The sequence below is a fragment of the Microcebus murinus genome, chromosome 1 (assembly GCF_040939455.1).
Source record: "Microcebus murinus isolate Inina chromosome 1, M.murinus_Inina_mat1.0, whole genome shotgun sequence".
NCBI lineage: Eukaryota > Metazoa > Chordata > Mammalia > Primates > Cheirogaleidae > Microcebus > Microcebus murinus.
In genome coordinates, this window is record NC_134104.1 from 43468113 (window position 1) to 43611110 (window position 142998).

Sequence of the window (142998 nt, forward strand, 5' to 3'; positions counted from 1 at the left end):
AAATAAAGAATATTTTCATTAAGATAGAAGGAGGGTCCAGATGAAGTAGTTACAAAGCCCTTCTTTGGGAAAAAATTTTCCCCATAATACACATGTCTGTGACTCTTATTTGTGGAGTCAAATTCTCCCAGGACCTTAAACTCTTTCCTAGATGTAAATCATTCAGCTTTCATGTTTTCTCTAGGACAAAAGACTCAACTGGCTCTTTCCCAGTTCAATTTGGTACTGTCCAACTCACATTCAAGAGTTGTTTTTCAAAACATCATCTGATTTTAATACAAGCTTTGGACATTAAAAATTCCTCTTCAGAAATATATACTCCAATAAAACAAATTAAATATAATATACACAATGGGAAATAAAATCCTAGAATACGTATCGATGACATGGTTGTTTTCCAGAATGATTCTACCAACGTGTCCTCCTAGGGATTTTCTTCTCTTTACCCGAGATGAATCTGTGCCAGGGCTGCCTGGAGATTTTCCTCTCATGGAGTCTTCTTCTGAGTGCAGAGAAAAGGAAGTCTGGTCCATGTCACTGTCATGGTAACAACCATCGAAGGCCATGGCTTGAACTGCATTAATATTGTACATTCCAGAAATCTATCAAAAAGACTTTTTTTTAGTAGGTCATGAATATGGTTTTATGAATAGGAATTACAGTAAAAATGTGAATCTGATTTTAAAATAGGTAATTTCAATCAAGGCTAAGAATGTTTTGCTTAAAGAATAGAATTCTGATTTTGATTCTGGTGTCTAAAAGTCATTTTAATAATAAATGGAAAATATCATTTTACAGATCCTGTTTTTAATAGGGATTTAGCAAGGAGGTTTTTATTTATTTCCATAGAGATATTTTATTATCATACAAGTAAATGTTACACAACTATGATGTCAGGGTTTTCTAATTTAGTCCTGGCCGGATAGACTGTTATATGCTGTGCATGTTTTCTCCTTTGTTGCTGAGTAGTATGAATGGTTCATGATAAGTTTGAGAGTTGAAGTTGAATATGATTTATCTGAAGAGCAATATAAGTCAATTGGATTTGCTTTTCAACTTATTTTTCCTCTTTAGAGAGAATATAGTAGTGTGTCCAGTCAATGCATTTTTTTTGTCCAAAAACAGAAAAATATCATCTGGTGATCCATTTATGTTTAAATTAGGGATGGCTTAGGGAGAAATTTTAGCTACTCCATTTAAATGTAAATTGGCCAGGCTTTCTCATTTTTGCTTAAAAGGACCTATAAATGATGCTAACACAGCCCAATTAAACAATATGAAATTCATTTATATTTCTGAAGGAGCAAGTTATCAATGCTTCTGGCTTCTGTGGCTGATTGAATCAAAACTAAATTTTTCTTTAAGGTTTTACTCAGAGGGAGATTGTGGTTCTCACTGGTTTAAAGCAGTGTCTATAAAGCAGCTGTTACTAATTGCTTTTGGAGAAAACATCACTTCTTGATCTGTAGGGAAGTTCAAAAGTGAACACATATGGAGAGGCTACTACTGGATGAAATTATTCAGAATTCAAATTGGAGGCTTCAGAATAAATTCTGCCAAAATGTGTATTGGGTTCATAGTGATTTAAAAACCTAATATTTTACTGAGTTCAAAACACATGGAGACTATTTTGTGTAGTCAGTGAACTAACAGGGGCCCATACTTGAGTTATCCTGCCCCTCATTTTTAATTTTGGAAATTTTACATAATAAAATAAAAATAGACAAAATAAATATGAAATGAGATCAAGACTGAATAACCTCAGATAGCCAACAATATCAATAATATATTCAATTCTGGATCTAAGGATAGAATAACTATATACCATCTCTTCAGTAGTTTCCCTACCTACCCAGAAAACACTGCTGAGCTGTTCCACCAGCTGAACACTTTTTTGTCTTAACAAAAATATCATTAGGGTGTTAAAGAAAACATATATTCTTTATAGAAAAAGGGTGCCATTTCATTTTTCCATTGTGATCCTCTAGAACGATGTATATAATTGATCAAATCTTGCACCAGTCCATGCAACAGGCTGCTGCTATTTTCCACAAGCTTTTTTTTTACTTTTTTTTGTATGTCATGTTCCTCAGACAATCCATAAGCTCATAAGTTGGTTGTTTCAATAGAAACAACTTTAGAATGGGTCTTTAATTTTTCACTCCAGCCCATAAATCAGCACAGCTAAGGCATATTGTATCTAAACCATAGATTGGCTGTTTTTGCTGAATTCTAGGTCTTGAAATTAAGAAAATATTTGGATGAAGGGATAAGAAAGAACATAGCTACCTCTCTTGCTTTTGAGCAATAGTCAGCTAGACTAGGGATAGGTTTTCCATAGCCCTTGTTCTCCTAGCTCTTGGTATCTGGGAGGTGGTTAGTGTGTGTGTGTGTGTGTGTGTGTGTGTGTGTGTGTGTGTGTGTGTGTGTGTGTGTGTGTGTGTGTGTGAGGGAGGAGGGAGGGAGGGAGGGAGGGAGGGAGAGATGGTAGAGGGCGGGGGTGGGGGTGGGGGTGGGGGTGGGGTGGTGAGTGATGTAAACAAGTTTTACCTGACTTCATGTTTTCTGTTTTCACAGGCAGGAACTCCATGGGGAGGCCTAACATCATCGCAGGCCCTTCTCACCATCCCTCAGTAGCCCTACCCTAGCAGTTTTGGAGAAAAAAACTGGCATGTGCTTCAGTCCCCTTTTAGTCCTCACTTTGGTGTCTGCATTGGTGTTCAGCTCTGTTCCCTGAAATGAGGTACAAGGAAACTGCCCTGACAGGGAAAGACTAGAATTTTCTAGCTTTGCCATGACCAAGAGAGTAAGGACATTTAAGCTAAGGATGAAATACTAATAAGCCTTCCTGCTCACAGATCTTAGTAAGCAATTTTCTCCAAAGTGCTTTATCAGTAACAAAGGTAAAATTATTATATCTCTATCCATATGTCTAGCTCTCACTTCTGAATCTTTCTCTAAAGCTGGTTTCCAATTCAGGTCTATATACGAGAGAGGTGTCATGGTTTAGCCCCCACACCTGCAGACATGTCCTTCACCCTGCCCCTCAGGGTGGAGTGTCCTTCACCATGCCCCTAGGCCATGCCATTCCTTCCAAGGCTGCTCATCTCAGTTGGCCTCTTTCCACTATCCCTGTTAATATTCCTTTTCCCTCAGAGTGAATGCTCTGGGCACTAAGCACTGCAAAAACTCACCTTTGTATAGCACTTTATATTTGCAAAGGTTTCAGACCCATTTATTATATCATTTGATCTTCATACCAGCCCTATGAGGTAAATAGGGAAGAGATGACACCATTTTGCAAATGCAGAACAAGGTTTAGGAGACTTAGCCTGGAACACAAAACTGGGATGTGGTAGAGTTCTGTTTGGCATCACTTCTGACTCCAAATCATTTCTTCATTTTATCCCCAAAATATGTGAATGGCAAGTAGGACATTTCTTTGAAATAATTGCATTTCTTTGAGTTAATTAAGGATGTTTAGAATGGTGGTTTCCAGGGGCTGAAGGGAGGAGGGAATGGGGAGTTGTTTAATGGGCATGGAGTTTCAGTTTTGCAAGATGAGGAAGCTCTGGAGATTGCTTGCACAAAAAATGAAAATATACTTAACATGACTGAACTGCACACTTAAATATAGATAAAAATTCTAAATTGTGTGTATTTCATAATTAAAAATAAACAAAAAATATTTTTAAAAAACCAGTGGTTATTAACTCAAAAGAATCTCTATAGTGGTACACAAGAAGATTGTATATAACACCATCAAGTGAGAAAAAATCAAGCATTGTGAACATGTGCCATATGGCAGGTAGGGCAGGGAAATGTAAATATTGTGGAGTCAAAGGACTAGATGGAGGTGGGCCAAAATTACTTCAGTGTCTATTTCTCGTGTTAACCACAAACTGCATAAAAACAAAATAAAAGAGGAACAAAATTCTTTTCCTCTTTCCACAATTTTTCCTGTCACCTTCATTCTATCCATATCATTGTTACTCAGTGTGGGTAATGGGCCAGCAGAATCAGCATCCTCTGGAACTTGTCAGAAATGCAGTTTTACTGCATCCCAGACCTACTGGGAGTCTTAACAAGATGAGGTGCACTCAGCACTGCTACACACTGGTCTAAAAGTGCCCAGTTCCCTCACACCTGCATAGCACTCACTGTGGGGGTGTGTGTGACAGTCACACATAGCCACACAGTGTCAATAAAAGGAATGTTTTATCTGCAATGAAACAAAATCAGCTCCTATTAGAGCTTTGACTCAAAGGATATAAAATCAAAGAATGAAGTTAGCATTCCAGGAGATCTGAATTCAATTGCAGCTCTGTTGGCTGTGAATCTTTTGGCAAATAACTTTACTTCACGAAAACTCTGCTACTTCATTTATAAAACAGAGATAATAGTCTCTGCACAACCTACATCAGGGAGCTGAGATACAGATTCAGTGGAGAAGGGGATATAAAAACTCACTGAAAGTATGAAATGCTCTCTCTAGAAGTATAAAAAATATTAAATAATATTTTGGATGTATATAAATGCTCACATAAGAATTTCTTAAACCAATGTGAATACAGTTCATTGAAATTGTGTGTGCATGTGCATATATACTATAGTATATACACATATTTGTTTATACTATATACATGTGTATGTATATATGTGCATGTGTGTGTCTATGTGTGTATGTGTGTATATATATACACACATAGTCTTAAATATAGGTAAATAAATGAATGACTTATCAGTTAGGTTTCTGAAGTACAATATCATATGTCAGTTCTTGTAAGAACAGGGAACAGGTGCCCAAATTCTTTGTGAAATGAAGCAGAGAGGAATCAATCCACATATCAAGTAATGTCACAAAAAGGATGTCATAACATTTAGTGCCCAGAAGGCACCTTAGTCCCAAGATATTTTGGAAAGAAAAACCTCCTTTTATGTCTACCACTCTCCCAAGTGCCAGGAAAATAAATTCTGGCTGTTGGTGGAGAGAAACATATCATTTATTGGTTGAAAGCACAGACTTTAGAGTCAAGGAGACCTAGAAGCAAATCCTGATCTCTCTCTTTAGCTATGTGACCTTGTCCAAGTTACCACCTGTCTGTACTTGGGGGGTGATAAAATTCTGATCTCTCAGTGTTACTATGAAAATTAAATGACAAAATATATGTTAGGTGGTTGGCATGATGCCAATATATAATAAACCCTCATTACATGTTAGCTGTTATCATCATCATTCTCAGTGTTATCCACCTGAAAGGATATAGTTTGTATCAACCCCTTCTATTCCAGGGGTTACAGTTAGGGGAGATGAGCATACTGAGAGAAATTCACACACTCAAACACCTGGTGAAGGTGAATGAGGATGCTGAGAAACCAGCCAGCACAGAGCAGAGATTAAAGTTCACTATTTAAAATTGTCACCATCCTGTAAATTTTCATCTTGCCAAGGCATATGGACTTAATACAAGGGATTATTCTTTCCACATTCCAAAAGGGATCTGACAGTCAAATCAAGGCTTTACCTGCCCTCTCTTCTTAAATCGTTTCCACTCTTCGACAGTGGTCAGATAATTCACGGCTGCATACTCAATGACTGACAGGAACACAAAGGTGGAGCTGACCCATAAGTACACATCTACTGCTTTGACGTAGGACACCTGCGGCATGGAGGCGCTCACGCTGGTGGTGATCGTGGACATGGTCAGTACTGTGGTGATTCCTGCCATTCAAGCATAGTGACAAGCTCAGTGACAGAACCATTCATTTCCTGGATCTGGTGCTGGATCATACCAGTTGTTGCATGCTCTCACTAGAAGTGGGAACAGCATCAGTCTGGTGATCCAAGAGGTGGAACATCTCTGCATGTTACCCAAGTACACATCTTGAGCCTAAGCCAGAAGCTTTCATTGGATTTCTCTTTCCACCTCTTTTCCTTGCTCTCATCCCTATTGTCTGTAATGTTTCCTTTCCTCCATTTAAAGACTTCACATAGTCTAAAGTCTGCCATTTCTGCCTCCTACCCTCAAATGGGCCTCTTCTAACCATCTCAGAAAGGGAAGCAGGGGTTCAATTTTTTAAAATTCTTTTTGGATAGAAATTCTAAAATCATTTCCACCAACCTTTCCCATCATTTTATAATTTTTGCTGTTAAGAAATTGCCTTTGTGTGTACCTTTAATCTTTCATGCTTCAGGGGAGCTTATTTCTTTGAGTGAGCTTTAGTATCATTAAAGATTGCTATTCTCTATATTATTCTTTCATAGAGAATAGTTAAAAGCCATTGTTAGTCTCTTTGATCATTGTTAATGAAACTACAGTTCCACTGAGATTCAAAACTAAGTGTGGCAGTAGAGGCTCAGCTCATTGTGAACACTTACTGAGTAACTGCTAAATTCCAGTGACTTTCCCCCCTTTCCCTTGCCTTCCCTTCTGTTCCCTCTCCTACCTTTCCTCGTCTTCCCTTCTTCTCCCTTCCTTCTGCTGCCTTCCCTTTCAACTTCCTTTTTTTTTCTTTTCCTTTATTCTTTTGTTCTCTAGTATGAGCATCAGATATAAAATCAGGATTCTGGGGGACAGTGGAGAAGAAGTGACTCAGATTTCCTTAATAAAATGCTGGCCTTGGGGAGGGCCGTTCAGTGTCTACACTAATTTCTCAGAGGGATATTGCAAGAGTACTGCCTGGAGAGAAAGTATACCATTGTAAATATTTGAAATGTACACTGTCTGGCATGGTTTTATTTCTTAACTTCCCACCAGGGAGGTGCAAATGGAATCCTTAATGATTTTTATAAGTTGTAAGAACATTTTAATGTCAACAAATAGAGTCCCAAACAGCAGGAAGAGCACCATGATTTACTCCTAAATGTACAGACACAGCATGTGGACTCCTTTCATCAACACATCTCTATCCTTTCTATAATAATTCTGCAGGGTTCTCATCCAAGGGAGCCCTATATCAAACACAGTGACAACTCTATAGAGCCATTCTATTTCAAATGAAGATTTTAGTTTGTGTGATCAAGACCAAAGCAACTTGGCAATTTTATAGTATCATGGGAGGACCTGAAATCTCACCTTCACACCAATTTGAGTTCCAGGATAAAAAATCCAAATGCTGTTCTAGCTCTTAACATTAAACACAGGCCACTGTCTCATTGGGTCCCAGGTTCCCCCCTACAATGTTAATATCAACATTCTGCATATCAATGTATGCCCTTTGCATTCCTTGGCTCCAAAACATATTTGCTACATAAACATGTGGAATTTTTATTAACATTGCAGGTATAGCTGAAGTCAAGATTATTAAATAAAGCCTGCGTGCTTTTATTGAATATTTACCCAACACACACCTAGGTAAATAATTATTAGCCACACATTGCAGAAAAGAAATATGAGTTGAGAGAGGTTAAGTAATTAAACCAAATTTTGTCAGGAGCAGGATTCAAACCTTTCCGTCTGAGTTTAGAACCCACAATTTTTACATACAAATCTGTTGCCCCTCATTCTGGACTTATAAAGGTAATAAGATTATAAACCAATTCTCTATATAGAGGATCTCTAGGATAAGATGCTATAAAATTGAGTGTAGACTTTTGTCAAGAGGAACAAAGAAACCACTTTATGCTTTTCAATAGGCCAAATGTCTTATTTCCTTCAAGATTTCACTATAGTAGAAAATGAAGGAATCCTGATTTAACAGTTCAAAAATTTTAAAATGCCTTTTCTATCTGGTTTTCTAAGATATGGAAGATAAAACGATTTTTTTGATAAACAGTAATATGGGGCTTAGTGGATGAAATAAGAGTTTCAACCAAACACACAAGTATACACACTAGAACAGCCTCATCATGTATCGGAAATTCATGACTACTGGGCTAAGAAAAATGAATCAAATTATCTACATTTGCCAGAGAGCAATAAACTATCAGTCATTTTCTTTAAAACAGTGCTTAGTCCAACTAATTTACTATAGCTCTATTTATTTTAAAACCAGCATTCTAGATTTTCCTTGTTCAAAATGGACAATAAAAAAAAGAATTAGAGAGTGAGGAGGAGGGATTGTCGGGTAAGGAGGGAGTGAATGATGAGAAAACTGATATATAAATTCCTAAAGCAACAGAACTTGAAGTCAGGAGTATTATAGCTACATTAAACACACTTATTATGTCTTGAGCCATCCCTCAGAAATACATTAATCTTGACAAATAGTATTCCCTCCAAACCCATTAAAGTTAACATCCCAATAAAGGAGTTTTAAATTATATGAAGCGACCATTTAGTCAAAGGAAGGTCATGTGTTGAGATTAGAAAATTATCTTCCCACCTACTGATATCGCTATGCATAGTTAGGAAAGCATTATGAGAAAATATTTACTCTGGCCCTTTGACTGAATTCTCCTGAGCTCTTGTAGCTTCACTGTATTAACTTTTAGGGACATGCATGGGGTCCTAAGAACCCTACAGTCTGGGAAGAATTATTCATCTTTGTGTTTCATTGGCCGTTTTTGCTGTACAAGGCAGAAAGGTTTGTTGACCAGTGTGACAGCAGTAGGACGGACGGGCATCACTTATACAACTATTGAGTTTGTTCACCTTTTCAGTAGCTGTGTTGCAGGTAGTTCTTTTGAAGGGAGGGGATATTTACATTTATCTACAAATGAGTAAAAATGTTTTCCCTATAGGCCTAGGCAGAAAGAAAATATTATATTATATGAAGGAAAGGAAGGTGAGTTGGGTATTCTAACACTGCTCTATGGCCAGAAACTGACAACCATTTTCCCACACAGGTGGTGCCAGAGTCCAGTGACTATCATTAGAAATTGTTGTAATGCCTATGATGGTAAAATGAATTGCCCTTATCCAGTTCCATAAGTATTCACTTTTCCAGGCATATGGCATATCCTCTGTCAGAAAACATTTTTCTTTACGAGTGACTATAGGCCTGAAAACTTTGGTTGCCTTCCTCTGCCATATCTGATTCCCAGTAAATGACCTCATTACTTAATGTGCTATATAGGGAAGAACATACCCATGCATAGGGGCCAAGCAAAAATGATGGAGACAAAGAAAGCAGGAGCGAGGTAGAAGTGAGAGGAGAAGGTATAATACTACTCTTCCCTCCAAGAGGGCTAAAACACACTTGAACAATTGTATGATTGTCTCATACTCTTTCCATACCAGTTGGAATGGAGAGATGTAACAGTATTTTTGAACCATCACAAATTCCAAGTATGATAGCTATTATCTCTTATGAGGTTTTTCTAATCACAATTGATACTTCTATGCTACTCACCCTATATAGTTCTTTACCAGAAACATGGCAAATGTGGGACAGTCTTAACCAGCAAATGAATTACCCTTTATTGTTGCCAGTTAGTAACTAAGCACAGGCAGTAAAAATATGGTAGGCTAACCACTGGCAACTTAACAACTGTGTATTGAGCATAAACTACGCACACGAAGGCACTGTGCTACTCACTGTAGGAACAAAAAAATGGCAATAATGATCCTTGTCCTTAAAGAGCTCACATTCTAATAGAGGAGACAAGAAAAGCTACCCTGCTTCTTCCTCTATTTCATAGCTAAACATGAAATAGAGAATATACAAAAAGAAGTTACTTTAGGAGACATACAAAGTGCCATGTGGTTCAAATATAGAAGAGACCTCATGTGTTCGGAGCCTGAGTAAATGTTTCTGGCTATTGAAAGACAGCAGGATTTTGACAAAGAGACACAGGTAAAGAGGGGAAGCTAACCATAACCCCAAAAGACACAATCCCAAATGCCATAATTCCAAATGCTGGAATCCCAAAAGATCAAAGTCTCTAAAGTCTAAAATCCTGAAAATCACAATCTTAGAAGATCAAAATCCTAAAAATATAATTCTGGAAAAAAAGTATTTAAAAAATTTTTAAAAAGACATTGATTTTACATTTTTTAAAAGGGGATTTATTTGAGAAACAAATAAATGCAGCTGTTCAAAGAGGACATTGTTTCACTTATAGAAGAAATTTCAACATTTTTACATACGTACAATGCTTACATACAAAGTCAGCATTGTGGTAACGTACTTTAGTGGAGTTAAATATGCAAAGAATGTATAAAATGAATTAGAGCTCTCTAAAACTGGTCCCCAATCTCTGGGCCATGGAATGGTACCAGTCTGCAGCCTGTTAGGGAGTAGCCACAGAGCTCCACTGCCCACCTCACCCCTGCCATAAAACTTAGGAAGGACGGGGATACCCAGCAGGAGGTGAGCAGTGTGGGTGAGGAAGCAAAGCTTCATCTGTATTTATAGCCTCTCTCCTCCTTATCAGCTGTATCACTGCCTGAGCTCTGCCTCCCCCTCCCCCAATGTCCCTGGAAAAATTGTCTTCCATGGAACTGGTCCCTGGTGCCAAAAAGGATGGGGACCACTGCTCTAAAAGGATCTGTACAATTTATACCTTCAGTATTGGAAATGTTGCAAAGATGAAATACATGACACAGCAAATTGTAAAATATAATGTTGACAATTTAAAACAATGAACAAAAACTAAAATAGAAAAAGAAAAAACAAAACAAAAAAAACTAAAACTAAAATTGCACATATGAAAAGTATATTATGGGGATAGATTATGGGCATAGATAGTCCATAAAAGCTAGCCTAACATGATGCAACTATCCTGTGATTGTGATTTTTCAGGATTATAAATGGTAGAGATTATAGACTTTAGGGATTTAGACTTCAAGGATTTTGATCTTTTGAGATTTCAACATTCAGGATTATGGCCTTTGGCATTGGCTCTTTTGAGATTATGATCCAAACTGGTGTAATGAATTACATAACCATTTGGAAGATCTGTATAACTCAGTGGACCAATATTTTCTGAATGATGAATTCATGGGTAAAAAATCTATTCAAATAACAGGACAGACCAATGGATTTTAATCTAACAGAGTAGAAAAAATTTGTCGAGATGGTTTCCAATTCCACATTGCAACTAACCTTTAAGAAACTATCATTTGCTGAATTTTGGTGTAATATGAAGAAATACTACCCACAATGATCTGCAAAGACTATTAAAATATAATAAAATATTGAAAACTACTTTTTCCAACTGCAGATAAAGTTAGATATCTCCCTATATTTCATCCAAAACCTACTACAATAGACTGAATGAACAGGTAAGAATCCAGCTGCCCTCTTCAAAGCATCTTTAAAGCAGACATTAAAGGTTTGCAAAAATGTAAAAAGAGCCAATCTTCTCACTAAAATTTTCTTTTACAAAAAACAATTGTGTTTCATACAATATAGTTATCATGTTAACTTGTAATGAGTTTATTATTGCTAGCTTCAAATGAATAAATGTTTTAAAATTGTTTTAACACCTAATGTGGCTCATAATGATAGATACAACCCCCCAAAACAAAAGCTCTTTGAAGTCCTCAGTAATTGTTAAAAGTGTAAATGGGTCCTAAGACCACAGTTTGAGAACAACTGCTGAAAACTAAGAAGGAAATTGAGGTTTCAAATATAAAAGACTCAATAGACTGGGTGACCCTAAGCAGAATGGGGAAAGTGAAGAGTAAGTGAGATGAGAGTTGGAAGGGACAGTCCTTTGTTCAGTTTTGAACATACTGAGTCCAGCATACAACTGGGACCACCCAAATGGAACTTGAAAGATTTGAGATAAGGATGCTGATTTGGGATTTACTTTCATAGGAATAGTAGTTGGAACCAAGAAGCTTGTTCCATTTGATAAGATAATCAAAACTGAGCAGATCCTTGGGAGGGAGTTACCCATACTTAAGGAGTAGAAGGAGTAAAAGGCAGGAAAGAGAAAGGAAAGAAAAGTCTAAGGGAGGAGAACAACTAGACTACTGCAAAGCAATGAAAACTAATGCATTGTGTGTGTGGTTGGTTTTATCAAACACTGAAAGCTGTCAAGCTCAGCACTTGACATGAATTCTCCCATGTCATTCTCATAGTGACCTTTAGAAGGTAGTATTAACCTCATTTTGTAGATGAGAAAGATGATGCTGGACTCTTGACCACTACCGTTGGTTCTGGATTTAGAGAGGATGCTTAATATTGTCAAATGTTTTAGAGAAGGTGAAGGAGGGGAACAGCAGAGTAAAGGCAGGTGGGATAAGGGAAGAGTATTCATAGGGACCTTCCAGAGAATTGGGTAGCATAGCATTTGGAAATAGTGAGTTTAGCTGAGGGCAAAGTCTCATTTAAAGAAACATGAGGGCAGTAGGGAGCAAAGCCTGAGAGGATAGCAATGTTATAGGAATACTGCTGGTCTCTTTATTTATTTATTTTTTTAAAAAAAAGGGTGGGAAGGGAGAGAGCCTATTCTGGTTTGCAGATCATTTTACATAAATCTGCATAGCAATTTCCTAACCTTAAGAGATCAGATATAGAAGCACAGAATTTCAGGGGTGACTTAAGTGTATTTCAGTGTTTCTTATTCACTCCAACCTGCCATGAAACTAGCTCTTATTGTTGTCATTTTCACAGTGTAGGAGCGGAGAGTCAACTTCAGGAATCTGACTGAAAATCATGTTCATAAACCTTTACAAACTGACTGCCTTTCTCATCCTGTCTCGAGGCCTGGAAATGTGCCCTGTTCTCCTGTTTGGGTTTGTGCTGCTACGCTGCAGCACTGAGGTCAGGGCACAAATGCTCCGATGTGAAGAAACAGTCACGATAATGTAATAATTCATTTTTTTCTTGAAGACATTTAAGCCTCAAATGCTTGTGGATTGAAGCTTTTAATAGGGGAAAGAGGTGAACAAATTATTGATATTAATAATTGATGTCTTTCAAATGATCTTTTGAAGTATGCATATAATTTGTGAACATTAACTTAGAAACCACCCTTTCTGGAATGAATTGTGTGATAATTACAATAATTGTGAACCACTTATAACAATCTTCTCTCTAGATAGAACATTTCAAATGAAAGAACAAAATCAGGTGGAATGAGGGAGCTCTGCCCTGACTGGCCAGGAAAGCAAGTGGGGTTATCGCTTGGGTTCTCATTTAAGTAACAAGTCATCTAAGTGCACAGCTTGGCATCTTCCACTTTGTAAGGACTCAGTAACTGCTAAGTGGGTCTGAAATGGTTTCCATAAATCAATGTGCGTGACAGGGACATACAACATGCTAGAAGGAGTAGATAATCACTCTTTGCGATGACTTAATGTGGCTGGCAATGTCTCTCCAACCTAAAATCTCTTGCCAACTAACCTACCGCAGTATCTAAAATTCCACCAAGGTTGATTCTAATTTTGGCCTTTGGGTTAAGCCCTAATTTCCAATTAGCACTCATGTTTCCAAATTCAAGTACTCCCCACCCTCACCACCAACCCACCAAAGTAATTTGTTATCAAGACACCAACTATATAGTGTGAATTTGTCTGAAGAGTCCTCTTTCTATGATGTAAGGGTTTGCCATGCAAAGCTAAGTGGACTTGAATAATGCATAGGAAGATTTTTTTGAAAAGGAAAAGATAAATTTTTAAAGTGAGGCTGTTCATGCTTCATAATTTCATCCTCTTTTCTTACTATCACCCAGCTATATATCAGTCAGCACAGCCTACATCCCTAGAGTCCGGGTTCCCAAGGAAAAAACCCACTTACAATTTGTCCTTGAAGCTGTCAAGATAAATGCTTTAACCTGAATGTGCATCTCTAAGTATCCCTGCTAAACTACCACTCTCTTTTCCTTCCCATACATCACTCATTTTTATTTACCTCCCTTAACCTTTCTCCCATGTTAATATTTTACAAAGATGGGGAAAGATTTACCCAGAGAAACTCTTGCAGGAACAGCTCTTCGGTCAATCCAAAATGAAACCCATGAAAGCATCACCATCAACATGGCTGGGAAATACGTTTGCAGCACGAAGAAGAAAATATGCCTCCTTAGCACAAAGTTGATGAAAAGCCTATTGTACCAACCTATGAAAAAAAGCCAAAGTTTTCAATTAGAACAAGCTTCTTCTTGGAAACACTACACTTAGTGACACAACATGCTTCCTTAGACTCTAAGCTTTTAGGGGACATGGAAACTGACATACTCATCTCTGCTTAGCTGGGCCTTACACTTCCTCAATGTTTGTTCAACCAACTGAACTGAAGTCTGCTTAATTATTTGATTCAAATGTCCCCTTTAACTTCCATACCTACAGCTCAGGAATAAATACTAATTACATTTTGTGGGATGGCCTCTAAAGACCTTTCCCCACAATACATTGTGTTTGCACGTTTCTGCAAGAGGGAAATTCTTCAATACATGACTGATGTCTGCATGAAAGAGCCAATCAACCATTTAGTAGCCATAAGAAATGAAGAAAAACATTTTATATGGAGAAAAATATTCATAGTAGGTACTAGGTCATTGGATTTCAACCTGGGACTGAGGCAGCTAGGAATTCAAAGAATAGGGGAAACAGTATCCATAAATTATTTTTATTAAAGTGTCATGAGCACCATAGTTTGTCTATGAAAGATCTACAAAAAGGTAACCAAATGATAATGTTTCTTTATATCTTGTTGGAATTATATAAATTCATGTCGGTAACATTGGTTACTTGTGCTAATCAAAATTACCAGCTGTGGTCACATCCACACACATATTTTGTTCGGGTTTCCCTTTTCACAATGAATAAAAGGAGGTTTAAAGCCATATTTTCAGACCATCTACAGGGTTTCTCTGAGGGCCATTCTGTAACAACCAGAATGCCAGGTTACAAATAACACTTTACCCTTGCTTTTCCCCTTATCTGTCTCATGCATCTCTAATAACTGTGATGTCAATATTAATATTTACTACAATAAGGCAATGAACAATGAAATTAGTGAATATGATAATAAATTTTATGGTTAATCCTACCTTAGACTAAGTGGTAAGATTAATTTTTCTATGAGAAATGCTGTTTATTTTGAGATAAAATAATTCTAAACACAGGGACTATGAGTTAAAAATTATAAAATAAAATCATAGGTATGGCAGAGTTAGAGAACTCTTCTGCTAGTCTCAGAAGTAATTTCTTGGAAACCCAAGATGGCAAACCTATTACATGAATCAGGCAAATACGTTGCCATCTTGGCCTAAGAAATACACCTATGCTGCATGGTGGACTCCACTCCTAGTATCCTATTCTCAATTAAGCGCTCATTATCCTTTTCTTCTTTACCTGGTTCTGAGGTTCTCAAAAGACATTTAGGTAATTGCATCCTTTCTTTACTCATGATTGTCTGAAGAATAATTGTCTTTGGGGGTGGGGATGGGAGTGGAGTAACCACAGAGGAAAAGTGCTGCTCTGTCTTGTGGTTCCTCAGGGAAGGGAAGACTAGGGTGGTATTGTAGCTGCAGGTGCAGGCAGGGAAGAGTCACTTTACCTACCAGGAAAGGTGGTGCTTCCTTGGGAAGACGTGGAGCCTTCATTTTGAGTAGTTTAATAAAAAGTCTGATTCCGTTTTTGATGTTTGACTGCTGATAGCTTTCAAGCCCAATTTTCTCTTCTCTTTCTGCCCCACATCTGAACAAGCTCATAAAAAACCTGGGTTCTCCCTCTTTTCACACCTATGAGAATTTCAATCCATGCGAGTCCTGCCCCACATAAAGGAACCATCACCCTTGCTCCACTCCTAATCACCATAAAAACCCAAGCCATTGTCAGACCTGCTTGGGAGCCGGCCCTGTTCTCTGTAGAAAGCCTCATTATGTGAGCAATTAACTTTTTTATACCTTTTTTCATGTGTAAGGCATCATCAGTTTTAGCATGTGAATCAAATTTTGGGTGGGGGAAGGTCCATCTGCCTCCATTATGTACGTTGCCACACAGTAGAAAGGGGTTAATAAAGGAGAGAAAAGGGCTGGAAAGTTGGCAGCCAGGGAAATGAAGGAGAGGGGCAATTATAGGGGAGTTGGCCCACATACAAAATTGAAGAAGGTTTTTATACTTGAAGACTGTCACATTTAATGGCCTCTTGATACTAAGTCCTCAATCTGAATTAAAAGAATCAGGATGATATTGTTAATGAAAATGGTGATGATGATAGCTACTTACTAATATTTATTGAGCATCTACATATGGCAGACAGTTATTTCTGGTAGATGGCAGTCTAAGTTATTTATGTGTGTTAAATCATGGGCCCTATGAGATAGAGAGTATGATGAAACCCATTTAAAGATGAGGAAATTGAAGTAACTTGTCCAAGATCACATTGCCAATAAGTGATAGAGTCAGGATTTGAACTTAGGCAATCTCTCTTTTGTACTTATACTTTTAGTCATTAGATCATGCTGTGATAAAGAATAATTATTTAATTCATCCCTTAGGGACAAGAGGCATTTCTTTTTCCTTTGTAAATCTATAGTGCATGATTTTGAGGAGCATCGAAAGGTATGAGGGGACAGAAGCCTTCATCTGCTTATTAATATTGCCAGGTAGAGGTGGTTTTGGAACAGTGGCAATGGTAGAGGTGAAGACAATGCCAAAAAAAATGTGAGGACCCTGTTGTTCAGCTATGAAATGGAAATTAAGGTTCTATAACTATACATTCAGCTCTTATAATAATTAAAAATTTTAAAAATTCGGAGCCAGATGCATGATTTTTCTGTAAAGCTGATTTAGGAGTGGTGGTTATGGTTGGTAGTTGTAATGACAGGAATGAAGAAAAAATATCAAAAATTATTTTGATGAAGCTAATATATTTAAACGGGATACTAATCTGAGAAAGATATTTGAGCTTGACTGACAGGAGACTATGTTTAATAATTCATGAATAATGTGAGGCAAAACTATCACATACTTATGAACTAAAATTAAGTTTTTAAATGCAATCTTTCTGAAACCCAAGGAATGGTTAAATGAGCCCAGATATGATTATTAATTTGATATTTGAATAAACAACTTTCAAAATGCTTTACTCTTACATTTTTCCTACTCTTAGAGCACATTTTAATCTTTCTCATTAAAAAATGTATATATTATAAAAAATTCAAGAAGACAAAAGTGTTGAAACAAAGTTGAAAATCTCCGCAATCTATACCTACTTCCCAGAGGTATCTATTGTTAATCTTTCTAGACTTTTAAAATATATGCACACACACATATATAAATATATATCTCACTCACACACACATATATACAAACACATATATATGTATAAATCCTTTCTGCAATAAAAATATGGGATTATATTTTATATATTCTTCTGTACCTTGTTTTTTTAATTTTAATTTATTATGGATAACTTTCCATCTCATGCTATACAAAGCATGTGCACTTGGACCTAATTCTATGTTTTTTCCATTTTTCCTAGGAAACAAAATGCTATTTCTTGAAACTGTAACTACACTTGAATATTAAGGATGTGTGGTTCATTTTTAAACACTTAAAATAATCTTTGTAAGCAGTAAGTTTTTCAATGCAAGTATTCTATTTGACTTTAGAAAGACTCTAAAACGTGACTAACAAAGGACAAAAATCAACTAGAATTGGATCTGCCTGGTAGGGCTCGAAAAGGCCAATAGGCACAAATAAACAGATAATGGAGCCAATGGAATGACTTAGGGGTAAAGTTAGAATTTGAAACTGGAATTTAACTTCTTTTTAAGATGATAGTTGGATGTAGATTAGTGGATACTTGTGCTTCAAAAATTTTTTTAAAAGTCCTTGCTATTATTATTATATTGTATATATTCTGTGCAGGAAACAATACTTTTGATTTCTGTGCTTCATATGTATCACATTATACTAGCATTAAACATTGTAAAGTTCTATGCACAATTTATCATGTGTCTAAGTTATTTCATCATAGCAATAGTGAAATGAAAATTATAAATTATACTTCATATGTATCATTGTCCATTACATCCATTCCTTTATGTAAATATTAATTTAGTTTAGAATTGACATTAAAAATCCTGATAAAAATATACCTATATTTATTTATATAGAGAAAAACAAAGAGAAAAGGAGGAGGAGGAACAGAAAAATATATCAGAATAATACAGTTTATCTCTATGAGACAGGGTTACAAAGAGTTTTTTCTTTAAACTTTTCTGAGTTATTTTCACATTATCTAGCATTTATTAATTTATTCAATAATTAGCCTTTGAATATCTAATATGAGCCAGGGATATATCAGTGATCAAAACAAATGAATGTATGTTACTTATATAATCAGAAAAGACAAAAAACATGATCTAAATTAATAGCATCATTTGCTGAATCCCAAGCAACATAGACAAATAATGGGGAGAAATAGAACATTTCCTCTGGTAAATAGCTGTTGGTCCTAGAAAGTCATTTAGTTTCTCTGTGATGTAAATCTCGGTTTCTCTCTTAAAGATGCAGGCTTTTAGGGAAAAACTTGATAACTATTCTCCAAGTTCTAGGGACAGAGTGGAGGATGTTTGAGGAGAAAATGCACCACCATCAAAGCAGAACAGGTGAAAGGATTCTAGCCAGACAGCTCCGAACCTCAAGGGCAGCAGTTGGTACACCTTCTGGTCTGAACATGGCTTCATTGAGTCTGAAAAGGCATTCTATACAGATTCAGCCTAAAGTTACCCAGAATACTAATATACAGCAGGGGGAAAGATGGTGGGGAGTTGTGGAGGTGAACAGAGGAGGCTGCTTCTAACTTTAGACAGCAGAGATCAAGTGCAATTTTAAACAATGCCTTGGATGATTGTTGCCAAATCAGAAATATATCTGTCATAGTAAAGAGTACACAATATAGGTACAATTTTGGATGGATTTTGTGCTTGGGGCAATGATGCAATTTATTGATTTATTTGAATAAATAAAATAAATAAATAAAAATCATTCAACTGATTTTTATTGAGCATCTGTCAGATGCCCGGCACATTCCAGGTGCTGGGAAAGAAATGGTGAACAAGGCAGACAGAGTCCCTGCCCTCTTTCTAGTGAGGTACTCAGACCATAGTCAAATAAGTACATATTTCAGGTAGTGGTAAGTCCCGTGAAGACAAATAGAGACAGGGAATGGTGAGGAAGGACACCTATTGTAGACAGGATGGTTGGGAGTGCACTGTTTGAGGAGCTATTTGAATAAAGCTCTGACTGAAGTGAAGGAGCTGGGCCTGAAAAGATGGGGCTGGGTAGCATTCCAGGTGGAGGCAGGTGAGGCCAGGGAAGAGCCCTGCAGGCAGAATGAGATGGGCAAGCAGCAAGGCCCAGAGCGGGAGGATAGGAGGTCGTGGCGGGGAGGTAGGGAGAGTGGGTGAGGTCAGAGCATTAGGCAGGAGGTAGATCATGTGAGAAGCTTGACTTTTGTTGTAAGCGTGATGGGAAAACACTGGGGGGGCTTCAAAAGGAAAGAATTGTGATCTTTGTGTTTCAAAAGATCACTCTGTCTGCCGTATTGAGGTTGGAGGGGCCTAAAGTGGAAGCGAGGCATCCCCTAGAGGCGGCTGCATTCCATGAAGCGGAAGGAAGCAATGGATTGGACATGTGGAGGTGGCTGCCTATAGAAAGTGAGGGATGATGTTATTTGCCAAATTGGATAATGGTTTGAACTCAGGTCTCTTCACATGTTGCGGTGCTTTGCACACAGATGTTCAATGAATGCTGATGAATCATCTGTGTAAAACGCTGTACCTGTGCTGCTGTAGAAAGCCAATCCACTGGATGCACTGAATTCTTCAATGAAGAACTGAGAAAGGGAAATATGCTCTTCAGTATTTAAGGACTTGTTTCCATGTTTCCAGTATAGCATTAAGTCCTCGTCATTGTAGGCATCTAAAACAAGAAGATAACAATCTTATAATTGGAATAAGTCCTTGTAAGTTCCATGAGGTTTACAACCATGTTCTATTCAGCTCTGTAGCCCCAGTGCCTACATGTCATTTAATACTGACATAATATGTATTAAGTGCTGAAAAATATGTTTGCCAATAGACTGATCATACCCACACCTTCAAAAAAGAGAGGAAAAAAAAGTCTCCAAAAATGAGACCCTGATGATTGGTTTAGTGTGGATCTTTTATTGTGCCCACACAATAAGTTAAAACTCTCTAAACAGCTGCTCCCATATCTGTGGGCATTCTCTTAAAATATTAAGCCAGGCCTCAGAGTGACACCATAGCACTGCCTCACTGTCACACACCATTAGTTTCCCTTAGATCTATGGTTTTATTAGATGAAATTCCAAAATGGGCCTAGCTCATAAAAAATTTTCTTTCTAACGCCAAATAGTGGTATAGTAAGTTTCTAATGGATTTGGGGAGGGGCATCTGTAGAGTAGACATCTACTGAGATTCCCAGCATTTTAGATACATTATGAACAATTACAGTTAGCTTTTAAAATGTTATATCAAAAGGAGCTGATGGGTCAACATGATTGACAGGGAGCCAGCTCAGCTGCCCTGTGACAGGGCTTTGATTAGGGGGTCTATGTCTAGAGCTGGGTTTTTTGGGGGAATCCAAGTATATTTAATGGAGGATTGGGACTCATCTGGGAACATGAATTCTAGAGCTTTCCAAATGTGAAAAGTCTGTGTCAATCTACATAATATTACATTAGGAAGAATGAACCTTTTTTGGGAACTCTTTCTTTATAACCAATGTGGAATCTATAGACTATGTAAATTATCAAAACTTTTTTTTCCCCTGAATCTTCTCATTTGAGAGACAAACTGCCATCATCTTTGGTAAAGAACAAAAAAAACCCCATAACCATTTTGGTTTTGGATAATGCATCAAGATTTTAAAAGGCTTGTTAAGAGCATGCTTATTTGCATGCAAATATGTGATGGTGTGTTCAAATGATGTATACTCACTCCATCGGAAGTAAGACTTACAGCTTTCCAGTTCAAGAGAACAATTTTGCCTGTCAAGAGGAAACCTGCTGAAATCCATAAAACACATGGCCGAAACAGTTACCCTATAAAAGAATGAGACAAAGAACCCTGCAGATCATTTAACCATCTGGCCGAATAAGCATGCAACATTGAAGCTTTCTCACTGTTAGCCTGTTCTGTGTGCCTTTCAAGAATAATGCAAAGCAGGCATTACTATCTTTTGTTCATATAACCTACAAGGAAACAAACCCAGGAACGGGGGTGATTTACTTAAGACACAGAGTTAATGAGGAAATCCCAGTTCTCATAATTGCTTCTGATCTCACTATTTCTTGGTCAGCCCTCTGTGCATTTTCTGTCTCTGATGTTTCCAGAAAAAACACACTTCAAAGTGAGAAGACTGTTAAATAGATTTAAATACTTTCTGCTTTTTGGAAGATTAGTCTCTAGTAATGAAGGGCTGGGATGGTAATAAAAAACCTGTAGGTAAAGGTTTCCTTCACAAAGTAAGTTTACCTGAGGAAATTCTCTTTCCAGTAGTGAGGGAAAAGCCTGGAGCATTTTTAGTAATAGATCTATGTACACAATGCATAATTCAGATGCTATTAAGTCAATAGGCTTGCATACTGATGAGGATTGTTTTTTCAAATTTTATATCCTCCTAGATTTTCCTGGCTTCAGGCAGAGGCTGTTATACTATGATCTTGCCTCAAAGCAGAAACTTTGGTACCCACAATAGCAGATCAGAGGTTCATAAAAGGCCCCTGAGCAGGTCTACAAAAAACAAAGGCAACAGATGCTCCTACCCATGGCACCCTCGAGTTAATCAGAGGAGTAGAGCCATTTTATCTTTTATGGGCTGAATTCTACTGTCAAGAGTTATCAGTAAAATGTCAAGCCAGGGAAATATCTGGATGACTTTGTGTCATAAAACATGTTCATTTTGATATATTCCTAGTACTTTAAAGCTGCAAGGGATCACTGAGGACTTTCAGTCCTTTATTGTACACATGAAGAAATGAATGACAAAGGTGGTTAGGTTCCAGGCTAGAACCAAGCCTGGAACCAGGTGACCTGGCACTGGGCTTGGACTGGCTCTGTTGGCTGGAAAATCTTGTGCTGTCAACAACTTTGAGTTCCTCTTGTGTTTGACCATCTCCAAGGCCACCCTTAGGGTCAATAATTCACTAGAAAGACACACAGAACTCAGCAAAACTGTTATACTCATGGTTACCTTTATTACTGTGCAAGGATACAGATTAAAATCAACAATGGAAAAGGAGCACAGAGCAGACTTCAGGAGAGGCCAAGAATAAGTTTCCAGCTGTCCTCTCCTATTAGAGTTATATGGACAGTGCTTAATTCTTGTTATTGAAAACTCGGCACTTGTCCTTGAGGCAACATCAAAAGAACAAGAGCAAGTGGTTTGAGGAGAAGGAAAAAGTAGTTTACTATTTTGCCAGGAAAGGAAGAAAACGGCAGACTTGATTGTGTCAAAATCCAAAGTCTTGTTCATAAGCGGAAATACAGGGCTTTTAAAGGGAGGGCCCTCAGTTCTAGGCTATTGTCCTTAATGATTCTAATCATCTCATCTCTGCCAAAGACAAAGCCTGTGACTTCCGCCCACCTGGGAGGCCCACCCAGACCTCTGCAGGCCACCAGGCCACTGGGCTTGGGATGGAGCCTGGGATGGTGCCAACGGTTCAGCTAGCCATCTCCTGTAATACAGAGAACAAAAGATATTCCCCTGCCCCTCCTGACCACCTGCCTGAGACAGGGATGCAGGCCTCAGTTCCCAAAAGGAGTGGGGGGAAGTTTTAAAGAGACAGAAAACATCTTTTTGCTGTGTTTTTCCCCCCAGGCCATTCCCTCTGTCATGTATTCTCCACTCTCAATTTTACGTTTCCATATCTATGAGAGAAGGGGCTACCATTCTGTTACATTCTCTCAGTAATGACATGACGACACCCATGGAGATCGCCAACCAGGCAGGCTCACCCAAGCCTTGATGTCCACAGTTTTAACTAAGAGTCTTCACGTGGTAAAAGCTGACCACCCATGTGACTGACCTTAGTCCCTAAGTTCCTCCCTCCAGAGGTCCAGCTGAAACCCACTTGGCTTAAGGCCCCCACCATAAATCACCTTGTTAACATAGACTATCTGGCACGGCCCAAGGCCTCCAGGTAAACAAAGGCACTGTTATCGGGCTGGATATTCCTAGGAGGTTGGACATTATCTCCCAGGAGCCAGCAAAGGATCAAACCTTTCTTTGGAATATACAGAGTAAGGAATTAATCCTCTACTGGACTTTGCCTCACCAAAATCAATTTAAAACAGTTGATTCTTTGGCCAGACATTGCTGTTTTACTTCTGATTCCAAGTCAGGCTTGACTCCAGTACTTAGGAGTCCCGTGTTACTACTGATTTAAAAGTCCTATTGAAAACAGCACTTGCCTTTAATTGCATTTTTAAAATATTGACAGCCTTTATGAAATGGCTGGCAACGGCTCCTTTTTACTGGTTACCTTTATTACAATTCTCTTTTCAAAAGGAAAAAAAAAACTCTTAGTTTCCTATTGCTGCTATAACAAATTACCACAAACTTGATGGTTTCAAACAACAGAAATTTATTCTCTCACAGGCTAGAGTCTGAAATCTATCACTGGGCTGAAATCAAAGTGTCAGAAAGGCCTGTCTCCCTAAGAGGCCACAGGGGAAAATATCTATTCATTTGACAGCTCTGGTCACCAAAAGCATTCTTTGGCTTGTGGTCACATTGCCTTCTCCTCTTCTGTGTGTATAGAGTTTCCTCTTTCTATCATAGGGATTGTATTAACATCCCAATCAGATGATCCATGATAATTTCTCCATCTCAAGATTCTTAACTTAATCACATCTGCAAATATCCTTTTTTTGTCATATAAGGTGCTCTTCACAGATTGCAGGGATTAGGACATGGATATCTTTTGGGGGATATTTTTTCAGCCTACTTTATCATCTTTCTGACATTTCTAGGACATTAAAACAAGTTGAATTGCTTGGACTTAAACATTTTTAGAATTATCTATGATAAACCACTCATTTATGCAGAGGACTCATCAGGCTAAAAGAAAATATGAAACATCAAAGATGGAGGGCTGTTACAGCACAGTGTTAGAACACATGTTTTAAATAAACCAAATAAAAAAGGAAGTGAGTAGATAGTGGTAACATGGATGATGACTATGCCTTCCCATGGAAAATGAAGGAGATGGTTAAGAAAATTATTTATCTAATCCAAGACTCCAAAACTACTTGGTGAGGTGCAGGGTGGGGTTTAGTTTGTGAGGAGGGAAAGCAGACTTTTAAGGATTTCCATGATTCAACTCCATTCTATTTGTCCAACCAACATACACCCAGAGTGGGTAGAGTTAGAATAGGAAACCATTCTTTGAAATCTGAATGTTAGAACCAGGGAAAGCCACATCTTCTGCTTGTGAAACAGACAGTAATGTTGTGATTTAGTCTGAGGCGACAGCCACCAGCTTTGGTGTAGACGGCTGTGGTCTGAGGAAGCCAAAGGCCACAGACAGCTCTCCTCACCTGAGACTGAAGAGGACGTTGCCATCGGGGTACACACGCAGCATGATGTTCTCCATAGTTGTGTCATGGATGAAGGATCTTTTAGAATGGACAAAAAAGATATCAGGCACCCAGATCTTTCTGATCAATCTATGATCAAACGTCATGCTTTTGTTTGTTGTGCTAGGAAAGGAGAGCCTCTCATCTTTCCAGTAATGCCTGAGATAAAAAGTCATCGTAAAGTCCTAGATGGAGAGAAAAAGGGACCAGTTAAAACCTGAAGGAAAATGGTTCAAGATGACCACTTCCACACTATTAGTCCCAGGACTGATTTCCAAGGGAGCTAATGACTTATAAGTGAATGGCTCATATTGCATTTTCAGGTAGATTTAGGAGGAAGCTAATAAGCTTAAGTTTTGGGCTTTTCCTTCATATGAGCTCTGATGAATGTTGACAGTTTCTGTGAGTTATGGAGCATTCAAATTGGGGAAGGGAAGCCAGATTATAAATGGGACGCGTTTCTATGTAAGCACTCTGATTAATCACCTAAAGAGAACTCAGAAGAAAAGCGCCTGAAACTCCATTATTATCCATTATTTTATGATGATTTTTTCTAATTCTAAATATTACTTTTAGAATTGATTTTGTATTCATGATTTTGTATTATTTTTGTTAAAGAAGACCTCTCAAATTGAATCAACTACTGTCCCATAGAAACCTGGCATTTATTAGAGCTATCCATAGAAAGCAAGTTGTCAGAAGTCCTGGGACAGAGACAGGGATCTTCCTCAGTTTGAGAGACAGAAAGTAATCATGAGATGAAGTGGTGGTTCTCAAAGTTTAATGTGCAAGAGAATCACCTATGAAGTTTGTTGAAATGGCACAGTTTTCAGAAGCAAGTTTGCGGAGATTCCAATTCAGTATGGCTCAGGGATTTGAATTGTTAATATTCATCTCAGTTGTAAAGACATAAGGATGAGAGGAAAAAAGTATACTAACATTATATTAGGAAAAAAATATTTTGTTAATAATTTGAGTTTTGCTTCCCTGTCAGATATTACATTTAATATTTGGTTGTTTGAACAGAAATTCTCCCAATTTCAACCAAGTCATTGGGTGTTGACAATGACAATGTGTTTCACTTTTACAATTGTTTACTTCTTACTATCTTTTATTTCCCAACAATAATCAAATTTTTATTAAACTAGGGTATGTAATAGAACTTTGGTGTTTATTATACAAACAAAGGATATGTCCCAGTAAACTCCAAATAAATCATCTACCATTTGGTCTAGCAATCCCACTACTGGGTCTTTACCCAAAGGAAAAGAAGTCATTTTATCAAAAAGACACTTGCACTTGAATGTTTATTGTGGCCCAATTTACAATTACAAAGATGTAGAATCAACCTAAGTTGAACCCATCAATTCACAAATTCACATTAACAAAATGTGGTGTATGTATACTATAGAATACTACTCAGCCATGAAGAAGGATGAATTAGGGCCTTTTGCAACACTTTGGATGGGACTGGGAACATTCTCCTAAGTGAAGTGTCTAAAGAATGGAAAAACACATACCATATATACTTGCTGTTAAAGTGGGACTAACTGATATGCACATGTGCACAGAGGGAAGTAAAAACTGAGTGGAAATCAAGCGGAGGGTGTGGGAGAGATGTGTGAAAATCTACCTAACAGGTACAATGAACACTATCTGGGTTATGGGCAGACTTATAACCCTGACTCAAGCATAACAAAAGTGACCCATGTAACCAAAAACATTTGTACCCCTATAGGATTTTAAAATTAAAAAAAAAGGAAGTGAATTTAGGGTGGGACAAAAAAGGGCAGGAAGATGATAAATGAGAAGTAAAAAAGCTAACATGGATGGGAGAGGAGTTACTAATAGAAAGCACTTTGCAATTGGATATGATGAATCCAGTCAAGTTTTATCTGATACCCAGTAGCAAAGCTAACCTTATCTGATACCTAGTAGCAAAACTAACCAGGGGAGAAAGATGATGTCCAGTTTTGGGTGCTGCAGGTTGGAGACAGTAATTTTCAATGCAGACTGGGTCATTCAGAAATGCCTTGGATTTATGCCGGGAGAGGGGCAATAAGAGCTTGTTCTGGGAGCACAACAAGCTCCAAGAAGTACCAATAAGAGCAGCATCTGGGCAGGGAAGGGTTAAATCTTTTTAAACCAGGCCTGTTTGAATAAGTGAGTCCTATTGGCGATATTTCCTTTGGGTGCAGGGTGGCAACATGAAGGGGATTTAATTTAAGGCTTATATCAAACTGCAGTAAGAATTGAATTAGATAATGATAAGGACCAGAAAGACTACCAGCTGGAGAGTTTATAGACTGAAACAAGACCCAACAGGTCATAGAAGATTTCATTTAGACCCTTTTAGAATTTCTATGTGTCCTGAACTTTTCTTTCAGTTAATCAGAGGAATCACTATAAATACGAATATCATAACTAAGTGTATATGAGAAAAGATCATTTGATCTTAGCAATTTACATTTTCTAGGTCCTGCTTGGAGATTCCTGCTTTGTTCACTTTCTCTCTTTCTCTTATTATCTTTTATGGTGGTGTTTGCATATTATAAAAATAATATATAGAATTTAAATTTCAAAAATTCTATCAAAAGCACTTTGCTATAAGTTTGTGTATCAAAAATACTTTTATTCCAAAGAGTGTCTAAAAGTAACTTTTGAAAAATCATAAGAACACAAGTATTAAAGATTCCAGAAAAGAGAATGAAGTGCATGGATTAATGTACACGAAAAATGTCCATTAAATGAGTATATTGGATGAACAACAAATGTCTTTTCAGATGGAAAATGGAGTTTGAAAAGAAAGTAGTTTAACTTGTCCCTATTCATGAGATATTCCTTATTAAAAAACAAAAACCACAAAAAAGTCAACCTGCCAAGTTTAAAGCAGAAAACGAAGGACAATAAGCATCTCACGAAGGGCTGCAATTGCAAATGACTCCAGGGACCAGGTAGGCAACTTTATTCAATAAAGGCAGCAGGCTGCATCTAGAGCAAAGCAAGGCAGCAGTTTCAGGGCAATTTGGAGGGTACAGGCCCCATCTAAAGGCTCTCAAAAATTCAATTGTTTAATATTCTGAGTAGAGGGGCAGAGAACAAAACTGAAATTCACATCAAATCCAAAATTGAAACCAAACCAAACATATTCACAAGTTGCATCTTACTTGGTACCTGTTAAGGTCCTTGTCATTAATAGTTGCGTGCAGCGTGGTGTTGATGGGAAACAAAAGAACTGTGTCTAAGTGGGATGATGCAGAAGACAGCACAATTGAGGAGATTAAAATGAGATGGAAAGTGTGATCCAAATATAAGAACACACAGCAATTAGGGAAGAAAAAGGAAACAGACATTGAAAGTTTGAAACCATAAAGGCACTCTTAATTTGGCATAGGAAAGTAAACTAAAAGGGGCTAAACAAAACTCTGAGACTACATTAACAAATTAACAGGAGTAGGTAAAAAGGAAATATATCTGAAAACAAATATGTAGGGGCTTGCACACAAGTTAGCCATGATATTAACTATCCATCCTAAAAGCAAAATTCTGCACAACTGTGAAAATGACTTCCATGAAAAATGGGTCTGGTAATTATGTAGACAGGGAAGGTGTTCTAAATTGGGAATAGAGAAAAATCAAATGGAAAAACTATAGTAGAGGGTATTAAAACATAAAAATAGCTTAAGTGGTAAAATCAGGTTAAGGGAAGAAGAAACAAAAACATCAAGGTATGCAAAATGGCATAGAAGACGGAAGATGGTTAAGAGGAAAGTTAAGTGATCAGTTTCAAATTTTATGGATGTTGGTTCATGAATAATACTCCATGAAAATACTGATGTTTCATTGCAAAATAAAATAATGGCAGTCCCTTCTAGGTTTCTAAAAAATAAAAGGTAATATATAAAATTTTTCTTAATTTTATTTTTAGTCCCATAAATTAAAAAAAAATCCTTTGTCCTTTACTACTGGTTGCCTACAGATAGATAAGCACAATTAATAACAACTGACATATTTGGGAGCAGCCAATCAAGCCTGGTTTAATTGTTTGTCATGTTGTGGGGAAGGACTTGTGGTTGTGATTTCGTATTGCACATGTATTATAACTGTTCCCAGTTCATGTAACATAGCTAAACATATCATGATGTTTTACAGTGTTTCACTACTGAAAACCATTAGAAGGAAAAGAGAAGAGTGGGAAGGGATGGCAATTGTAATTAAGGGCAAAAAGATGTGGAAAACAGCAACCACAACTCTATTGTTGAGTGAAGCAGCAAAAATACATAATATGCATAATTAAATGAGTTATTAAAATACCAGTGATTTTGATATTGTTGATTTCTAATCTTTTCGGAAAAAGACCAATCAATATCCCGTGGAGAAACTTACCATGTTAACCTCTGAAATGCTGTCAATGCTTTCAACCTGGACATCTATAGCTACTGGTACAGGGGACCCTTCAGAAAGAAGAATGGGTAAAATGCTGAGAAATGCATTGCAATCATTTCAGAACCTTTCAAAACAGAAACATCAATGTTCATAGATTGTAAATGGATTACTTCTCAAGTTTCTTTAAAACAACAAATATCTCTATTATCTATTGAATCGGAATTATGCATTCAATAACAATAAAGGCACATGTGTAAATAAATGGTATTCTAATAATCATTACTCATTTGCTTAAGAACATGTCAATATTATCCTTCTATGTATTGAAATGGTATCTTCAGGTTTTTATTTTTTTATTTTTTAGCTAGCAGTAATTTAAAAAGGAACAATGTTTGGAAAACATGTCTAAGGGTATGTACAAGCATGTATTCTGTATGGTAATGGTCATATTGCATAGTCAGGGAGTGTCACATAGACCTTGACTCTGAGCAATGTTGGAGCCTTTTCTCTCCTACTGAAAAACAAACAAAAAAGAAATTAGCCTTTTTCACTTGTGCTGTGGTTGGCAGACTAGAGGAACACAGATAATAGCACATGCTACACACAGACACTGCAGATTCAGAAGTGTTCCCTTACAGGGCATCAGTAACCACAGGCTGCACTTGGAAAGAAGCAAACGTCCTTAGAAATGCATTGGATAAGAATATACTGAGTCGGAATTGGAGCAATTTCAGACAGAGAAAAACTGCTGAGACTTAGTTGCAGCTGGGGCTCCCAGAGTCACGTTCATGGGCCTGGAAAACCTGAAAGACAACATAAGAGCATCCAGACTAGACTGAGACTGTGACATTTCCTGTTTATACCTAACAAAGAGTTTCACCACTTCCAGTGTAACTAAAGACTGTTGTTAATACTTCATTGTTTAGTTCTGTATATGAAATTCGATCATATATATGTTAAAATAATTTGAATATTTATACATATAATCTTACATATGTTTTTGTTCCATAGTAAGCCACTCTCAATTAAACCTTATTGCCTATACAGTCCTGAGTTAAAAAAAATGCTTTCAACTATTGTTGAAAAAACATAAATCTAAAGATTAGGGGATTTAGAGGGGTCCAGCCTTAAAAGCTTCCTCACTGAGGCTAAGTAGTGCCTGTACGTGCTACACAGGACATGTGTGTGATACAATTCACAGTCTTTCATAAATGCACAATACATTATAAAGCAAGATATATCTTGCCAGTCCCCGTATCTCTTCTGTGACTCTCCCATTAATTAATTGGCTGATGTTATCTTCACTTTATTAACAACAGATTCCCCCTTTTTTTGGGGTTCCGTAAGTCCATACCCTCAATATCATTCCTTACAGTGAGGGTTTCAGCTAGCCAGGTGTGGGGCTGGTCACACAAACATATTCCTGCTTCGGGCTCCTGAAATACCTCACTTAACTACAGCTTAACTACCAACTTCTTCCTGCCATATTGGATCAACTAATGTACATCCTATAGCATTAATTAGGACAAGTCTATGAATAACATCATTCAATGATAATTATAATGAAGCTGAAGCATTAACTTGGAAACATCTCATTATTCCTTCATAGGGTTAAGCTCTGGTGGGTCTTTTTGTGTGCATGTGTGTCTTTTATTCTTAAATTTGTAGTTATTAATACTTAAATAAAACCATGAAAATATCTTGTTCATGGCTCTACTTGGCACTTGATGGTGAGTATATCTTCCCGTTAATTCCAATACTCCAAGGGAATGAAAGATTTTGGTGGAATGGCAAAGATCTTGGTGGAATGGCCACTGTCTTGGATAAAGTTCTCGTGTTAGAGTCCTAGGCTAGAGTCTGAAGCCGGCTTCTATCACTGTTACGTGATCGGGACAAGTAATATTTCTAAGCTTAGTTTCCTCAAATCTCAGTAGTAATACTCATTTGGGAGACTCATTTAAGGACTGAAAATAATACAGTTACTGAACTTGGTACTCAATAAATGGCACAAAATAAATATTACTACGGCAGTGTAGCAAAAAATGTAAACCTGCCCCTTAGGAACACAAGCCACTATTCCCTACACAAACATTTAGATCATCAGTCCACTCTTCACCAAAATAGTGATCCGGGGCTTCTGATTACTTATTTTCTGACAAAACTGGCAACTTGAACTTAGTATCTCATGACTTCTGAATAGATCCTAGCTGCTGATGACTATCTCTGCCAACCTGGGGACAGTCGTATAAAACTATGTCCTCCTCCAACGACATATTCATGCCACTGCTGCCCAAGCACTGAAGCCTCAGGGCTGTTTGAAGGCTGGGCTGACAGTGGAGTTAAAACATGGCTTGTGCATCAGGAATGGGTTACTGGAAATATCTTAGATTTTTTTCTTTCCTCTCTGCAGATTTACACTGTTCTTGTGAGGATGAGCTCTTCTGTTTGTGAGGAAAGCGTGTGCCCTCAGGTGCTGTCTGGCCTCATTTCTGCCCCCTTTGAGTTCCATGTCACGGTGCACCTTACTCCTGGGTTTAAGAATCTGTACTGTGCTCTGGCATTCTTGAGGACAGAGTGCAGAGTGAGGGGCATGGAAAGGCAAAACACAGAATCAGAATACTTCAGCTGGATAAAACCTCCAAATATTCTTTTTGCAGATAAGGAGCTGAGTCACAGAGAGAAGGCGGCAAAAAAGCAGAAGGATTAAAATTGATGGAATTTGTAGCCATGTAAACCTGAGTTACAGCCAAACTTCTGTAGATTCCTTAACTCCTCATACCTCAGTTTGTTAATCTGTAAAACAGGAGAAATAAATATCTGGCACCTACCTTATACAGTTGCTGTGAGACTACATGAAAGAATGCTTGTTAAGTCCTTAGCCTAACCCCATTTAAACCTCTTAGCAATCAACTTATTCTTTATCTATTGGATCAGCAGTAAATATAAAAGCATAATAATTTATACTTTTATTAATTCTGTATATAAGGCATTTAAGATATAGTAAAAATTAAACAAATATTAATCATTATGATTATGGTATTGATTTCCCAGTATCACTAGGTAGCAGCACACACATTTATAATCCTTTTTATATACATAAAGATACAGCATCAATCTGGTTTTTATGCAGGCTGGAATGAGAGTTAAATAAAAGTTATACATCTTATTTATATAATGCATTTAAAATTGACTCTATAAATATCTCATCTTATCATTATAGCCACTTTGTTAGATGGATAAAACTGATTTGAGCTCCACTTGATATATGAGTAAACTCAGAGAGGCTACAACATTTGCCTGTAACCCAAAGCTAGTTAATGATAGGAAAATAGTCAAGTCCTTTTGACTCCCAGTATAGTGCTCTTGTTTGACAAGCAAATACTGTACAAGTAGCTTTTATAACTCTAGCTTTTGTCTTGACTCAGTAACCAGTGTCTAGATGCTAAATTGATTTCACATTGAAGAAACAAAGAAATTATCATCTATGAGACTATAATGAAAAAGCCCTTAGTTATGGGAGATGTAAAGGGTAGGGGAAACATAAATAAAGAAAATGAGCTGCAATTTATAACCCAAGTTAAACAAAAAGCTCCCCTAAATTTATATCCTCCTGTTTCCACATAATGAGTCAATTAATCTTCTAATGCTTTATAAAAGTAAAAAACACTGCAGTAGCAGCTGGTTTTAATGTTAAAGCTAATTAGGAAAACACATTAAGGCAAGAGAAGTGCTGAAGTTACATTTAGCCAAAGAGGAAAGAGGTATGTTTGTGTTACAGACAAGTATGAAGAAAGAGAAGATAAATTAAAGCATGTCTTTTATATCCTGCAATATGATTTCCCCAAGGAAGGAAGCCATGGGAGAACAGAGAAATGGGTCACTGGTGTAAAAAGTTGCTCTGACCAAGACGGCCAAGAGAAGGTTAAGGACTATATTTCACAGAGCTACTAGACTGACACTTCTGACTGAATTTATGGATTTTTCTGCCTGAACTGACTGAACACACAAGCAATTTGGACACCATTTGGCCCCAGTTTATGATTGTCAGAAAAATATCTTAATCATGGAATGATTTGCCACCTGCCACTAAGTAGCACGTTTCAATTGCATTTTTAATAACTCCACAAAATAGTCTCAGGAACAAAAATATTTTTAACAACCACATTTTCACCTAAAAAACAAACAAAAAAAAACCCCAACAAACCCTTAATATGTATTTCTAATGGATCAAGCAAAGTGGAAATTTAAGGTCAATTTCATGTTTTTCTGGAGGCTGGGGTTGTTACAGAGCATGGAAAATGAAGGCATAAATGTTTTAAGACGGAAGAGGAAGACTGGCTCTTAGTAATCTACAGCAGTGTTTCTCAAACTGTAAAGTGTATGGGAATCACCTGGGGAGCTCCTTAAACATGCAGATGTTATCCAGAAAGCCTGGGCTGGGGCCTGAGTTCTGCATTTCTAACTCAGTCCCAGGTGATCTCCTGCTGGTCTTTGGGCCTCTGAGTGACAAGACCTCTCTGGACTGCTTGTTTCAAGGTCTACATTCAAGCACAGTCATTTTTCTCTCAATTTTTCTGGTTTTCAGTGGCGTACAATAATCTCCCTAAAAAGCCTTTCCTCTGGGATAGGAATTAATTTAATTGAGGAATCTCACCCGACAGGAATTAGGGCAGCTTTTTGAATTGGTGTTGAAAAGAGTACATCATGTGGAACTTGCAATGGCTGCTCCAGAGATGCCAGTTTCAAGCTATTCCCGTGTGACTGGCGCCCCCTCGTGGCTTAAAAACTCGATCGCCAGGCAAGAGTCCCGTTACAGGGAAATTTGTAGGGAATTTTACAAACTTTTTGTAGAATCGTAGAGACTAAAGCACAGAGTATCTGCGTGGTAGCTGTATGGTATATTATCCGAGTTTTTGAAAATTTGGTTGGGGGAAGAAATGGTCTGTTGAGAATGGTAGGTAGTGGCTCAAGCATCGTTAGGAGAATTGCCATAAGGATGCTACCTCTGAGAAGTAGTGAAGGAAAAAAGATAAAGAAGTAGAGTCTCAGAAGCACAAACACACACAAAACAAAAAATCATACGTTTTAAACCATCTTAATATCAGAACTGCTAATGTCTTAAATTAGGATTTAAGACATTAGAAGTTATATATTTCACACTTCTATAAATGTGAAGAGTGCTTTGGAATACAGAAAATTAAACTCACTGAGATTTAATCTGATGCTGGCACTCCAATGCGCGGCTCTCAAAATGTGATTCTCAGATCAGCGGCATCAGCATCACCAGGAATTTATTAGAAATGCAAATAATTGCCCCCCCTCCCCCCAATCTAGTGGATCAGCGGGCTCTGGGGTGGGGCCCAATAATAATCTGTGCCTTCAGAACCTGTCCGGTGACTCTGGTGCTTGCTAAAGTTTGAGTCCCTGATCTAATGAAATCAAGGTCAGATCCTTAGAATTGTAACCCAGTGATTTTCAGGAAATTAAAAAACAAAAGACAAACACAAAAAAACCAATCCTCAACATAATACCTACCAGACATACTCTTTTGTGTTTTACCTGTTAACAAATTAGTTCTCTGATATCTACATGTCTATTGTGCTTCCCTTGGTCAGAAGCACAGTACACAAAGAGTATCTCCCCTCCCCATCCTGAATCCATCAGATATTAGTTATTTATCAAAAAGCTGAACCTGTTTTACTGCCAGAGGATCCTGTTTCTCTCTCTCATCCACACTTTCCTCATCTTTACATATCTAGGATTTAGCAAAGTTATCAGTTCAGGAACTGTGGGAGTGAGGAACTTCGGGTCAATCAAAGAAGAGTCAGGATGAATTTAGTAGTAAGCTGGAGTTCAATTCAATGAGTTGATTTCACCACACCTTGCATATTGCTTGAGCACTTGATACCCTCATGATGCAACAATATGCACATTAAACAATCTGAGAGGAAGAAAAGCTGTTCCAAGCATGCACTTCTAATATGGACTTCTTCCCTCCTCCTTATCTGCCATTGCAACTTGGTTCCACCCATTACTGCTTTCATGGTCTAGGGCAAATCTCTTACCTTCTCTGAGACTCAATTTCCACACTGCAATATTCATCATCATGATACTACCTATTTCATAGGGTCACTGTGGGGGTGGGATAAGATAGTGCATTAAAGGCCTTAGCACAGTGCCTGGTTCTTCAACATTTTGATCAATTTTAATTGCTAGAAGTGATAAAGGTTATTAAAAACTCAGCAGAGTTAGTTCATAGGGAGCTGTGGTATTTAACATACTAGTTCTTCCACGAAATCCCAGTATTTCAGTTCATAAGAATATTTAACAAGATTTTATGCATAACATGTAATCCAACTTATAGATTTTAGTTAAAACAATAAGTTGGTGTATAGGAAGGATATATCCATTTACTATTTATTGAACACATACTATTTACAATAGTGTACATAGTAGAAAATGAGTTTTTTGGTCAATTTAAAATAGATAAATTATCAATTGTTCTCATTCAAGAAAAGCTGGAACCCATTCTACTAAGTGAAGTATCCCAAGAATGGAAAAACAAGCACCACATGTACTCACCAGCAAATTGGTATTAACAGATCAACACCTAAGTGGACATGTGGGAATAATATTTATCGGGTGTCGGGCAGGTGGGACAGGGGAGGAGGGGATGGGTATATACAAACACAATTTTATAAGATATGTAACGTTTGGGTTTTGGACACGCTTGAAGCTCTGACTCGAGGGGGGAGGGGGGCATGGGCAATATATGTAACCTTAACACTTGTACCCCCACAATATGCTAAAAAAACCACTTCATGATCTGTCCCTAAATACATTCTATTACTTATTCATCTTCTTTATGTAATGCAACAAATAAACAAAGCCTCAGCTTGTTCTGAGCTTTCAAAAAAAAAAAAAAAAAAGATAATTGTAAACTTTTTTTTTTTTTTAACTGATGACCTTTACTTGTGTTTTGGTATCAACGGCTTCAAATTTTGACAGTGCAATGGGTTTGACATGAGCTTTGTAAAGATAATACTCACCTCCAAATCCAGGTCTCATAGCAAAATCATGGTCTTCTATTTGGAGAAGTTGCTTATATTTCAGGGGCCACACTTTGGTACTGTCATCTTTCTTCATTCTAGTTTCTTGTTTGCTGTTCCCACAAAGGGAAAAAAATACTTTTGAGATACATATGCTTCTGGATATTTTGATTTAGGTTAGCCATCTGTGCTCAACATAGCATGTTCTGAAATACATACATAAAAGCTCATTTTCTCAGTTTGTGTTAAGCCAAAGATCTGTCAACATTTGCTCTTTATTATATAAGCGTGGAGCAGATAAAGTAAACCAAATTTTGGAGCACCTTAAATAACAAACTGAGTTGGGACTTAATGTATGAACTGGCACTATTGCTCAGAGCACAGTTTTTAGACCTAGAATATTCCCATTACCTGAGTGAAGTTGATCAAAATTCAGATTTATGGACCTCAGTCCCAGATCAACTAAACCAGCCACCAGGGAATCTGCATTTAAACAAACTACCTAAGTGACGTTGGGGTCACTGAAGTGAGCAATCTCTGCACTAAGTGAAAAAATGAAAACACTACAAGATTGTACACTGATGAAAATAGTATTTTACAAAGAAAATGAGCAGAAAACATGGGTGCAGGCTGAGAGTGGAGGCAGAATCCCTGTCAGAGGTTCTAGAACCTGAGGCATGGCAGTGTTTGAACCTGAAGCCAGGTCAAATTGTGAAGTAGGTGACAGAGCCTGTCTTCACCTACAGTTATCTCAGGCAAAGGCAAAGCAGGGAGTGTCCTCTCTGCCGCTGGGGTGTTGATGTGGGAATAAAGCCCTGTCTCTCCCTGGGTCTGTGAACTTGGGCAAGTTGCTGGACTTGGGCAAGTCCCTGACACCTACTTCCCAGTGATTTTGCACATGTGGAGGGAAAATGTCTGTGAAGAGCAAAGCTCCTTTGTGAGTGATATGCAACTGTCTCCCAATGGAGACCTTGCTCAGCAACTCTTTCCGGAAAAATGTGCCTGTCGTCATCACTGTCATCATGGTCAGCAGCAGCAATAACACAAGATCTTGAGGGCTCTGCTAAGTGAATACTCATCATTCTGAATACCTGATGTGCTTTTGTATTAATAAATATTTTCTCCAGGAAACCAATGTGAATTTTAACATAGCACTGGGAGATGCAATTTCTCAACTCAACAAAGTGACTTTCATGGGGAGAATTTCAGATCTTGAAGCAGCTGGTAGAAGAAATATGTTCAGGTTTATGGACACCTAAGATCACCCAGTGTGGTCTTTCAACAGGGCAGTTTTTGACTGAAACCCTCAGAGGTTTATAGATGTATTTTTGCCATTGACAGAAATGGGGAAGTTGGGAGAAGAAATCTGTTTTGGTTAGAAGGCAATGAGTTTGATTTTAAACATGTTAAGCCATTATATCCTATGAATAATTGAACACCTAGAACTATTTCTTCCAAGGAGCTCGAATTAACTAGAAAACATCTTCCAAGGAACTAGAATGAACTACTGATTAAAAATAATAGCAGCTAGCTTTCATTAAATGCCTACTATGTTTAAGGAACCATGCCAGATGTTTGTAAATATTATCTTTTTTGGTATGCATTCAAATGACGTTTTTCTGGGCCCCATGCCCACAGGTTCTGATTCAATAGATTTGGGGTATAAGAATTTACATTTATTTAGAAATTAATTGGCCAGCTATTAAAAAAAAAAAGAATTTACATTTATTACAATTCCTCAGGAGAATCACTGGCCTAGAACACAGTACACATTTAACAAAAGCTAGCTACTTGTTACTATTTAAAGAAAAATGGAAATGTAACTTTGGGTGAAAACTTGTGAAAATTTGTGAACCCCTTTGGTAATAATATTCATTTAATACAACTGAATGGCATGTCACTAACTCATCTTTTCAGAAGCATTCCTCTCCATGAGATTGGAAAGGATAAATCTTAATTAAGACTCCCAAGAACACTGAACACAGAGTCTGCTATGAAATGCTCTCTTGGCAACACATGAAAGCACATGCACCAGCTCTTACTTGAGGGTTCATCAGATACACAGTGATATGTTCTATATCCATCCATTTTTGCCTTTTTTGTACCTCATCTTTCTCCTCCCCCAAATTTGTTGCTTATACACTCTCTGAAAGAATTTTGAAAATCTATGTACTCCCTCACACATATTTAAGTAGACATCTACAACTTCATCATAAATTTTAAAATACCTTAAATATTGATGATTTAAAATAAAATATTCTGCCTTTAAATGTGTTCAATGAATCTGAATACCCATATTATACATTTAAAAATATATGAACAAGCTCTTCTTTAAAAATCAGAAATTTTATTTCATTCCTTTTTTAAAAAACTTGCATTTGGATTTTATTTCTTCCATAGAATTTTATCGCTCTATTATATATCTTTGCAAGAAAAATAAGTAGACATTAAAATTAACTTTTTTATTTTCTATGACTGTTAAAATAGAGTAAACATATTTCATAAATGTTGATACTTTTAAAAATTAAGAATAAAATTTCTTAATGAAGTGATAGTACATTTTCCTCAATTATTCCATGTATCAGTAAATAGATATTACTCATTGCTGGAATGAAAGTGTTTTATATAAATTCTATTCCTATTTTTATTTTTGTAGCTGAAAATGTTGAAAAACTGTGTTCATATTTGTCTAAATACATAGAACTTGAAGAAATTTTGTTTCAGTATTGTTTTAGCAATGTAACAGTTATTTCGATTTCTTCTTATTCTTCAAAATTCATGTTGTGTGATCTATCATCAACAATTAATTTTTAATGACAGACAGCCTGACAAATTAATAAGGTTCCTCCTTCAGTTTTGTTGAAAGCAAAAAAATAGGAATTTATCCAATTTGGGGAAGGCTGTGTGATTTAGATGAGAGTCATCTACTACCTCAATGATAATATTTATAGTGGTCTCTTTGTACCCAGAAAATTTTTTGTACACTTCTCATTCAGGAAGAGAAAGAGGGTTACCTTTATTTTGTGACATGGGACAAAGCAATCATTAAAGGGAGACTGAAGGTGAGTTTTCAGGTGGATCGATTCGGGAAACAGGTCATAAAGAAGTTAAAGATCCAGAAATTGATTGTTTTAAAACTATCTATGTCCACATGCCCCTCAGAAAGCTTGCATGTACCCATAGGGTCACATTATACCCGGGGAGTGTAGGTGCTCTGGTTTGAAGGCCCCTGGTTTATAAAATAATTTTTAAAAGGCATACATAGAAAGATTGCTGCAATGAAGAATGAAATAAAACAAAGGAGACAGAAGCAAATATGCTCAATGAAGGGGTTACTATGAGATAGAGCATCAGATATATGTGTATCATTTTAAACCACTTTGTGTCTTTTGCCTTTGCCTCTATTCTAGAAAACAATGATTTCATTTTTACTAGTTACTGAGAGAAAGTTTTTGGACAACTTCTAAGGAGAAGATCTTCCAGAATTCTGTGTCCTGATGATCCTGATGGGATAAAGCATCAAGCAAAGAAACCTCAATTCATGGAAGAGTCTTTCATCAGCGTTCTTAATTTTTTTTTTTTTTCCTCCACAAAGTATTATAAGTGCCATTGTTTGAGAAACAGTAGGGGTCAGTCTTGGCAATAGTCAAAAGTAGTTTTTCTCTTTGAGTTAGGGCCTTTTCATTCCTGGATGGCACAGAGGAAACATATTTCTATGCTCCTCCCTCTCCTCAGTGTCGGAAACTCTACTATAATTTTGCGACTCAGAAAGGGAGTTTCCAGGGGGAAAGGAAGGCTGGATTTTGAGTGGTCTCGGGTGGACTACGAAGGTCTTTGAGGAGGACATATTAGACAAAGAATTAAAAAGTACTAGAGCTGGTTGAGGAAAAAGAAATATACCTAACTCATTCTGATGCATTGGAGTTTTATAAGTGGGATAACAAAAAACTCTTTTTAATTGAGTCCCAAACAGTCAATTGACTGCTTTATAAAACTGTTTTCTTGAGGGCTTGGAGGCCTACATATTTGATTAGTTAAGTAGGATCAGAACTTAAAAACAACTAGGTCTGACATGAAAAGACTATTTACCCAAGGGAGGATATAATGGGCAAGCATGTTTTAAAATATTTCATTGAGAGGGTTAACAGCGAGATACCAATTTAAGCCGTAACTACCATTTATACCTACTAAATGAGCAAAAGACAAAAAATAATGTTAGTTGCTCCATACTAATAAGGATTTGATGAAGTGGGAACATTTATACTTTTCAAGTGGGAGTATAAATATTGGTAAAACCTTTTAGAAATTCATCTTGGGAACCATAAAGATATTTCATATGCTTTGACTCAGTAATTCAATTCCAGGAAAATTACAATTTTTATTGGTAAAGAAAAAAAATTACATGAGTGAAAATATTTATTGCCGTTATCTGTAACAGTGTGAAGTTGAAAATAAATGTTCAAAAACAAAGAAGGCAATTCTTGTTCATCAATTCATATTAATTATATGCAGTGATTAAAAATACCATTATAATGTGTATGAAGGAATATGGAAAATGCTTCAGTAAAGATTATGAAATAGTTTCTATACTATGATTTTAAACATTAAAAAGTCACATAGGTGATTAGAGGTGAACTTGGAAAAGAGAAAGCATATTTGAGATTCTTGGTATTTTTTTTGCATGTAAAAATCCATTATTGCTACAATGTTATTTCTGTAATAAATGCTTTATAAATGATCTAGAATAAATTGGACTTGTCATCCAGAATCTTTTCTAAATAAGGATCTGGTGGTCCCAGTTCTCCACCTATCATTCCTTTCTCCTTATCATTATAGAAGCATGCCCTCTTGCTAACGTGGGACAGTTCATAATAAGATAAAGCTTTACTATGAGCTGTCCCAAATAATGTAGGCGAAAATTTAAAAAGCTTTTTGTAGGCTTATTATTTTTCTTTAGAAAAATACAAAATGAATAAAAGTGTTCAATGAGGCTACACAAAAATGAATCTAAGGAATAATGTAAAGCAGTGGGGAAATTAGTTGGTCCAATTTTTCATCACGAAGGAAATCCAGGATTCTGAATCTAGTGCTTATTTCCAGGTCCTGTTGCTTTTGAGATGTCTTAGAGAGGATGGGGTGCATTAGATGGAGAAAATCTTGTGGCTTTGATTGAATTGCTGCTCACGCCTGAACTCTGAGGATCCATACCTGACTCTAGTCAACAGCCTGTCTCTCGTAAAGGAGAAACCTAAGCAGATGAGCATTTCTGTGGAAGGGCCAGCCAGAGAGAGGTCCCACCTGGGTCTCTGTCAGATCATGAGCTTGATGATGAGGCCTTGGTTTCCTCATTTGTGAAATGAGAAAATTGGATCAGATTAGGAGCAGACATTTTTGGATAGCCCACATGGTGTATTAAATTGGAAAATTTCATATGAAAATCTTTATTTCCTGCTTCTTTTGAAAAAACATCAGAAAATCTGGCAATAGTAGGCTCAAGTTCTCTTGTAACAAGAGGAGGTTGGACCTGAACAACCATTCTTCCTAAGAAGAGCAGACACTTTGTAGTTGGAGTCTCTGTTACTCTGTCTTGCTTGCAGTAGCATTGAATTTACAATCCCTAGGACCCTCCTGGCTTTTATATTAGGTTCAGGGTAGTGTTTAACAAGTGGATCTCCAGAAAAAAAAAAAAAAAGCCCTGATTTGTAATGTTTACTTATTTCCATGGTGTAAATACTCCTACATGGCTGATTTCAAGCTACTGACATGCATGAGAAATGTGTAGCCCATTATATAGTATGGTATGGTATGCTATGCTATGGTATAGTAGAGTGGAGTGGAGTGGAGGTATAGTGTAGTATACTGTAGTATTTCTACCATATAGATACAATAGGCCTAAACAATCTTAATAGTAATGGATGATAGTAAGATGTAGTAAAATAACTAGGAATAGTTGTTTTAAGTATTTACTACTTAAAAAAAATATATTTAATTGTAGGTTTATATAATATCATTTTTAATAATTTTTGTTTGTATTAAATAACAGCCAGCTCATAAATTTCCTGAAAATTTAATGATTGGCTCTTGCAAGCAAGTTTGAGCAGACTCTAGCCCTCTGTTGATTATTCTTAAGGCCGGAGTCAGTATGTTGCCCCTATAGCATCCTTAGCCCCCAGTCCAGCACTTGCATGAAAAGGCCACTCAGTATAGTTGTTGATTGAATGGATATTCAGTGAGTCTATACGCCTAATCCTCTTTTCATTACCAAGGAAACAAATTTCTTCCCTAGGCAAAAGAGGGACATTTTCACTTGCCATAATTTACTTTATTCATACCCCTCTCCACTGTGTTTTTAAAAAACAAAGGGAATCTTTAAATAAAAAAATTGTGTTCCTATCTCTCTGCACCCACACCAACATTTATTGTTTTGGGACTTTTTGATAACAGCACAATTCACAATTGCAGAGATGTGGAAACAACTCAAATGCCCAACAATACATGAGTGGATTAATAAAATGTGGTATATGAATACCATGGAGTTCTACTCAGCCACAAAAAACAATGGTGATCTAGCACCTCTTATTATTATCCTGGATAGAGCTGGAGCCCATTCTACGAAGTAAAGTATCACAAGAATGGAAAAACAAGCACGACATGTACTCACCATCAAATGGGTATTAACTGATCAACACTTACGTGCACATATAGTAATAACATTCATTGGGTGTCGGGCATATGGGAGGGGGGAGGAAGGGCTGGGTATAGACATACCTAATGCATGTGGTGTGCACCATTTGGGAGATGGACACGCTTGAAGCTCTGACTTGGGTGGGGCAAAGACAATATATGTAACCTAAACATTTGTACCCCTATAATATGCTGAAATAAAAAACAAATAAATAATATATAAATAAATAAAAGATTTTTAAAAACTTTGGATTTTAAAAAAGGGAAACTTTGGATAAAAAATGAGGTTATATTCTGAATGAAAACAATTAATAGCAAAGCATTTAAAGGTCTGATTGTATGACAACTGGCCCAAAATAATGCATATAAATATGAAGTAATGTATATAAATACATTTCATACTTTTCAAAGAAAGATCATCTCTTCCTTTCATGTTTATTCATTTTCTTGTATTATGAAAGAATGGATTATTAATTAGGTTATTATTTATTGACTGATAATCAGGTTGGTGTTGGGTAAAGAACCCCACAGTATTTATTCACATTTCAAGATATGAGGCTGCCTGGGCTCCTTACTCTAGAAACTGCCCTATTGAGTAATTTCTGTGTTTTTGTCAAATGCCTTAAAATCTGCATGAGAGAGTACTTGAGTGAGAGCTCAGAAATTGGCTGGCTGGATTACTCTATTCACTCAGGGAAAATACCTGGGTTTCATTCTAAGTGGCTACTTCTGAACCAGTGTGATGGTTTACTCAGTCTCCAGTGCCCTAGAGGCTTTTTCTTTGGAGAACAAAAGAGCAGATGTAAATTTTAATGAATACTATTCTAGCTTGTGATTTAAAGCTACACATCACTTAGGATATAGAGAAGTGAAAACAAACACATTTGTTCCCATGTAGCAGAAATCCTGCAGTTCCCCATGGAGGAAATCTATTATCCTTTGAGTAGTCTCTAAAATTCTTCTTTTCCTTTGGATAGGATCTAAAAATGAGGCATTTAACATAAGGAAAAACATCCCTAGACCACAACAAAGAACTGATGTTCTCCCCTTGTCCCTTAAATGACACCTAAAAAATACATATGGTAAATTTTTCTGCAGCAATTCTGCCACTGACAGGGAGCCAGTGTGATGGATTAGCTCCTACAATAGTCTCTCTTCTCTTCCAAACATCCACCAAACAGACTGGACAAATCTATGGTTTGTATGGTGGATGAAATTTTAAGCAGTGTCCATCTAAAATTAGATAAAATATACTACATGAATGTTACAAACAATCTGATAATGATATATAATCTAGTAGTATAACCCCACATTTCCCAAATATTTCCTCGCCTAATTGACTTGAAGAAGACTCAGAAAGTTGTTCAACTGAACTCTACTTCATATCATCTCAGGGCTGGGGTCTGTGAGCAGAACAAGGAAGGAAAGTGTGGGAGGTTGTCCTTGAATTTTAATTGCAGAGCAGGAATCAGAAAGCCAGTAACCTCTCAACTCTCACCACCTCTTTTGTTTTTGGTTATTCAACCTGAGACTTTGGAAATTATTTATTAAGATTTTACATTTTCTTTCCTCATCTTGTGGTGAATGCTTAATAAATATTCAAGATGTGAGGACAATCTGGCTGCAACATCTATCCCATAGATGGCCAGGGTTGGCTGGATAATATTAGTTATCTTCATCCCTCAGTTTCTCCTTCCTGGTCTTTTTGGAAATCTTGTGCTTGGTGAAAAGGGAAGACTTTCTGAAAGACATTCTTTGTTTATTAAAGGAATCTGGATACTAGGGTGACCAATCATTCTAATTTGTCTGGGGCTGAAGGGATTCCTGGCACTTTTAGTGCTAAAACCTGTTTAAAGTCTCAGGCAAGTTGGTATAAACAAGTCATTCTAATAGATTACTGTTTCCCTTACTAGCACATCCAAACATACTCTTTATTATTGACAGGAAGATAATAATGACAATGTGTTGATATTCAGGATATTTCAAATGCATATAAACTATTTTTGAAAGACAAATGGCTTTAATGTTTTTTTTTTGTCATCAATATATGAAACTATATACCCTACAATTACTTGGCATTAAGAGAAGTTGGTGCTTAAACTAATTTCTACTAAAAAAAAATTGAAGAAACATTAAAGTGTTTATTAGTAATAAATGTATTACTTTTGAAGAAATATATTCCTTAAAAGAGGATTCCTACGTGAACCTCTTTAACTGTTTTCTCCAAAAATAACATAAATAAAGATACAAGTGCCAGCAGAGTTCCAAGATTCTGATCTTTCAGATGCCAGCCAGAGGTGATTTATTGTGATGAATTAATACTACCTCTAGAGACAGACATGGCCTCAAAGATGTGCTATGATTAAAGATATGTTTCTAGGTTTGCAATGGATCTGAAGCAGCTGGTAAGAAAAACTAAGCAATAATTGCATGAACCATATCGTGAGTATCTTACCGGGTTTGTTTCATTGAAGAGAAGCACCACTGGGGGGTCTCCTTGATGTCAGAAGCAGCAAGAACATTTGGCACCAATACGACCCAGATGTATGCAAAGAAGACCAAGTGGAAGGCCAGGATCATCTCTTCCAAAAGAAAGGAATGCAGGCGGATTATCACGATTTCTTCATGTGTCTTTTAAACAATAGATAGTGTTCCAGGTACAAGGTTTCAAGGAAAAAGGAGAGACATTGCCTTCAGTGCTGTCTTCTTTTTCTTTTTCTTCTTTTTTTTTTTTTTAGTAGATTAAACAGATTCACATCACTTACAGGAAAATATCTGTCATTGGAAATTTAAGAAAATCAAAGCAGATTTTTAAAATTTTCAGTTTACATCTGTTAGTCCCTTTTTCCAGGAAAGGTTCTTAGTGTGTGATGCTTGATCCATACTCAATAAACTCTCAGCTGCAGTTCTAGGAAAACAAAGATGTTGAGGTTAGGCATTAATCCCCTTAATCCAATGCAATATCATTTAAATATATTGAATGACTCCACAAAATAATATGCTTAATGAGAAAAAAGATGATTAACTTAATCTTAATTATATATTTGAAGACGTTTTACTTTACCCCATAGTTCTTTTTAATGCAGCAAGGAAGTTTTTCTTCCCCAAATGCATACAGGCTGCCTTAGCACAAACACATATTAAAATGATTATTTTTGTCAGGTAAATAGTCATATTTTAAGATGATGGCTTATTCCATTAATAACAAAAGTGGTTTAATTTAAGGTTTAATATAGTAAGCATAAATTATGAACACACAGTCTCCGAAAGATTTGCATACATGGAGCAGAAATATTTCCTGGAAATACTCCCCCTCTGTATGCAAAGTGCATGAATAGACATGTCAGTGGAATTAAATTTCTTCAGCTAGAATATCAAAAGGTGAGCAATACAACAACTGACCTGTCTACTAGGACTTAGGAAGAATGCCATTTTCTTCCCCAAAATACAGTTTTGTGAAGGAAATTCTTAAATTTCCTCAAAATGATTTGTGTCCTTGACACCTTGTAGCCCGTGTTATTATTTTATCACGTTCATTTATTTTGACTTGGGTTATGTCTTCTCTTAGCCCATGCATTAAAATCTCTTCTTACATTTCTTAGGCATGTCTTTCCTCTTTAAAATACATTTTTAATATGAAATATTACAAATATACAGGGTACTGTAATAAATCTTCCCTTCTCTTCTTATCCTTGATTTAGTGTTTATAATTATAAGCAGTTACACTATTATTATATATGTATATATCCATAAATAATGTGCAAACATTTTACATGTTTTTAAAACTTTATATAAATGGTATCATGTTATATTCTTACGTCTGCCCGCTTAATATTTCTATTTAGATATTTTAAAAGTCCCTACAATGGCTAGGAAGGCCTCATATAATTGGTAACTTCCTCCTCCTCCTGGCCTCTCTGACATTTTATGCTACTATTCTCCACCCCCGATCCCAGCAACTCATTCTCTTCGAGGCACACTGGGCTCTTTGCTGTTTTTCAGACACACCAAATATGCTCCCACTCAGGGCCTGTGCAATGGCTGTCAACCTTGCCTGACATACTCTTCATCCAGATATCTATATGACTAACTCCCTTAACAAATTTAAATCTTTGTTCAAATGTCATTAATTCAATGAAGCATATACTGACCACTTTTTAAAAAAATGCAATATGCTTTCTTTCCTCTAACAACCTTATACAATCTACCTTATACTTCCTTTAGCATGTTTTATATAATTTACATATTATGTCTACTGTTTATAATCTATCTAATCTGCTAGAATATAAACTCTACAAGAGAGTGATCTTTGTCTGTTTTCTTCCCTGGGGTAGTCCAACCACTTGTATGTTTGGCATATAATCGGTGTTAATAAATATGTGTTAAATGATGAATGAATATTAACACATTAAAGGCTTCAGTAAAAAAGCCTGTTTAGTTCTGTTCTGCTGAATTTTGTTTCTCAAACTTATTTGACCTCAGATCCAAGACAGCCATTTCGGGAATTTCTGATTTATAGATAAATCTATGCTTTACACATCTTCCTTATTAAAATTCTATGTCCTATCATCTCAAGACTACCTTTAATGACTGCTAACCTGTTAAGTTCACAGTGATATATTGGTAGCTGGTAAAGAAAAGCAAGACATTAAGAGGGGATTCCTTGAGGCAGTCATTTCCCTGAGGGAAGGAAGCACTGGAGTTGAATCTGCAAGCACCTTATAGAAGCTATTTGGGGACATTTGTTTTTCAGAAATAACTGTCAGATCATATGCCTCCTTGGTGTTGTATAAATCATGTTAGGATGCCCTGGATGTCTCCTTCTGCATTGTAGCAATGAATCAATGATGATAATTCATCTGACCTCTTTATCAAATAATCTTTGCTAGACCAACTATTCATATCAATATTAACATTAAGGAACAAAGAAAAGCAGTTTATATTTTTTTGGTGGTGAATTTTAAGTAGGGAATGGTTTGCCTAAAAATGAAAATAAGGCAATAGCTGAGACAAGAAAGAGTTGGTTTATAAGAGGTCTAAGGTTTTAGTTCAATTACAACAAGACATCTGTCTCTGTTCATGCTGAGTTGGCTCCTTAAACTTATCCCTTTAGAGCTTTCTTTTGCAAGCCCAGTAAGCTTCTTAAGAAAAAAAAAAAAAAAAAAAAAAAAAAGCAGAAGAGCACATCTGTCAAAATTAGAAAGTGGTAACTACCAGGAAACAAAATGAATCACAGGGTCACTGGAGAATTTTGTAATGGTTTAAGCTCCCTGTTGCATAAACTGCCTCCTGTTCACTCTTCTTCCACTCTGATGATGTCAGCCAGTTTCTTTTCCTTTGGCAGAGGGACAGAGAAAAAACTTAGATAGCATGGCTGTGTCCCCAGTGTTCATCTTGGGGTATGTAGCTATTATTTTGCCTACCCAGAGAAAACAAAAGAAAAAATAAGGTCTTGAGTGGATCAAGTACATCTAACAATAACAACAAAGTCTAAGCTTCTAGAAATTTCTAAATGTGTCTGCAGGATATCATGTAGGCAAAATATCTTGAGGTGGAAATTCCTGAGTCATAAAATGTTGATGTGGAAGGACCTTTGGAGATTATTTAGACTATCCTCACTTCCCTCCTTCCATCTTTTATGTATGAGGCAGCTAGGAGTAGTGAGATTGAATGATCAATTCATTTGCTTTTGTTTTCTTATTTATAGTCACATACTACATAATGACATTTCATTTAACTATAGACTGCATATATAACAGTGGTCATACATAGAGTAAGCTAATGGTAATTTATTATCGAAGAAAAAGAAATATTTTAAAAATAAATTTAGTGTAATCTATGTGTACAGTGTTTATGAAGTCAACAGTAGTGTACAGTCATGTCATACTCACTTTCATTCACCCACAGCAACTTCCAATGCTATAAGCTCCATTCATGGTAAGTGGCCCATACGTGTATGCCATTTTTTTTGTCTTTTATACTATATTTTAACTGAACTTTTTATATGTTTAGATACGTCTACATACACAAATACTTGCCATTGTGTAACAATTGTCTACAGTATTCAGTACAGTAACATGCTGCACAGGTTTGTAGCCTAGGAGCAATAGCTATCCAACTTAGCCTTGGTGTATGGTAGGCTATACTATCTAGGTTTTTCTAAGTGCATTCTATGATGTTTTCACAATGATGAAGTCACCAAATGAAGCATTTTTCAGGACTTATCCCAGTTATTAAGCTACACATGACTATATTTTGCTTTGATACATTGGAAATATAACTGGCCATTCCTAGAGCAGCCAGTAGGGGGCATTTGCTATCCCTCCAAAAAACATTGCTCTCACTGAGAAATCCTGTTTCCTCTCTGGTTCCCAGAATTATCAGAGCCCCAGTAGGTCATCTTTCCTTCATACCACTTTTCTTTTATTCCCTCCTCACGTCCTTCCTGAGATACAGAATTAGCTATGATATGAGCTGAAGAACCTTGCTCTGTTTTAGAGGAAAGCGGGCGGCACTAACGCAGAGCAGTCGTCAGCATCCTGCAATAGTGCAACATCACCACTAGATGGAAGCATAGGACACACATTCCCAGCCAGACCACGCATTGTCTTCCTCATAAGAGGAAAACCCCAAAACTGAATGCTGAATAATTTGTATTTGCCAGCACAGCCAAAGTGAAATGAAAAGACTGATGATACGATGCCAAATTATTCAGGAAAAAACCCCAAAATAAACAAAACGTAAACATTGTTATTGATAAAAATGCAATTATTTACCTGGAATGATTGACTAATGCGGTTTATTGGTTTTTTTGTTTGAATACAAAGCATATTTTAAAGATTTCACCTTTTCACTAGAATTTTATTTTTATTTATAAAATAAAATAAAAGCACTTTATTTATGGCAATGCCAAGAGATAGATATGAACATTGTAGAAAAATAAGCTTTCTATCAAAATGAAGTGCCTGTTATGAGTCATGTTTTGAAAGGGCACTAGATAAGGAATTAGGAGACTTAGCTCTTGGACTGTATGTGGCACCTACTGTATGTTGTTTAGAAAGCTTCTTAGAATTCCTGGACTTCAATTTCCTCTTCTGTTTCCATTAAGCAGGTGTATATAGATAAGTTTTGAGATCCCTGAGGAGGCAACAAAACATAGTGGTTAAGGATGTGATCTTTGGTATCAGTGTTCATGAGTTCAAATCCTAATTCTTCCACTTACTAGTTATGTGAACATTGTCAATGGCCTGGTATCTTTCTCTGAGTCAGTTGCTTTATATGTCAGTTAAGGATAATAATATTAGGACTTATTTCTTAGGATTATAGTCAGAATTGATGAAACTAGGTGTTTGGCACAATGTCTGGTACATTGAAAATACAATGATTAACATAACTAATGTTAGCTACCATTCTCATTCATCTGTAAAAATGTTTAATGTTGCATGATCTTCCAAGATCATGATTTCGATCAAGATTACCACCATTGTCTCTGCTGTCCAGGCTTGACATTTTAAGTCACCTTTAATCTCTCCCTTTATAAGACATTAGTTTGTTTGGTTTTTACTTCAAAACTTCTTTTTCAGTTTTCCTGAGCTTTGTATTTCCACTGTGACTAGACCCTTTCGTCTCTGATATTAATGTATCTCCCTGGGCCCCAGTGCTGCTACTGCCGTGCATGCAGCCACTTCCTGGTCCCTGGTGCCACTATGACACGTGCTGTTGGACCCCTAGTCTCAGGTAAGACTCCCCGTGTGAAGGAAAAGGAGAGCAGAGAACCTCAGCAGCTCTCGCTGCTGCCATGGACACCTACAGTCTTTGTCATCAAGGACACCCGTGGTCTTTTTTGACACTGATTTCAGCTGATGCAGCTGTCAGGAATACGTGTCAACGTAACCCCTCAAATTAGGAGCTGCTACCCCCCATCTGGCCACCCTCACACATTCTATGAGTGAAAGTCTTACCCCATTGAAGCCAGTCTTAATGTCTGGAAGAGGTAACTCCTCCTTTAAATATGCAAATATCAATGCAAGGGTACAAGAAACATGAAAAATCAAGGAAACATGACACCGCCAAAGAAACACAAATATCCACTAACCAACTGCAAAGAAATGCAGCACTACAAATGGTCTGACAAAGAATTATAATTGTTTTAAATAAGCTCAGCAAGATACAAGAAAATACAGATTGACAATTTAGTGAAAGCAGGAAAATAATCCATAAAAAACAAGAGAAGTTCAACAAAGAAATAAAAATCATTAAAAAGAACAAAACAGCAATTTTAGGGCTGAAGAATACAATTAATGGAATGAAAAGCACAATGGAGATATTCAATAGCAAACTCAATTAAGCAAAAGAAAGAAAGAAAGAATCTGCAAAATCAAATACAGCCCATTTAAAATTATCCCATCAGATAAGAAAAAAATGAAAAACAATCTTTGATATTTATGCGACATCATCAAGTGAACCAATTATGGATTATAAGGAGAACAGAGAGAGAAAGGGCACAAAAACTTATTTAAAGAAATAATAGCTAAAAATTTCCTAAATCTTAGAAGATTAGAAATTATGAATTCATATTCATTAAGCCCCAAAGTTCCCAAATAGGATTAATTCAAACGAGACTATACTAAGACACATTATACTAAAATTATCAAAAGTCAAGGACAAAAAGACTTACAAAAGAAGCAAAAGGAAAACAACTCATTCCATATAAAGAAAACCCCATAAGACTACTAGTAGATTTATCAGCAGAAATCTTGCAGGCCTAGAGACAGTGAGAAAATATATTCAGAGTACTAAAAGAAAAAAACCTGCCAAGCAAAAATACTATACCCTGCAACATTATTCTTTAAAATGAAGGAGAGATAGTCTTTCCGAGACAAAAACTGAGGGAATTGATCACCATTAGACTTGCCATGCAAAAAACGCTAGATAAAGTTCTTCAAATTGAAATAAAAACACATACATACAACTTACCAAGAATGAATCAAGAAGACATGGAAATTCTGAATATACAAATAAGGAGATTGAATCAGTAATCAAAAACCTCCCAACAATAACAACAAAAAAAGCCCAGGACTAGCTTGCTTTATAGGTGAATTCTACCAAACATTTTTTAAAAAAATAATACCAATTCTTTTTGTATTCTTTCAAAAACAGAAGATGAAAGAACACTTCCAAACTCATTTTATGAGGCCAGCATCATCCTTATATCAAAACCAAACAAATATACCACAAGAAAAGAAAACTATAAGCCAATATCCCTGGAGAATATAGTTGTAAAAATCCTTAACAAAATACTAGCAAACTGAATTCAACAGCACATTCAAAGGATAAGTCACCTTGAATAAGTGGAATTTATCTCTGAAATTCAAGAATACTTGAACATATGCAAATCAATCAATGTGGTATACCACAGTGACAAAAATTAAAGATAATAACCAAATGATAATCTCAATAGATGCAGAAAAAGCATTTGGCAAAGTTCAGTATCCATTCATGATAAAATTCTTAACAAAATAGGCATAGAAGGAAATGACCTCAACCCAATAAAATACACATATGAAAAGCCCATAGCTAGCATAACAAGCAGTGGGGAAAAATGAAAAGTTTTTTTCTAATATCTGATATAAGGCAAAGACACTAACTCTTACCACTTTTATTCAACATAGTCCTAGAAGTCCTATTCAAAGCTATTACACATGGCAAAGAATTAAAAGGTATCCAAATAGGAAAGGAAGAAATAAAATTATCTCTATTTGCAGATTATATGATCACATATATAGAAAAACCTAAAGTGTCAATAAAAAAACCTATTAGAACTAAGAAATAAATTTGGTAAAGTAGCAGGATACAAAATCAACATACAATGAACTATCTGAAAAAAATTAATAAAAGTATCTCATTCATAATAGCAACAAAAAGTATAAAATACTTAGGAATATACTTAACCAATGATGTGAAGGATTTATACATTAAATATATAAGACATTGATGAAGGAAATTAAGAAAGACACAGATAAATGGAAAGATATTCTGTGACTTTGAATTAGAAGAATTAATATTGCTAAATGTCCATATTTCCCAAAGGATTGTACAGATTCAATACACTCCCCATCAAAATCCCAATGGCATTCTTTACAGAAATAGAAAAAAGAACAATTCTAAAATTCATACAGATGTACAAAATACCCCAAACAGCTATAGCGATCTTGAGCAAGAATAATAGAACTGGGGGCATCACATTTCCTGATTTCAAAATATACTGCAAAGCTATAGTACACAAGACAGTATGGCATAAAAATAGATATATAGATCAACAGAACAGAATAGAGAGCTCAGAAATAATTTTACACATGTATAGCCAACTGATCTTCCACAAGGGTGCCATGAATACACAATAGGGAAAGGATAGTCTCTCCAATAAACAGTGCTGGGAAAACGGGGTATCCATATACAGAAGCATAAAATTGGACCTTATCTCACTCCATAAACAAAAATCAACTCAAAATGGATGAAACACTTAAACATAAGACCTGAAACCATAAAACTGTTAGATGAAAGCAAAGGGAAAAAGCTTTTTGACATTGGTCCTGGCAAAGATTTTTGGATATGACCCCAAAAGCACAGGCAACATAGAATTTTCTAGTCAAATTTCTTCCCTATGATTTTGTTTGAAATATCATCACATTCATATTTTAATTTATGAAAATTAATAGTTTTAATTGAGCCTTTCTATTTAGGCAAAATTATGGATTTTCATACATTATACCACTTTTTATACTTCTTAGTAAACTTTTATATTTTTGTCAAAAATGTATGTCAGTTATATTTCTTGCCAAGTTGAATCATATATAGAGATACATATGTAAATGTGTGTATATAGAGATAGATACATAGATTTCTATATACCTATGTCTATATCTATATCTATGTATGTATGTATCAATTTCTCTATACACATACACATATACACATATGCAAACAAACACAAGTATTTTTATATTTTTTTGCTTGTATATAGTTTGGGGAAGAGGTTGTTTCAAAATATGCAGTGTAAAAAGGATCATAGAGATATGTGGTTCTTGTGGGGAATCTGTATCTTTCTTCTCAATCTGGATCTTGTTTTAGAGAGTACTTCTTGGAAATATGCAGAAAAGAAGAGTTTACCACATCTGCAGAGAGCCACATTTTCATCACCATATTCTTGGCTTATGTAAAATAAAGCTTCTGCACAGCCAAAGAAACACTCATGAGAGCAAACAGACAACCTACAGAATGGGAGAAAATTTTCGCATCCTACACAACTGATAAGGAGCTGATAACTAGGATCTACTTAGAACTCATGAAAATCAGCAAGAAAAAGTCAGACAACCCTATCAAAAAGTGGGCAAAGGACATGAACAGAAACTTTCCAAAAGAAGACAGAATAATGGCTAACAAATATGAAAAAATACTCAACATCTCTAATCATCAGGGAAATTCAAATCAAAATCGCAATGAGATATCACTTATCTCCAGTAAGAATGGCCTTTATCAAAATATCCCAAAACAATAAATGTTGGTGTGGATACAGAGAGTAGGAACACTCCTACACTGCTGGTCAGACTGCAAACTAGTTCAACCTCTGTGGAAAGCAATATGGAGATACCTTAAAGCGATACAAGTGAATCTACAATTTGATCCAGCAATCCCATTGCTGGGCATCTACCCAAATGATCCAGTGACACTCTACAAAAAAGACACCTGCACTCGAATGTTTATAGCAGCACAATTCATAATTGCAAGGCTGTGGAAACAGCCCAAGTGCCCATCAATCCAAGAATGGATTAATAAAATGTGGTATATGTATACCATGGAGTACTATTCAGCTCTAAGAAACAATGGTGATATAGCACATCTTATATTTTCCTGGTTAGAGCTAGAACCTATACTACTAAGTGAAGTATCCCAAGAATGGAAAAACAAGCACCACATATACTCACCAGCAAATTGGTATTAACTGAGCAGCACCTAAGTGGACACATAGGTACTACAGTAATAGGGTATTGGGCAGGTGGGAGGGGGGAGGGGGGCGGGTATATACATACATAATGAGTGAGATGTGCACCATCTGGGGGATGGTCATGATGGAGACTCAGACTTTTGGGGGGAGGGGGGAAATGGGCATTTATTGAAACCTTAAAATCTGTACCCCCATAATATGCCGAAATAAAAAAAAAAAAAGATAACTGCTCCACCTCCAGTTAAGGCCTATCCTATATTTATACCTCCTCAAAGGAGGTTGACCTGCTGACCTGGTAGCCGGAATCCTTGGGACAGGGATGGGCTGTATTATGGGTGGAGGCAGCTTCCTGAGATTAAGAAAGACTTTCATCCAATATCCAGTTTTACTTAGTCAAATTTTGACAATCTGAATGACAGAAAATTCAACTCAGAGATCTTTTTGGAAGAAGGTAGATTTCCCCTCCACCCCCAAAAAAGAGTAAGAATCTTTTGAATGGACTTGTTTACTAAGGAGAGAAAGTAATTGAGCAAAAAAGATGGAAAGTTTTAATTTTCTTTCTTTAGTCACCTCTCTGAGTATAGAGTTGGCTTGTAATTGACATAAGGTTTCTATCTGTCTGGGAGTATGTTTTGAATGGTTATAGAAGCAATACAAAAGAAAGAAGGAATTCACCTCCTGACATCAAAAACAGGAATTTGTCTTGAAAAAATATTCATAAAAATTCTTTTACCTAGCACTTTAAAGAAGTGAGCCAGAAGACTTAGGTCAGAGTTCCATACTGTAAACATAGCTATGCCTGCTAGGCTGAGGCTGGCTTCTCTATGGTACAAGAAGGACATAAAGTCAGAGAAGTAAAAAGTAAGCCTGTGTTTTCTCACTGAGCGGTGAGGGAAGAAAAATCAGGAGATAGATAGGGAATGGAAGCATCAGACGATTGTGTCCCAATTTTGTTTTGCCAGGCCCTAATCTGGAATTGAAGAGATTTGTAGATAGTTTCAATGGAGCCTGAGGGAGGAGTCTTCTGCCCAGAGTCTTGCTTTAGACTGTGGAATGGCATCACCTCTTGGTCTTTCCTGTACAAATCTGGGGCATGGTTTGCAACAAGATTAGACAGAGGGAGGCTTGAAATTTGCCCATCACAGTTCCCAGGTATTGCGATGGGACCAGGAGTCCCTGCAGTATTACTGAGGGGAGGACTCAGGTTGTGTGTCATTGTCTACTTGGGTGATTTACTGAGTCCCTTGAATTTTCAGGTAACTTAATTTGCTCTTGTGTAGCTCTCATTTAACTTAGTTTTTTATTTCTCATGCAACAACTCACTGCTCTTAAACTGATTTTTTTTAATGGAAAAATCCTAGTTTTGTGTTTTCACTTTCAGAAAAACAAAATTTAGCACCATATAACATTTCCTCCATACCCTGGAGAAATATCTTTGGAGATGATTTTCAAGTTACTAGAATGCCATAAGCAGGAAACCTTTGACTTGGAAAGTATAAACAAACCATAAAAATCCACAGAGAATGAAATTTACCTCTTTGCTGTGGGAAATTCATGGATGATTTCCATATGCTAAATGCTTGTCAGAAGCAACCATTGCAACTCAAGAAAGCTGTCATGTAAATACACTTTTTTCCCTTTTAGATTCTGTGATTCAACATTTTTTTGAGTAGTCCAGTTCTTGCAGACAGTCAAAGCACCTTGGATAAAGGCAGCACTAGGTCGTGGATTCCCCTGGTGTTTAAAGGACTTGCAACTTCCCGAGGTCTTCTTTAGAATAGCTTTCTTTAGAACAGGCAGCACTGTCCAAATAGTCCTTTGGAGGCTGCCCCAGGAGAATGGTGAGGTCTGTCAGCTTCAGTCATTTGAAAGGTCAGAGATTAGTGCTACTCTCAGGGATTCAAAGCCTGCGATGGTGGCGATTCCCACAATGTTGCTTTTTATTCTTTCATCCTGATCTCTACAAAATCCATAGAGGTCATGGCTGATAATGGTAGACAGCCACACACTTAGCCACATTGTAGTGCTTATTGCCATTGTTCTTCCAGATGTGTTACCTTTACTAGAATATGTCAATACAACATTGACTAGAATATGTCAATATGTAGAATATGTCTAGAATTTGTCGATACAGTATCTTATGTGAGATATGTGGTTATTCATGTAGAAAATGTATTATTTTCAATACGATAATGAAAGAGGATCGGAAGTATTTTATATTCACCTAGGACGGGCAACAGTATACATTGATGATCTTGCCCCAGGGCTATGCTAACTCTTCTGCTCTGTATCTGAAGGAAGCTTTATTTACTGGACATTTTGCAGAATAGCAGTCCACTCCGTTATGTTGCTGATATCATGTGAATCGGATCTGATAAGTACTCTGGATAATTATCCTTATAAAGTTCATGTACTCCAGGAAATGAAAGATAAATCCTAGAAAATTTTACATTGAGAAAATATAATTATTACATGTGGCAAAAATAATATATTTTAAAGAAATTTTCAGTACTTAGACAAAGCACAGTCAAAACTTGATTTGATGAAGAGAACAGAATGTCACCTAAAGATCCTAACTGTTTTTAAGACAGTGATATAGTTTGGATATTTGTCCTCTCCAAACCTCATGTGGAAATTTGATCCCCAGTGTTGGAGGTGAGGCCTAGTGAGAGGTGTTTTGGTGATGAGGGCAGATCCCTCTTGAATGGTGTGGTGCCATTCTGTTGAAAAAAGCCTAGCACCTCTTTCTCTCTCTCCTGTTTCCTCTCTTGCCATGTGGCACACCTGCTCCCCCTTCACCTTCTGCCGATTAAAAGAATCCCTGAAGTCCTCACCAGAAGCAGATGCTGGATCCACACTTCTTGTACAGCCTGCAGAAATGCAAGCCAAATAAACCTCCTTTCATTATAAATTACCCAGCCTCAGGTGTTTTAATTATGGCAATGCAAATAGACTAAGAAAGACAGGGACTAGATGAGAACTGTGCTTGACTCCATTGCGGAAAGGATGAGAGTGTCTTATGTGTGGAAAAGAGGGTGAAACAGGTAAATGACAATAAAAGGAAGTAGAGTACAAAACTGTTAGCTAATCCTCAAATCCGTTTTCTTTCTTTTTACACACAGAGCTTCCCTTTTTAGCTAACTGTGGTCATATGATTGAATTTAGGATTGAGAGTGATATACAGCACTTACATTTCTGGCTCATAAGCACCTCACACTTTGGGAGCAAGATGGCTGACTATAGATGCCTGGCATTCATTTCCCCAACAAGAAAGGACCAAGGCAACAGATAAACAGCTATTTTACTGGGGTGTTGAAGAAAGATTGCTGGAGTACAGTGGGGGAATAGAGACGCACTTTGATGATTAGAAGTCCAGGAGGGCAGTGTGAAGGCACCTGGCCTCTGTAGCCCTATCTCCCCCACCCAAATTAGATTTGCCTGGAGTCAGTAGGGAATTCCTGTTGAGAAGAAAAGGTAAACAGAAAGTCTCCCCCTCCAGCCTTCATTGCCATGGCAAACACTTATAGTCCTTACAACAGAAGAATCCCACAGTCTCCCAGTTTGGAGAACTGCTGGGAATTCACGTAGCTGCATTGCCCAGGATTAGAAACACAAGGTATACACTCTCCAACCTCTATCCACCTCTGTGAGCCAATGTACTGCAGCATAGCATTGTCTTGAGACCAGAGCCACCTTTGAAGTGTGTCCTCCTCTGAGTGGTCAGTAGACATTGTACCTCTCTAGCACTGGGGCTCCATCCTCATTCTGCCGACCTATACTGGTGGCTGAACACCACAACCCCAGCTCTGTGGATCCTGGGCCCAGGACCTGCTGTGATGCTGATCCTGCACAGGAGGCAAACATACTCTTGCTATTCTCACTTCCAGGCAGAGAAACAGTCTGGTAGTCCTGCCCAGGGTGAACCCACCCTTGAGCTGGCCAAACTGCTGCATGTCCTCCCACAAGTGGGAAAGGCCCTGAAGCCTCTGAACAACTGACATGCTGCCAGTCTGATGGAATGGCTATGTGCCTGTACTCAGGGCCTAAGCAACAGCCCTGTGGTGCCCCACCCCTGTCAGATAAGCCCCTGACCTGCCCAAGGCCATGTGCCTACAACCAAAGACTGAGAAATGGCTCTGTGGCCTACCCCTGGCAGAAATACCCTCAGATCCACTGCGCAGCTGTGCACCTGCATTCCAGGCCTGAGAAACAGCCCAGTGGACCAACCCCATACAGATACACTCCCAGACCCCCTGAGTAGCCCCACACCCACATCCTGGACCTGAAAAATAGTCCCATGGGCCATTCCCAGCAGACATACCCCCAGACAACTGAGCAGCTGTATGCCCATGTCCCAAGCTGGAGAAATAGCCTCATAGAACACCCACAGCAGATTCATACCCAAGCCAGTTGAGAAGCCACATCACCATGTCCCAGGCCTGAGAAAGAGGCCCTGTGGGCTGTCCCCAGCAGACATATCCACAGTCCAGCCAAGCAGCTGTATACCTATATACCAGGCTTGAGAAACAGTCCCATGGACCATTCCTGGTGTGCTTGCCCCAGGCAGGCCAAACACACATGTGGTCCCAACTCCACTGAGCCAGACCCCAAAGCATCCAACACACCATGTGTATACATGCATCCCTGACCGAAGAAACAGTTTAGTGAGCCACTCCTGGCAAAGTTGCTTCACTGTTGCCACAAACTCTCTCAGCCTAGGCTACTGAGAAACTTGCAAACACCACCAGTGTGAAATATAGCTGGAAAACAACATGGAGACTACACCATTGAACCTAGAACCAAGACCAATGCACCCCACTGAACCAACACACCCTAAGGCTCATTTATATGAATAATTTTTTAAATGAAATATACTTTATAAAATTAGAAGAAGCAACTTTTCCACCAGATATGTCAAAATCAATGTAAGGACACATCAACAATGAAAAAGCAACAAAACATGTCACCTCCAAAGGAAAACAATAATTCTCCAATCATAATCCCAATTATAAGGAAATATGTGAAATGCTAGAAAAAGAATTCAAAATAACAATCTTAAGGAAACTCAGTGAGATACACGAGAATACAGATAGGCAAATTCAACAAAAACCAGGAGAAAACAATTCATGATTTGAAGAAAAAAATTACCAAAGAGATAGATATAATGAAAAAGAACCAAACATTAATCCTGCAGATGAGGAAGTCAATGAATAAATAAAAAATATAATCAAGAGCTTCAACAACAGACTGGACCAAGCAGAAGAAAGAAATTTGGAACTTGAAGACAGTTCTTTTGAAATAACTCAAGCAGACAAAAGAAAAATAAATAAAAAAGAATGAAGAAAGCTGAAAGTATTTCTGGGCCACCATTAAGCAAATAAAAATTTGTATTATGGGTGTTCCAGAAAGAAAAGAGAAGGGGAAAAGTGAGGTAAACATATTTAATAAAATGATAGCAGAAAATGTCTCAAGTTTTGGGGGAGAGATGGATATCCAGGTCCAGGAAACCATTTGGTCAAATTAGCAAAAGTCAAAGACAAAGAAAGAATTTTAAAAGTAGCAAGAGAAAAGCATCAAATCACATATAAGAGAATTTCCTTTCTACTCACAGCAGATTTCTCAGCAAAAACCTTATAAGCCAGCAGAGAATAGGATGATATATTCAGAGTACTGAAAAAAACCACCTTGCCAATCAAGAATATTATATCCATTAGAGCTATCCGCAAGAAATTAAGAAAAAATAAAATCTTCACAGACAAGCAAAATCTGAGGGTATTCATCCCCACTAGACCAACCTTACAAGAAATACCTAGGGGAATCTTGTATCAGGAAGTGAAAAGATGACAACCATCATCATGAAAACAAGAAAAACTATAAAACTCACTGGTCGAGCTGATACACAAAGGAGAAAAAGAAAGAAAGAAAGTCTTATCACTACAGAAAACCACCTTACCACAAAAATAAACAATAAGAAAGAAGGAAACAAAGGATATATAAAACAACCAGAAAATAATAAAATGACATTAGTAAGTCCTACCTATGAATAATAACCCTTAATATAAATGGATTAAATTCTCTATTTAAAAGATATAGCCTGGATAAATGGATAAAAAACAAGACCCAACTAACTATATATGCTGCCTCCAAGAAACCCATCTCACTTGCAAATACACACATAGCCTGAAATTGATGGGATAGAAAAATTATTCTATGCAAATGTAAACAGAAAGTGAGCAGGAATAGTTATACTTATATCAGAAAAAATAAACTTCAGATTAAAAGCTGTAAAAAGAGATGAAGGACATTAAATAATAATAAAGAGATCAATTCAGCAAAAGAATATATATATATATATATATTCCTAGCACTGGAGCTTTGAAATATAAAAGAAAATATTATTAGGTTTAAAGGGAGAGATAGATCTCAATACAGTAATAGTTGGGGATTCAAATACCCCACTCTCAGCACTGGACAGATCATTTACACAAAACATCAACAAGGAAACATTAGATCTAAACTGCACCATAGTCCAAATGGACTAACAGACATTTACAGAATGTAAATAGCTGAATAGCTTCAGAATACATATTCTTTTCATCATCACATGGAACATTCTCCAGAATTGACTATATGTTAGAACATAAAACAAGTCTCAGAAAATTTTTAAAAATTAAAACCAAGTATTTTATGTGACATTATGGAATAAAACTAGACATTGATAACAAGTAAAACATTAGAAACTATACAAATACATATAAATTAAATAACATGCTCCTGAATGACTAATGGATAAAGAAATAAATTAAGAATTAAATTAAAAAATTCCTTGAAACTTAAAAATAGATTAAAATAGAAACACAGCATATCAAACCTATGGGGCACAGTAAAAGTATATTAAGAGGCACATTTATAGCAATAAATGCCTACATTGAAAAACTAGAAAAATGTCAAATGAACAAGCTAACAATGTACCTCAAAGAACTAGAAAAGCAAAAACAATCCAAACTAATAGAAAATAAATAATAAAATTCAGATCAGAAATAATCAAAATTGAGAATAAAAAATACATAATATCAATGAAACAAAAAGTTGGTTTCTTGAAAATATAATCAAAATTGACAAATCATTAGCTAGGCTAAGCCCAAATAAATAAAGTCAGCAAAGGAAATGAGATGTCACAGTGGACACCACAGAAATACAAAGGTTCATTAGAGACTAATATGAACAACTATATGCCAATAATTTAAAAAACATAGAGGAAATAAATAAATTCCTGGATGTATACAAACAAGAAAGATTGAACCAAGAAGAAGTAAAAATCTGAATAGACCAATACAAGTAACAAAATTAAACTGGTAATAAAAAATCTTCCAACAAATAAAGGTTCAGTACCAAATGTTTTCACAGCCAAATTCTATTGAACTTTTAAAGAAAAATTAATACCAATACTTCTCAAACTATTTCAAAAAATTTAAGTAGATGAAATTCTTCCTAACTCATTCTATGAGGCTAGCATAACCCTAATACCAAATTCAGACAAGGACACAACAACAGAAAAAGAAAAGTACAGGCTAATTCTTCTGATGAACATAGACATAAAACTCCTCAAAAAAAAAAATAGTAGCAAACCAAATCCAATAACACATCAAAAAGACAACACATCATGATAAAATGGGATTTATTCCAGAAATGCAAGGATGGCTCAACACACAGAAATCAATAAACATCATATATGACATCAATAGAATAAAAATAGAAATATCATTTGATATCTCAAGAGACGCAGAAGAAGCTTTTAATAAAATTCTGCATCCCTTAATGCAAAAAATTCTAAATAAATTAGGTATAGAAGGAAAGTATCTCAATATAATAAAGGCCTTATAGGACAAGCTCACAGTTAATGCTTACTAAATGGGGAAAAGCTCAATGCTTGCTCTAAGAATTGGAACAAGTCAAGGATTCTCACTTTCACCCTTATTCAACACAGTACTGGAAGGCCTAATAGCCAGAGCAATTAGGCATCCACATTGTAAAGGAAGAAATTAAATTGCCTGTGTTTGCAGATGACATGATCTTACATATAGAAAAACCTAAAGACTTTACCAAAAAATCCTTAGAACTAGATAAACAAATACAGTAAAGATTCATGATACAAAATTAACATACAAAAATCAGTAGCATTTGTATGCATGATCAAGGAACTAGCTGAAAAAGAAATCTAGAAGACAATCTCATTTACAATGACTATAAAAAAATGCATAAAAAATGAAAACAAACCTGGGAATAAATTTAACTAAGGAGGTGAACAACTTCAAGGAATTTATGAGGACACAAAACAATGGAAAGACACCGAATGTTCATGGATGGGAAGAATTAATATCATTAAAATGAAAATGCTATCTAAAGCAATCTATAGATCCAATGTAATCCCTATCAAAATACCAGTGATACTCTTCACAGGAAGAAAAAATCCTAAAATTTGTATGGAACACAAAAGACTCTGAATAACCAAAGCAGTCTGAACAAAAAGAATAAAGCTGGAAACATCACTCTACCAGACCTCAAAATATATTATAAAGCTGTAGTAACTACAACAGCATTGTAATAGCATAAAAACAAACATATAGACCAATGAATAATGAACCAGAAATTAATCCACATATTTATAACCAATTGAATTTTGACAAAGTGAAAAGAACATTCATTGGGGAAAGGGCAGTCTCTTTAATAAATGGTTCTGAGGTAACTACATATCCATATGCAGAAGAATGAAACTAGACCCCCACCTCTCACCCTATACAGAAATCAACTTGAAATGGATCAAAGGCCTAAATGTAAGACCTGAAACATAAAACTACTAGAGGAAAGCATAGGGAAAATGCTTCAGGACATTGGTTTGGGAAACAATTTTATGAATAAGACCGCAAAAGCACAGGCATCTAAAAAAATAAACAAATTAGACTATATCAGTGTACAAAGCTACATAGCAAAGGAAACTATCAACAGAGTGAAAACATAACCTACAGAATCGGAGAAAATATTTGCAAACTTCTCATCTGATAGGGTATCAATGTACAAAATACACAAAGAACTCAAAAATTTCAACAGTGAAAAACCAAATAATTCTATTAAAAATGGGCCAATCTGAATAGATATTTCTCAAAAGAAGATATATAAATGGACAAGAAATATATGGCAAATGCTCAACCTAACCAATGCAAATAAATCTACAATGAGATATCATCTCACCTCAGTTAAGATGGCTATTATCAAAAAGACCAAACAACAACAACAAAAACAAATGCTGGAGAGCATGAGGATAAAAGGGAATTCCTATGCATTGTTGGTGGGAATGCAAACTATAACAGCCACCATGGAGTACAGTATGGAGGTACCTCAACAGACTACAAATAGAACTACCATGTAGTTTAGCAATTCTGCTACTGGGAATTTGTCCAAAGGAACTCATTATATTGGAGAGACGTCTACACCTCCATGTTTATTGCAACACTATTCACAGCAGCCAAGATATGGAATCAATCTAGGTGTCCAACAACAGATAAATGAATAAAGAAAATCTGATACATATATACCACACAAAACTATTCAGCCATAACAAAGAATGAAATCTTGTCATTCATAACAACATGGATTGAACTGGAGGGAATTATGTTAAGTGAAATAAGCTAGGAACAGAAAGTTAAAACTGCATATTTTCACTCTTATGTGGAAGCTAAAAAATGTTGAACTCATGGGAGTAAAAAGTAGAACAGAAAATATGAGAGGTTAGGAAGGGAGGGCTAGAGAGAGACTGGGATATAAAAAGTGTAGCTAGAGAGGAAGAATAAATTCTGGTGTTCTGCAGCACTGTAGGACAACTGTAATGAACAACAATATATTGTATGGTTTCAAATAGTTTGAAGGAGAATACTGAATGTTCCCAACACGAACAAATGAAAAATATATGGATGGTGGTTATTTTGATTACCCTGATCTGATCACCATACATTATATGTATCGAAACATCACTACGTACCACATGAACATGTACAATTATTTGTCAGTAAAATAAAATAAAATTTAAAAAACTTTAGCTATCATCCTATGTGCAATGAGAAGTTATTATAATATTTAAGTGAGGGAATGTGGTTATGCTGTGGTGGTTGAAAAGTGTGCAGTCTGATGCCAGTGTAGAAAATGCACTGGAAGACTGTGTTAGCAGATGCAGATAATATAGTTAGGAGGTTATTTAATACGTCCAGGCAAGAAATGAATTTGTCTTGGCTTTTGAGGATAAAGATGTAATTTGGAAGAAATAGTTGGATATTTTTAGCAGATAAAATCTAGAGGTTTTGGCAATGGTTGAAACAATGGAGTTGAGGGTGAGGTTAGTGTAAAAGGTGTGTCCCTGGTTTATGGCTTGCATAAATGCTTGGTTGGTGACCTTCTTCCCTGAGCCAAGGAACACTGGAAGAATGCCAGGTTTGAGGGTGGAATAGGGGAGGTCTTAATTTCAGATTTGGACATAATAACTCTAAGGTACCTTGGGGATTTCCAAATGGAAATCAAGTTAATTAGGTGTGTTGGTTGTGGCACCAACAAAAAATAAGCGGAAAGAAAACAAGCTTATTATAAACTTCACTCAGTGATATTTTATAAATATGCCCCTACAGTGAACCCTGAGGACACAATGTGTAGTTTTAATTGTTATGACTAGTTGTGTACGGATGGTTTGATGATTAGCTTACAATGTCCAATAGAACAACTTTGACTTCATTCCATGGAGAATCCCTTAGAAACACTAAGGGGATTTAAATTTTTTTAAAAGATTGATTTGAAAGTAGAAGAAAGAAATGCTATCTCCCTGCAGTTTGAAGTTTCTAAGGAATTGTGTAAGCAGTGTGAAGCAATACACAATTAATACTGCTTCATTTCTGTACCTTTCATATTACTTCCAGAAAACAAGCACGTTTCCAGTTTCCCAATGTTTTCTAGGAACTGGGTGAGGATGCAAAGATTTTCATAATTTTTATTACTAGATCTTCGTAATTTGTCTATAAGGTAACAAAGTATCTAAGTAAGAAAATTAAAATCCTAGAGAGTATTTTTTTTAAATCAGCAATCAAAATGTGGACAGACAAGAGAATGCTTGCCTAAACATGTATTTTCCATCGGAATATTTACAGTGGAGATAACACAATTGTTGGGAAGACTTTAAATAAAGTTTGGTTAATAGAAGAATGAAAAATGAAAAACTTAAGTAATAATGATAAGAAAAATCCAACATATTCAGAATTTATTTTATAATGTGAAAAGTTTTCTTAAGAGTTATAAGATATGCTGCTCAAATCTCTCTTACATGTGATTTTTCAGAATCTGTATGACTGAAAAATCTGTATGACTCAATGTATTTATTTTTCTTTTCAAGATAATCTAGAAGGATCTATAGTCACCAGAAAACTTCTCTTTAAAGTTCTGTTAGAGACTATTTATAAATCATGAAAGACAACTCAATCTCCTTATTTCATGCAAATACCAAATGTTAAAATTCACAGCAGTCACAAAAAATAAAGTATACTGAAATAAAATTAATAAGAACATAATAGAAATTACAAAAACTCTAAAAAACCCTGTTGCTCTATTTGAATCTCTATCTTATACAATTATAAATGACTTTGTAGTGTTATAATAAATCCCATCTCTCAATGCTCAAAAGTCTTTCCCATTGATAATATTGAAAAGAATATGGGCATTTGTCTGAAGGCCATTTCTGTATTTAACTGATATTTAAGTGCAAAATTTAAAGATTATTATCTCCTAATTTTACATTAGAATTTTCAGTGCCAAAACATCTTACAAAGACAACAGAATTTCATTGTTCTTTTCTCCATCATCACATACATATTAGAGACCGTTCTTTAACACATCCCTTTGTATATGTATACAGATACATATATATAATTATATAATTTCATATAAAAGATAATAATGTATATACTGCTTTTCTAATAAAACTTTTTTTTGACTCATCCCCTTGCCTTCTCCAAAACTTCCTTCGTTTTTACTACTATTCTCATAACACTTTAAAACCAGGGTTATAAACTTAGTGTCTATTATTCACATTTTTCTCCAGGTGAAAGAGTGATTTGAAAATGCACTACTTTGTGAGGCTGAGGCGGGAGGATTACTAGGGGCCAAGAATTCAAGACCAGCCTGAGCAACATAGCAAGACCGTATCTCTGCAAAAAATACAAAAGTTTTTTGTCTGCGCAGTTTTTTAACTTGCTCAGGTCCCATTTACTTATTTTTTTCTTGCTGTGATTGCCTTTGGGGTCTTCTTCATAAATTCTTTCCCTAGGCAAATGTCTATATGAATTTTTCAAGCATTTTCTTTTAGCATTCTTATAGTTTCATGCCTTAAGTGTAAGTCTGTTATTCACTGTGAGGTGATATTTGTGAGAGGTGAGAGGTGCAGATCCTGTTTCAGTCTTCTACATGTGGCTATCCAATTTTCCCAGCACCATTTATTGAACAAGGATTCTTTTCCCCAGTGTTTCTTTTTGTCTGCTTTGTCAAAGACTAGATGGATATAATATGCTGAAATAAAAGAATAGAAAAATTAGACAGGCATGTTGGTGTGCACCTGTAGTCCCAACTACATGGGAGGCTGAGGCAGGAGAATTGCTTGAGCCTAGGAGTTTGAGGTTGTGGCTCTGATGACTTCACTGCACTCTACTCCAGGCAATAGAGTGAGATCCCGTTGTTAAAAAAAAAGCATTGCTTGTTTTACAATAATGAGATCATTTTATTTGAACTTATCTGTATCTTACTTTTCTCAGATAACTATGCATTGTGGTAAATCTCAATTCAATTAATATAGCTCTTTTTTTCATGGCTGAATTTTATTCCACAATATGAATGCACTGTGATTTATCCAATCATTTCATTGTGAATGTGTCTGGTATTTGCCTCCTTGAACAATAATGGATATTTTTGTACATTTATCTTTGAATAGTAGTGCTTTTATTTCTAGGATATATGTGTGTGTGTGTGTATGAAAATGGTAGATAAAAGGGTTTACTTTTTTTTTAAATTTAATGAGATTACATAAAAATTGCTTTTCTAAAAGGCTGTTGCAAAAAACGGTTTCACAAGTTATAAATGAGAGTATCACTTTTCTCACCTCAATCAGCAGTGGGTATTTTTATTCATTTTAATTCTGCTAATATGATACATGAAAAGAGAGGTATCTGTGTGTGCATGTGTACGTGTGTGTGAAATTTTGGTATCTTTCCATTTCATTTATTGGTCTTTTCAATTTGTTCATCTGTAAACTTGCTTATTCATATTATTTACCCATTCTTCTTTTAGACTGCATGCCTTTTCTTGTGTATTTTAACAGTTATTTTATGTTACAAACATATATCTTTTATATATATATATATATATGGTGAAATATATCTTCTAATCTATTATACACCCTTTGACTCTGTTGGATACTCTTTTGCTATGCATCAAAATTATATAGTAGCTTTGTCTTTATACTGGCCTTAATGTTTACTCTAATACCTGTGTTACATTATCATCTCCTAAATTTCTTAGAAAATATTTATGGTATGAGGTAGAAGCCTAACTTTATTTACTTCCAGACAAACAACCAGCAGTGCCAGCACAATTCATTAAATCAATCATCCTTTTCCTACTGGATTGAAATATCATATTTGTCTTATGCCACATTCCTGTATATATTGGAATCTATTTCTGAGCTCTCTATTCTATTGAACTGATCTTCGTGTCTATTCTTATGCTCAGTATCTTAATGTTTTGATTATTATGACTTTTTAATATAGTTTAATATCAATTAGGGTACTATTGACTATTCTTACTGTTTATATTTTTCTGGGGGAAAATGCAAACTTTTAAAGATATGAACTTTAAGATGAATATATGCAATCTAACCCTGTTAGACTGAAAAGGATTTGCATTAAGTTTACATGTCACTTTAGGTAAATTATCATTTTAAGACTTTTTATTATGGAGAATTTTAAACATATATAAAAGTAGACAAAGGTAAAATTTTAAGCTACTAATAAAAAGCACTTCTTGGGAAAATGTTTGTCACACAAAAATGTCACCAATTTTATGACTGTTTTGTGACTATTTCCTCACTTATTCTCTTGTTTTAGTGATTGCACAGGTCACATATGGCAGAAGAAAATAAGACTCTGGTGACGGAGTTTGTCCTCACAGGACTTACAGATCATCCAGGGCTGCAGGTGCCCCTGTTCCTGGTGTTTTTTCTGATCTACCTCATCACCATGGTGGGCAACCTGGGCCTGATTACTCTCATCTGGAAGGACCCCCACCTTCACACCCCCATGTACTTATTCCTTGGCAGTTTAGCCTTTGCAGATGCATGCACTGCATCCTCTGTGACTCCTAAGATGCTTATCAACTTCTTATCTAAGAATCATGTGATATCCCTCTTTGACTGTATGGCCCAGTTTTATTTTTTTGGTTCCAGTGCAACCACAGAATGTTTCCTCCTGGTAGTGATGGCCTATGACCGCTATGTAGCCATATGCAGTCCCTTGTCTTATCCAGTGGTGATGTCTAATAGCCTCTGTACTCAGCTTATCGGTGTTTCATATTTTATTGGTTTTCTGCATTCAGCAATTCATGTAGGTTTGTTAGTTAGATTAATTTTCTGCAGCTCCAATGTCATACATTATTTTTACTGTGAAATTTTACAACTGTTCAAAATTTCCTGCTCTGATCCTATGGTTAATATACTTCTGGTTTTAATCTTTTCAGCTTGTATACAAGGCTTCACTTTTATCACTATCATAATCTCTTACTCCTGTGTCCTCTTTGCCATCCTGAAAAAGAAGTCTGAGAAAGGCAGAAGCAAAGCCTTCTCCACGTGCAGCGCCCACCTGCTCTCTGTATCTTTGTTCTATGGCACTCTCTTCTTCATGTATGTGCGTCCTGGGTCTGGAACAGCTGAAGACCAGGACAAAATGTATTCTATATTTTACACCATAATAATTCCTCTGTTAAATCCTTTTATTTACAGCCTGAGGAACAAAGAGGTTATCGGTGCCTTGAGAAGAATAATGAAGAAATAAATAGTTGTCAGACAACTTTCAAACTGTTTCTTCTTTACCTTCTGCTGAAAAAAACCCAAGTCCTACAGGTTAGGGCTGGTGGTCAGGGTGGTCCATGAGCTGTGTGTAAAGGAACCCAGCTTTGTATATGTTTACTTGGATATGTGTCCAGTCACAGTTTGGTGATATTACCTATAACTAGCTTATTTAGAAACATTGCATTCCATTTGTATTTGAGCATTTAGCTTTTGCAAATGAACTATTTTCTAGGGACTTCCAAAATTACAGGTAGTAATTGGCAATTTTACTGTGACATCTGAGAAATACTTATTGAGAAGTAACTCTGAGGCTGGCATAGATCGTTAGTTACTTATGTGAATGAGCCCAACTCACCTCTTTAGACCTGCAAGTTAATAAGACTTTGTGATTCTCTGCCATATACAGTAACTCCGGTTGACAGATAAAAATAAAACTCCGATTTTTGGTAGAATATATTTCTGAGGAGAAATTTACTGTTCAGTAATAAAAGTTAGAAAAAAGTAAAAATTCTAAAAAAGAAATTGGTGTATCTTAGGAAGAAAAATGGAAGCTAGTATGAATTTAAGAGTGGAACATCAACTAACTATATTTGTATCTCCACATACTATTTTAGTCAGGGATATGGAATGTAGAATGATATTGAATAATTTATAAATTTAGGAAAATTTTACTGTAATAAAAAGCAAGTTTGGAGCCTGTCAGTATTAGTAGGAGCTGACCAGGCAAAAGGCAAAAAGATTAGATCAGAGATAAGATGCTGGTTTATTATATAAAGATATGAGTGAAAATTGTGCCAATTAATTACATATATATACATACACATACATATATCTGTCTATCTATCTATCTATCTATCTATCTATCTATCTATCTATCTATCTAGTCATGTCCCTGAATTGGAAATAAATTAGTGGTTGAGAATTTATTGGCACAATTTTACATTTACTATATGAACATAAATGATTCAACTTTTTTTTCAGTAAAACAATTAAGCAATCTTTTGGGGTTTTTTGGCATACTTAGGAAAAATAATAATACAAAATGAGAATTAAGCTTAAGTTGTTGAAGAATGAAGATATATTTATTGTTCCAGTTATTTGCAAAACACATTAGCTTTTATCTAGTCAATAATACCAATGAATAAGCTAAAAGATTTATTTAAAGATTTAGGCATATGATATTAATCAATAGTTTTTATCACTTACATCTATTTATCATATGCACATTATTGGAAAAAGTCAACTTGTTTGTATGGTCTTAAGATTAATTCCAACAGGTCCCCAATAACAAAATTCCTTTAAAAAACTCCATATAATTTAATTTATTGTCTTTTAAAAATGATCTGTATTTGCAGATAATTTTCAGCAATATCATGCAGCTTTGAGACTCATCTTGTTAACAGTGTAAGCTAAATCTTAATTCCCTTAACGTTTTTATTTTCTGTTTTAGTAAAATACTTTTTCTGTATCTTATTCTTGGTCTTTTTAATATAGTGCCCTAAATACTTTTTATTATGTATGTAAATATAAATAAATTTATTTTTTCATTTAAATGGTATAATGTTTTATTTCGAGTACCTGTAAAAGAAACTATGTTTTATTTTTAAAAATTATTTTATGATCTTTATAATTGCACAAATAATACAGGATTTTATCAGGATTATATTTAACAAAATCCCAACTATTATTTTTTATTATCATGGAAAGAAAAGGGTAGTTTTTCCTGCAGTTTGAGCGCTCCCTAGAGAAGTGACATTTGGGCAATCTTGCAATATTAGCTCAAGATGTGAATCAATTCAGAATAAATCACTGGTATTGGTCTGAACTGCCTGCTGATCTGAAATGTTCCTAAGTATATTGTACCAGTTGTCAAGAATGTTTATTACATAACCTGTATATTATGGAAGGCAGCTGTACTAAAAATTGGAGGCAATGTAAAAACTCTCTAGGTGCTAGGTAACAAGTTACATGAGCTAAGTGAGCCTAGATTCTGCCTGCACTTTCCCTGTGGTACTTTGATCTGTACTTATATCAGTTTGCATTCGGCGATGAGACTTGGGAAGCTGTATTTGGGTGTCCATGGCCTTAGGAATTTTGCTGCTGTTTATGCTGCTGCTTTACCTGTTTGTTATCTTGCTTACAGATAAATAAACTTGAGTAATAAATGTGGCTAAGTAAACACTGAGTAAGTGTGTTTGATGGTCATTGTACATTTGAAATCTACTCCAGTAATCTTATGATTAAATGAGACTCATGCACAAGGATGGTTGGGAGGATCTTTTGAGACTTTGGTGATGCGATGGTTGCCAATTCATTCTTAGCTTGAAGTAGTGGAAGTTTTTTGAGGCAAATTATGGGGTACAAATATTATCCATGGAATTTAGATGAGATAACTTCAAATCTCTAGGATTAAGCAAAATGAATTAATAAAATATGGCTAGAAACATTGCTTGATCCTTATTAATAGCATCAGCGAAATGGAAATTCTACCAGAAGAACACAAAGAAATACACTTGACTTAGAAGAGATGAGACAAATATGTAAAATAGATGAGTCATGACAACTTTTGCTAGGAACTTGGTAGATGTTATACTTACTGTTCAACTAGAAGTCACTGACTATGACCACTGACTGTCTAACAGGTGGGAAGACAATGCCAGAGGACCATAGAAACTAAAGGATATTGTTAAATAATTCAAGCATCTTGCCAACAGACAAACACTAGAAATATGATGAGGTTTTATCAATCTGGATATTCAGACTGCATGTTCAAGGGAGTAATATTTTAATGATAGAGAATCTATTCAGTCTAAATGGAGAGAATTATATGGCCAGACTAATATAAACTTCGGTACATGTTTCTCATTCTAAATTATGATAACCCATGGTTAAAGTAAAAATCCAACCAGCTTACCCTGGAATTCACACCCAATTCTTTTACATAATGGTAGAGAAAAAAAAAAACCTCTAGTAGTAGAGTTAGCTAAAAAGGTGAAAGATCTCTACAAGTAGAACTACAAAAGACTGAGAAAAGAAGTCTTAGATGACACAAACAAATGGGAAAATATCCCATGCTCATGAAATGTGAAAATCAATACAGTGAAAATGATTTTACTGCCCAAAGCAATCTACAAATTCAGTGCAATTCCTATCAAAATACCAATGTCATTTTTCACAGAAGTAGAAGAAACCATTCTAAAATTCATATGGCATCTCAATAGCCAATGCAATCCTAAGCAAAAAGAACCAATCTGGAGGCATCACGTTATCTAACTTCAAATTATATTACAAGATAGTTTCTAATAACATGGGAAATATATTATTTGTATTATTTTATTATTGACATGTTATGTATAAAACACTATAAATTAATAATAGATAGAATAGTCCATATATTTACTGTGACCCTGATTAAAGTAAATAGATCTCACATGAAAGACTTGTTGAAAAGACACATTAGTTCAATTGGCCTTTAAAAGCTGTTACTTAGGTGAAATCAATTTAAGGAATGTATTCAGTTAATGTTTGGTTTTGGTTCTGTTGGCAAGTAAAACAGCTCTTGATTTCCTCCTTTTCTAAAATTAAAGCATGGCTTTTGTTTATGCACACCTCCTTTGTATTTCAAATAAATATGCCTCTCAAGATATTACTTGCTTTATGAAGAATAAGAATGTATTGCCACTGCTTCATAAAACTGCATATAAGCCTGTGTGAGGGAATTACATTTATAATTAAATTTTATACATAATAAAAAATTTGAAAGCTAAAATAAACAAATTGTACTACAAATGTATAGTAACCAAAACAGCATGGCACTGATATAAAAGCAGACACACAAACCAATGGGATAGAATAGAGAACCTAGAAATAAAGCCAAATGCTGTTAATACAACCAATAGATCATCAACAAAGCAGATACACACACTGGGGAAAGGACACCGTTTTTGACAAATGGTGCTGGGGATATTGGATAGACATATGCAAAAGAATAAAACTGGATTTCTACTTACCACCACATATAAAAATTAACTCAAGATGTATTAAAGACTTAAATGTAAGACCTGAAACCACAAAAATATTAGAATAAAACTTAGGAAAATCTCTTCTGGACATCGGTCCAGGCAAAGAATTTATGACTAAGACCACTAAAGCAATTGCAACAAAAACAAAAATAAATAAATGAGACTTGATTAAATTAAAATTATGCACAGCAAAAGAAATAATCAATAAATAGACAACCTACACAATGGGAGAAAATATTCTCAAACTACACATTTGACAAAGGAATCTGCAAGGGACTAGATTCTATCTATTCTATCTAGATTCTATCTAGAATCTACAAGGGACTCGAAAAACTCAGCAAGAAAAAAAAATAATCCCATTAACAGGTGGGTATACAACATGAAAAGATATTTTTTCAAGAGACACAAATGGCCAACAAACATGAAAAATGCTCAATATCACTAATCATCAGATAAATGCAAATTAAAATCACAATAAGATACCATCTTACGCCAGTCAGAATGACTATTATTAAAAAGTCAAGGAACAATAAATGTTGGAAAAGGTGTGGTGAAAAGGAAATGCTTATACACTTTTGGGAATATAAATTAGTAAATCTTCTATGGAGAACAATATGGAGGTTTTTCAAAGAACTAAAATTAAACCTACCATTTGATCCAGCAATCCTACTACTGGAGATCTACATGAAGAAGAAGAAATCATATAAAAAAGACATATGTACTCATATGTTTATGGCAGCACAATTCACAACTGCAAAGATATGGAATCAACCTAAGTTGATTAATAGATAAAGCTGATGAGTAGATAAAGAAAATGTGGTATATATACCCCATGGAATACTACTCAGCCATAAAAAAAATAATGTCTTTTGCAGAAACTTTGATGGAACTGGAGACTATTATCCTAAGTAAAGTTGCTCAGGAATGGAAAACCAAATACCACATGTTCTTACTTTTAAATGGAAGCTAAACTATGGGGAAGCAGGGAAGTACAGTGTAGAATTAGTGAACATTGGAAACTCAAAAGGGGAGAAGGGTGGGAGGGGGCCAGGAATGAAATATTACCCATCTGGCACAATGTACACTATTTAGATGATGAGTACATAAAAAACCCAGACTTCACTGTTACACAATTCATCCTTGTAATAAAAAACCACTTGTACTTCTAAGTTTATTGAAATAAAAAAAACTCTTACTGGAGATAAGTGATATCTCATTGCAGTTTTGATTTGTATTTCCCTGATGATTAGAGATGTTGAGCATTTTTTCATAAGTTTGTTAGCCATTATTCTGTCTTCTTTTGAAATGTTTCTGTTCATGTCCTTTGCCCACTTTTTGATAGGGTTGTTCGATTTTTTTCTTGCTGATTTTCGTGACAATAAATGTTGGCATGGATGCGAAGAGATAGGAACACTCCTACACTGCTGGTGGGACTGCAAACTAGTTCAACCTCTGTGGAAAGCAATATGGAGATACCTTAAAGCGATACAAGTAGATCTACCATTTGATCCAGCAATCCCACTACTGGGCATCTACCCAAAAGAACAAAGGACAATCTACAAAAAAGACACCTGCACTTGAATGTTTATAGCAGCACAATTCACAATTGCAAAGCTGTGGAACCAACCCAAGTGCCCATCCATACATGAGTGCATTAATAAAATGTGGTATATGTATCCCATGAAGTACTATTCAGCTCTAAGAAACAATGGTGATACAGCACATCTTGTATTTTCCTGGATAGAGCTAGAACCCATACTACTAAGTGAAATATCCCAAGAATGGAAAAACAAGCACCACATATACTCACCAGCAAATTGGTATTAACTGACCAGCACCTAAGTGGACACATAGGAATTATATTTATTGGGTATTGGGCAGGTGGGAGGCAGGAGGAGGGGACGGGTTTATAACGAGATGTGCACCGTTTGGGGGATGGTCACTTTAAGTCTGAGCTTAAAGCTCAGACTTGTGGGATCGGGGGAGGGGGCAAGGGCATTATATACAACCTTAAAATTTGTACCCCCATAATATGCTGAAATTAAAAAAATAATAAAAGAAACTCTTGAAAAAAGAGACTTAAATAACTAAAACAAGGAATCAAGGAAGGAATGTCACCATTGACCATACAGAAATAAAAAGAGTTATAGAGGAATAGTATGTAACAACTCTATACCAACAAATAAAATAATTTAGAGGAAATGGATACATTTCTAGAAAGATAGAGATTTTAGGAGATAAAATTTATATGACTTGGCAATCATTGATCCTTAGAGTTTGAAGGAGAGTTCAGTGTCAAGGATATCTTCCTAATTTATGACTTGCATAACTGATTGTTTAATTGTGTTATTCCCCAAGATAAAGAACACTGGAAGAACAACCAGGGTTGGAGAAGTGAGGTAACAGATGATCCCAATTTTAAATTTGGACATGGTGATCCTAATGTACCTTTTAGACTTCCAAAGAAACATGCCAAGGAGGTATTTGGATGATGCCATGTAAATGGAAAGAAGAGAACAGAAAAACAAACATTTCCTAACGTGTTTATTAAAAGTTTTGTACAGATGCCCCCACAGTAATCCCTTTGGATTACAACAGTTTTTAATGGTTACAGTCAGCTGTAGGGGTGAAATGATGATTAACTCACAATGCCCAGTAGAACAAATTTGACTTCATCCTACAGGGAATCCTTTGGAAGCGTAGAGGGAATATTTTTCTTTCCTTTTCCCTTTTTTTAAAGAACAAGTTTGGAAATAAAAGTACTACATATTATCTGCATTCATTTTGAAGTTACTAGTAAAAATCAATGTGTAAGTAATCACTGCCTGATTTCTGCATTTTCTATACTACTTCCGGAAATGTATCACTTTCCTTTTCCCAGTGCTTTTGCAGGAACTGGGTGAGAAGACAGTGATTTCTACAGTTTTTTATTATTTAGAGTTTTGCATTGTCTTTAGATGATAATGAGATATCTATGTGAGAAATTAAAATTCCATTGAGGCATTGAGATTATTCTCAACCAGACATCAAAATTTAGACAGATAGGAGAGAATGTCTTACTGTAGAGGAGAAATGTATATCACAAAATTTCATAAATAATAAATTTTAATAGAAGAAGGAAGTAAATGGGAAACTCAATCATGATAAGAATGATTCAATAACTTTAAAATTATTTTTATATTATTATATTATTTTATAGTATAGAAAATTTAGAATTGAGGCACAAGCCATGTAGCTTGTTTCTACATTATTTGTGATTTTGCAGAATGTAAATAATCTTATCCTTGATTTTGTGGCTGTTTATTATACATAGCTTTAAAAATTTTATGGAATCATGAGAATAAGGGCTAAAGTCAATAAATACAGCTAGCATTATCTCCTTTACTGCAACCTGTAGGTATTTTTTTCATATTAATCTTAAAGAAAACAATTCCCAAACCTTATTACTTCTTGGTTTAATTATACTCAATTCATAATGTGAGACTAGAAATATCTATTATTTGATGTTTTGGGTTGCAAAGAAAGCCAAACCACTTTATTTAGGACAAAATCTCCACTTTGGAAAGAAAACTACATTTCCATAACATCCACATAACCTATTTTCAGCAAATACACTCCAGTGAATTTTTTAGGTTGTGTGTATTATAATAGGGATGCCTGTGGGTATGTGTTTAGTTTTTTAAACTTATTTAATCTTTTTTTCAGCTTAGTGAAGATGGAGAATAACAACTCATCATTCTTCCCATTGATTAAACAAACTCAGTTCTTCTAATTCATTCTAATATTACATTTCTATGTATTATAAGTGTCAAGAGGTATGAGCTATGAAATTAAGAAATTTTTTTTGAAGTGAATAAATTATGATTTTTTTCCACTCTTATTATTTGTATTAAATATATCTTTGTTTCCCTTTCAAGGAACATAGGGTTATACATTCACCTCAAAATATTTGGGAAATTCTACTCTGGATGTTCTTTCAGAGATAGTTTATAAGTCATAGAAGAAAATCAATATTATTATGTCATGAAAATATCAGATATTATATTCATAATAGCAACAAAACCTACAAAACACTTAAGAATAAAATATAATAAGTATTGGAAGTGTATGAAAAAACTATGAAAATGATAACTATACTTTGGACACTATCATATAATTTTCAGATATTTTTGACTGCTTAAAAAAATCATACCTGCTCTCAATAATTATATCTATTACCAATTATTTAATATTTGGAAAATATCATGAAACATAAAAGATCATTAATAGATATTTTATAAGAAAAAGTTAAGGATTATTTATTCCTAATTTTACAGTATAGTTATCAGTGTCAAATACTCTTTGCTAAAGGTAAAAATATCATATTATCATGTTATTATTATTACTTATAGAAATATGCAGGTAACCATCCTTTTATATACATTTACCCCAGAATATTTGGGAAATCTTATCCTGGAAGTTCTTTGAGAGATAGCTTATAATTCATGAAAACAAATCAGTCTTTATCCATGCTCATATCATGACATTTATTTATATATATAAACAAAAAGCTTAATGGGGCAAGTAATTTAAACTTCTTTACATTTTTTTTTTTTGCTTAATAATGCATTGAGAAAATTCTCCTATTATAATTCAAATGCATTTCCTTTGCATGTGAATAATATCCCATAGGCAGACTATACCATAATTTATACAGTAATTCTATGGTTGGTTGATGAGGGTTTTTTGTTTCCAGACTTTGCCTTCATTAACAACGCTTTATCAGACATCTGTTTTTCATTCTTGTGTATGGGTAACATTATTTCTAGCACATGTATCCAGGAGTGAGATTGTTAGACCACAGGTTTTTTAAATTACTAATTTTGATAGGTAATGTCCAGATTAAAAAGGTTTTTACATTTTACATTTTCACCAGTTATATTAGAGTGATTCTTTTGTCACTTTCCTGTCATCAGCAGATGTTATTTCTCATTTTACTTTTTTGCTTATCTGACAAGTGAAAATGATGCATCAATTTTTAAAATATCCCTGATTATTAAAGTGGTTGTTTCATATATTAGTTGGTATTGTTTCATATATTTATTGGTCATGTTCACTTGCTATTCTGTAAACATGACTGTTCATATTTTTTACCCATTTTTAAATTGAGTTCTCTAACTTATTTTCACTAAGTTATAATAAAGTATAAGTTTTGTGTATGTTTTATAGTATTAACCTTATATATGCAAATTATGTTACAGATATTTTCCCAACATATTTTTTGTTCTTTCCCATTGTTCATAGATTCTTCTGCCATGCCATAAAAATTAAGTAGTTATTCCTACATTCAATGAGTAGTCTATTTCTCTTTCACATACAATGGTTTTAGATTTGCATCTCTTTATCATGCAATGGTCTTCTACCTGGTTTTAATATTGCCACTGAAGGGTGGCAAACAAGCCACTCCAAAATATGAAATTTAGGCATATGGGTTGTTTTGAGGTAAAGGCACATAAAAAAGCAACAGATGGAAGAAGGGCACGTGAATCTCTCCTTTTCTTCCTAAAAACAGGAGATTAAAAACTCCCATGTGAAAGATGCACTTCCGGTAACAGGAGAAAAGAAACTTTGTTTTCTTTTGTTTGAGGGGTTATATCTAAGAGAATTCTGTACAAACAAAGCTTATTAAAATAATTCCTGTCTTCCTTTTGCCTTCTCACATACTTTAGCTGCTTTTTCACAGTTGCCTCTGTTTGTTCAACGTAGTATTAAAGTATTTAGTTTACCACTTGTTTGGGTCTTAATTTACTTATGAGGACATTCATGTCATGTAAATTTATATAAATTTGCATGTTTTCCTCCTGCTAACCTGTCTTATATCTAATTCTCAGTCCAGCCAAAAACTTTAAGAGGGTAGAGGCAAATTTCACCTCTCATATACCTCAAATATTTGCATTCATTTCAGTATTTTCCAATTTTAGGGTCAGATACCCAAACACAGACTTTGTAAACAAATCTTACTGAGGGATGAAAGTTAAACTTAGAAACCATCAATTAAAAATTGGAAACTCAAAAGTATAGATTAACTCACAAATAAAATGCCACTGCTTTGTGTTATTTTCACTGATTATATTTGTCACACATTTTCTTATTACAGCGACAAGTGTGGCTATGTCAGCAAGAAATAAGACTCTTGTGACAGAGTTTGTTCTCACAGGACTTACAGATCAACCATGGCTGCAGGTTCTCTTCTTCGTTGTGTTCTTCATGGTCTACCTCATCACCATGGTGGGCAACCTTGGACTGATGGCTCTAATTTGGAAGGACCCTCATCTTCAGACACCTATGTACTTATTTCTTGGTGGGTTAGCCTTTGTAGATGTTTGTACTTCCACTTCTGTGACCCCCAGGATGCTGGTCAATTTCTTAGACAAGACTGCAATGATATCCCTAGCTGAGTGCATCACTCAGTTTTACTTTTTTGCTTCCAGTGCAACAACAGAATGCTTCCTCCTGGTAGTGATGGCCTATGACCGCTATGTAGCCATATGTAACCCTTTGCTTTATCCAGTCATGATGTCTAGCAAACTCTGCACTCAATTGATAAGTGTTTCATATGCAATTGGTTTTCTGCATCCCCTGGTTCATGTGAGTTTGCTATTAAGATTAACTTTTTGCAGGTCTAATATAATACATTATTTCTACTGTGAAATTGTACAACTCTTCAAAATTTCATGCAATGACTCATCTATTAATGCACTACTAATATTTATTTTTGCAGCTCTCATACAAATATCCACTTTAATGACTATCATAATCTCTTATATGCGTGTGCTCTTTGATATTCTGAAAAAAAAGTCTGAAAAAGGCAGAAGCAAAGCCTTTTCCACATGCAGTGCTCATCTGCTTTCAGTCTCGTTATACTATGGAACTCTCATCTTCATGTATGTGCGTCCTGCATCTGGCCTAGCTGAAGATCAGGACAAAATGTATTCTCTATTTTACACGATTATAATTCCCCTACTGAATCCGTTTATTTACAGTTTGAGAAATAAAGAAGTTATGGCTGCCTTAAGAAGAGTTACAAAGAAGTAAACAGTTCTTTAAGGAAATTTCAAATCTTTTCTTTCACCTTTTGCATAAACAAGTCATGGAGTCTTCTGGATTAGTCATGACCCTGCCTTTTATCACTGGGCTAGTGGTCAGGATGTACTCATGCTCTGTGATGGAACCCAGCTTTGTATTATGTTTACTGGCTCTGTACTACATTTACTGGGTCCACTTGAAGTGTCTTCACATCATCCACAGTTGATTTATATAAAAATGGTTTACTTTTTTGTTATCTGGACATTTAGTCTTTGAATATCTTTTATTTGCCAGGGACCCCTCACCCAAATTCCACTGAATAATTGACAACAAGGGAGGCTAGTATATAAGTGCAAGTCATTTAGTTCATGGCTCACTGCACTGGGCCTGTGTGTTAATAAGGCTCTGTAATACTCTGCCATACAATAATAAAACAATAAAAACTCAGATTCTTACAGTGTTCCTGAAATAGAAGTGAGAAATATTAAGAAAAATGAAGGGTTTTAAAAAAATTTTTTTAGAAGAAAATCCTTTAAAAAATTTTTATTTTGAAATAATTTATAATTTTAGGTTTACAAAAAAGTTGCAAAAATAGTACACAGAGTTCCTTTTGTCCTTCACTTAGCTTCCCCAAATGCTAACATCATTTTTTATTTAAGCATATTATGGGGGTACAAATGTTTATGTTATGTATATTGCCCTTGCCCTCCCCACCCCCAGTCAGAGCTTCAAGCGTGTCTATCCTCCAGACGGTGCGCATTACCCTCATTATGTATGTGTATACCCATTCCCTCCTCCCCCCACCCATCTGCCCGACACCTGATGAATGTTATTACTGAGCTGGAACCCAGTCTACTAATGAAGTATCACGAGAATGGAAACACAAGCACCACATGTACTCACCATCAAATTGGTGTTAACTGATCAATACTTATGTGGAAGTTTTTTTAAAAGATATGAGAACATAGGTAAAGAATGCCTTGGATTAGCCCATTGGTAAATTAGACACATCAGAGGAAAGGACAGTGAACCTGAACATAGATCAATAGATACTATTAAAATTAAAGAAAAAGAGTAAAACCCAAACAGAACATTCAAATGTTATGAAAAAGTATCAATTCATCAAAAGTCTATGTAATTGGAATCCTAACAGAGAAGGGAGTTAGGCTGAAGAAGTATTGAAGAATTTTCCAAAAATAATGAAAGTTACAAAACCAGAGAAACTCATAGAAACTCAAGCAAGATAAATGCAAAAACAATCAAATTAAATCATGAACAAATAAAAACATATAAAAATTTAGATACATTAAATTGAAATATTTCAGAATCAAAGATAAAAAGAAAAGTTTGAAGGGCCAGAGGAAGAAAAAGTGCACAAGCCAGAGTGATTGACATATTTTAAATTGGGTAGGGGAAACATGTCAACTCAGAATTAAATAGTCAACAAAAAATACTTCCCTGAAATGAATATGGCCCAGGTACTTGCTTATGGGCTTTCCTTCTCCATGACTGAACAAGTGGCGTTGGTTTTTGCCTTTTCACCTGAACCATATGGTGGAAGTGATGGGCCAGGAGGGCAGAAGCTGGGCTGTGTTAACCTCTGACCTAGTTGAGTAGTATCTCCTGCCTCTCCTGCTTCCCCTTCCTTCCCCACAATGGGCCAGGATTTGGGCAGGTGTTGAGTGGGTGCTGAGGTGTGGGGGATTCCAGGTGCTCTATGCTGAGTGAGTTCTGCAGAGGAATGAAATACTGTGTATTTCAGATTGAAATGGGGCTAGTGCCCCATGCCAACTGGAGTCCTCTAAGCCCAAGAACTAGGCCAGGACCAGGATTAAGACATCAAAACTCAACAGAAAGATCTAAAGCAATTTTCCAAGCTCCTGAAGCACAAGGCTATCACCCTGTAAGAAGGTGTTCGGCCAAACTAACTTTTGCTCTTTTGAGGCTCTGCAGCACAGTTTCAAGAACATAAGCTATGGCTCCTGCTATAGAAGTCAATGGAGCAAACTGACAACAACTAAAATCATCAGCATCATGAATACCATCTTATAGCATTCCAAAAGTTGATCACACAGGTCCAAGCAATCAAGATTAAGAAGTGCATGGTCTGAGTGTGGTTCTGAAATCAACATAAGAAAGGAAACTGACCAAGCAATGACTGTTCTCAATGACAGGATTTTGAAGCTGCTGAGTCTCCATTCACAGTACCAGTATGCTTTCCTCTGGCACCACGGCCCTGTTTTGGTACCTAAAAGTGTGAGGACAATCACTTCAATACTCTACTCCTCAGTTTCTTTCACCGTTGAGGGTGAAGCATTTCCCTCTGCCCAGGTCAGCACTCAGGACACCCCCCCACACCCCGTGCATTCAAACTCCTTCTTAGGAAAGGAGCAAGTGGGGCAGAGGAAAGGGGAGAAACTAAGGAAACAAGGCCCAGGGATTTGTCACAGGGATTTGGGGATTAAGTTCTTGATTCATAAAAGAAGTTGAGAACTCAAAAAGGAGAGTAGGGAGTTCTGGGGAGACAGGATGGAAAGAAGGTGAATGTCAATGTTGTTCTTGCTCTTAATCTCCACATTACTCATCACTCTTATCTTAAAAAAGAAGCAGCCTTGGAGCACAAGGAAAAAAGAAAGGTGAAATAAAAACCTTTAACACAAAAGCTGAGAAAATTCATTAACATCAGACATACAGAAAAAGAAAACTATGAAAGGAAGATCTTCATGTAAAAAGAACATGATGCTGTAGAGAAATTTAATGCTACACAAAGAAATAAAGATGCCTGAAAATAGTTAAAATAAAAATTCATACAGAAAATATTATTTTTCTTTTAAATTAATCTAAAAGATAATTAAATGTATAAAAGAGTAGCAATGTGCATATATGGGTGTGTGAACAAATAATAACATAGCAGAAAATTTAATATAAATAAATATATTTTTTAAAAGATATGATTGTCCATATGGAAATTTAATGGAATCTACCAAAAAGCTACTAGAACTAAATGATAGATAAATGAGTTTTATCAAGTTTACATATTATAGGATCAATATTCAAAAATCAATTGTATTTCTATATACTAGTAATGAATATTCAGAAATTAAAATTTACAATACTATATAAATTATTCATTACTAACAAGCACAGGAAAGTATAGGGACAAATGCGACAAAAGACACACAAGAGGGCCGTGGAGAAGCATGGTGACCTCTGAGGGGGTGACCATGGCTGTCTGCATAGTCCTGACAGCCTTCAGGGGACCTGTTGCCACCTAGAGACTGTAGGGGCCCTAGGGACCTTAGCTAAGGTGCAAAGGGGCAGCCGGGCCCAAGTGCTGATGCTGCTCTCTGAGAGCGACCTATCCTGAGCCAAGCAGACCAACAACCTGTGAACCATGTGCAGCTGTGGCAAGATCCTGCCCAACAGCCCATGCTCAATATATACCTTGTCAAGAGCCACCGCCTTCAGGACAGCAAAGTAAATCCAACAAAAATAAAAGATTTGAAAACTCTACAGAAATTCTATTGGTGTCTAATTGAAGGAAGTCCAAGGCTGTGGCAAACCATTTTCTTGATTTTTCTATTGTAAAACAGCATTTTATGAAAATACATGCTGAGAAGAAGTATAAATATAGTAAGTGCAGGAATTTGTATGGTATGGAATGGAATCACTTTACAGTCTCACATCTACTGAAACAGCCATGAGATCTGTGAGGAACAAAGGGATCCACCTAGTACGAACATGAAAATGGAGAACTGTCTGCATAGCCAGATGTTGCCCAGTAAGACCATGGAATCATTGAGCAGGCAGCCAATCTTTAGACCAGAAGTAAGGCTAATAGCCTCTTTTGAAGACTTTTGCAGCTCTACTGCCAGAAAGCAAACTCTTCCAACACTTCCGAGATATTCCCAGAAGGTGCTTCTACCAGTACCTAAGGGGCTTTGGTTAAACTACTAGTTATGTAGTTTTCTCCTATACCTGTCTTCGTGGCCACAGCCGACTCCTCCACCCAGCCTGTGGTGTTCGGTGCCCAGCAGGGCTCTGCCACAGGGGCTGTGCACTTACTGCCCTTGTCTATAGCAACTCTTATCCTCAGCCTAGATTCAGAGGCTTGCTGTCCTAAGGAGAGCCTACCTCTTTCTAAAATTGAGCCTGTTAGTACAGATGTTCAAGTGAACTTGGGTAAAAATCCATCTAATTCTTTATAAGAACTAGGGAACACATGTCAAAAGAACAGAATTTCTCCAATCAATGTACTGACAGGCCTATCTAATGTCTCATACAGCTTTATGTCTTACTCACAGTGGATTAGCCCTGAAACTTCTGTGTGGTCTTGTCCTCAAACTAATTTGTTGTTTGATTCTCAGTGTATCTTCCCATATGTGTTCAGCTCTAAGGTAATGCCATCTATAGTGCTCAGACTGATGTGTTAATAGATGCTTGTTTCCAGTCAGGTGGGGACTGCAGAGAATCTCAAGCCAAAGGGACTCAAAGACCCACAGATTACCACATATTCGTGTACTAACCCAGAAAGTGCAGAGACATTTTTGAGAGTGTTCATTCATCATACGATGTTGCTACAGATAATATTAGAAGATAAACCACAGTTTAGTAGCACCAACAGTAAATTTGTTACCTCAGAATGACCCTAAGACACTGAGAAATCCACAACAATTATGAACTTCAGTGCATAGAATAGTATGCTTCCTTCACAGAACATGACAGATAGACACAAACCACAGACCTACTAAATAGTTAGAAAACATCTGTCAAGTAATCTGCCTTGTCAGACATTGGATAATCATGGCATTTTTTCTGACACCAATCCTGGATGTGACATGAATCCTAGACCTGACTCTCAGTTACCATCTGGCCCAACCCAGAATCCTGGAATAGATTTGAAAATTGAAGAGTTCTTTTTCAGCCTCAAATACCCAGAGTAAACTAAAAAGATTGAACTGAGCACCATGAACACTGAACAAGTCTTAGAATCAGTGGACACAGAGACCCAAAATGACTTCCTACTCACAGATACCTCTGCTCACTCCCAAGGATGTAGGGGAAATTCTAACTTCATAGGCCTTGAAATGTTTGATATGTATACACATACTTATATTTCTTTTTAGGCAGTAGCACTCATCTGCCTCCAGGAAGTATTCTGAAATACTCCGGCTTTTCCATGGGTACTGATTCATCACACAGACACCCAAAATTTGTGCAGCTAAAGTATACCTGTTGTAGGCTGGGAATGGTGTCTCATGCCTGTAATCCTAGCACTCTGGGAGGCTGAGGTGGGTGGATCGTTTGAGCTCAGGAATTTGAGACCAGCCTGAGCAAGAGCAAGACCTCATCTCTACTAAAAATAGAAAGAAATTAGCTGGACAACTAAAAGTATATAGAAAAAATTAGTGGGGCATGGTGGCGCATGCTTGTAGTCCTAGCTACTTAGGAGGCTGAGGCAGGAGATACCTTGAGCTCAGGAGTTTGAGGTTGCTGTGAGTTAGGCTGATGCCATGGCACTCTAGCCCAGGCAACAGAGTGAGACTGTGTCTCAAAAAAAGAAAGAAAGAAAAGAAAGAAAGAAAGAAAGAAAGAAAGAAAGAAAGAAAGAAAGAAAGAAAGAAAGAAAGAGTACTATTCAGTTTCCAAGTAAACTTTTTGCATAAACCAAAAACAAACCAAAAAAAGTTGGTTTAAAATATACCTGCTGTAGGAAGTAAAGTTCAGTTGAACAGTATAGAAACACAGACTATGAGTTCTAGTTTTGAAACCCTGGGAATTTTGTTCTTTATCAGTAATGAAACTCAAACAGCAAGGGACACCTTTCTTCAAGCTGATTTGTCCTGAAACATGATGGAGTCTCAGTTCAGCTCTGTGGAAACACAGATGTGTGGTGAACTACACAGTCTCCAACTTCAAAAAATGAAGAGTATGTATGCAATGGCTGTTATCATGTCCTTCTGGATTTAGAAAATGGGGAATAGGCACAGCATTATTAATTCTGTTGAATGCAGTTGATGATGTAATTGCTTAGATTCTTTTTGCTGCTCTTTGTGTTTTGTATTTGTAAACATGAAATTTGGGTATAGATGTGAGTATATTATAAAGTGTAAGATGTAGACATAAAAATACTTGGTTTTGTGTTGCCTACATTTGCCCTTTTAAGAACTACTTTTTTCATCTTTAAAAAACATGTTCAACACCTATAAAACCCATAGAGCCATTTAGCTGAAGCCAAGCTTACCAGGTACTAGGGTATAAACTTTTCAAATCTTCAAAATATTTTAGTTGAAGTGGAACATACTTAACTTAAATTGCACCTAAAATATTTTGACACTGCCTATTATAATTCCATTTCCTGCTAATAATATCTAAAGAAATCTGATATTGCCACCATCAGCTTTATACAATAGTACATTTATGGCTTTAGTCTCGGCTACCTACAGAATCACCTGCTTTGACATCTCTTTTCTGATTTGAAAATACTAAGGAACACTACAGCTCTCTTTAGCTTTTGAGGTAGTTTTCAAGTAGTCAATGCTACGCTTCTCTACATAAGCTCTTATTGATACCAACATAAGTGTACTTTCCTCATAAGAGGTATATTGTTATAAAATTACTGCCTAGAGAAATAGCAGCAAACACTTAACATAAATAGTGATCTCTGTATATCAGAGTAAGTCATCCAAAACATGGGAAATGGGGTTGCCTATTAGTTCATGCTGGGGTGTGTTCTACCAATCTCCTGTCTGTTATTCATAGTAGGCCAGAGTGGGGCTCTGCACCTATAGGCTGGATCTGAGTTTTGTCACTGTAAATATTTAAGAAGAGTGGGAAGAGAAAAGGACAGTCCCTCCATAGATTTCTACACTTTGCACTTCTACTAAGCTTGATAACACTATAGAGCAATGCATAATTATTTTAAAGTGATATATCCTCCATTTATTACTCATCCTTTTTTCTTTGAATAAGAAAAGACATTATTCAAGCTAGGATACTATTTGTGTCTTGAGGCTAGCAATTATAGAATAGATCCATCTAAAATATGGTATTCTGCATTTTAGTGCTTCATTTTTCTAAAGAGAATAATACCAAACAGACTTCTTTGAAGAAAACAAAGGGAACCTACGGTTTCAACAATTGAGAACATTTTCTGTGTTTTGAGACAGGAGCAGGATCAAGTATGCTTTGGGGGTTTTCTTCATTTAGGAAATCCTGAATTCCCAATTGTTTGCCATGTTTAGACAGGGCAGCCTGTAAATTCTCTAGTTTACAAAAAACAAACAAACAACAAAATTCATACAGTTCTGGTGCTGATGGCTAAATCCTGAAAACAAAACCTAAGAGGAGACTAATGATTCATTAAAGTAAATTCATGGTTTTGCTACTAATTCCTATCCCATACATCTAATACAAAAGAGGTACTGGTAATGGATAAATTACATGTCCTGGGCAGATGAGCTTTATCTAGTAGATAAAAGTTTGCTTTGGTCACAGTTGCCTGTGAATATGGGTTTCAAAACAGATATCAGCCTTAACTTAGAATTTCATTATGTTTTAGAACTGTCATTGCCTTAATGTTTAAGATTCTATGTAAGTCCTGCAAATAAAGGAGATATGCATATATGGCTTTTCATATGTATATATGCAGTGATCTATGGCTTTAAAAATTCATTTGTTTGTCTGACAATATTTTTTAATCCACCCACTATATTTACAGAAAAATGGAGCATGTTAATACATCTTCACATAGAAAGGCTGTTTCTTCTCAATATGTTAGTTACCTGAATTATTTGTAAACACTAAAATTCAGCGATTAAAGAGAAGCTATAATTCTAAAAGCCAGATAGGCAAGACCTACATGGTGAAAAATACAAAAATTCAGAGAAGGTACACAAGTCCTAAAGAATTAGAAATATGTACACTGTTTAGGTCAAAAGACTCAATATTGAAGAATATAAATTTTCCTCTAATTCATCTATAGATTTAATAAAATATGTATCAGAATCTGAGCAGTATTTCTTGTATTACATTCAACATGAATGTAATATTCTCATGAAAAATGCAAAAAATGCATAATAGCCAAAAGTAACTTGGCAAGAGAAGAACAAGTGTGGAGGTCTACCACTATCTGATTCTAAGACTAAATTTAGAACTTAGTCTTTAGAACTCAGTATATCAAATTTAGAACTCAGTATCCAGACAATGTGATATTGCTGTCAAGACAGGCAAGTGCATGGAATAGAATAGAGATAAAGAAATCAACCCATCATATATATGGACAGCTGATTTTGGACAATGGTGCAAAGGTAGTTCAATAAAGAAATAATAGCCTTCATGAGAAATAATGTTGAAATAATAGGATATGCATGAGGAAAACACAAAAGAAGCCTCCTTGGTCCTGATAATATTCAAAAATTGAATCAAAAGGATCATAGACCTAAATATACAACCTAAAGATACAACACTAAAAGCATGAACTGTAAAAAGAAATAAAACGTTAACTTTATCCAGATTCAAACTTTCTGCTTCTCAAAAACATTGTTAAAATAAAATTTAAAAAAAACCTGATACACTTTCAGAAAACATTTGCAAATTATGTGTAAAGTATGGTGTTGTGTCCAGAATATATAAAGAGGTTGAACTCAAGAATAACAAATTATAATTTTAAAATTCACAGAAGATTTAATCAGACTCTTAACCAAAGAAGAAGTATGGATGACAAGTAAGAACTAGAGAAGGTGCTCAATTTCCTTACTCATCCTACTGGAGTCCTTTGTCTTTGTTTTTCCTTGGGTCATCCCCCTTTGCCTAGTAGGATTTCTATCAGCTGAAACCTGGGGTGCTATTAATAGTATATGTCCCCAATTGAGCTGCAACTTGCATGAGATGGACAACTTTACTTGGAATTGGCTTCTGAAAGAAATCTAGATATTTTGCCACATTAAAATTACATTTTAATTAGCTCAGACACAACCATACTAATCACGGTACTCAAACCAACAAATTTTATATATATGTAAACTTAGGTTTGCCTGGACATATCACAAGTGTCACTTGTGGTAGAAAATAATGGTATAAAGAGTAATTTCAGTTGATAAAAGAACTACCTACGATTAATGTATGTTTATCATTTCAAAGACTGTAATGACCTATGGGACAATTTGTCCAAATCCACAGTGCCCAGTGGAAGAGCTTCACTTTATCTTCCTACAGGAAATCTTCAGGTGCTCTTAAGGGAATTTCAGTTTTCCACTCCTTCCTCTTCTGGCAAAAGCACACATTTGTACCATTGGTTGATTCTTGTGTCCAAAGCAAATTTATATAAACAACATTATTTTCAGCAAGGGAAATGAGGCTTACAGAATGAATCACTGTGCAAGAAATTGCTACCTTAGTTACTGGCATTCCTATGCTTTTGTATTATTTGTGCTTTGGAAAGCCTAACACTATTAAAGGATATTCATAATTTCTTTTAAGTTATGGGTAAGAGAGAAATGGTTTCTATAAACTGTCTTTTACATAGAAAGTTAAAAATACTGTTTAATTTATAATAATTTTAGGTTGGATTTATAAGAAGACAAGACTGGTGAGAAAATGAAAGCACATAGTAAATTTTCTGTATATTTTATTTTCATGACTTAATCTGGGCACTCATAATAGTTGTAACCATGATTTTTCTCCTTATACAATGTTTTATTATCTTGTTAATTTAACTATGATGAATTTATAAGATAAGTTCTGGTGAATTGAAAAGGTAAATAATTTAAAACTAGGTTTGAAGATTTATGTGATAATGTTCTTAATGCAAGTAATCCTTCTGATGATTAAAATGAAAAACCCCAATCTGTTGAATTAAATATATATTCTGAATAAAACTTTTTTTCCCAAATTCTGTGGGTACAAATATTGTTAGGGTTACATATCTTGCCCCTGCTCCCCTCCCCACCCCGCTCTGCGAGAGCTTCAAGCATGTCGAGTCTTCAAGTGGTACACCCTGTACCCACCATGAAAGTGTGTACCCTTCCCCTTCTCCCCCCTTCCACCTGTTCACCTCCCATTAACAAAATTTTTTTTAACAAAACTTTTAAGGTAAGTCACCTAAATATTAGTTCCTATATCGTTTCACCCAGTGATTTAATTTAGTATTATATATATATCAAAATATTAATAATGTGTACATATATAGTAGGAAATATATAGAAAATATCTCTCCAATGATCAGTTTATTACTTCTTAAATTGCAGTATTTATGACTTAAGTATCCATACACAAATAGAATTTGAAAATTTTCAGATATTTTGTTATTTAGAAATATATAAAAGGAGATCATATCAAATAAAAATACACTTAACAACTTGAATTATTATCTCTGCCATTTATATAGCCTGAGCAGGTTCCAGTCTTTGCCTTTATTTTATTTTGCTAAAAAATTTATGGATAAAAAAATGTTCTCAATAGTAAAATCAGTAAGATTCCTAGAGAATGTCAGTTGCAATCATTGTAAAATCAGAGATAAAGCAACTTTTAAACTTACGTAAAGAAGTTTAGAGCAGTGCTAGTATCTTTATCAATAACACAAAGATTGTAAAGTAAATTTTAAAATCAAATCTCTCTTTCATGGAAAAGCACCAAAGGAAAACAAACTTTGAATTTTGAATAACAGAAAAAGAAATTCTAGGTTGACATCTTTTAATAAATCCTAGGGTTAAGACAAATATTTATCCCCATTCCCAAGCCTATGAGCTTTCCCCTTTATTTGGTCTTCAGCCTTTCTCTGATGCTTCCCTTTTCCAACTTCTTTGCTTTGTCTTTTCTACTCTAATTCATGTGTGCATTTATTATTCTCTACTTACTTTTCTTCCCCTTTGTTCTCTTTCACCCATCCAAATATCTCTTCCACCTCTTGGTCGAAGTAGTAAAAAGTCTCCTCTCCATATATTCCTCTCTTTCCCCTTTGACGACTTTTGTCAAAAATTTACATTTGTCCATGGCAGCAGATAAATGCCAGCTACTCTCATTTCCTAGAGTGCTCCATTTTATTTCACTTACTGTTGTGTCACTGGTTACCCATTTAATTCTCATTATGCTCTGATTTTAATTCTATTATCAAATGGAAAGTGCTCCCAATAAAGCCTCTAATCATTTTCTAATTTCCACACTCAATGATCTCTGTTCACTCCTTGTTCTACTGGAGCATTTATTGTCCCATGTGGCCCAGTGAATAACTTTGTCTTTCCTGAATACCTGTCCTGTCCTATGTCCACACACTCAGCTTTTCAGCAACCCTCCTGCTTCTCTGATCACTCTGCTTGGTATCTTTTTCTGGCTTCTCTGTAGGCTTTCTTCCTGTTTGAGTCAGGGCCTTGGTTGCAATAGGAAATTTGTTTACTGAATGGATATTGTCTCTAACACAGAAATGTTGCTACAGTTTGAAAACCCAGTTGGAAAAATGGGCAATAAAAGAAGGAAGCAGGACAGCTAGTCAACAGCAAAAATCATGTGCCAACTTATTTTGATGAAAGCTCCTCTTACTGATGCTCACTTTGAGATGCCCTAATTGACAATGTCAGTGTCGTTGTTGTGGATGCAGAATGCTTTTGCTGGAGCCTTGGAATGTCTACTTTGGCCTTTTTTTTTTTTTTTTTTTTTTTGCCACCAGAATTCTCTTTGACCCTGTAATTCGTTTTCTTTCCATATTCCAAATCTAGTTTAGGAGGATTTGACTGAGCAAACATAGATCAAGTCCCCTTACTCTAGGTGCAAGGGGGTGAGAAAGTATCTTTCTAGATTTTTTACTCCTAGAGTGGGTGATAGCCTCCACTCACCTCCAAGAATCACTTGGTAGAAAAGGGGATCAGGTGTTGGTCATCTAATAAATGACATATACATTAGCCCCCCTTATTTGCAGGATATCTGTTCTAAGACCATCCCTGGATGTCTGAAATCTCCCCTTAACCTTTTATATTCTGCACTATGTTTTTTCGTATACTTAGCACCTGTGATAAAGTTTAATTTAAGTTGGGCACAGTAAGGTATTAACAACAATAACAAACAATAAAATACTACAATTATAACAGCATACTCTGATAAAAGTTATGTCAATGTGACCTCTCTGTCTCAAAATATCTAATTTTATGTAGTATTTTTAGACTGCAGTTTCCCTCAGGTAAGTAAAAGCATGGAAAGCAAAGAGGTATAACTGTGTCCACTTTTTTACCTCTCTAATATAACTTCCCCAAGTATCTATCTTGCTAATCATCCCTTCGTTTTGTATACTCTGCAATGAATGGGTCATCTGTAACTAAGCTTTCAATGACTCCTATGACTCCAAGATCATGATTTTTTAAAGATTTATAGACATATGATACTAAGTACATCTCACCTAAATGTTCAGAGGACCCTTCTTCCACATTTTTCAATGCCCCTAAGTCCTCAATCTCAATTTTTGATGAACTTCTACCCAGGAACCAAGTGATTCAACTCTCCTTTACTAACCAACCCCTCCACACCTAATATGCACCATAGTTTAATGACTCTAAATTCTGCATTCTTTGAATCTATTTGTTCTCCTCATCACTTCTAATGTCATATCACTCATGGTCCAATCACTTCACATACATTTGAATCACTTTGAGAACATTTTCAAAATTAAGATTCCTAGGTTCCATTCTTGTGCTACTGTGCATATTTATACAGTATTGCCTTGCAATCTATATTTTTCACAAACAGCTTCCCCAGACCATTCAGATGAGTAATCTGTTTTTGAGGAAGCCCTGCAAAATAGTAGCAGTTTCCTCATTAGTATTACTGACTCCATTTTCCCTTTCTAGCAAGCTGTTTTCTACACTACCAAATATTTGATTTAAAAAAATATATCTCATAATGTCATTCCATATTTGAAAAGTTTTGAGTACATGACTATTGCCTGAGAATTAAAGGTCAAGATCCTTAACATGGAATTTAATTCCTTTATTTATCCTTGACCTTTTAATATCTTCTCCCTTGATGCTAAATCCTTTTCCCAGACACAGGATTTCCTTACGAAATTCAATCTTGTCTTCAGAAATTTTGTACATACTCAGAATGTATCTCCTTTTCTCTAAATCCACTAAATCCTGCACGTTTTTTGAAAGGAATGTAATTATATTGTCATTCTTTTCTTCTATTTCCTAAATAGTTTCTTTCAGTTTAGTAGTAATAGATAAAATTAAAAGGTGATCTTATAAGAGTTTTATTTACATGCTCCTAAGACAATTTCAACTAATAGTAATTATTATTGCATAGTGAATATATAGGTTTTACATTTACTGCATTTTATTTCAGAGGACACCAAGTGAGGACATGGAAAAGGAAAATGCAACATTGCTGACAGAATTTGTTCTCACAGGACTTACTCATCAACCGGAGTGGAAAATACCCCTGTTCCTGGCATTCTTGGTGATATATCTCATCACCATCGTGGGGAACCTTGGTCTGATTACTCTCATCTGGAATGACCCTCACCTTCACATCCCCATGTACCTATTTCTTGGAAATTTAGCCTTTGTGGATACTTGGTTATCGTCCACAGTGACCCCCAACATGCTGATCAGCTTCTTAGCCAAGAGTCAGATGATGTCTCTCTCTGAATGTATGACACAATTTTTTTCCTTTGCAATCAGTTTAACCACAGAATGTTTTCTCTTGGCAGCAATGGCATATGATCGCTATGTAGCCATATGCAAACCTTTACTCTATCCAGTGATTATGACGAATGCACTATGCATCCGGCTATTGGTCTTGTCATTCCTAGGTGGTTTTCTTCATGCCACTATACATGAAGGCTTTTTATTTAGGTTAACCTTCTGTAATTCTAACATAATACATCACTTTTACTGTGACATTATCCCATTGTTAAAGATTTCCTGTACTGATTCTTCTATTAATTATCTCGTGCTTTATGTTTTTGCAGGTTTAATTCAAGCATTCACCATTCTGACTGTTCTCGTCTCTTATACGTCTGTTCTCTTTACAATCTTAAAAAAGAAGTCAGTCAAAGGCATAAGAAAAGCTCTGTCCACTTGTGGAGCTCACCTCTTATCTGTGTTTTTATACTATGGCCCTCTCCTCTTCATGTATGTGCTCCCTGCATCTCTACAAGCTAATGATCAAGACATGATAGACTCTCTATTTTACACTGTTATAATTCCTTTCTTAAATCCATTTATCTATAGCCTGAGAAATAGGCAAGTCATAGACTCATTGAAAAAAACATTAAAGGGAAAATTTTAGGTCTTATAGTAATATCTTTTCTCTTTTTAGTAAAACAGTCACAAAATGTTGTGGGTTAGATGTGGGTATAATTTTTTTTTAATTTCAGGAAATTATGAGAGTACAAACATTTTGGTTACATTTTATATCTTTGTCTCTCCCTAGCAAGGGTTAGAGGTTTGCCTTTCCCCTCCACAATGCCCACTGTGTCCCTCAGTTGTGAGTCTACCGTCCCATCCCCCTAATCCCTGGTGAACACCACCGCTATTTGAGCACCATGCTGTTGATCAGTCAGTACCAATATGATGGCGAATACATGTGAAGCCCAATCTTCTGATCTTGTGTCACCTCACTTTGGATAATGAGCTCAAGCTCAATCCAGGAAAATATAAGTGGTACTAGATCACTGTCATTTTTTATAATTAATATTCCATTGTATACATATACCAAATTTTAATAATCCAGATGTGGGTATAATTTTGTACATATTGAACGTTTTTTTGCGATTGCAATTGTCACAGATTTTTAACGACTTAAAATGTTAGTATTTAATAAACAAAATATTTTTATGTATTTAAAAACACACATGAAATTTTAATCATGTGTCCTCTTATACTAGAATATTTAAAGTGGAAAACAAAGAAAAATCTTTTACAGTACATGTTCTTCATGTGTCTTTATAAATATAAGAAAAGGTAAAATAGTGTAGCTCAACTGAGAAGAACATGGGTATGGTAAATCATATAACAAATACAGCTGTATAGCCCAGATACTCATATCCCATATACCCTATATAGGTTGCAGGTTTCTGTTTGGTTGAGTAGAATAAAATCCCAGGAATTCTGTTATCTACCAACCACTGGCTCGTGGGGTAGACTAATATTAGATAGAAGCTATTCAGTCTTATCAATAAAATAATATAAAATATATGTACTTAAAACATGTATCATGATTCTTTATATCTGGAGGTCCAGTGCACATGATTAGAACAGGTCATTTGCTTTTGTTTGTTCCTCTAAGAGATACCTGCACACCTCAGGGAAGAGAGTAAAGGGATAACAATCCAGCTGCTATTACTCTCTCACCCAAAAGAATCTCTATTATTGTTTATGTCTTTAGTTTGTTCATTCGTATTATCCATGATATATCCACTGTACTAATGGTTTCTTGTTAATTATCTAGACTTTGGGTTATTCATTCACTGTTATCACCCAAAGACTAGATTAGTAATATAAGCATCTATTGTCTCTTTCTTCTGCCACTTTGAAGGTCTGATTTACTACTTAACATATTCCTTGAATGAGAAGATAGTTGTGAAACTATGTGTATATGGGCAGTTATATAACCTATCAAGTCCTACTCTAGGTTGAGTAAGTATGGAAGGGGCAGGTGGGAGCTTCTCAGAAACTCAAACTTCATCTGCAGCCTCATCTTGTACATGTCTAGTCCACAGATTCCTCTTCTCTGGTTTGTCTTTCATTACAGTCTCAACTATATACTTTTCTGGAATTGAACAAAATCTCTGTTCTCTCAGTGGGATCTCATTTTTACTTCTTTTATAGATTTATTCCCTTTAGTAAATAATTTTTGTCTCATAAGTTGGATGTTAGAGAAAAGATAAAATATATACTTGTGTAAAACCTACATTTTAGCATAGATATTCTGCTACCTTTAAAAAGAAACTAGATATAATTATATTTTTAAAGAAATATGTATTATTTAATGAATATTTATATGTAAAGTATATTCTATTTGCTATGTTCACCTAGTTTTGTGGCATACTGTTGCTGTTGAACTTAAAACTATCAATTGAGACACTAATAACATGATAGAAGTATTCTCAATTATTAAGAGTATTAAGAATTAAGGTATATTCATTCCTTAATCTGGAGATTTGAAAGCATTTATAGTTTCTCTGTGTTTATATATGTACATGTGTGTACATATTTCTCTCATCATTTTACAATACTTTCTAATGTGCAGGAAATTGCTGGCATAATAATCCTAGATAATGTTTAAAAACATAACATAATTAGGAATTCAAAAAAAAGTAACAACCACTAATCAAAACTAGAACAGTATTTTTTAGAGTCTGGTACGTAAACTAGCTATGCTAGAATCTTAAACTATTATACTTATTAGGTGTCTATCAGAACCTCTTTTGTCTAGAACTCTTTTGTCTAGACTCATTTTTGTTGTATGTTCCTGTTAACAGAATATTACTGAAACTTCAGTGGGCATTGTAGTCATCTAGAAAGCTTGTGAAAACATAGATTCATAAGCTCCATCACTAAAGTTTTTGATTCAGCAATCTTAATGCTCTTGATTTGAAAGCACACTTACAAAACAATTGTTTTTAGATAATCAGGTAAGCAAAATTCTCATTCAAGTTCTTTAGAGATGGAATATATACACATAGAAATATGGAATTTATACACATCCTATATTCATTACTTAAATAGCACTATAGCACTATACAATTATTGTAAGGGTTTCCATGCACTGCTTTGTACTTTTGTGTTTAGTAGGGGCAGGTTGTTGCAGAATTCAATAGGGCATCTGTTACAAAGGTTGAAATACTGTGGTGTTTTTTATTACTTTTTCATGAGAAGGAATACTGATGATAGTAATGATTGCCAATCAAACTATATAGTCACATATCAGTAAGGTGAATTGGAAGGACGTCCGTCCTTTAGAAAAAAAAAACTACGAAGATGAATGAAAATTTGAACCATTATTCTCTAAAATTTTCATATGGAAGTTGTTCCAAGTGCTATAATAATGTGATGCTTACATCATCTTAGACAAAATCTTCTAAGTTAAACATATTTCAGGGTAATAGATAAACAATGGTGTCAAGGGATTTCCTTCTATTATTCAAGAAAAATAAATAAATTCACTAATTATATAGCAAGTGTTTGTATTAGGGTTCTCCAGAGAAAGAGAATATATATATATATATATATATATATATATATATATATATATATAGAGAGAGAGAGAGAGAGAGAGAGAGAGGAGACAGAGAATATTATCTATATACACACATATATATGTGTTGTGTGTATATGTAGATATATATATATGTGTGTATATATATAGGAGAGAGAGAGACATAGAGATAGAGAGAGGGAAAGAGATTTGAGGTATTATAAGATATTTGCTCATGCTATTATGGAGGCTGAAAAATACCACAATCTGGAATCTTCAAGCTGGAGACCCAGAAAAGCAAAAATTTCAGAGGCGAAGAGTAAATGGCATAGATTCCTGCCTAAATATGAAGGCCTCATAACTAGGAGCACCAACGGCAGAAGAGGAACAATGTCCCAGTTCAATCAGTCAGGAAGAGAGATGTGAAAGCAACTTCCTCTGCCTTTTTGTTCCATTGAGGCCCTCTGTGGACCAGAGTAATCCAATACACATTGAGGAGTACCATCTACTTTACACAGTCCAAGAATTCAAGTGTGATGTTCTTCTGGAAACAGGCTCAAGACACAGCCAGAAAGAATGTCTAACCATTTATCTGGGCATGCCATGGCCAAGTCAAGGTGACACATAAAATGTTCATCACAAGTCTCCCCATTGTCAACTTGGCACCCATATGCACTTTCTTAAAACATACTTAATGACCAAAAATAATGACAAAGGAGAAATATTACTGGCTAAATGATACAATTATCTTGCATTTCACTGTCAACGCATGAACACGTTTTTCAGAAAAGGACTTTAAGTCTTTAGGTATTGTGCACTCTTCTCTTTGACATCTGGCAACTCAAGTACCATGATGTAATATTAACAATATTTAAGAACTACCTATAATATAAAGTCAACATACCATATATGATGTGATAAAGGAATATGACAGAAAAGAAAAAAAAATATTTGCTATGTGTTTATATTATATATGTGTGTATAAATATATACACACACTTTGATTATAAAAAAAGGAGGAAATATTGTGACAATTGTAGTCCTCATTTCAGTAACTGGTTGTGTGTTCAAAGCAAATATTTATGAACTTCTTCAACTACTCATTCTTTATTTCCTTTTCCTACAGCAAGCACTTCAGTGGTGGTAGTTTCTTTCCTGGTGTGGTGACCTAAACATTTATTCCTGATGAAATTTGGTTATTAATTTTCCTGCCTAGATTGAGTTGTTAAAGTCTCTCATTGACCTTAATTACAGTGCATAATAACACTGAGAGATCCCCAATGTAATCTTCTTTATTCCAGATATAGCTTCATTTACTTCCATTGCATATTGGTGGTACAATTTCTCCTTGGTAGTCAGGATCACCCCAATCAGCACAATCATTTCTTTCTTTGCCTGTTGATTCAGAGGGATAATAATATCAAAGTGGCCAGGTGACAGTCTTAACTTCCAGTTGAATGGAGTCACAGTGTGTCTCCTGGAATAAACATTTCCCTTTGGATCTAAACGTTTTAGTCCAGCAGAGCATGAAAGTCTGGGGACAAGAAGGAAACTTTGCTACTGGACCTCGAGAGATAGTTAGTGGTCTCAGTCCCAGTTCCACCACTTCCATTTCTAGGCTTGTGAATCCTGCCTATGAGAGAAACACCACCATATATTGTAAGATAATTGAGACAATATACAGCCTTCTGGTGTATCTTACTCCAGTACTCCAAAGTATTGCCATAGTCGGTACTGTAAATGAGTCTTAAATTCATTCTATGATTGTATAATACTGGCTGTTTCAGGACAGTGGGAACAAGGTAATATGGTAAGATGAGTAAATTCCATGAACATAATCTCATTTATCCAACTCATTTCCTGTGAATTAATTTCCTTGATCAGATGAAGGCTATATGGAATACAATAACAACTATTAAAAAATTCTGAAAGTCCACAGATAGTAGCTTAGACAGAAGCATTGTGCATGGAAGGCATTTCTATATCCAGAGTATCTATTCCACTACAAATGAAACATGGCCATGATAAAAAGCAGTCCAGTGTAACCCACAGGCCATGTGGTTTAATGATGACTTATTGAGGACTCAGTATTTATTTCTTCTGCTGGTAGATTAGACACTTAGTAATGTCCCTAGACAGTTCTGCTTTGATGAGTGGAAGTCTGTGTTGCTAAGCCCATGCACAATCTATATCTCTACCATCAGGGCCACTGGAGGCCATCTAGTATGCACAGAATTATCATCCTATCCTCTTAATTATTAAAATCCTTCTCTGCTGAGATAACACTTTGATGAACTTTCACATGAGCTACACATATTATCTTAGCTCCTATAATGGAAGACCACAGATTGTGTTATTTATAATGAGGATAACCAGAAATTTACTTTTTTATAGTTCTAGAGGTTGGGAAGTCCAAGATCAAGGTGGCATATGGTTTGATTGTCTGCTGACTGTTGTCTGCTTCTAGGAAGGCACCTTATTACTGCATTTACTGGAGAGGTAATAAGTTGTGTTCTCATATAGTGGAAGGCAGAAGGACAAGTGAATTAAAGGCAATGTGAAGCCTTTTTTATAAGGGCCTTGATCCCATTCAAAAGAGAACAAGTCCTCATGACTTAATCACATCTTATAAGCCCCATGTCTTAATATCATATTTGCTATAAGCTTTTACATCTGAATTTTGGAGGGAACATATTCAATTCATAGAATTCTGCCAATAACCCCCCAAATTGGTGTCATTATCAGATTCAAAATACATTCATTCCATCCCAATGACCCAAAAACTTTTAACTCATTCTAGCACCAACTCGAAAGTCTAAAGTTTAGAGTCTCATCTGTATATCATCTAAATCAGATATGGGTGACATACAAAGATATCTTATGTATTAGGCAAATTAGTTTATACCTGTAAACCTGTAAAATCAAAGAAGTTGCATGGTTCCAAAGTACAATGGTAGGACAGGCATAGAACAGACATTTTGATTACAAAAGGAGGAAATAGGAAAGAACAAAGGGGTACAAGGTCTCAAGTAAGTCTAAAACACAACAGGGTGAACAAAATCAAATCTTAAAACTTGAGAATAATTTTTGAAACCATGTCTCATTGTCCAAACACGGTGGGGTAGGAACTGGGTCCCCAAGGATCCAAGGAACCCAATCCCCATGGCTTTTCTGGAGGCAGCCCACACATCTCTGATGTGCTTGAATCTAGTACCTGTAGTTCTCCCTGGCTGCCAGGACATACTGGGGGGTATACAGGTTTAAGGTTTTGGGGGCAGCCCTACTTCAACAGATATACTGGGAATGATCCTAGTTGGGGCTCTCTAGGGTGACTCTTCCCCTAAAACAGGTTTCTGCTGGGTCTAGAGTTTCTCTGAGGCACCCTTTGAAATGTAGGTGGAGGAAGCCATGCCTCCACAGTCCTTGCACTCTCGATGCCTGCAGAGTTGGCACCATGTAGATATTGTCAAGGTTGCTGCTTGCACCTTCTGGGGAAGTAGCTCAGCCTGCACCTGGGAACATCAGAACCACAGCCAGAGTGGTTGAGGAGCACTGTGCCTGAATTCAGGAAGCGTAAACTACAGGTAGTCTTGGGCAATGAGCCCCAAGGTTTCACAGTGCTCTGGGCCCCTCCTTTGAAAACATTCTGCCCTCAAGGCCTTGGCACTCTGTGCCTCTTATGGGTGTGGCAGCCTCAAAGATCTCTGAAATGCCTTCTGAGCTATTCTCCCATTGTCTTGGTGCATAACACTGACTTTTTTCTACCCAAACTAATTTCCTTAATAAAGGGTCACTTGACCACACCATTGATTTTGTGCTCTAACTATGCATTTTTATTGTTTACATGGCCAGCCTGGGAATTTTCCAGATCTTTATGTTCTGCTTCCTTTTAAATATAAATTACATCTTTAAAAATTTTCTTTCTGTTTCATTTGACTATAAGCAATTAAGAGAAGCCGTGCAGCACCCTCAACACTTTACTGCTTAGAGATTTCTTCTGCCAAATATTCTAGTTCATTGCTCTTAAATTCTGCCTTTCACAAAGTTCTAGAACACAAACACAATTTAGCCAAGTTTTTCCCACTTTATAACAAGATGACCTTTCCTCCAATTTCCAGTAAGATATCATTAGAGTATTCTTTGTTATTCACATTTCTACACACATTCTGTTCATGACCACTGCTAGAATCACCAAGAAGACTGATGCTTTCTCTGCAGCTTTTCTGTTCTCCTGAGCCCTCACCACAATCACCTTTAATGCTATATTCAGGCTTTTTTCCAGCATTTACTTAAAAACTGATCCAGCCTCTAGTGATTACTCGGTTCAAAAGCCACTTCCACATTTTAGCGATTTGTTCTAGCATGCTTGTGCTTCTATAACAGAACACCAGAGACTGGGTAATCTACAAACAGAAATTAAATTCCTAAATAAATAGGAAGATGTACAATGCTTAGGTCAAAAGATTCAATATTGAAGAAATGTATATTTTCCTTATTTGTATCTATAGATTAATAAAATCTCTATCAAAATTCCAGCAGGCCCTCTTGTAGAAATAGACAAGATTAATTTAATATTCTTGTGAAAATGCAAAAGATGCATATAGCCAAAAACAACTTTGCAAAACAAGAACAAGTTTTAAGGCCTACCACTGTCTGATTCTAACACTAAATTTAGACTAAATTTAGAACTGTGGTATCAACACAGTGTGGTATGTTTGTAAAGAAAGACAAATAAAAGGAACAGACAGAGATACAGACCTAAACTCATCATATGTGGACAGATGATTTTGGACAAAGGTGCAAAGGTAATTCAGTAAAGAAAAAATAAGCTTCAGGACAAATGATGCTTTAACAATAGGATATACATGAGCAACAAAAGAGATGCCACTTTGTTCCTGATAATAATCAAAAATTGAATCAAATAGATGATAGAGCTAAATATACAACCTAGAAATACAATGTTAGGGACCGACCTTCCACAGCCCCACCGGACAGAAAAGCAGAGACATTGAGGATGCAATCACAAAAGAGGAGGTTTATTTTCTGGCTAGCCAGGGTCCGAGCCTTCGAGCCCCAACGCAGTGGTCGCTCTCCTTAGGCAAGGACCCCGACCTGAATTGCGGGGTGCCTTTTATCCCCCCCCCAAAGGGCCCTAGCAAGGCACAAACTAATTATGCGCTGGCCATGAGCTGACCTTTGAAGTGATTAATTTTCTTTGAATTCTGCGCGATCCCTGTGCATCCCACCTCCCTTTTGCCTTTCTTCACAAGCCAAGAGATAACCGGAGGTATGAGTATAAACAGATGTGTGCTGTTCGCTAATTGCCTCACCCTGCTTCACACGAAGGGGGGCGGAAAACTCTTTTCTTGTTGTGCCACTGAGACGCTGCCGAAGGGCCATCGAGGCGCCCCCACAACAACACTAAAAGCATGAACTGTAAAAGGAAAAAAATGTTAAATTAACCTTATCTAAAATAAAAATTTATGCTCAAATACATTGTTAAAATGGAAAAAATGCCAGTTTCAGAAAATATTTTGCAAATCATATATATGATAAAAGGTTTGTATCCAGAATATGTAAAAAGGTCAGAGTACAATAATAACAAAACATAATTTAAAAATGGGCAAAAGATTTGAACAGACACTAAACCAAAGAAGAATTATAGATAACAGATAAGAACTATTAGATATTTTGAGAATTTTTTCATGTTTCTTGGCCATTAGTTTGTCTTCTTTTGAAAAGTTTCTTTTCATGTCTTTTGCCCCCTTTATAATAGGATTATTTGATCTTTTTCTTGCTGATGTTCTAAGTTCTATATAGATTAATCAGTCCTTTATCGGATGTGTAACAGGAGAATATTTTCTCCCATTCTACAGGTAGTCTGCTTTCTCTCATGATAGTTTCTTTCACTGTGCAGAAGCTTTTTAATTTGCTCTCGTCCCATTTATTTATTTTTGTTGTTGTTGTGATTGCCTTTCATGTCTTCTTCAAAATTGCTTCCCTAGGCCAATGTCTATAAGAGTTTTTCCAACATTTTCTTCTAGAATTCTTACAGTTTCATGCCAACAAACATACGAAAAAATGCTCAACATCTCTAATCATCAGGGAAATGTAAATTAAAAATACAATGAGATATCACTTAACTCCAGTGAGAATGGCCTTTGTGAAGAAGTCCAAAAACAATAAATGTTAGCATGGATGCAGAGAGATAGAACACTCATACACTGCTGGTGGGACTGCAAACTAGTACAACCTCTGTGGAAAGCAATGTGGAGATACCACAAAGAGCTACAGGTAGAACTACCATTTGATCCAGCAGTCCCATTGCTGGACAACTACGCAGGAGAACAAAAGACATTCTAGAAAAGACATCTGCACTCACATGTTTACAGCAGCACAATTGCAAAGATGTGGAAACAACCCAAGTGCCCATCAATACGTGAGTGGATTAGTAAAATGTAGTATATGTATACCATGGAGTTCTACACAGCCACAAAAAACAACGGTGATCTAGTACCTCTTATATTATCTTGAATACAGTGGGAGCCTATTCTACTAAGTATCACAAGAATGGAAAAAGAACCACCACATGTACTCAGCATCAAATTGGTATTAAATGACCAAAACTTAAGTGCACATATAGTTATAACTTTCATAGGGTATGGGCATATGGGGAAGGCAGGGATGGGTATATACACACCTAACGGGTGCATTGCACACCATCTGGGAGATGGGTATGCTTGAAGCTCTGACTCGAGTGGGGCAAAGGCAATTTACAGAACCTAAACATTTGTACCACCGTAATAAGCTGAAATAAAAAGAAAACATTAAAAAAGAGAAAAATAAAATAAAATAGTCTTGCTGTTATACTCTTCAAAAATAAATAAAACCTGAATATTATTAACTAATAATTGCTCAATTATATTTGATTATTCTCACTATATAAAATGTCTTAAATTATTTAAGACAGAATTTATATATAGTTTATGAATATGATTATTATTTATTTACACTGAATTTTCCAAAAATCCTATCAAGAAATATCTTTCAATATAAAGTAGAGGAAGACCACCATGTAAAAATTTTCAATGGCAGTTCTGATGATATTGTTTAGACAATCAGAATTCTCACACATACTACATACATGTGTATAAATGACAAAAATACAAAAGAAAGACCTTGAATTCTTTTCAGTGCTTATGCCTATTGTAATTTGTTACTTAAAAAGGTTATTGGCTGCCAAGAGCTTATTTTAAGTAATATCAATTATAGCAAAAAAGAAAATGTTGAAATTACAAAGCCAGAGAAACAGCAATTTGTTTTTATGATCTTGTATACATTCTATAAATATCAACTTGGTATTATTTGCGTTTCCTTTTTTACAGATACGATAGGGAAATCAATTAAATCTATATTACATGGCCTTCCTTCCCTTTAAAGTTTTATTTTTTAGTAAACACTAAAATATCTTTTTGTTTTGCATTCTCTTTTTTAGTCAGCTTAATTACAAAAATAATGATTATATATATGGATTTCTTTAGTTCTTTTAAGAAAAAAATCTGTTCTATAACTGCAAATGATTGTTATTAGAATTGTGATGACAATAAACTTTCTTGACAATAAGTGTATCTCATAAATACAAAAAAAGAAAAAGAAAAGAAACTTGTGGTCAAAGATTTATGAAAATATTTTCATTTTGATCTCTTAATCCTAGTTGCAGATATAGTTTCTTCCATTGACTCTACTGACTTAGGAGATGTACATATAAGGTTTGCTTCTCACTTACTCTGTCATCTGATATTAACAGTATTACTAGGGCTTTAAAGCTGCCCTAGTCATGGTAGTTACAAAAGATTAGATTAAATTGGAAGCTTAAGTTGTTTCTTAGATTTTGTTCACTCTTAATTTATTCTGTGAGTGCTGGTTGCAAGATAGCTAGTTATGTGTACATTAAGTTGCCATAGCAAAGTTCTTGGGCCAGGAAAATTTGAAAAAGAATTCATGAACTGTTAATTTTTGTATAGTAACTTATTTTAAAATGAACAAAATAATTATTAGTATCTCAAAATAATCTTACTTATTGGAAGTATTGGAAATTCCACATGTCCTCAAATTTTGATTTAAGTTGGAAAATGTTTCAAGACCAGATTGTTTTTTAAAATAACTTGATTTTAATCCTTATGTAGAAAACACATTATGACTTTGTGTCATTATTTTAGGTGTTAAGGATTGATGTTGAAGTGTTACTCAGTCTACAGTGAGGTGATGTCATGTTGTTAGGTAGATAGTGAGGGGGACCTCCTGCTCTCATAGGGACAAAAGCAGATGCTCCATCTTGATGCTGGCCAACCTTGATCCTAAGCTGAGCAATTGCTACACCTGGGGGAAGAAGGAACACGCTGCCAATCTACAAAAGAATGCAGGAAATTCTGCACCCCATGGGCCAGACAGCCCAGGCACAATAGGGTCTAGAAAATGACCTAGAGTATCCTAAGGTTAATTATCACGTCATTGACGGTTCCTCCAAATAGTTCGATGTGACCTTTGAATGACAATCCAGAAAAGGCCCAATCCAGAAAATATAAAACAGACCACAGACCACTTATGCTGGGGGTGGAGGGGCATTTGTCATCTGTAGTGAAGTTATCTTGGTCTTCCTTTATAAATCTATCTTGCTCCTCCTCCATAAAGTTAGTTTCATGCCAGCATTGCTATTGGTGTGTCTGGTCATTCTTTGGCTAAGAGCATGACAAGAACTACAAACAGACTGTCAACCTGACATCCTGGTGCTGTGATTTCGATCACTCTGCCTAGTTAAGCCACCTCACCTTTTTCCATGAAAACACGCTTGCTTTGTGTCTTCCTACTTCACAGCCAGTGCTTGAGGGAGCGGTTGTGCTTGCTTTTGGCTTTGCACCCTCACCATTTCTCAGACTGCACTGTTGAGTTCTTAGCTAAATCTGTGTGTGTGATAAGGAATTTGGGGAGGCATCCCTCATGGTAGGGTAGAAATCTTTCATTTTGTTTCAATTTAGGGAAGAGGGCTCTGAGCTGTAACTTTTATACTTCCAGGCTTCACGTTGGTTTTGACAATGATATACTTTGCTTTTCGATTCCATGGGGTAATTATGGCCCTTACCCTTGTTAAAGACAAACAGTGTTTCCTCCTCCTGGTTTTGTTGGCATTAAGCCATCTAGTGCCTGGCTCACCTGATTGGACTGAACTTGTATGCCTGGTTAAGGAAAGTGGGAATGGTCAGTGCCTACTTTGTGAGGTCCTTTTAGGAGTGGAGCGTTTATACAACCCAGGAACATGTCTGTACATGAACAGATCTGGGTTACCTTAAGGCATCACTTCTGCATCTATCTGCCATGTCTCTCCTATGCGGGGCACAGTTAAATACTTACGCCCCTGGTTTTATTGGTCCTTTCTCCTTCACCTTCACGCTGCTTCTTTAGCTCCATCCCAAGAAGTGACCTCCTTATGGTGGCTGTCCACTCAATTGGCAGTGCTAGTACTTTTACAAATGATAAGGTAGTTATACTAACAGATATCATTGTCCTGGCACTTAAAAATTTAGAGGCTCTTAGGTTTGAGGAGTTGTGCACAGGCCCTTTTCCTATGGATCTGAAAGGAGATGTCCAGATCGATTCCTCAGTCAAATGGCCCTGGTCTTTACTTGAGGATGCCCAGCTCTAACAGACTCTGGTGAGTATAGCTTCTCCCCTTTCCCCCCATTGCTCCTAGTCCAGATGGCCTGGGCTGTTACCTGGTGACACCCAGCTCTAACATCTGGCAAATTGTCTCCCTTTTTCTCCCACTTTTCTTTTTCTTCTTTTCTTCTTTACTTTTTTATTATTTCAGCAAATTATGGGTTTAAAAATGTGTAGTTTCCTATATTGCTTTGCCCCCTCTCTCCACAAGTCAATGCTTCAAGCATGTCTGTCCCGCAGATGGTGCACATAATACTCATTATATATGTATATACCATCCCCTCTTCACCCCTCCCATCTTCCTGATGCCCGATAAATGTTATACCAATATGTACACTTAGGTGTTTATCAGTAAAACCAATTTGCTGGTGAGAATATGTGGTGCTTATTTTTTCATTCTTGGGATACTTCACTTAATAGAATGAGTTCCAGCTCTATCCAGGAAAATACAAGAGGTGCTATATCACCAATGTTTCTTATAGCTGAATAGTACTCCATGGTATACATATACCACATTTTATTAATCCACTCATTTATTCATGGGCACATGGGTTGTTTCCACATCTTTGCAATTGTGAATTGTGTTGATATAAACATTTGAGTGTAGATATCTTTTTTACATAGTGTCTTTTGTTCTTTTGGGTAGATGCTCAGTAGTGGAATTGCTGCATCAAATGGTAGATCTTCTGGTATCTTTGTAAGGTATCTCCACATTGCTTTCCACAGAGGTTGCACTCATTTGCAGTCCCACCAGCAGTGTATGAGTGTTCATATTTCTCCACATCCACATCAACATTTACTGTTTTGCTACTTTTTCATAAAGGCCTTTCTCACTAGAGATAAGTGATATCTCATTGTGGTTTTCATTTGCATTTCCCTGATGATTAGAGATGTTGAGCATTTTTTCATATGTTTTTTGGCCATTATTCTGTCTTCTTTTGGAAAGTTTCTGTTCATGTCCTTTGCCCAATTTTTCATAGGGGTATTTGATTTTTTCTTGCTGATTTTCCTAAGTTCTAAATAGATTCCAATTATTTGCCCTTTGTTGGATATGCAGCATGTGAAAATGTTCTCTAATTCTGTATATTGTCTGTTTGTTCTCCTAACAGTTTCTTTGGTAGTGTAGCAGCTTTTTAATTTGATCAGGTCCCATTTATTTATTTTTGTTGTTGCTTTGATTGCCTTTGGGGTCTTCTTTATAAATTCTTTGCCTAGGCCAATGTCTGGAAGAGTATTCCCAACATTTTCCTCTAGAATTCTAATAGTTTCACCCCTTAGGTTTAAGTCTTTTACCCAGCATGAGTTGATTTTTGTGAGAGGTGAAAGGTGTGGATCCTGTTTCAGTCTTCTACATGAGGCTATCCAGTTTTCCCAGCACCATTTATTTAATAAGGATTCTTTTCCCCATTGTATGTTTTTGTGTGCTTTGTCAAAGATTAGATGGCTATGTGAGCATGGTTTTATATCTGGATTCTCTGTTCTGTTCCACTGGTCAATGTCCCTGTTCTTGTGCTAATTCCAAGCTGTTTTAATTACTATAGCCTTTTAGTATAGTTTGAAGTCTGATAAATTGATACTTCCCATTTTGTTTTTATTGCTTAGGATTGCTTTTGCTATATGGGGTGTTCCCTTGTTCCATACAAAGTTAAAATTATTTTTTCTATATCTGTGAAAAATGATGTTGGTATTTTAATAGGGATTGCATTGATTTGTAGATCACTTTGTGTAGTATAGATATTTTAACAATGTTGAGTCTGCTGATCCACGAGCATGCAATGGTTTTCTACCTGTTTATCTCCTCTGCTATTTCCTTCCTCAGTGTTTCATTGTTCTCTCTGTAGAGGTATTCTACCTCCTTAGTTAAATATATTCCTAGGTACGTTATTTTCTTTGTTGCTATTGTGAAGGGAATTGACTCTTTGATTTGGTTCCCAGTTTGACTGTTATTGGTGTATATGAATACCTCTGATTTTTGTGGATTGATTTTGTATCCTGAGACTTACCGAATTCATTTATCAATTCAAAAAGTCTCTTAGTTGAATCCTTGGGGTTTTGTAGATATAATATCATATTATCGAGATCCAAATCAAGATGGTGGGCGAGAAACACCGCCAGACAGAGTGTCTCTGCAGAAAAGATAGATTCTAGCAGAAATTAGAAGAAAGAAGCAAGAAGACGAGCATACATCAGATGAGGGTCAGAAGGAGGGGTACCTGAGATCACGGGAGACTCCACGGGAGGAGGTTGCAGAGGAGAACTGGAAGCAGAGACCTCCGGAGCAGCCTGGAGACAAGCGGCAAGGGTAGGTAGAGTGATTAACTTTCCCCTCCCTTGCATCTTGGACTGCTGGTGGGCGCTCCAGTGGGTGGAAGACCTGCGGACACCAGCCCAGAGACGGCCACCGCCAGTGAGTGGTAAGCCTGTAGCGGACACAGCACTAGGCTCCCAACTCCTGCAGAGCACTTCCCTGTGCACAGACCCGAGCTGCATGGCAGGCACCATATTGCCTCATTCTCCCCACCCCAGACCCTATCCGCGGCTGCCAAGAGACACAATATAGCCACCAGCTGGAGGCACCTCCAGGGAATGGGACCTTCCCTTTTGGGGCCCTACAGCTGACTGAAGGGAACTCAGACAGTGAGCTCCCCACCCGCCAGCCCTCCCAGGAGCTACTGGCCCGGTGATCCCAGAAGAATGGGGCAGACCCTGAGGCTGAGAGACATAGACCCAGCTTGGGCTCCCTGTGAATGAATTCGGACTGGCACTCCTCTCCCTGGTGGGGATATAGTATCAACTCTGGGACCCAGAGGTCGGACCTGAGACCAGATTCCTTGCACCGAGGTCTCGCATTGCCTGGGACACAGAAGGGATATATGCAAACAGCCTACTGAGGTGTGTGTGCCTTCAGAGGTAGATCAGCATCCGAGAGAGAAACCCTCCCCCCAAAAGGAGGCCATGCACCAAGCCCAGGTGGCGTTCCTGCGCAGGGTACCTCCCAGCCGACATCACAGCCAGGGGAGGCCTAGTGGCTTGAGGTCTGGCCTGCTGGCAGACACCCAGGAGTAGCCGCAGAGTTGGGGAGAGTCGAAAGAAGCGGGGCCCGCTCCAGACTGTGGGTCTGAGCTCCACCCCCATACTCAGACTCTCTGACTGAGCAAGGCCATTCCAGCCCCTCCTTGGTAGCTTTTCCCGGAAACAGAAAACAGAACTTTGACCCCTACTAACAGCATTGGTGGTGCCTGAGGGCAAGCTTACCAAACCCAGCTCCGCCCAGACTCACTCCCAGACCAGCCCTCACTGAGAGGGAGAAAAGGACACACCTGGAAGTCCCAGGGCCCCAATGACCACCTGAGACACTAGAGTGCCTCTCCAGAGGAACAAGAGCTGGTCACAGGTCACAAAAACAACAGCATAGCCTGTTCCTCCAAGCAAGCACCACCTACTGACAAGGAAGGCATCCTGCACAGCCTTTTCATGGCACCTACTGACTCATTATACAGGGAGTGGTCGAACCTCATCTACAGACACCACCTACCGGCTCAGAAACTAAACAAGGTGTGTGAATACCCAGACGAAAACCTAAAGGAAAGAAGCAACACCTGATCAACATGGGAAGAAATCAGCAAAGGAACTCCGGAAATATGAAGAACCAAACGGAAATCACACCCCCAAAGAGGAGCACCAGCCCCTTAGAAATGGACACCAACCAAAATCAGGCAACCAATATGACAGAAGAGGAATTCCGAATGTGAATCATAAGAAAATTCAATGACCTGCAAGAACAACTCAATAACCAACACAAAAAACCCACAAAAAGCCTCCAGGACCTGGAACAAAAGTTCACGAAAGAAATTGATACAGTGAAGAAAAGTTTAACCAAACTCCTGGAAATGAAGAATCAATTCAGGGAACTACAAAATTCAGTGGAAAGCCTCAACAACAGGGTAGATCAAACAGAAGAAATAATTTCAGAGATTGAAGATAACACCTTCCAATTAAATAAATCAGTCACAGAGACAGAGCAGAGAAACAGGAGAATAGAGCAAAGCTTACAAGAGATATGGGTTTATGTGAAGAAACCTAATGTGAGGGTCATAGGGTTACCAGAAGGAGAAGAAGACAACACTCATGGGTTGGAAAAGCTATTTGAAGATATAATAGAGGAAAATTTCCCAGGCCTTGCACAAAATCTCGATATACAAGTTCAAGAAGCTCAGAGGACCCCTGGGAGATTCAATGCAAACAGGAAGACATCACAACATGCAGTCATCAGACTGACCAAAATATCAACTAAAGAGGCCCTTCTAAGAGCTGCAAGATGAAAGAAGCAAGTAACATACAAGGGAAAGCCAATTTGAATAACACCACACTTCACTACTAAGACTTTACAAGCAAGGAGAGACTGAGCCCCCATTCTCACTCTTCTGAAACAGAACAATGCCTAGCCTAGAATCTTATTCCCTGCAAAACTAAGTTTTGTATATGAAGGAGAAATCAAGACATTCCCAGATAAGCAAAGACTGAGAGAATTAACCAAGACAAGACTAGCCCTTCAAGAAGTACTCAAAACAGTGTTACCCATGGATCAGCACAATAAACACGATTGTAAATCTACTCAAAGCTAAGGATCAAAGCCCAGACATTACAATGGCTCAAGAGAGAAAACAAAGCAGCAAAGTTCAACCCAACATAATGAACAGAAATCTTCCCCACCTATCAGTTATCTCAATAAATGTGAATGGCTTGAAGTCCCCACTCAAGAGACATAGGCTGGCCAAATGGATAAAAAAGCACAAGCCAAGTATCTGCTGCCTTCAGGAAACACATCTAACCTGCAAGGACAGTGGCCTAGGCAAAGAATTTATGAAGAAGACCCCAAAGGCAATCACAACAGCAACAAAAATAAACAAATGGGACCTAATGAAATTAAAAAGCTTCTGCACAGCCAAAGAAACTGTCAAGAGAGCAAACAGACAACCCATAGAATGGGAGAAAATTTTTGCAAGCTACACATCTGATAAAGGGATTATAACTAGAATCTATTTAGAACTCAGGAAAATCAGGAAGAAAAAAATCAAACAACCCTATCAAAAAATGGGCAAAGTACATGAATACAAACTTCTCAAAAGAAGACAGAATAATGGCCAACTACCATATGAAAAAATGTTCAAATCTCTAATCATCAGGGAAATGCAAATCAAAACCACAATGCGTAACACTTAACTCCAGTGAGAATGGCCTTTATCAAAAAGTCCCCAAACAACAAATGCTGGCATGGATGTGGATAGAGAGGAACACTCCTACACTGCTGGTGGGACTACAAATTAGTTCAAGCTCTGTGGAAAGCAATATGGAGATTCCTCTAAGCGATACAAGTAGATCTACCATTTGATCCAGCAATTCCAGATTTTAAATGATTTTGAGAAATCCAGAGTGGTAACATAGGCACAAAAATTTGCCACTGGATTACGCCTTTCAAATGCTAGATATCCAGTGGGTGAAACAGTGGTGCCCATGACTGACCCAGGGTGGGATAGTAATTCCTCAGAAGAAAAGTAGGAGAGAGAACATATTCTAGTATGTGTCTAGGCTGGCCTCAAGGCCAACAGGAAAAAGCTGGTCAATTATTCCAAGGTGTCTGCCATAAACCAGGGCCCAAGGAAAACCCCATAGCCTTTCTGGATTGGCTGTAGAAGGGAATAGAGAGGCACATCACTCTCAATATTAACTCCCATGAGGGATGAGTGATATTAAAAGACAAATTCTTGACCCAAGCAGCACAAATATTAGGAAAAAATTCTAGAAGGATGACATGGTGGCTGCTGCTAATTCTGTTTTCTATAACAGTACTTCTGAGCTCAAGTCAGGCTTTGGAGAAGGATTGGGGGAAGGAGGCTAGGCCCGCCCTATTAATGGCAGCATTAGCACTCACATTTGGACCAATGGCCAAAACCCTCACCAAAGGAAGTGTCCTCTGGTGCCACATGTGCTAACGGGAAGGACACTGGGCCAAAGACTGCCTCAAGAAGGACAGGCTTCCCAAGGCCCCTTGTCACTGTTGCCATCAAACAGGTCACTGAACTGCCCTCTATCCTTTTGGATCATCACAGTAGGGGAGTCAGTCCTCAGTCTGGGTCATGGTACAACAATCAAGGAACCCATGCCCATCAGCCTCTTGGTAGATAACTATCACTGGACTGGAGCCAATGTAACCCTCTTGGTGGCAGGCGAGCCAGTAATTTTTCTTTTTGATACTAGGGCTACCTACCGTGTCCTCCTCACCTCCTAATCTGGAAAACTGAACACTCAATCTTATGTGGTCACAGGAGTCTCCGGGGTCCCTGCCAAACAATCATTTACTCTTCCTTTGCTTTGTTTGTGGGAGGACATGATCACTGAACATTCATTTCTGTAATTTCAACTCATCCTGTCAACCTGTTAGGACAGGATTTGCTTTCTAAACGGCAAGCGTGGGTTTCTTCCTTCCCTCAGGGGGAACCCAGTTTCAATTGGCCTCTTAAGAGATTCAGAGGTTTTAGGCCAATATCAACAAGACTGGGACACAAATATTCCTTTGATAGTTTGGGACATTGGTTTTCTGGGCAATGCAAGTGGCCCAGCTGATTATGGTCCATCTCAAACTATAGGGATATCCCCACGTTAAACAATATCCCTTGTGACCCAAAGATAGTGCAGGTCTTAAACCCCTTACAAAAATATTTTAGTTTTGGATCTTCTTACCCTGACTTGCTCTGCTTGTAACACCCTTATTTTGCCTGCTCAGAATAAGGATGGTACTTACTGAATAGTGTAAGACTTAAGAGTAATCAATGAGGCAGTGGTGCCTCTGCACCTTGTGGTGCCTAACCGTTATATGTTACTGGGCAACATTACCCCAGAGACCACTCATTACAGTTGGACCTCAAGGGTGCTTTCTTTTGCATTCCTCTCCAAAATTCGTTTGCTTTTGAATGGATGCTTCTATATAGCATGCCTCACCAATTAATCTGGATGTGTTGCCAGAAGCATTCGAGGCAGCTCTCATCTTTTTGGACAGGCCTTGGGGAAATATGTAGATTACCTCTAGCTCCAGCAGGGAGTGATGCTTCAACATGTTGATGACCTACTGATCTGCTTCCTGAGCTTAGAAGAACCAAGGGAACATGCCATTTAAATGCTACAATTTCTGGCTGGCAGGGGTACGGGGTATCCCATCCCAACACCAGCTGGCTCACACTAAGGCAACCTACCTGGGGCTTATTCTCACCCTGGTAAAATAAGAGCTGTCCCTGGAGCATGTCTTGGCCATAGTTTGCCTAACTGAACCCACCACTTGGCCCCTTCTACTATTTTTTCTTGGGCATACGGGGATTTGACAAATTTGGATACATAACATGGCCTCTGGCTAAGCCTCTTTAAAAAAACCTAAAAGGGAACACTGATAAGGAACCTCTAATAAGGGGTCTTAAACAAAAACGGGCTGTTCAGGCATTGAAAAAGGCTTTACTCCAAGCCTTGGCCCTGGGCCTACCACATCTTCAGGAAGCCTTCCTTTAATATGTCCATGACAGATAGGGAATAGCTGTGGGTGTGTTACCACAGCTTTTGGAGCTACAGTTACAAATAGAGGCCTATTTATCAAAGAAACTTGACCCCACAACTCCTTCTCAGAAAGGGAGTGAGTGGGGCAGAAGAAAGGGGAAAACCTGAGGAAAAAAGGCCAGGAGATTTGTAACAGGAATTTTGGGATTAAGTTCTTGATTTGTAAAAGAAGCTGAGAACTCAAATAGGGGAATAGAAAGTGTTGTGGAAATAGGTTGGAAAGAAGGTGAATGTCAATGTTATTCTTGCTTTTAATCCCCACATTACTCATCAGTTTTTCCTTAAATAAACCTTGAAACAGAAGAAAAAAATGTGAAATAAAAACCTAAAGACAGAAGGTGAGAAAAAAATCATTACTATTAGACATATAAGAAAAGAAAAACTATGAATGGAAGATTTTCATGCAAAAAGAATATTATGCCATGTAGAAACCTGCTGGCTGCTACACACACAAAAAATAAAAATGTCTGAAAATAGTTAAGACAAAAATCATATAGAAAGGATTATTCTTATTTTGAGTAATCTAAAAGATAATTAAATATGTAAAAGAATAGCAATGTACGTGTGTGTGTGAACCAATAATTACAAAGCTGAACAAATTGGAGGGAAAAAGAAACTGACTATACTCTTTTAAGATTTGATACTACATGTGTAGTGGTATAATATGATTTGAAAGCAGATTGTGGTTAATAGTCTATGGTTAATCAATATATAATTATATAGTTATTTTAAATAATTAAATTAATCTATAATTTAAGAAATATATTATATGCTCTTAGGAATCCACCAAAAAATAAACAATGTATAAATAAGCAAAGTACAAAAATAAAATAAAATCACAAAAAATTGTCTATTAATCCAAATTTACGCAGGAAAAGAAGAAAAGGGGAATAAAGGGCAGGTGAAAGTGATAGAAAAAAACACCTAGCAAAATAATAGGTTTTATATAAATAACAACATTAGTATTTTTTATCAAATATAAATGATATAAATATACCAAATAAAAGATTGTCAGACTAAATTCAAAAGTAAGATCCAATTATATATTTTTGAGGAAGAAAACTTACCTCATACACAAAAATATAGATAAATTATAATTAAAATGATAAACAGAGATATACTATGAAAACTCTAATCAAAAGAAAACTGAAGTGATTTTCAAACAAAATAGAACTGAAAAAAAGAGGAATATTACCAGGGATAAAGAAAAACACTACAAAATAATAAAGGATTCAAGTCATCACAAAGTCAAGATACTACTAGTAATAATAATAGAAATACTATAAATACTAATATATACTCTTGAGAATAGAGCTTAAAAATACTTGAAGGAAAAACTGATAGAATGGAAAAGAAAAATAGAGTAATCTAAAATGTGAATTAAAGATTTCAATACTCTTCTTTCAATAAGTGATAGAACAAGTAGAGAGAATATCAGCAAGGATATAAAAAGACCTAAAAACTGTGTCAATTAACATGAACTAATTGGTTTCTATAAAACTTTCTATCAAACAAAACAAGAATACATTGTATTTTTATGCATACATAGAACACTTACCAAAATAAAGTGTATTGTGGGTAATATTTAAAGTAATTGAATTAATATAAAATATGCTTATAAACCATAACAGAATTAAACTAATAATCAGTAAGGAAAGGATAGCTGTACAAGGCCTATACATTTGGCATTTAAAAATCTATATTTCTAAATACACATGGATAAAATGGAGAGACACTAGGGAAACATGGATATATTTTGAACTCAAAGGCAAATGAAAATACAAATATTTAAATTTGTGGAATACAGCTAAAACTATGTTTAAAGAGAAATGTATAGTATTAAATGCTTATATTAGAAACAAAGGTCTGAATCAATGTTCTCAGATTTCATGTTAAGAGATTATCTATATAAAGAAGAACAAATTATCTCCAGAGGCAGTAGAAATATATAACCATTAATATAAGAACAGAAATCTTTTAAAAGGAAGCAAAAATAATAAAATAGATAAAATGAAAAGCTTGATCTATGAAAACATTAATAAAATGGATAAACTTTCAGTCTACCTGGTCAAGAAAAAAAGGAGAGAAGACAAATTAGAAAATGACAGAAAACATAAATATCAAAAGAGAAAGAGAGAACATCATTACAGATACCACAGACATTTAAAACACAACATAAAAATATCTTTAAAAACTTTATGTTCCCCAAGTCTGTCAATTTAGATTAAATGAATAAATCAAATTGCCTAAAAAAATACAAATTAGCACCGTTTATTCAAGAAGAAATAATCTGAATGCTTTCATTCAGATGACTTTTTTTAAGAAATGAATTTTAGGTAAAAATCTTCAAAGAACAGAAAGCAGAAGTAGCTAAATCATCTTCCTAAAGTATTGTGAGGAACACTTAAATCTTCCTTTAGCTTGTCTAGAGAAAGATATAAGGAAGGAAAAGAAAGCAAAGCAAAAATATATGATTATTTAAGTTGGTCAAAATAAAATAATAAAGTGTTGTTTAGATTAGGGTAAGGGCTATTTAACCTTTCAGCCAAATGTGAATCTTGATATCTAGTGCTAGAAAAGATAGAGTCAAAGGAGATGGTACACAGAGCTGGGTTGGGTTGGTCAGAGCAAAGACTGAATGCTAGTTTGGAGAAGAAACAATGAAGTGGAGCTGGGCATGTTTGGAAGAAAATGTTCATGGGTGAGCTTCTCTGGACGGGAATAAGAGAGAAGTGACTGGACTTGTTTCAAGGAAACATACCTGGAGGGAGGGGATACTACTTAGCATTTCAGCTAAGAAAAAGGTGTTGGTGAGGTAGAGCCAGAGACTAACCTTTGAAAACTCTGTTAGATCACCTATAGTAAATATGGTCCTGTCACACATCATACATATGAATATATCCTTATTGTGAGAGAAAAAACAAGAGAAGTGCAGAAAGAATCAGAGTAGCAACTTGAACTTTCTCTATGGCTAGAACTCTATGTGTTATGCAGGAATAGAAGGTTACAAGACTACATGTATAGTACATAATTTTTTAAATCTTTAACACACACATACACATGTATAATATATGAATAGAAAACATTGAAAAGAATCATGCTAAAATATTAGTAGTATATATTTCCAGGTAATTTCAGGATATTTTAATTTTCTTATTGTTTATCAATTTTTTGAAATTGTTCTTAAATGAAAAGCTTTATTTGTGTAATAAAATAATTTTAAAAAGTGACTGGAAGAGCAAGATGTTGAAATAGGAGGCTTCTGATTTTCTATCTTTCCATGGACACAACAAAAACCGGCTACACACAGATCAATTTCACTCAGAAAAATCCATAAACTAGTGAGAGACTGCTACACACCAGGCAACTGAGAAAATACTCACATTGAAATGTGTAGAAAGAACTGAGACAAACTAATGCCACAAACCCCACCCCAGCACAGTGCCTTATATTCAGGATGGCATTCCTAAATACAGGCTTTTCCTTGATGAATGAAGGGTTTGGACCACATATATAAGTGCCCCAACTTTTATGGTTGCCACCCAAGAATTTGTTCCTAAATTAACTAGTTTTGGAAGCTGATGAGGCTTAGCATTTTGCAAGACCCCTTAGGACCACTGAAAACAAAGAGATGATTTTAAATGGGCACACATGCATTTCCAGAGGTAACCTCCTCCCAGGATTTAACACAGAGATGTAGAAAAAAATGCCCAGCTACCAATTCATAGCTTGAAAAGTTTTGTCTGCATATTTCCTCATTTGCTGCCTGATGATCAGTCTACTAATTAGCCTGCATATTAAAGCTGACAGGGCAGGGAATTAGTAGACCTCCAGGAGCCTAAAAGGGTGAGTGGGCACTTCCTGCTCCTTCTCTTAGGGCTTATACCCGTGAGAAAACCAAGTCACTAGCCTCTTTCTGGAAAACATTGAACCCCTTAACTTTTTTTATTTCAGCATATTATTGGGGTACAAATTTTAAGATTACGTATAGTGCCCTTGCCCCCCTCCCGCCTCAAGTCTGAACTTCAAGTGTGACCATCTCCCAGACGGTGCACATCTCTCTCATTATGTATGTATATACTCGTCCCCTCCTCCCCCCTCCCACCTGCCCAATACCCGATGAATGTAATTTTATGTGTCCACTTAGGTGCTGATCAGTTAATACCAATTTGCTGGTGAGTATATGTGGTGCTTGTTTTTCCATTCTTGGGATACTTCTTAGTAGTGTGGGTTCCAGCTCTATCCAGGAAAATACAAAAGGTGCTAGATCACCATTGTTTTTAAAGCTGAATAGTACTCCATGGTATACATATACCACATTTTATTAATCCACTCGTACCACATTTTATTAATCTACTCATGTACTCATGAGAGCACAAAGACAACCTACAGAATGGGAGAAAATTTTTTATCCTATACATCTGATAAGGGGCTGATAACTAGAATCTGCTTAGAACTCATGAAAATCAGCAAGACAAAAATCAAACAATCCTATCAAAAAGTGGGCAAAGGACATGAACAGAAACTTTTCAAAAGAAGACAGAATAATGGCTAATAAACATATGAAAAAATGCTCAACATCTCCTATCATCAGGGTAATGCAAATCAAAACCACAATGAGATATCACTTATCTCCAATAAGAATGGCCTTTATCAAAAAGTCCCAAAACAATAAGTGTTGGCATGGATGTGGAGAGATATGAACACTCCTACACTGCTGGTGGGACTGCAAATAGTTCAACCTCTGTGGAAAGCAATATGGAGATACCGTAAAGCAATACAAGTAGATCTGCCATTTGATCCAGCAATTCCACTACTGGGCATCTACCCAAAAGAACAAAGGACAATCTACAACAAAGACACCTGCACTAGAATGTTTATAGCAGCACAATTCACAATTGCAAAGCTGTGGAAACAACCCAAGTGGACCCCTTAACTTTTAAAGCTCCCACCTGAGAGACTGAATCACAAATCCCTCATGCTGTGAGCAGACAGGATCCAGCATTTGCAAATCTTTCGGGAATACAGAAACCAAAAAGTTGTTTTTAAAAGACTATGAGATCACTTGCAGGGCTAGTTCCCCTGACTTCGCATAGTTAGCAGGCAATAACTCCCAGTTTCCAGTTTTGCCTGGTACGCTGTTTGCACACACAATGACATTTCCATTTCTCCCTGTATGTCATACTTTTAACTAGCCTGCACCTGGAACTGATATATCAGGCAATCAGCAATTCTCTGGAGCCTGAACAGGCATATGGGCACTTCATACATCTTCTCCTGGATTGCTTCAAAGATAGAATCAAGCCTCCAGCTAATCTACCTCTCTTCTAGAGCTGACAGAATCTGGCAAATGCTAGGACCTTGAGGTGAAAGAGCAAAGCAATGTGTTGAAAAGGTGTGATCTGAATGTGAATGCAGGCATGTAAGTTTTCCGGCTAGGTGTAAAACAAATGGTAGATAAACCCCATCACTCACCTTGTTCCTGAGGAAAGAACTGGATGATACAACTGGCACCTCTACTTTAACACTTGCTTCTTAAGGAGTTGGCTTCCATTGCACCTATATTATGGCACTGCTGGGACTTGTTACAGCCTAATCTTCTGGGATCCACTAACAAAGAGGGTGACTGGGGCTAACATGAAGGTTTGAGAGGCATCCAGAGTCTCTGGCAATGTAGATTGGTGGAGTTCATTTTCTACAAGAGGCCACTCTGACAAGACTGGGAGAGGTGGCTGACTCACCTAATGCACAAAAACGAACACAGAGGAATAAGAAAAATAAAGAAATAGGGAAATAGATTCCAAATAAAACAACAAGGTAAATCTGCAGAAATCAACCCTAATGAAATGGAGGTATGTGAATTATTTGATGTAGAATTCAAAATAATGGTTATAGAGATACTCACTCAGGTCAGAAGAAGAATGCATTAACAAAGTAAGAATTTTAACAGTGTACCAAACAAAAGTCATACAGTTGAAGAATGCAAGAAGTGAAAAAAAAAATAAAACTCAATACAGTCGTTTAAGAGCAGACTATCTCAAGCAGAAGTAATGATCAGTTACCTCAATGACAGGTGACTGGAAATCATCCAACCAGAGGGACAGAAAGAAAGAAGAATGAATAAGAGTGAAAATAGCTTAGGGAATTTGTAAAAACACATTAAATGAACCAATATATGCATTATAAAATTCCAGCAGGAAAAGGGACAAGGAAAGAGAAAGAAAGAATATTCAAAGATAGAATAAGTAAAACTTTGTAAACAAAAGGAAGGAAATAGAAATTCACATCCAAGAAGCCCAAAGAATATAAAATTAAATATATCCAATGACACTCAGAGTGAGGACAATATAGTCATATTATTTTTTTTGTTGTTGTTAAAGACAAAAGAGAATTTTGAAAGAAACAACAGAGAAGCATTGTTACATGGAAGGGGACCTTGATTAGGGTATATGCAGATTTTTCAGCAAAAGCTTTGCAGACCATGAGGGCATGGAATGATACGTTTTAAAGTGATGAAAGAAAAACAAAATCCTGCTAATCCAAAATACTACGGCCCATCAACCTGTCCTTTAAAATTTATGGGGAAATAAGGACTTTCTCAGACAAAGAAAAGCTAAGAATGTCAATTACCACATGTGTCTCACAGGAAACACTGAAGGGAATTCTTCAAGTAGAAATGAAAGGATACTAAATAGGAACATAAGTTTATATAATTATATAGTATGAAATTCCCTGAAAACAATAAATATATAGACAAAAAACAATATGGTATTACTCTAATGATAGTGGGTAAATTATTTTTAATTCTACTATAAAGTTAAAAGACAAACATCTAAAAAATAACTGTAACTATCTTTATGTACCTCACTTAATTTATTATGTATGTTCAAAAAACTAGAAGAGAATATTTTGAAAGTTCCCAACAAAAAGAAATAATAAATGTTTGAGGTCATGAATATTCTAATTACTGGTATTTGATCATTACACATTGCATTTATGTATTGAAATATGACTCTGTACCCCATAAATATGTGAAATCATCACATGACAATTAAAAATAAAAGGAAAGACTATAACTAAATTATGTTATTGGATATATAATATAAATAGATGTAAATTATAACATCAATAACATATAATATGATGAAAGGGGAGGTAAACTGTGAACAGTTCTTATACACAATAGAATTTAATTGCTATCAGTGTAAAATAGACTATTATAAATTACTTTTTGTAAGCCCCATGGCATAAAGATTCTTTTTACAAGAGCTATAAAAAAGAAAAAGAGATAGGAATTAACATCTCTGAGTACAAAAAAGAAACAGTAAAAACATTAAGAGATGAAAAGAGAAACAAAAGAACTACAAAAGAAACAGAAAACAGATAAAAAAGGAAATAGTAAAGACTTCCTTGTCAATAATACTTTAAATTTAATGGATTAAATTCCCTAATCAAAAGGTAATGAGTGCCTGAATAGATAAAAATGAGATCCAACCATTCATTGCCTAAAAAAAAAAATCATTGTGGATTCAAAAACATATATGGGCTGAGAGTGAAGAAATGAAAAAGATATTCCATGCAAATAGTAAACAATGGAGTGTAGCAGTGGCTATACTCACATCAGAAAAAGCAGTCTAGAAGTTAAAAACTGTCTCTAGAGACAAAGAAAGTCATTGCATTTTGATAAAAGGGTAAATTCAACAGGAATATATAAAAATTATAAATATATGTATATCCAACAACATAGCATCTAATATATAAACAAAGTTTGACGAAAGTGAAGGGAGAAACTGAAAGTAATACATTGAAACTAGATAGCTCAATACCTCAATTTCAATAATGGATAGAACATCCAGACAAAAAAATTAATAAAAAAGCCACACTTGAACAATAGTATAGACCAAATGAACATAACAATGCTACACAGAATATTTCACTTGACAGTTGAAATTAAAATATTCTCCACCAGTATAAAAGAACAACCTTTAGGCTATATTCCATGTTAGGTAACAAAACAAGTCTTACCAAATATAAGAATACAGAAATCATATTAAGTATCATTTCAAACCACAATGTAATAAAACAAGAAATATGTGGAAACTAAATAACATACTCATGAAAACCCACTGAGTCAAAAAGTAAATCAAAAGAGACTTTTAAAAAAATTTCAAAAACAAACAAGCCCAAAGTCAGTGGAAGGAAATAAAAATCAAAGAGAAATAAATGAAATAGAGACTAGAAATAAATAAAAAAGATCAATAAACCAGAGTTGGGTTTAAAAAATAATAAACAAAATCAACATAACTTTGCGAAATTAAGACAAAAAGAGAGACTTAAATAAATAAAATGAGACATGAAAGAATAGATACTTCAACCGATGCTACAGATATAAAAGGATCATAACAGACTACTATGAAGAATTTATATGCCAACACATTGGATAACTAGATAAATTTCTAAAAAACAAAACTTACATACAACTTACTAAGACTAAATCATGAAGAAATAGAAAACCTGAACAAAGCAATCAGTTAAGTGATTGAATTAGTATTAAAAAATTTCCCATCAATGAAAAGCTCAAGGCCTGACACTTTCACTGCTGAATTCTACCAAACACCTAAAAAAGAACTAATATTACTCTTTCTCAAATCTTTCAAACAACTAAAGATAAAGTCACTTCAAAATGTATTATATGTGGTGCGCCCCGCACCCACGATGAAAGTGCGGACCCTTCCCCTTCTCCCCCCTTCCACCTGTTCACCTCCCATTAACAAAAAAAAAATTTTTTTTAGACATTTTGGTTACAGTGTGAAGACTGGGCATGCTTGAAGCTCTGGCAGAGTGGGGTGGGGAGGGGGGCAGGGGCAAGATATGTAACCCTAACAATATTTATACCCACAGAATTTGGGAATAAATAAATAAATAAATACACTATTTTGAATTTAAAATAAAAAAATTGCATTATATGAATGCAGAATCACTCGGATTCCAAGGCAGACAAAGAAATTACAGGCCACCATCACTGATGAACATAGATGCAACTTCTTCAATAAAATATTAGCAAACCAAATCCAACAGCATGTCAATGTTCACTCACCATGATCAAGTGGGATTAATCCTTAGTACGAAGGATGATTCAACAAAACCAAATCAAAGAATGTGATATGTCACATTATGAGAATGAAGAACAAAAGCCATATGATCACTTTATAGATTCAGACACTATTTAACATCCTTTCAAGAAATACCTACCAAAATATTGGAGATAGAAGAATTGTACTGCAATACAATAAAAGCTATATATTAAAAGCCCACAACTAACATCATATTCAATGATGAAAAGCTGAAAGGTTTTACCCTAAAATGAGTAACATAACCAGATTGTCCTTTCTCACCAATTCCATTTAATATATTACTGGAATTCCTAGCCAGAGCAACTAGAGAAGAGAATAATATCAAATGCATCCAGACAGAAAAGAAACTTAAATTGCCTCTCTGCAGATGACATGATCTAATGTATGTAAATCCCCTAAAGTTTCCACAAAAAAAAACTATTAGAAGTCATACACATATTCAATAAAATCACACAATACAAAATCAACCTACAAAAATCATTGTCATTTCTTTTCACAAACAATGATCTATAAGAAAAGGAAATCAATCTCATTTATGATGGTATCGAAAACAATAAAATACTCAGGAATAAATTTAATGAAAGAGGTAAAAGTCTGTGCACTGAAAACTAAATATTGTGGAAATAAATTGAAGACACAAATAAATGCAAAAATATCCTATTTTCATCAATTAGAAGAATAAATATTGTTAAAATACCCATACTATCCAAAGTGATCTATAGATTTAGTGCAATCTTTTTTTTTTTTTTTTTTTTTTTTTTTTTGAGACAGAGTCTCGCTTTGTTGCCCAGGCTAAAGTGAGTGCCGTGGCGTCAGCCTAGCTCACAGCAACCTCAAACTCCTGGGCTCAAGCAATCCTTCTGCCTCAGCCTCCCAAGTAGCTGGGACTACAGGCACACGCCACCATGCCCGGCTAATTTTTTCTATATATATTAGTTGGCCAATTAATTTCTTTCTATTTATAGTAGAGACAGGGTCTCACTCTTGCTCAGGCTGGTTTCGAACTCCTGACCTCGAGCAATCCGCCCACCTCGGCCTCCCAGAGAGCTAGGATTACAGGCGTGAGCCACCGTGCCCGGCCAATTTAGTGCAATCTTTATCACAATTCCAATGATATTTTACACAAAACTAGAAAAAAATCCTAAAATTTGGGAATACAAAAGACTATAAACAGAGCCATGGAGGCCTCTGAGGCTGTGGCTGTGAGCACCTGGGCAGTCCTGGCAGCCTCCAGGAGAGCCACTGCTGCCTAGGGACTGTAAGGACCCTGGGGACCCTGGTGAGGGGCACACGAGCATGAGAGCTGATGCTTCCCTAATTGAGCGACCTGTCCTGGGCCAAGTGGACCAGCATCATGTGCACCACACACAGCTGTGCCAAGATCCTGCCCAACTACCCTGTGCTGAACATGCCACTGGTCAAGAGACAGGGCCTGCAGGACAGCAAAGTAAATCCAATGAAAATAAAAGATTTGGAAACCATATGGAAGTTCTATAGATGTCTAGTTAAAGGATGCCCAATGCCAAGACAGACCTTTTCTTGATTCTCTTTTGTAAAACAGCCCTTTATAAATATGCATGCTGAGAAGAAGCACAAATGTAGCATGTGCAGCACTTTGTATGGTATGGAGTGGGATCACATTACAGTCTAGGGAACTGGCCTAGATATCTGTGAGGAACACAGGGATACACCTAGTAAGACAATGAAAATGGAGAACTGTCTGCATAGCCACATGTCCCGTAAGACCATCAAAATATTGAGCAACCAGCTAATCCCTAGGCCAGATACTAAAAAACTAGAATTTTTAAATATAAGGCTAGAAGCAACTTTTGAAGACTCGTACAGTCCTACTGCCAGAAAGCACACACTTGCAACATTTCCAAAAATATATCCAGAAGTTTCTTCCACTAGAGCCCAAAGTGGCTTTGGTTAAACTGCCAGTGATGCAGGTCTCTCCTATGCCTGTCTTCGTGCCCGTAGCCGACTCCTCCACCCAGACTCTGGTGTTAGGTGCCCAGCAGGGCTCTGCCACAGGGGCTGTGCACTTACTGCCCTGGTCTATAGCAACCCTTGTCTTCAGCCTAGATTCAGAGGCTTGCTGTCCTAAGGAGTGCCTACCTCTTTCTAAAATTGAGCCTGTTAGTACAGATGTTTAGGTGAACGTGGGTAAAAATCCATCTAATTCTTTATAGGAACTAGGGAACACATGTCAAAATAAGATCATTTCTTCAATCAACATACTGACAGAACTATCTTATGCCTCATACAGCTTCACACCTTCTTCACAGTGGGCTAGCCCTGATTCCTCTGTGTGGTCTTGTCCTCAAACTGATTTGTTGTTTGATTCTCACTGTCTCTTCCCGTTAAGTGTTCAGCTTTAAGGTAACATCATCTATAGGTGCTCAGACTGATGTGTTCATAGATGCTTATTTCCAGTCAGGTGGGGACTGCAGAGAATCTCAAGCCAAAGGGACTCAAAGATTAGTTTGACCCACAGATTACTTCATATTTGTCAACTAACCTGGAATGTGCAGAGACATTTTTGAGAGTGTTCATTGATCATACAATGTTGCTACAGATAATATTATAATAGAAGCAACACTTTATTAGCAGAGACAGGTAAATATGGTTTGTTACCTCAGAATGACCCTAATACACTGAGAAATCTGCAACAATTATAAACTTCAGTGCATACAATAGTATGCTTCCTTCACAGAACATGACATATGTTTTGACAGGAGAGCAGGATCAAGTATGCTTTGGGGGTTTTCTTCATTTAGGAAATCCTGAATTCTCACTTGCTTGCCAAGTTTTAGGCAGGTAAGAATCAGTGTAGCCTCTAACTTCTCTAAGTTTACCAAAAAATAAAAAATAAAAATGCACATAGTTTCATGCTGATGAACAAAGAGAGGACTAATGAATCATTAAAGTAAATTGACAGTTTTGCTACTAATTCCTATCCCATACATCTAATACAAAAAAGTGCTGGTAATGGATAAATAACATGTCTTCCACACATGAGCTTTATCTGGTAGATAAAAGTTTCCTTTGGTCACAGTTACCTGTGGATATGGGTTTCAAAACAAACTTCAGCCTTCACTTAAAAATTTCATTATGTTTTAGAACTTTCATTGCGTTAATGTTCAAAATTCTATGTAAGTCCTCCAAATAAAAGAGAGATGCACGTTTATGGCTTTTTGTAAATATATATGCAGTGATCTATGGCTTTGAAAAAAATCAGTTTGTTTCTGTGACTTTTTTAATTCACCCAATATATTTACAGAAAAATGAAGTATGTCAATAGTTCTTCATGTAGAAAAACTGTTTCCCCTCAATACCTTAGTTACTTGAATTGATTATTTGTAAAAACTAAACTTCACTGATAAAGAGCAGCTAGAATTAGAAAAAACAGATATGGTAGGCCTACATGTTGAAAATTTAAAAAAATTTAGAGAAATTACAGAAGTCCTAAATCAATAGAAAGATGTATGGTGTTTAGGTCAAAAGACTCAATACTGAAGAATGTAAATTTTCCTCAAATGCATCTATAGATTTAATAAAATATCTACCAGAATGGCAGCAGTATTTCTTGTAGAAAGTTTCAACGTGAATATAATATTCTCATGGAAAATGCAAAATATACATAATAGCCAAAAGCAACTTTCAAGGGAAGAACAAGTGTGGAGGTCTACTGTTATCTGATTTTAAGACTATATTTAGAACTTCAGTATCAAGACAGTGTGGTATTGTTGTAAAGATAGACAAACAAAGTGAATAAAACAGAGATACAGAAATATTCCCATCATATATAGACAGCTGATTTTGGATAAAGGGGCAAACTTTATTCAGTCAAGAAATAATAGGCTTTATGACCAATGGTGTTATAATAATAGGATATACATGAGGGAAAAAATAGAAGCCTCTTTGGTCCTGATAATATTCAAAAATTGAATCAAATAGATGATAGAGCTAAATATAAAACCTAGAAATACAATACTAAAAGCATGAAGTGTAAAAGGAAACAAAATGTTAACTTCATCCAAATTCAAACTTTCTGCTTCTCAAAAACATTGCCAAAATAATTAAAAAAAAAAAACATATACTTTCAGAAAACATTTGCAATTTATATATTAGGTATAGTGTTTGTGTCAACAATATAGATGGAGGTCTAAGAACTCAATAATCACACAATGTAATTTAAAAATGCACAGAAGCTTTCAACAGGTACTTAAACAAAGAAGTATGGATGACAAGTAAGAACTAGAGAAGACGCTCAACTTCTTTACTCATCCCACTGTAGTCCATTGTCTTGTTTTTCCTTGGCTCCTCTCCCTTTACCTAGTAGGATTTCTATCAGTTGAACCCTGGGGAGCTATTAATAGTATATGCCCAGATTGGTTATGCAATTTGCATGAAATAGACAACATTACTTGGAGTTGGCTCCTGAAAGAAATCTAGATATTTTGCCACATTAAAATTCTGTTTTAAGTAACTCAGACACCACCATACTAATCACGGTACTCAGACCAACAAATTTTATATATATAAACTTAGGTTTGCCTGGACATATCACAAGAGTCACCTGTGGTAGAAAATAGTGGCATAAAGAGTAATTTCAGTTGGTGAAAAAACTACCTACTGCTAATGGATGTTTATCATTTCAAAGACTATAATGACCTGTGGGACAATGTGTCCAAGTCCACAGTGCCCAGTAGAAAAGCTTCACTTTATCTTCCTACAGGAAATCTTCAGGTACTCTTGTGAGAATTTCAGTTTTCCACTCCTTCCTCTTCTGGCAAAAGTATATTTATACCATTGGTTGGCCTTTGTGTCCAAAGCAAATTTATATAAACAACATTTTTCTGAGCTTGGGAAATGAGGCTTACAGAATGAATCACTGTGCAAGAAATTGTTACCTTTGTTACTGGCATTTCTATGCTATTGTGTTCTTTGTGCTTTAAAAGCCTAACACTATTAAAGGATCTACACAATTTTTTTTAAGGTATGGATAAAAGAGAAATGGTTTCTATAAAACTGTCTTTTAGGTAGAAAGTTAAAAATACTGTTTAATTTATAATAATTTTAGGTTGGATTTATAAGAAGACAAGACCGGTGAGAAAATGAAAGCAAATAGTAAATTTTTTGTATATTTTATTTTCATGACAATCTGGACATTCACAATAGTCGTAAGCATGGTTTTTCTCCTTTAGCAATGTTTTATTATCTTGTTAATTTAACTATGATGAATTTATAAGTTCTGGTGAATTAAAAAGATAAATAATTTAAAACTAGGTTTAAAGATTTATGTCATAATGATCTTAATGTAAACAGTCTTTCTGATGATTACAATAAAAAACACTAATCTGTTGAATTAAATGTATATTCTGAATCAAACTTTTAAGGTAACTCACTTAAATATTAGCTCCTAGATCCTTTCATCCAGATAGTGATTTAATTTAGTATTATATATATATCAAAATATTAATAATGTGTACATATATGGTAGGAAATATACAGAAAATGTTTTTCCAATGATCAGTTTATTATTTCTTAAATTGCAGCATTTATGACTTAAGTATCCATACACAAACTGAATTTGAAAAATTTCAGAATTTTATTTAGAATTACATAAAAGGAAACCATATAAAATAAAAATACACTTAACAACTTGAATTATTGTCTCTGCCATTTATATAGCCTGATCAGGTTCCAGTCTCTGACTTTATTTTATTCAACTAAAAAATTTATGGATAAAAAATATTCTCAATAGTATAATCAGTAAGATTCATAGAGAATGTCAGTTGTAATCATTGTAAAAACAGATATAAAGCAATGTTTAAATATGTAAAGAAGTTTAGGGCAGTGCTAGGATCTTTATCAATAACACAAAGATTGTAAACTTTAAAATAGAATCTCTCTTTCATGGAAAAACACCAAAAGAAAACAAACTTTGGAATTTGAATAGCAGAAAAAGAAAATCCCAGGGCTGACATCTTTTAATAAATACTAGCATTAAGACAAATATTTTCCCCCCTACAAACCAATGAGCTATCCCCTTTATTTAGTCTTCAATCTTTCTCTGAGGCTTCCTTTCTCTAGCTTCTTAGGTTTGTCTTTTCTACTCTAATTCCTGTATGCATTTATTATTCACTACCTATTTTTCCTCTTCCCCTTGTTCTCTTTTCACTCATCCAAATTTTCCCTCCACCTCTCCGTTAAAATAATAAAAAGTCTCCTCCTCATATATTACTCTGCTCCCTTTCACAACTTTGTTAAAAATTCTATAAAAATAATTTACATTTGTCCATGGCAGCAGACAAATGCCAGCTACTCTCATTTCTTAGAGTGCTCCATTATATTTCACTTACTGTTGTGTCACTGGTTACCCATTTAATTCTCATTTTTCTGTGACTTTAATTCTATTATCAAATGGAAAGTGCTCCCAATAAAGCCTCTAATCATTTCCTAATTTCCGCACTCAATGATCTGTTCACTCCTTGTTCTAAGGGAGCATTTATTGTCGCATGCGGCCGAGTCCTTCACTTTGTCCTTCCTGAATACCTGTCTTCTCCTTAAGTCCACACACTCAGCTTTTCAGCATCCCTCCTGCTTCTCTGACCACTCTGCTTAGTATCCTTTTCTGGCTTCTCTGTAGGCTTTCTTCTGTTTGATTCAAGGCCTTGGTTGCAATAGGAAATTTGTTTACTGAATGGATATTGTCTCTAACACAGATATGTTGCTACAGTTTGAAAACCCAGTTGGAAAAATGGGCAGTAAAAGAAGGAAGCAGGACAGCTGGTGAATAGCAAAAACCATGTGCCAACTTAGTTCAGTGAGAGCTCCTCCCTGATGCTCACTTTGAGATGCCCTAATTGACAATGTCAGTGTCATTGTTGTGGACACAGGATGCGTTTGCTGGAGCCTTGGAATGTCTGCCTTGGATTGTTTTTGCCACCAGAATTCTCTTTGACCTTGTAATTGTCTCTCTCTTTCCATATTCCAAATCTAGTTTGGGAGGATTTGACTGAGCAAACATAGATCAAGTCCCCTTACTCTAGGTGCAAGGGGGATGAGAAAGTATCTTTCTAGATTTTCTATTTCTAGAGTGGGTGATAGCCTCTGCTCACCACCAAGAATCACGTGGTAGAAAAGGTGATCAGGTGTTGGTCATCTAAAAAATGACATATACATGAGCCCCCCTTATTTGCAAGGCATCTGTTCTGAGACCATCACTGGATGTCTAAAATCTCCCCTTAACCCTGTATATTCTGCACTATATTTTTTCCTATACTTAGTACCTGTGATAAAGTTTAAGTTGGGCACAGTAAGGTATTAACAACAATAAAAAACAATAAAATACTACAATTATAACAGTATACTCTGATAACACTTATGTCAATGTGACCTCTCTGTCTCAAAATATCTTATTTTGTGTGGTATTTTTAACTCCAGTTTGTTTCAGATAAGTAAAAGCATGGAAAGAAAAGGGATACTACTGTGTTCACTTTTTTACCTCTGTAATATAACCTACTCAAGTGTCTATCTTGCTAATCATCCCTTCATTTTGAATACTCTGCAATGGATTGGTCATCTGTAACTATGTCTTCAATGACTCCCATGACTCCAAGGTCATCATTTTTTTTAACATTTATAGACGCATGATACTAAGTACATCTCACCTAAATGTTCAGAGGACCCCCTTTCACATTTTTCCAATGTCCCAGAAGTCCCCAATCTCAACATTTGAAGAATTTCTACCCAGAAACCAAGTGATACAACTCTCCTTCACTAATCATCCTCTCCACACCTAATATGCACCAGTGCTTAATGACTCTATATTCTGAATTCTTTGAATCTATTACTTTGTTCTCCTCATCACTTCTAATGCCATATTGCTCATGGTCTAATCACTTCACAAATATTTGAGTCATATTGAGAACATTTTCAAAATTAGGATTCCTATGTTACATTCTTGTACTACTGTGTATATTCCTACAGTATTACCTTGCCATTTATATTTCTCACAAATAGCTCTCCCAGAGCATTCTGAGGTGTAATCTGTTTTGGGGGAAACCCTGGAAAATAGTAGCAGTTTCCTGATTAGTATTCCTGACTCCATTTTCCATTCTTGTAAGGTATTTTTTATGCTACCAAGTATTTGGTTTAAAAAAAAAAAATTCTCATAATGCCACTTCGCATTCTAAAAGTTTTCAGTGCATGACTATTCCCTGAGAAGTGAAGGTTAAGATCCTTAACATGGAATTTAATTCCTTTATTAATCCTGGGCCTTTGGAGATTTTTTCCCATGATGTTGAATCCATGTCCCAGAAACAAGTTTTCCTTATCGCATTCAATCTTGTCCTCACAAATTTAGCACATGCTCAGAATGTATCTCCTTTTCTCTAAATCCATTAAATCTTGCAATTTTTTTGAAAGGAAAGTAATTCTATTTTGATTCCTTTCTTCTATTTGCTAAATAGTTTCCTTCAGTGTACTAGTAATAAATTAAATTAAAAGGTGATCTGATGAGAATTTTATTTGAATTCCCTACCCCAATTTCAACTTGTAATAATTATTAATGCATAGTGAATATATATTTTTTACATTTACTGCATTTTTTTTCAGAGGACACCAAGTGATGACATGGAAAAGGAAAATGCAACACTGCTAACAGAGTTTGTTCTCACAGGACTCATTCATCAACCAGAGTGGAAAATCCCCCTGTTCCTGGCATTCTTGGTGATATATCTAGTCACCATTGTGGGGAACCTTGGTCTGATTACTCTCATCTGTAATGACCCTCACCTTCACATCCCCATGTACTTATTCCTTAGAAATTTAGCCTTTATGGATGCTTGGTTATCCTCCTCAGTGACCCCCAACATGCTGGTCAACTTCTTAGCCAAGAGTCAGATAATTACTCTATCTGAATGTTTGATACAATTTTTTTCCTTTGCAATCAGTTTAACCACAGAAAGTTTTATCTTGGCAGCAATGGCGTATGATCGCTATGTAGCCATATGCAAACCTTTACTCTATCCAGTGATTATGACGAATGCACTGTGCATCCGGCTATTAGTCCTGTCATTCCTGGGTGGCTTTCTTCATGCCATAATTCATGAAATTTTCTTATGTAGCTTAACCTTCTGTAATTCCAACATAATCGATCACTTTTACTGTGACATTATCCCATTGTTAAAGATTTCTTGTACTGACACTTCTATTAATTATCTCCTGGTTTATATTTTTGCTGGTTCAATTCAAGCATTCACCTGTGTGACTATTCTTGTCTCTTATACATCTGTTCTCTTTACAATTTTAAAAAATAAATCTGTCAAAGGCATAAGGAAAGCCTTTTCCACTTGTGGAGCTCACCTCTTATCTGTATCTTTGTTCTATGGCCCTCTTGTTTTCATGTATGTGCTCCCTGCATCTCCACAAGCTACTAATCCAGACATGATAGACTCTCTATTTTATACTGTTATAATTCCTTTCTTAAATCCACTTATCTATAGCCTGAGAAATAAGCAAGTCATAGACTCAATGAAAAATACATTAAAGGGAAAAGTTTTTGTCTCGTAGTAATATCTCATCTCATTTTAGTTAAAAAGTCACAATATTTTGCAGGTTAGATGTTGGTATAATTTTGCACATGTTGAACGTTTTTTTGCAATTGCAATTGTCCTAGATTTTTAATGACTTAAAGTGTGACTATTTAATAAATTTAATATTTTTATGTACTTAAAAACATACATAAAATTTTAATTATGTGTCCTCTCGTACTAGAATATTTAAAGCAGAAAACCAAGAAAAACATTTTATAGGTTTTATGTTCTTCATTTGTCTTGATAAACACACGAAAAGGTAAAATTGTGTCTCCCCTCTGAGAAAAACTTGAGTATGATAAATCATGCAGCACATAGAGCTCCATAGTCCAGACACTCATATCCCATATATCCTATGTCAGTTGCAGGTTTCTGTTTGGGTGAACAGAGCAAAATCCAAGGAATTCTGTTATCTACCAAATCCCACTGGCTCCTGGGGTAGACTGATATCAGAGAGAAGCTATTCAATCTTATCAGTAAAAAATATAAAATATATGCACCTAAAACATATATCATTATTCTTTATATCTGGATGTCCTGTACACACGATTAAACCAGGTCACTTACTCTTTTCTTGTTCCCCTGAGAGATAGCTGCACAGCACATGGAAAAGAGTAAAGGGATGGCAATCTAGCTGTTTTATTCTTTCACCCAAGAGAATCCATATTATTGCACTGTCTTTAATTTGTTGATTTGTATTACTCCATGACATATCCACTGTACTAAGGGTTTCTCATCAATTATCTAGACTTTTGCTTTTTCATTCACTACTATGACTCAAAGACTAGATTAGTAATATAAGCATCTGTTGTCTCTTTCTTCTGCCACTTTGAAGGTCTGATTTCCTACTTAACATATTCCTTGAATGGAAGATAGTTGTGAAACTATATGTATATGGGCAGTTATGTAACTTATCAAGTCCGACTCTAGGTTGAGTAAGCATGGAAGGGGGAGGTGGGAGCTTCTCAGAAACTCAGACTTCCTCTGCAGCCTCATCTTGTACATGTCTAGTCCACAGATTCCTCTTCTCTGATTTGTCTTTCAGTATAATCTCATCTACCTTATGCTTTTCTGAAATTCAATACAAAGTCTCCATTCTCTTAGTGTGATCCCATTTTTACTTCTTTTATAGATTTATTCTCTTTATTAAATAATTTTTGTCCCGTAAATGGGATTTAGAGAAAAGATAAAATATTCACTTGTGAAAAGCCTGCATTATGCCTAGATATTCCGCTTCCATTAAAAAGACACCATTATATGGTGCGTGGCACACGCATTGGATGTGGATTTACTCACCCCCTCATCTGCCTCCCACCTTCCTGACACCCGATGAATGTCATTACTATATGTGCACATAAATGCTGTTCGGTTGGTGCCAATTTGATGGTCAGTACATGCGGTGTTTGTTTTTCTGTTCTTGTGATATTTCACTTAGTAGAATGCAGTGGCTTTTACCCAGTTATAACATATATGTGTTATATATATTTTTGTTTGTTTCAAAAAAGGAATATATATCTAAAGTTTCAAATATGAAAAAAGAACTAGATATAATTCCATTTGAAAAGAAGTATATATTATTTAATGAATATTTATATGTAAAGTATATTATATTTGCTATGTTCATCCAGTTTTCTGGTATATTGCTAATGTTGAATTTAAAACTATCCACTGAATCACTAATAACATGATTAGAGGTATTCTCAATTATTAAGAGTATTAAGAATTAAGGTATATTCATTCCTTAATCTGTTGATTTGAAACCATTTATTGTTTCTCTGTCTTTATATATATACATGTATTACATATTTTTTCTCATTATTTTACAATACTTTATAATGTTCAGGAAATTTATGACATTATCTTATATGGTATAGAAAGAAATAACATAATAAGAAATTAGAAGAAAAGAAACAATCACCAATCAAAACTAGAACAGTATTTCTTAGAGTCTGAGTTGTGAACTAGCTATGCTAGAATCTTAACTATTATACTTCTTAGGTGTCTATCAGAACATCTTTTGTCTAGAAGTCTCTTTTCTAGACTACTTTTTGTTGTTTGTTTCTGTTAAAACAATGTTTCTCAAACTTCAATGGGCATTGTAGTCACCTGGAAAGGTTGTGAAAATATAGATGCATAAGCTCCATCAATAAAGTTTTTGATTCAGCAATCTTTATGCTCTTGATTTGAATACACACTTAGAGAACAATTGTTTTTAAATAATCAGTTAAGCAGAATTTTTCTCATTCAAATTATTTAGAAATCAGTAAACATGGAATTTCTACACATCCTATATTCATTACATAAATAGCACTATAGCACCATACAATTATTCTAAATGTTTCCATCCCATGCTCTGTACTTTTGTTTTGGGGCAGTGTTTGTAGAATTGAAATACTGTGTTTTTTTTCTAATTACTTTTTCATGAGAAGGAAGACTGATAGTAATGATTGCCAATCAAACTATATAGTCACACATCACTAAGGTGAACGGGAAGGACCTCTGCCCTTTAGAAAAAAACCTGTGAAGATGCAGATATAGAAAAAATAATTTTATGCTTCGTATGGAACCAAAAAAGACCCCAAATATCAAAAGCAATTCTAGGCAAAAAAAAACAAAATGGAAGATATTAATATGCCAGATATCAAACTATACTACCAAGCTGTAGTAATTAAATCAATCTGGTATTGGTAGAAAAATAGGAATATTGACCAGTGGCACAGATCTGAGAACCCTGATATAAAACCATCCTCATATAGCCATCTAATCTTTGACAAAGAAGACAAAAACATACTGGAGAAAAGAATCCCTTTTCAATAAATGGTGCTGGGAAAACTGGATAGCCACTTGTAGAAGGCTAAAGCAGGACCCACACCTTTCACCTCTCACAAAAATCAACTCACACTGGATAACAGACTTAAAGCTAAGGTATCAAACTAGTAGAATTCTAGAGGAAAATGTTGGAAACACTCTCCTAGACATCGGCCTAGGCAAAGAGTTTATGAAGAAGTCCCCAAAGGCAATCACAGCAGCAACAAAAATAAAGAAATGGGACATGATCAAACTACAAAGCTTCTGCACAGCCAAAGAAATAGTCATGAAAGTAAACAGACAACCTACAGAATGGGAGAAAATTTTTGCATTCTATGCATCTGATAAGGGGCTGATAACTAGAATATACTTAGAACTCACGAAAATCCGTAAGAAAAAATCAAATAACCCTATTAAAAAGTAGGCAAAAGACATGAACAGAAACTTTTCTAAAGAAGACCGAAGAATGGCCAACAAATATATGAAAAAATGCTCAACATCTCTAATCATCAGGGAAATGCAAATCAAAACCACAATGAGATATCACTTAACTCCAGTGAGAATGGCCTTTATCAAAAAGTCTCCAAACAATAAATGCTGGCATGGATGCAGACAGAGAGGAACACTCCTACACTGCTGGTGGGACTGCAAACCAGTTCAACCTCTGTGGAAAGCAATATGGAGATACCTTAAAGCGATACAAGTGAATCTACCATTTGATCCAGCAATCCCATTACTGGGCATGCCATTACTGTCAAGATCCAATGACACACTACAAAAAAGACACCTGCACTCGAATGTTTATAGCAGCACAATTCATAACTGCAAGGCTGTGGAAACAGCCCAAGTGCCCATCAATCCAAGAATGGATTAATAAAATGTAGTATATGTACACCATGGAGTAGTATTCAGCTCTAAGAAACAACGGTGATATAGCACATCTTATATTTTCCTGGTTAGAGCTGGAACCCATACTACTAAGTAAAGTATCCCAAAATGGAAAAACAAGCACCACATATACTCACCAGCAAACTGGTATTAACTGAGCAGCACCTAAGTGGACACATAGGTACTACAGTAATAGGGTATTGGACAGGCGGGAGAGGTGAGGGTTGTGGGTATATACATACATAATGAGTGATATGTGCACCATCAGGGGGATGGTCATGTTGGAAACTCAGACTTGTGGGGGGAGGGGGGAATAGGGCATTTATTGAAAGCCTAAAATCTGTACCCCCATAATATGCCGTAATAAAAATAATAGAAAGAAAATATTTGAAAACCATATGGAAGTTCTATTGTTGTCTAGTTGTAAGATGCTCACAAAAATGACAGATCATTTTCTTAATTTTCTCTTCTAAAACAGCCCTTTATAAATATGCATGCTGAGAGGAGGCATAAATGTCGAAAGTATAGCAATTTGTATGGTATAGCAATATGTATGGAGTGGGATCACATTATATTCTCACATCTAGGGAACTAGCCATGAGATCTGTGAAGAACACAGAGAACCACCTACTAATAAAATGAAAATGGAAAACTGTCTGCATAGCCACATTGTGTTCAGTAAGACCATGGAATCATTGAGCAACCAGCCAATCCCTAGACCAAACACTCAAGAACTAGAATTTTCAAAAATAAAGCTAGTAGCATGTTTTGAAGACTCATGCAGCTCTACTGCCAGAAAGTAGACTCTTGACACCTCTAATAATATTCTGAGAAGTTGCTTCTACCAGTGCCCAAAGTGGCTTTGGTTACACTTCCAGTGATGCAGGTTTCTCCTATGCCTGTCTTTGTGCCCACAGCTGACTCCTCCACCCAGCCTGTGGTGTTAGGTGCCCAGCAGGACTCTGCCACAGGGGCTGTGCACTTACTGCTCTTGTTTATAGCAACCCTTATCCTCAGCCTAGATTCAGAGGCTTGGTGTCCTAAGGAGAGCCTACCTCTTTCTAAAATTGAGCCTATTAGTACAGATGTTTAAGTGAACTTGAGTAAAAATTCATCTAATTCTTTTGAGGAACTAGGGAACACATGTCAAAAGAACAGAATTTCTTCAGTGAACGTACTGACAGGACTATCTTATGCCTCATACAGCTTTTTACCTTCTTCACAGTGGGTTAGCCTCTGTGTAGTCTTGTCTACAAACTTATTTGTGGTTTTTTTTACAGTTTCCCTTCCCATAGTGTCCTTCTCTAAGGTAACATCATCTATAGGTGCTTAGCCTGATGCATTCATAGATGCTTGTTTCTAGTGAGGTGGGGTCTCCAGAGAAACTCAAGCCAAAGAGACTCAAAGACCCCCAGATTACCACATAGAGGTGGACCAACCCAGAATGTGCAGAGACATTTTTGAGAGTGTTTATTCATCATACAATGTTGCTACAGATAACCTTATAATATAAGCCAAGTTTTGTGGCAGAGACAGTAAGTCATGGTTTGCTCTCTCAGAATGACCCTCAGACAATGGAAACCTGCAACAATTATAAACTTCAGTGCATAGAATATTATCCTTCCTTCACAGAACATGACAGCTGATCAGACACTCACCTCAGCTTTATTAAGTACTTAGAAAACACCTTGTGAAGTAATCTGTCTTGTTAGACATTGATAATCGTAGTATATGGTCTGACACCAAAACTGGACCTGACGTGAATCCTGGACCTCACACTCAAGCCCCATTTTGGCCGAACCTAGAATGGTAGAATATTTAAAGCTGAAGAATTCTTTTTCAGCCTCAAATATCCAGACTCAAACTGAGAGAGTGAACTGAGCACCATTAGCACTTGGAATCACAGGACACAGAGACCCCAAATGACTTCCTACTCACAGACATCTTTCCCCAGTCCCATAGATGTAGGGGAATTTCTAACTTCTTAGGCCGTGACATGTTTGATATGCAGAAACATGCTTATATTTTCTTTTAGACACTAGTACTCATTTTCCTCTTGGAAGTATTCAGACATACTCTAGCTTTTCCATGAATATTGATTCATCACACAAACACCCAAAATTTGTGCTGCTAAAATTGACCTGCTTTAGAAAGTAAAGTTCAGTTAAACAGTACAGAACCACAGGCCATGAGTTCTATTTTTGAATCCTTGGATACTTTGTTCTTCACCAGCAACAAAACTGAAACAGGAAGGGTCAGTTTCTTCCAGCTGATTTGTCCTGAAACACGAAGCAGCTCAGTTCAGCTCTGCAGAAACCCAGTGTATGCTGAACTACACAAAGTCTCTAACCATTTGATCCAGCAATCCCATTGCTGGGCATCTACCCAAATGATCCAGTGACACTCTACAAAAAAGACACCTGCACTCGAATGTTTATAGCAGCACAATTCATAATTGCAAGGCTGTGGAAACAGCCCAAGTGCCCATCAATCCAAGAATGGATTAATAAAATGTGGTATATGTATACCATGGAGTACTATTCAGCTCTAAGAAACAATGGTGATATAGCACACCTTATATTTTCCTGGTTAGAGCTGGAACCCATACTACTAAGTGAAGTATCCCAAGATTGGAAAAACAAGCACCAGATATATTCTCCAGCAAACTGGTATTAACTGAGTAGCAGCTAAGTGGACACATAGGTGCTACAGTAATAGGGTATTGGGCAGGTGGGAGGTGGGAGGGGGGCGGGTATATACATATATAGTGAGTGAGATGTGCACCATCTGGGGGATGGTCATGATGGAGACTCAGACTTTTGGGGGGAGGGGGAGAAATGGGCATTTATTGAAACCTTAAAATCTGTACCCCCATAATATGCCAAAATAAAAAAAAAAATAATAATAGGGTACAAATATTTGATAAAAAAAAAAAAAGTGAAGAGTATGGATGCAGTGGCAGTTACCATGTCCTGGATTTAGAAAGAGGGAATAGGGACAACAGTATTAATTCTGTTGCATGTAGTGGATGGTGCAAGTGGTTAAATTCTTTGCTGTTCTTTGCCCTTCATACTTGTAAATATGAAATTTGAGTACAAATATGAAGTATTACGAAGTATAAATGTAGATATAAAAATAATTATTTTCATGTTGCCTACATTTGCCTTTTCAGAGCTAATTTTTCCGTCCTTAAATACATGCGTTTCAAACCAATAAAACTTATACAATCATTTATCTTAAGCCAAGTTTACCAGGTTCTAGGGTTTAAACTTTTCAAATCTGCAACATATTTTAGTCAAAGTATAACATAGTTAAGTGCACCTAAAATATTTTGAAAACTATTTCTCAGAAAACTCTGTTTCCTGCTAGTATTATCTAAAGAAATCTGATATTATCACCATCAGAATTAAACAAGAGTACATCTGTAACTATAGTCTTTGCTATCTACCCTCCCACCTGCTTAGACTTCTCTTTTCCGATTTATAATACCAAGGAAAACTACAGCTCTCGTTAGCTTTAGAGGTAGTTTTCATGTAGTCAATGCTACCCTTCTCTACATAAGCCCTTATTGATAGCAACATAAGTATACTTTCCTCGTAAGGGGTATGTTGTTGTAAAATTACTGCCTAAAGAATGAGCAGCACATACTGAGCATAAATAGAGATTCTTCTGTAGAAGAGTAAGTCATTCAAACCATGGGAAATTGGGGTTGGCTATTAGTTCATCATGAAGTATGTTCTACCAATATCCTGTCTGTTTTCCACAGTAGGCCAGAGTGGGACTCTGCATCCACAGGCTAGAACTGAGTTTTGTCACTGTAAACATTAGAGTAGGAAGAGAAAAGGACATTCCCTCCCTATATTTCAACAGTTTGCACTTTACTAAGCTTGATAATATGAGTACAATATATAATTATTTTAAAGTGGAAATTTTCAAGATGAATCTAATATACCAGTGAAAATGCAAAAGATGCATAATAGCCAAAAACAAGTTTTCAAAACATGAACAAGCGTGGAGGTCTACCACGATCTGATTCTAAGACTAAATTTAGAACTTCACTATCAAGACAATGTGGTATTATTGTCAAGACTGGCAAATAAAGGAAATAGAACAGAGATACAGAAATAAACCCATCATATATGGACAGCTGATTTTGTAGAAAGGTACAAAGGTAATTCAGTCAAGAAATAATAGGCTTTATGAAAATGATGTTGGAATAATAGGATATACATGAGAAAAATAAAAAGATCCTCTTTGGTCCTAACAATATTCAAAAATTGAATCAAATGGATCATAGACCTACATAGATAACCTAGAAGCACAACATGAAAAGCATGACCTGTAAAACGAAAAAAAAAAAAAATGTTTACTTTATCCAAATTCAAACTTTCTGCTTCGCAAAAACATTGCTAAAATAAAAAAAAAAACACCTCATACGCTGTCAGAAAACATTTGCAAATTTTTGTCCAGATATATAAAGAGGTCTCAGAACTCAATAATAACAAAACATAATTTTAAAATGAACAGAAGATTTAAACAGGTACTTAAACAAAGAAGTATGGATGACAAGTAAGAACTAGAGAAGGTGCTCAACTTCTTCAGTCATCACACTGCAGTCCTTTGTCTTTGTTTTTCCTTGGTTCCTCACCCTTTGCCTACTGGGATTTGTACCAGCTGAAACCTGGGTAGCTATTAATAGTATATGTCCAGATTTGAGCTGTACTTTGCATGAGATAAACAACTTTACTTTGAGTTGGCTCTTGAAAGAAATCTAGATGTCTGGCCACATTAAAATTACATTTTAATTAGCTCAGACACCACCATACTAATCACGATACTCAGACCAACAAATTTTATATGTATAAACTTAGGTTTGCCTGGACATATCACAAGTGTCACCTGTGGAGGAAAATAGTTGCATAAAGAATAATTTCAGTTGGTAAAAGAATTGCCTGCAGTTAATGGATGTTTATCATTTTAAAGACTGTAATGACCTGTGGGACAATGTGTCCAAATCCACAGTGCCCAGTTAGAAGAGCTTCACTTTATCTTCCTACAGGAAATCTTCAGGTTCTCTTATGGGAATTTCAGTTTTCCACTCCTTCCTCTTCTGGCAAAAGCACACGTGTACCATTGGTTGACTCTTGTGTCCAAAACAAATTTATATAAACAACATTTTTCTGAGCTTGGGAAATGAAGCTTACAGAATGAATCACTGTGCAAGAAATTACTATCTTTGTTATTGGCATTTGTA

The 142998-nt window shown here is 36.1% G+C and overlaps 5 protein-coding genes across 5 annotated transcripts; 4 read left to right on the forward strand and 1 right to left on the reverse strand.

The window, feature by feature from the left end:
- Window positions 1–305: 305 nt before the first annotated feature.
- GABRR3 (gamma-aminobutyric acid type A receptor subunit rho3) lies at window positions 306–45153 on the reverse strand. Its single transcript, XM_012767007.2, has 9 exons — window positions 45029–45153; window positions 35890–36002; window positions 28841–28908; window positions 24416–24639; window positions 20834–20916; window positions 19632–19772; window positions 13801–13953; window positions 5526–5722; window positions 306–602 (listed from the first exon to the last, which is right to left on the reverse strand). Exons 1-9 carry the CDS (start codon window positions 45151–45153, stop codon window positions 306–308), a joined length of 1401 nt encoding a protein of 466 aa, XP_012622461.2.
- Window positions 45154–68781: 23628 nt separating this feature from the next.
- Window positions 68782–69705, forward strand: LOC105859392 (olfactory receptor 5AC1). The gene has a single exon (XM_012743164.2). It carries the CDS (start codon window positions 68782–68784, stop codon window positions 69703–69705), a length of 924 nt encoding a protein of 307 aa, XP_012598618.2.
- A 10189-nt stretch (window positions 69706–79894) lies between these two features.
- LOC105872752 (olfactory receptor 5AC2) lies at window positions 79895–80818 on the forward strand. Its single transcript, XM_012767017.2, has one exon. The coding sequence runs from the start codon at window positions 79895–79897 to the stop codon at window positions 80816–80818; it is 924 nt and encodes a 307-aa protein (XP_012622471.1).
- Window positions 80819–94132: 13314 nt separating this feature from the next.
- Window positions 94133–95083, forward strand: LOC105872742 (olfactory receptor 5H8-like). The gene has a single exon (XM_012767006.3). The coding sequence runs from the start codon at window positions 94154–94156 to the stop codon at window positions 95081–95083; it is 930 nt and encodes a 309-aa protein (XP_012622460.1). The 5' UTR covers window positions 94133–94153.
- A 37985-nt stretch (window positions 95084–133068) lies between these two features.
- On the forward strand, window positions 133069–134025 carry LOC142873442 (olfactory receptor 5H8-like). Its single transcript, XM_076007918.1, has one exon. It carries the CDS (start codon window positions 133087–133089, stop codon window positions 134023–134025), a length of 939 nt encoding a protein of 312 aa, XP_075864033.1. The 5' UTR covers window positions 133069–133086.
- Window positions 134026–142998: the final 8973 nt, after the last annotated feature.

Coding starts and splice junctions, on each gene's coding strand:
- LOC105859392 (XM_012743164.2), top strand. CDS start 68,782: ATGGCAGAAGAAAATAAGACTCTGGTGACGGAGTTTGTCCTCACAGGA.
- LOC142873442 (XM_076007918.1), top strand. CDS start 133,087: ATGGAAAAGGAAAATGCAACACTGCTAACAGAGTTTGTTCTCACAGGA.
- GABRR3 (XM_012767007.2), bottom strand. CDS start 45,153: ATGATCCTGGCCTTCCACTTGGTCTTCTTTGCATACATCTGGGTCGTA. Junction 13,954..19,631: donor GGCTTTCTACAGCAGCACAG/GTACAGCGTTTT, acceptor TTTTTTTCATAG/GTTGGTACAATAGGCTTTTC. Junction 5,723..13,800: donor TCCTGCAAGAGTTTCTCTGG/GTAAATCTTTCC, acceptor CTTGAATGGCAG/GAATCACCACAGTACTGACC.
- LOC105872752 (XM_012767017.2), top strand. CDS start 79,895: ATGTCAGCAAGAAATAAGACTCTTGTGACAGAGTTTGTTCTCACAGGA.
- LOC105872742 (XM_012767006.3), top strand. CDS start 94,154: ATGGAAAAGGAAAATGCAACATTGCTGACAGAATTTGTTCTCACAGGA.